The 144,179-nt window shown below is 44.5% G+C and overlaps 2 protein-coding genes, 1 long non-coding RNA gene, 2 other non-coding genes, 1 pseudogene and 1 gene segment (V, D, J or C); 5 read left to right on the top strand and 2 right to left on the bottom strand.

Annotated features, from left to right (window-relative positions):
* Positions 1–9,919: 9,919 nt before the first annotated feature.
* LOC145362482 (uncharacterized) lies at positions 9,920–74,613 on the bottom strand. 2 transcript variants are annotated; one of them, XM_080218493.1, is made up of 8 exons: positions 74,295–74,613; positions 67,429–68,834; positions 62,047–62,055; positions 54,267–54,806; positions 48,941–49,686; positions 35,788–35,795; positions 25,767–26,507; positions 9,920–11,066 (listed from the first exon to the last, which is right to left on the bottom strand). In XM_080218493.1, the coding sequence occupies exons 2-8, from the start codon at positions 68,481–68,483 to the stop codon at positions 10,089–10,091; spliced, it is 4,077 nt and encodes a 1,358-aa protein (XP_080074619.1). In that variant the 5' UTR covers positions 68,484–68,834; positions 74,295–74,613; the 3' UTR covers positions 9,920–10,088. The 2 variants fall into 2 exon arrangements, with proteins under 2 accessions (XP_080074619.1, XP_080074620.1); XM_080218494.1 differs by lacking the exons at positions 9,920–11,066; positions 25,767–26,507; positions 35,788–35,795; ... (2 more) ...; positions 67,429–68,834; positions 74,295–74,613 and adding an exon at positions 54,902–55,270 and having other exon boundaries at positions 53,996–54,583.
* Positions 42,498–43,882, top strand: LOC145362500 (uncharacterized). The gene has a single exon (XM_080218520.1). It carries the CDS (start codon positions 42,573–42,575, stop codon positions 43,776–43,778), a length of 1,206 nt encoding a protein of 401 aa, XP_080074646.1. The 5' UTR covers positions 42,498–42,572; the 3' UTR covers positions 43,779–43,882.
* On the bottom strand, positions 55,509–57,397 carry LOC145362547 (uncharacterized). The gene is made up of 3 exons (XR_013889998.1): positions 57,323–57,397; positions 56,866–56,954; positions 55,509–55,526 (listed from the first exon to the last, which is right to left on the bottom strand). It is a non-coding gene; the product is annotated as an uncharacterized LOC145362547 (long non-coding RNA).
* Positions 63,570–64,949, top strand: LOC145362313 (uncharacterized; annotated as a pseudogene).
* A 6,381-nt stretch (positions 74,614–80,994) lies between the features above and the next one.
* On the top strand, positions 80,995–81,067 carry trnav-cac (transfer RNA valine (anticodon CAC)). Its single transcript has one exon. It is a non-coding gene; the product is annotated as a tRNA-Val (tRNA).
* Positions 81,068–82,066: 999 nt separating this feature from the next.
* Positions 82,067–82,139, top strand: trnaf-gaa (transfer RNA phenylalanine (anticodon GAA)). The gene has a single exon. It is a non-coding gene; the product is annotated as a tRNA-Phe (tRNA).
* Positions 82,140–92,581: 10,442 nt separating this feature from the next.
* LOC145362445 (Ig heavy chain C region-like) lies at positions 92,582–106,550 on the top strand. The segment is given in 6 exon segments: positions 92,582–92,627; positions 92,755–93,115; positions 94,273–94,316; positions 105,201–105,509; positions 105,720–105,917; positions 106,528–106,550. Coding segments are annotated over 6 exon segments (981 nt in total).
* The last annotated feature ends 37,629 nt before the right edge of the window (positions 106,551–144,179 follow it).

Genomic DNA, 144,179 nt, shown 5'->3' on the forward strand with positions numbered 1-144,179 from the left:
GAAAAAATGTTCCATAGAAACTGGAATTGTCTGTTCTGAATTTCTATCCTGTGCTGACACTGATGACTTGTGTCAATTTGTTTTACAGGATATTGAAAGAGGAATCACAGGCTGAAATCTCAAACATCACGTCTAGTTCTGGCAGAAGCATATTCTGTGGGACCTGAATATCATCGGCCATTGAATCTGGAAGGAGAAATTGTTGCCCGGTTTGTCGATTTGAAAAGATTTCAAACATCAGTGTGACTGGAAAAGCAACAACACACTGCCACATTCAAGTGAGAGTGTTCCAGTGCACTGACTGAAGAGCTTTAACCAGTTACACAGCCTGAATAAATATCACACCATTCACAGCAGGGCGAGACTGTACACGTGTTCTGTGTGTGGGTGAGGCTTCACCTGATTGTCCACACAAGAGAGAGGCAGGGATACCTGCACCATGGAGAAACCATGGAAATGTGCGGACTGTGGGAAGAGATGCAGATTCCCATCTCTGCTGGATGCTCATCGGCGCAGCCACACTGGGGAGAGGCCTTTCGCCTGCTCTCAGTGTGGGGAGGGATTCATTCGGTTTTCCCACCTGCGGACACACCAGTGAGTTCACACTGGGGAGAAACCATTCACCTGCTCTCAGTGTGGGAAGGGATTCACTTGGTCATCCAGCCTGCAGAGACACCAGCGCGTTCACACAGGGGAGAGGCCCTTCACCTGCTCTCAGTGTGGGAAGGGATTCAACCAGTTATCCAATCTGCGGACACATCAGCGCGTTCACACTGGGGAGAGACCATTCACCTGCTCTCAGTGTGAGAAGAGATTCACTCGGTTATCCAACCTGCAGATACACCAGCGAGTTCACACTGGGGAGAGGCCATTCATCTGCTCTGAGTGTGGAAAGGGATTTGCTGTGTCCTCTGCCTTCCAGAAACACCAGCGAATCCACACTGGGGAGAGGCCATTCACCTGCTCTCAGTGTGAGAAGAGATTCAACCAGTTATCTGACCTGCAAACACACCAGCACATTCACACTGGGGAGAGGCCATTCACCTGCTCTCAGTGTGGGAAGGGATTCACTCAGCGATCCTACCTGCGGACACACCAGCGAGTTCACACTGGGGAGAGGCCGTTTACCTGCTCTCAGTGTGGGAAGGGTTTCAGTCAGTTATCCAACCTGCAGAGACACCAGCGAGTTCACATGGGGAGAGGCTGTTTACCTGCTCTCAGTGTGGGAAGGAATTCACTCAGTTATCCCACCTGCTGAGACATCAGTGAGGTTACACTGGGGAGAAACCTGCTCAGTGTATAAAAAGGGTTCAGAATTTCATCACAGCTGCTGAGGCACCAACAAGATCACAGAGATTGGATTCTGCTGTTATTGTTTCTGCTCTCAATTACATCCAGGACGGCATTTTGTTCATTCTCACAGTTAGTCAATGGGGAGGGTCAGAGGGTTTCTTTCTGCTCCCTGTCCAAATGTAACGCTATCCTTTATTACGAGAGAAATTGAACATAGATGTTCAGCTTTGGTTCTACAGGGCATTGCTGAGGCTGCATCTCGAATACTGGCTGCAGTTTTGTTAAGAAATGATACAAATGCATCGAAAGTGGTTCAGAGAAGGTTTAATAGATTGTTTCCCAATTCTTAACCCTCACAGGATAAATTTTGTCCAATTTTTCCGTGTATTCACCTCTGACAAAGAATCACCCTGACTCAAAATGCTGTCTCTATTCCCGCTCTATAGATGCTGTCAGACTTGCTGAGATTATCCAGCATTTTCTGTTTCAGTTTCAGGTTCCAGCAAAGAACAAAGAACAACACAGCCTGGGAAACAGGCCCTTCGGTCCATCGAGCCCACGCCGCCCATTTCTACATTGTGAGTCCCCTCTTCCACCCATGACCCTTGTCTGCGCTTATGGCACTCCAGATTGGAAACCAGATTGAGGGAAGACTAATTTAGGGATTTGTTACACCAATCAGCCTAAGAGCACATCTTTGGGGTGTGGGAGGAAACTGGAGCTCCCGGAGAAAACCCACGCAAGCACGGGGAGAATGTGCAAACTCCCACAGACACCGGCCCAAATCCATGTAACTGGACAGCAAACAGTGATAGTCACTGAGCTGTCGTGTTGCCCAGCATCTGGTCCAGTTTAAGCGTACACTAACGACGTGAAGTACTAGGCTATTCTCGAAACATCCAAGAGCAGCCCTCGTACGACCCATGGTGTGTATGCCCCTTGTTGGACAACAAGGCGGACTGAAGCACCTGTGGGTTAAAAGAGAAAAACATCAATACCATGCACATCCTTATACAAACATTCAAGGGAATCCCCAGAAGCTCAAAAGTAAAACAAGTGAGCCGGAAAATATATTGGAAGGTCCATAGGAATTAGTTGATTCCCAGGGATGTCCCAAGGCTCCTGAACCTTAGTTAAAACAGTCTCCTATATCCCTCCATCTCCATCCCGCTCATGTGCCTGTCTAAGTAACTCTTAAACAAATCCAGTGTGCTTGAGTCCACCACCTTGCTTGGCAGAGTATTCCATACCCCCACAACCCTCTGTGTAAAAAACCTCCCTCTAATATCCGAATTATACCTCGCCCCTCTCACCCTAAGCAGCAGCAGAATTTTGTCTTTATACCAATTTTTGTTGGATAAGGGAATGTAAAGTATCAGCTGGAGAATGACAGTGTGGAATGCAACACAACCAGATCAGCCATGATCTCAGTAAATGGTGGGAGCAGACTCAAAGGGCCAACTTCTGCTCCAATGTCAAATGTTGGTCACAATTGTGAAACAAGACTGGAAGATTCACCTTGCTTGTGTTAAAACCATCACTGTGAAATTCAGTTCTAGGACTAAAGTTTGCCAGACTGGAGAAGGAAAACAGTGGAAATACACTCTTGGGGAGTCACCTTGTCGGAATCATTCCTGGAGAATTAACATCAACATTCCAGAGTAAAACAGAACCATTGAGTGGGATATTTGAGTGCGTTAAGAGTAAAAGGGCAAAGTTTAATTTTACAGCTTGTGTTTCTACAAGAAGTGTTTATTCATTGTTGCTTCCAGTTTTGTCAGAGTAAAATTCATAAAACTTGAAGTTTTGTCTTGTGATTATTTACTCAATGGGTTTACATTCATTTCTTTAAATTATTGATCATAGAACATAGAACACTACAGCACAAACAGGCCCTTCGGCCCACGAGTTGCGCCGATCACATCAACACCTATCTATAACCCCCAATCCCATAAAACCCCATATACTCATCCAGAAGTCTTTTAAAAGACCCCAGCGAGTTCGCCTCCACCACCACTGACGGCAGCCGATTCCACTCACTCACCACCCTCTGAGTGAAAAACTTACCCCTAACATCACTTCTGTACTTTCCTCCCCGCACCTTAAATCTGTGTCCTCTCGTAGCGACCATTTCAACCCGGGGAAATAGCCTCTGAGAATCCACTCTATCCATTCCTCTCAACATTTTATAAACCTCTATCAGGTCGCCTCTCAACCTTCGTCTCTCCAGGGAAAAGAGACCCAGTTCCCTCAACCTAACTTCATAAGGCATGCCTCCCAGTCCAGGCTTCATCCTTGTAAATCATTTCAGAGATCCTAATAATTCATCTAAAGCCCCGAGTTTTGACTTCCCGTCTGAGCCTGGGGCACCTTTCTGTCTCTCTGTTGCTTGTCTCAATGACAGCCAGGCGACTGAACTGAGGGCTGAATTTAGCCGAGAATAATGAGGCCTGTGCCCCAGTTGGAAAACTGCCCTGGGCGTCGCAGTAATAGAGAGACAGGAAGGTGCTGGAGAACTCAGTGGGAAATGGGCCTCCAGCCAATTATTATATCGATCTCTCTCTTCATTTTGAATAATAGCAAAATACTAATTCTGTTTCTCCCTCCACAGTCAAACCTGCTGCAATTTTCCAATTCTTCCTGCATTTATTTTAGATCTAGCTGCAGAGGTAGGAGAAACACTGTTTACTATCCAGGATAAATGTCCTTCATCAGCTTTTGTGAATCATTTCAGTGGGAAATGTGCTCTCCCAGGCTCAAAGAGCATCAACCCACTGGAAGCAAAGTCACATAACAGGCCAGTCCAACAGAAAGAAACCCTCCAACCTTCCGTGAGTGGGGTTTACGAGGTGGCCGGGCATCGCCAAAACTTCAGCGAATACAAAGACTCACGAAAGCCATTTTCCCAATTTAAAGACGTATCTTTTATTTCACCAGCTCAGTGCAGGAAGAGATTATCGAAGAGTCCGAGGTCTCTCCAGAGGGAAAGCAGACTGACATCTCCAATAAACTTCGACCAATACAGTTTAGGATAAATCAATTATACATTTTTCTTATCAAATTCTCCCACCTATCATTAGCTTTGAATCAATCTTCAATATACTTAAATCATAATAACATGTCACGTACTTTAGACAATTGCATTATACCCTGTGACACGATGGTTATTCATTGAACCTGGATGTTACAAGAGGTTATTGCAGAAGGTCGAGGGACATGGAGTTGGGGGTAGGGTGTTAGCGTGGATAGAGGATTGGTTGTCAAATAGGAGACAGAGAGTGGGGGTCAACGGGTGCTATTCAGATTGGCGGATGGTGACTAGTGGAGTGCCCCAGGGGTCGGTGCTGGGGCCACAGCTTTTTACCATTTATATAGATGATCTGGAGGAGGGAACCGAGTGTAGGGTGTCGAAATTTGTTGATGACACCAAGATTGGGGGAACGGCAAATTGTGCGGAGGGTGTGGAGAGTCTGCAGAAGGATCTAGATAGGCTGGGCGAATGGGCCAGGAAATGGCAAATGGAATTTAATGTTGGCAAGTGTGAGGTGGTCCACTTTGGTAGGAAGAATGGTAGGAAGGACTATTACTTACGTGGCGAAAAACTGCAGCAGGCGACGGTGCAGAGGGACCTCGGGGTCCTTGTGCATGAGTCGCAAAAACCCAGCTTGCAGGTGCAGCAGGTGGTCAGGAAGGCAAATGGGATGCTGGCCTTCATAGCGAGGGGGATTGAATATAAAAGTAGGGAGGTCTTGCTGCAGCTGTATAGGGCATTGGTGAGGCCGCAGCTGGAGTACTGTGTGCAGTTTTGGGCGCCGCACTTGCGCAAGGATATTTTGGCCTTGAAGGGAGTGCAGAGGAGGTTTACTAGGCTGATACCGGAGTTGAGGGGGTTGAGCTATGAGGAGAGGCTGAATAAACTAGGCTTGTACTCGTTGGATTTTAGAAGAATGAGGGGAGATCTCATTGAGACGTATAAGATGATGAATGGGATGGATAGGATAGAGGTGGAGAGACTCTTCCCGCTCAAAAAAGACAGTAGGACTAGGGGGCACAGCCTCAAGATAAGAGGGAGGCGGTTTAGAATGGAGTTGAGGAGGAACTTCTTCACTCAAAGGGTGGTGAATCTCTGGAATTCTCTGCCCGTTGAAGTGGTGGAGGCTGCCTCGCTAAATATTTTTAAGAAGCGGGTTGATGGGTTCTTGATAAGAGAGGGGATTAAGGGTTATGGGGAGAGGGCGGGAATGTGGAACTGAGCAGCGACAGATCAGCCATGATCTTATTGAATGGCGGGGCAGGCTCGAAGGGCTAGATGGCCTACTCCTGCTCCTATTTCTTATGTTCTTATGTTCTTATGTTTCCTTCCCCCTGTATCAGTGACTCAACTTCCTCCACTGCTTAGCAACCTCAGATGTTCAAGTCAAAGTTCATTTCTCCACCGTTTTCTTCCACGTCACTGGTCCCATCAGACTAACGTACATTCTCGTGTCTTATCTAGATAGGGAATAACTCTGTTCGTAAACAGCCCTGAGAACCTTACTGCTCGCAATTCCCGATGAGAAGAACATTCCGAGGTTTCATTGTTTCCTAAGAATGTGGTTCTCTCTGGAAATCCATCAGGCCTTGGGGCAACTTGCTCCTGGCTAAAGCGCACACTTTAACAATTCAGTTAATACGTTTAAAATATCAAAATGAAATCATAATCACTTGTTTTAATCCCTTACTGCATTCACTTGTGTGTAGTTTACAAGTCTGATTTGTGGGATCTTCAAGAGCTCATTGAAATTGTTAATACTGAATTCGAGAAAATAAAAATATTGTCAAAAATGAATTGCGACCGACTCTGACTGGAACAAAGTTTGTTATTTGGTGAATCCCTTGGTTAATAAACAATGTCAACATTTACAAAAACAGAAGCACATTCAGACCCCTCTGATGAAAGGTAATCTAGACTCAGAACGTTGGCTCTATTCTCTCCCCACCGACAATGTCAACATTTATTTACTCCTGGAATGTGGGTGCCACTGGCTGGTACAGCATTTATTGCCCATTGTTCTAAATAAGGATCAAGAGCCTCAGGACATTTCTGGGAATCAATAGATTCCTGTGGACCATCCAACATATTTTATGGCTCACCTGACTTACGTTTGCCTTCATTAATCGAGGGATTGAGTTTAGGAGTCGGGAGGTAATGCTGCAACTAAAAAAGACCCTTGTCAGACCCCACTTGGAGTACTGTGCGCAGTTCTGGTCACCTCACTACAGGAAGGATGTAGAAGCTATTGAAAGGGTGCAGAGGAGATTTACAAGGATGTTGCCTGGATTGGGAGGCATGCCTTATGAAGATAGGTTGAGGGAGCTCGGTCTCTTCTCCCTGGAGAGACGAAGGTTGAGAGGCGACCTGATGGGGGTTTATAAAATGTTGAGAGGAATAGATAGGGTGGATTCTTGGAGGCTATTTCCCAGGGCTGAAATGGTCACTACGAGAGGACACAGGTTTAAGGTGCTGGGAAGCAAGTACAGAGGAGATGTTAGGGGTAAGTTTTTCACTCAGAGGGTGGTGAGTGAATGGAATCGGCTGCCGTCGGTGGTGGTAGAGGCGAACTCGCTGGAGTCTTTTAAAAGACTTCTGGATGAGTATATGGGATCTAATGGGATTGGAAGTTACAGATAGTTCTATGGATTGGTAGGTATAGATGTGATCGGTGCAACTTGTGGGCCGAAGGGCCTGTTTGTGCTGTAGTGTTCTATGTTCTGGGGATCTTCCGTAAATATCTGTATAAGTTGTGTATGTTTATTGATGTCTTTTTTTGACATCCACAGGTGATTCTGTCCGCCTTGTTGTCCAACAAGGGGCATACACGTGGTGGGTCGTACGAGGGCTGCTCTTGGATGTTGCTTTGAGAGTTGCCTAGTGCTTCACGTTGTTAGTGTACGCTTAAACTGACGGGCAACATGACAGCTCAGTGACTATCACTGTTTGCTGTGCAGATACATGGATTTGGGCCGGTGTCTGTGGGAGTTTGTGCATTCTCCCCGTGATTGCGTGGGTTTTCTCCGGGTGCTCCGGTTTCCTCCCACACCCCAAAGATGTGCTCTTAGGCTGATTGGTGTAACAAATTGTCCCTAAATTAGTCTTCCCTCAATCTTCCCCAATAGTTGTAGACAAAGGTCATAGGTAGAGGAGGGAACTCAGAATGTTAAAATGGCGGCGCGGGCTTGTTGGGCCGAAGGGCCTGTTTCCCGTGCTGTGTTCTTTGAAATTCTGAGTAAAATTAAACTTTTATTGGATCCACAGTCATTGTATATTTCGTATTGTTCGCTTGAGATGATTCTCCAGCGGTTTGGGGCAACGTTATGGAACATGACTATTTGGGCGACATGGTGTCACTGTGGTGAGCACTGCTGCCTCACAGTGCCAGGGACCCAGGTTCAATTCCTGGCTTGGGTCACTGTGTAGAGTCTGCACATTCTCCCTGTGTCTGCGTGGGTTTCCTCCCACTGTCCGAAAGATGTGCTGGTGAGGGCGCATTGGTCATGCTAAATTCTCCCCCGGTGTAACCCGAACAGATGCCGGAGTGTGCTGACTGGGGGGATTTTCATTAACTTCATTGCAGTGTTAATACAAGTCTACTTGTGACACTAATAAATAAACTCTATTAATCCGATCTATAAGTTACAGGAAAAAAAGCCAAATGATTAGCAATAAATTATTTATAAAATGTCCAGGTTTTGAAGTTAAGGGAGTCAGTTGAACTGAAAACTGCAAAGATTTTGGAAAAAGCAAAAAAAAGCTTCAAAATTTGCAAAGAAACTATTGACTTTAAAGGATAATGATCATGAATTAAATAGAAAAAAAAAGTTTAAAAAATAGACTGGGTCTGCACTCATTGGAGTTTAGAAGGATGAGGAGGGATCTTATAGAGATGTATAAGATAATGAAGGGGATGGATAGGGTAGAGGTAGAGAGATTCTTCCCGCTTAGAAAGGACAGTAGGACTGGGGGCACAGCCTCAAGATAAGGGGGGGTGCAGTTTAGATCAGAGTTGAGGAGGAACTTCTTCACTCAAAGGGCGGTGAATCTCTGGAATTCTCTGCCCGTTGAAGTGGTGGAGGCTGCCTCGCCAAATATATTTAAATCACGGGTAGATAGGTTTCTGATAGACAGGGGAATTAAGGGTTATGGGGAGAAAGTGGGAAAGTGGAACTGATCCACTTCAGATCAGCCATGATCTTATTGAATGGCGGGGCAGGCTCGAAGGGCTAGATGGCCTCCTCCTGCTCCTATTTCTTATGTTCTTAAAAGTGTTCTGTTTGTACAACTTTGGAGTCTGCGTATATTTCAGTTTGTGGACGAGTCTTTGGAATGCTTTGGGTGAAGATTTGTGTAAATACAGTTCTAAAACAATGTATAGCTTCAAATGTTAGTTTATATGAAGTCATGGAATAAAATAATATTATCTCTGAGTTTAATAGAGATACTTGAATAATCAGAACAAAATAATGAGAAAATGATGTGCCTGGGAACCGGAAATGATGAAGTATTTGATCTGTATTTGTGAACAGGAGTTGAGAGTTATAAGTTTGTACTTTTTCTGAGTCCTTTTTGATCAGGTATTTATTTTGTTTATGTGCAGTGTAATATAGTATCTTAGAGCGGCACGGTGGCACAGTAGTTAGCACTGCTGCCTCATGGCACCAGGGACCCGTGGTCCATTCCCAGCTTGGGTCACTGTCTGTGTCTGCACGTTCTCCCCACATCTGCACGGATTTCCTCTGGGTGCTGCGGTTTCCTCCCATAGTCCGAAAGACGTGCTGGTGGGGCACCCTGGCCACACTAAATTCTCCCTCAGTGTCCCCAGACTGGTGTTGGGTTGTGGCGACTAGGGGATTTTCACAGTAACTTCATTGCAGAGTTAATGTAAGCTAGTCTGTGACACTAATAAATAAATATGCTATATATAAATAAATCAGTTGTGTAACTTAGGTAAGGGGCCATTAATTACTCCCACAAGAGACCTCATATCTTTTCTATTTCTTATCTCGACCCAAATCCATTCCTCATCCTGATCTTTCAGGCTAAGATGGTCTCTCTGTACTGAACTAACGCCGTTGTTAATCAATGGGAGAGATCCCGTCACTTTCCTGCTATTCCGTTATGTCAAATACCCTTCAATATTTAGATCCCAGCCTCGGTCACCTTTCAACCAAATCTCTCTAATGTCTATCAGGACAGACATTTACCTCTACCCACGTGGACAATTCATCCTTTTTGTTATAAATGCAGAGTACATTTTCAGAGATTTAATTATCTAATAGGGAGTTCAGTAAGAAACCTCTTACCCCAGCGAGTGGTGAGAATGTGGAACTTGCTACCACAGCGAGTGGTTGAGGTGAATAGCAATGACTACATTGAAACAGGCAGGTAGATACACATGAGGGAGAAAGGAATAGAAGGATATGCTGATGGGGGGAGATGAAGAGGGGTGGGTGGAGGCTCATATATACTGACACAGACTGATTGAGCCCACTGGCCTGGCCCTGTGCTTGTAGACTCAACAGAACAGAGAGAAATGTATTTATTTTAGATCTACCTGTAGTGGCAGGGAAAACACTGTTTACAATCGAGGCTAAAATAAACATCCTTCACCAGTTTTTGTGGATCATTTCAGTGGAGATGTGCTCTCCCAGGCTCAAAGAGCATCAGCCCACTGGGAGCAAAGTCCTGAGACCTGCCAGTCCAGCAGGAAGAAACCCTCCGACCCTCCCACTTCACCCACTGTCAGAATGAACGTGGTTCAGTCCTGGGTGTGATGAACAGCAGAATCCAATGCTTGTAATCGCTTGTGAACTCGCTGGTGTCTCAGCAGGTGGGATGACCGTGTGAATCCCTTTCCACATTCAGTGCAGGTGAACGGCCTCTCCCCAGTGTGAAGTCGCTGGTGTGTCAGCAGGTTGGAGAATCGACTGAATCCCTTCTGACACACAAAGCAGTTAAATGGCCTCTCCCCAGTGTGAACTCGCTGGTGTGAAATCAGGTTGGACGAGTCACTGAATCCCTTGCCGCACACAGAGCAGGTGAATGGTCTCTCCCCGGTGTGAACTCGCTGGTGTGTCTGCAGGCTGGATGCCTGACTAAATCCCTTCCCGCACAGAAAGCAGGTGAATGGCCTCTCCCCAGTGTGAGTTCGCTGGTGTGAAAACAGATTGGATGAATCACTGAATCCTTTACCACACTCAAAGCAGGTGAAGGAAGCCTCCCCAGTGTGAAGTTGCTGGTGTCTCAGCAGGTTGGCAGAGTTACTGAATCCCTTCCCACACACAGAGCAGGGGAATGGTCTTTCTCCGGTGTGAACTCGCTGGTGTGAATACAGGTTGGATGACTGAGCAAATCCTTTACCACACATGGAGCAGATGAATGGCCTCTCCCCAGTGTGAACTCTCTGGTGTGTCTGCAGGGTGGATGAATCGCTGAATCCCTTCTCACACACGGGACAAGTGAATGGCTTCTCTCCATTGTGAACTCGCTGGTGTATCAGCAAGTGTGATGACTGAGTGAATCCCTTCCCACAATCAGAGCAGGTGAAGGGCCTCTCCCCTGTGTGAACTCGCTGGTGTGTCAGCAAGATCGATAACCGAGTGAACCCTTTCCCACAACTGGAGCAGGTGAATGGCCTCTCCCCAGTGTGAATGCGTCGATGAATTTCCAGCACCGATGGGGAACGGAATGACTTTTCACAGTCGCCACATTGCCATGGTTTTTCCATGATCTGAGTGTCTTTCTGTCTCTCCTGCAGTTTTCACAAAATGTGCACTGGAACACTGTCACTTTGGTTCCACGTGCCTCAATGCTTTACTGTTCACACCAAATTGTTCACCCAATTCAAAAAGATAAACGTTTCTGGTTCCAGATTCAAAACTGATGACATTCAGTTCCCATGAATTGAGTGACTGTTCGATCTTGAGATTTCTATCGGCAAATCGTCTCCTTCTAATATCCTGTAAAAAGAATTTACAAAAGTCATCACTGTCAGAACAAGATAGAAATTCAGAACAGTCATTTCTAGTCCCTGTGCAACACTACAAAGGATGCCAATGTCTTTAAGAGAGAGAGAAACCTGGGCCAACCTTTCCAGAGTCTGCACCCTCCCTGGATTCACTTCCTTACCCTTCAGTTGCTGCAGGTCCCCAATTTCCCCCAGAATGAGAATAGAAATGGAAAGGGGGAGACACTGACTTCCTCCCAGATGTTGCCCAGAGGAGGGAGTCTGAACCTGAAATCTGAATCAATCCAACTTCCGCATTGTGACGTCGACAATAGAGCCTGTCTGAATCACCCAATAAGAATCAGCCTCTTCTGTGATGACGTCATAGAGTTTCAGTGCGCAAGCGCGCAGACCCGGGAGCCCCGCCCCCCCCCACCCCTGGGAGCTAAGGTTTCCAGACAAGCGGCTGGCGGCTCCGGCCAGAGCGAGAAGCCGCTCGGTGGTCTCCCCCTGCCCCCCCCGGCCCGGGACTGCGCATGTCCAAGGGCGAGGGGAGGCTGCTCATGCGCGGGTTAGCCCGCCTCCTGACCCTCGTGCTGGGGTGTTGACCAATGGGAGAAGTTGGAGGACCGGAAGGACTCTGGTCCTCCATCCAATCAGGTCTTTGTGACACTCAGATTGAGGTCCACAACAGACTGAAACCTCCTCCTGTCGCCTTCATTTGTGAGTAAAACACTTTCTTTTCTCCCTCTTTCCATTTCTTTTCTCATTCTGAGGGAAACTGGGGACTTGCAGCAACTGAAGGGAAAGGAAGTGAATCCAGGGAGGCTGCAGACTCTGGGAAGGTTGGCCCAGGACTCTCTCTATCAGAGACATTGACATTCTTTCACTCCCTCAGTTTGACACATTTATTTGTCTGGGTAAAAGGATGATCTCTTTCCTAATGTTCACAATTAAAGAGATAGTTTCTCCAGGAGTTGGCTGACTTTTAAGGGGACAGTAAATTAAGATAGGCCAGAGATGTCTAGTCTTGTAATATGGTACAGATTAGATCTGTATTTGTAATAAAATACAGTAGTTACTTCTAATCTTGTATTATTCCGCTGCAGCTACAATATGCATTTCCAGCAGAGTCATTATGACACAAAGTGTCCATTCAGTAACTTGGGCTCATGCTAACACTCTGGAGGACAATCTAGTCACTCCCATATCTTCTCTACATCCCCATTCCCCCTACACGTTTATTTCCTTGAAGAGCCCCTTCAATTTAATTCTGAAATTATAAGAACATAAGAACATAAGAACATAAGAAATAGGAGCAGGAGTAGGCCATCTGGCCCCTCGAGCCTGCCCCGCCATTCAATAAGATCATGGCTGATCTGTCGTGGCTCAGTTCCACTTTCCCGCCCTCTCCCCATAACCCTTAATCCCCTCTCTTATCAAAAACCCATCAACCCGCTTCTTAAAAATATTTAGCGAGGCAGCCTCCACCACTTCAACGGGCAGAGAATTCCAGAGATTCACCACCCTTTGAGTGAAGAAGTTCCTCCTCAACTCCGTTCTAAACCGCCCCCCCTTTATCTTGAGGCTGTGCCCCCTAGTCCTACTGTCTTTTTTGAGCGGGAAGAGTCTTTCCACCTCTTTCCTATCCGTCCCATTCATCATCTTATACGTCTCAATGAGATCTCCCCTCATTCTTCTAAACTCTAACGAGTACAAGCCTAGTTTATTCAGCCTCTCCTCATAGCTCAACCCCCTCAACTCCGGTATCAGCCTAGTAAACCTCCTCTGCACTCCCTCCAAGGCCAAAATATCCTTGCGCATTCTCCTCTTCTACTTCAAACAAGCTAGTCGGCAGAGAGTTTCAGGTCAGCAACACTTTTGAAATAAAATACTCCCTAACAGTTCTGTGTATCTCTAATCATGTGATAGAGTACTGTATAATTATAGATCATAGTGTTATTGGGTGTGTATTGAATACAGCAGAATGTGAATAGAGAGTATGTGGTCCAGATATTTACAGCCTTCAATAAATGAGAGAAGAATGAATGTTCCTTAGCAATTAAAATTCTGTTCTGAATTTCTACCCTGTACTGTATCTGATAACGTTTGTAAATTCTTTTACAATATATTAGGAGAGGCAATATCGCAGACAGAACACTCAAAGTAGACAGCACATCAGGATCTGACAGAGTCATTCCATTCATCGGGAGCTGAATATCATCAACCTTCAGTTTTTGTCTGCTGTGAGAGATTTTAATATCAGTGTGACTGGAATAGTACAGAGAAAGACACCTGACTGAGAGTGTACAATGCGGTGACTGTGAAAGACATTTTAATCAGTTACGTTGGCTGAAGAAACATCACATCATTCACAGCAGGGAGAGACTGCACATGGGTGTATGTGTGAACGAGGCTTCAACTGATTGTCAGACTTGGAGAGACACAAGGACATCGACACCATGGAGAAACCATGGAAATGTGGAGATTGTGGGAAATGTTTTCGTTGCCCGTCTCACCTGGAAATTCATCGACGTTGTCACACAGGGGAAAAGCCATTCATCTGCCCTGTTTGTGGGAAGAGGTTCAGTAACCCATCCATCTTACAGACACACCAGCGAATTCACACTGGAGAGAGACCATTTGTCTGTCCTAATTGTGAGAAGGGATTCACCCAGTTATCCCACCTACAGTCACACCAGCGAATTCACACTGGGGAGCGACCATTCACTTGCTCTGTGTGTGGGAAGGAATTCAGTAATTCATCCATCCTGCGGACGCACATACGAGTCCACACTGGGGAGAAGCCATTCTCCTGTTCTGAGTGTGAGAAGCAATTCAGCCATTCATCTGACCTCAGGAAACACGAGCGAGTTCATGCTGGGCTGAGGCCGTTCATCTGCTCCCAGTGCAGGAAGCGATTCAGTGATTCATCTGACCTGAGGAGACACCAGCGAGTTCACACTGGGGAGAGGCCATTCACCTGCTCTGATTGTGGGAAGGGATTCACTCAGTTATCGAACATGCGGACACACCAGCAAGTTCACAAGTGATTACAAGTGTTGGATTCTGCTGTTAATCACACCCAGGACAGAACCATGTTCATTCTGACAGTTGGTGAAGTGGGAGGGTTAGAGGGTTTTTCTCCTGTTGGATTGGCATCAGCAAGTTCACAAGTGATTACAAGTGTTGGATTCTGCTGTTAATCACACCCAGGACAGAACCATGTTCATTCTGACAGTTGGTGAAGTGGGAGGGTCAGAGGGTTTTTCTCCTGTTGGATTGGCATCAGCAAGTTCACAAGTGATTACAAGTGTTGGATTGTGACTGATGCTGTTCTGTCGGTAGTAATGTTCATCAGTTCGCATGTGCGGCCGATATCTTTGTAAGGGGCAATGTGCAGCAGCGCGCAGGTGCAGACACCGTGTTTGTTGGGATCTGAACCACTGCAGTCCATATGGTGTAGGTACATCCATGCTGCTGGTAGGGAGGGAATTCCAAGATTTTGACCTTGTGACTGCGAAGGAATGCGATATATTTCCAAGTCAGGATGGTGAGTGGTTTGGAGTGGAGCTTGCAGTTGGTGGCGTTCCCATGTCTCTGCTGCCCTTGTCCTTTTAGATGGAAGTGGTTGTGGGTTGGAAGGTGCTAAGATGAATTTCTGGAGTGCATCTTGTAGATAGTACACAATGCTGCTCCTGAGTTCCACATTGTTCAGAATGGAGACAACCTGTCCATCAAACTACATCATCCCTCTGAGTCCCAATGTCTTATTGATCAGACAGAGCAGTGACAGCGCAGGAATGAAAAGGAAGCAAATACTGTTCTCCAGAACCTATTCCCTCACGGGAACGTCCGAGTCTCATAGAATTCCTACAGAGCAGAAGGAGGCAACTGTCATAGTTGCTCTTTCCTAGTGCCAGCCCCACAAATTACCTGATTCATTCAGCTCAATTTTAAAACCTGCCTTTGTGTTTTTTTCGTTCTGTCTCACTCATTTTCTTTCTGTTTTAAATCAATTTGATAGGGCCTTAAAAGGGGAAGTTTTGTATTTGGGGAACAGGAAACGAAACATCACACCAGGGTCTGATAAGTTCACCCAAGTTATTGGAACTGAATATCATTGAGTCTTGAACATGGAAGGAAAAAGCACCATTCAGAGTGGGGAGAAACCATACACCTGTTCTGTGTGTAGATGAGGCTTCAATCGATCATCAGGCTTGCGGCAACATAAACGTGTTTACACGAAGACACCATGGAAACGCAGGGATTGTGAGGAGTCATTTTGTTGCCCGTCTCAGCTAGAAACTCATCAACACAGTCACACTGGGGAGAAACCTTTCACTTGTTCTAAGTGTGGGAAGGGATTCAGTGATTTATCCAGCCTGCTGAGACACTGGGGAGAGGCCATTCAGTTATAATGTGTGTGGGAAAGGATTCAATGATTTATCCAACCTGTTGAAGCACCAGCGAGTCCACACTTTGGAAAACCGTTCACCTGCCCCAAGCGTGGGAAAGGATTCACTGATTCATCCAAGATGTTGAGACACCAGCGAGTTTACGACAAGAGACCATTTAAATGCTTAAGTGCTTTAAAGGTTTTGAGAATCTGATGTCCCATCAATGTGTTCGCACTGAGGAGAGACTTTTCCAATATCTGGACTGTGGTAAATGCTATAAAAGACGTTGAGATCTGATGTTCCATCAGCGAATTCACATTGATGAGAGACCGTTCAGGTGCTCCTGCTCTGGGACTGGGTTCAGGCGATCATCTGAACTCACTGTACACCAGCAAATTCAAACCAAGAAAAGACTGTGGAATATAGAAAGGGATTCACTCCGTCATTCCACCTGCTGAGACACCAGCAACTTTGTGAGTAACTTCAGTCAATGAATTCATTGGAGTCTTTTTCTGTTCTTTTTCAAACCCCAGCCCAGTTACAGGGGCTAATATTTTTTGCTTAAGAAAATAGTTTGTGTAAAATACACTGTGCTGAATCTTTTTTAACAGCTGTTACAGTTTGTTCCTTTTGAAATTCTCTCCCCTGTCTCATCCATGCTCACCAACAACGAGTGTGAGAGGCTCATGGAACTTTTTGGCACTAACATGGAGACAATCTGGTCAGCTGCCTCTGCTGCTTCCCTTCCTTCCACAAGCACACCGGGCCAAACTATCCTTAACTAAGTCTGGAACTCACATTTTTCTCCAGTTTCCCTCCCATCTGTCTCTTATGCCCTGTCAGAACTCAGCTTGTGCATGACCCCACCCCACAACCCCCATGACCCTTATGTTCTATTGACCCTATTCACACTAAGCTGCTGACCATTTGCCTTCTCTATATTAATTGATACTGTTTACTTGTGGTCCTAATCCTTCTCACCTTTAAATCCACTGTCACCACACATTCTGAAAAATCAATCTTTGACCTCCTCTCCAGCTTCCTTTTCCTCTCCAAGGCCCCTGAACTTGATGTTCCCCAAGGATCTATCTGTGGTCCCTCCTATTTCTCATCCACATGCTGCCATTAAGTGACATCATTCGAAAGCACCGTGTGAAATTTCCCACGTACACTGATAACACCCAGCTTTAACTCACCCTCATCCCCCTCCATTCCTCCACTGTTACTAAATTATCAAACTGCTTCTCCCACATTCAGTACTGAATGAGTAGAAATTTCCTCCAGTTAAAAATTGAGAAGATCAAAGCGATTGTCTTCAGTCACCATTCCAAATCCCATTCCCTAACAACTGAGCACATCCATCTTCCTCGGAACTGTCTGAGGCTGTCCCACACCCTTCACAATCTCAATGTCAGATTTGACCCCAAGATGAGTTTCTGACAACATTTCCACACCATCACTAATATCAGATATTTCAGTCTCCATCATGTAGCCCGTGCACCCCACCTGCTGCTGAAACCCTCATCCATGCCTGTTACCTTTAAACGGAATGATTCAATCCATTCCTGACCAGCCTCCCACACTCACCCCACCCCCACAGTAAACATGTTTAGTTTTAATTTGTGTAGCTTGGGTGTCTCTGGCTGGCCAGCAATAATTCTCCATCCCTAATTGGCGGGCAGTTGAGGGTCAACCACATTGCAGTGGGCCTGGAGTCACGTGTAGGCCAGACCAGGTAAGGACGGCACATTTCCTTCCCGAAAGGACATTAGTGAACAAGATGGGTTTTTCCAATAATCGACAATTGTTTCATGGCCATCAGTAGATTCTTAATTCCAGGGATTTTTTTATTGAATTCAAATTCCACCAACTGTCGTGGTGGGATTCAAACCTGGGTTCCCAGAACATTAACAATAGTCTAGCGGCAGCCCCACTAGGCCATCACCAATGCAAGTTATTAATATAATATAGTAATATAAATATAAGTTATTACTGATCCCAGCAGTCAGTTTGTGCACAGTAAGATTCCACAAACAGCAGTCTGATTAATCCACAATGACGTTAGTTAAAACACAAATGTTGGTCCCATTGCACAGTTGCATTGTGGTCAGCACTTCTACCTCGCAGCGCCGGCTTCAACTCCAGGCTCGGGTCACTATCTGCATGGAGTTTGCACATTCTCCTTGTGTCTGCATGGGTTTCCTCCAAGTGCTGTGGTTCCCTCCCACAGCACAAAGATGTGTGGCCATGCTGAATTGCCTGTTAGTGTCAGAGGATTAGAAAGGTGGGGTTATGGGGATAGGGCCTGGGTGCGATTGTGGTCAATGCAGACTTGGTGCCGAATGGCCTCCTCCTGCACTGTAGGGATTCTGTGCAGCAAAGGAACTCCCCTGTGGACAGTATGTGAAGTTGCTGAGTTCTCCTGAACTGAGAGTGGAGCTGACTGAACTACCAAGCCTGCAATGTACCTTAAAGGACCTGATCTTTCCTCTTAATTCTTCCTGATCAGTCAAATAATTAACTCTGAAATCAATCCCAATTTAATCTTTGAAGCAAAATCTACCGCCTTAAATCAGCTGTGAAAGAGAAAGAAATTTCTTGTTCAGAACCTTTCACACCCTCAGAACATCCCAAAGTGATTTAGTCAATGATAGATTTTGGAAGGAAGAATGTGGAGAGGCAGAATAAACAAAATGGGACAGTTTTAAACAGGGTGCAGGAACACAGTGACTGGGAGTGGATGTACACAAATCCTTGACTGTGTCAGGACAAGGAATCGAACCTTGGCCCTGGGTGATGAGGCAGCAGTGCTAACCACTGTGCTACTGTCCTACTTGTTGTCTGTCTTGAATCACAACCTTTATTTTAATCAAAAATGTTGATTGTCCCTAATTGGATTTTCCCTCACATCCCAGAGTCTGGTCAAAGATCGTAACAATAAATAAGAGGGTGAAAAGTTATCAGGGGCTTTGGAACTGAGATTACAATCAGATCAGACATGAGCTTACTGAATGGCAAACCAGACTCAAGGGGCTGAGTGGCCTACTCCTAATTCATATATCTGCATATATGTTCACAAATGTCCTTTAGGGAAAGAAATCTGCCATCATTACCTGGTCTGGCTTCCATGTGACACCAAAGCCACAGCAATGTGGTTGATTCTTAGATGCTCACCAAGGGCAACTAGGGATGGGCAATAAATGCTGGCCAGCCAATGATGACCATGTCCCACAAATGAATAAAAAAAATTGTAATGATAGCCATGTACTTGATATCAATGTGTATATATATATTTTTTTCCTTATTTAAGGGGGGGTGGTGTTTAAAATTTCAGATTTCTTCCGTAGGTAGCCAGTGTGTCTGGAAAACATTTAGCTTCAGGTGTAAAAGCAAGTTAGAACAGAAAGTCCAGTGGTTAGTTCAGAGCTTTCTTCTCCCCAGGTCAGTTCTAATAAACTGTGTCCACCTGAGTTACATTTATACAGATTCACTCGCACAGTAAGCAATCAGATCTCACTGAACTCGAACGACAACTTATATTTATGTAGAGTTTTTCATTTAATAACATGTCCTAAGCAGTTTCACAGGAACAAAAGGACATATTGCGTCAGATGATACAAAGAGATTGGTTATAAGGACAGTCTTTAGGGAGGAAAATGAAGTGGAAAGGTGGAGAGGTTTAGGGAGGAAATTCCAGAGCTTAGGGTCCAGGCATCTGAAGGCATGACCACCAATGGTGGAGTGATTTAAATCAGGGGTGAAGGACATCCGTGAATGATGCTCCATGTGTGTGGCCCCATAGCCCAGGCTCAGGGCCCTAATCTGAACTTTGGGACAGAGTTTGACCATCCCTGGTCTCACAGAAAAACAATTCCCCTGATAAACATCTTGTAAGATTTGTGTTTATTTATACTATAAAAAATTGGGTCCAGTCCTCCTGTGTACTGAATGGGGATTGATTTTAACAGATTTAAACTCCTTTGGATTTCAGTGTTACAACTTGAATATCTTTTGGTTAAAAATGGAAATAAATAAATATTGGAAAAGTGAACAAAACAAAAATGGGGAAACACACCCAATCTCCTTCATGTGCATTGAACATTCCTTCACCCACTCATCCACCCAGTGGCTCCCAGCCGGATTGATAATCAGCACAAAGCCAGAGAGAGGGGGAGCTGGTTCTCGGGATGTAAGAATGGACAAGGGCTGGAAGTTTACAGTTTATGGTCATGACCTGCATGGAGGTAAGTCAGAATCGTACTTGAAGCTCCATGGAGGCAGCCACTTTCTCCATGATAGCCTCTGGAACCTCCACTAGCCCCTTAACCTTCCAACCTCCCTGCCCTCCTCCAATTAGGGAAGAAGTTGACATAGTGGTAATGTCTTTGATTGGATTTATTGTCACCTATATTGGGATACAGTGAAAAGTATTGTTTCTTGCACAACATACAAACAAAACATATTGTTTGTAAAGTACATCAGGGAAAAAGAAAGGAGACAGTGCAGAAAATAGTGTTAGAGTCATAGCTAGAACATTACAGCACAGTATAGGCCCTTTGGCCCTCAATGTTGTGCCGAGCTACGTCCAATTCCAAGATCAAGCTATCCCACTCCCTATAATTCTGGTGTAGAGAAAAGCTTAATTCAAGGTAGGTCCATTCAAGAGTCTGATGGCAGTAGAGAAGAAGGTGTTGTTGAGTTGGTTGGTCTGTGATCTCAGACTTGAATGCTTTCTATGATGCATCTGTCTGTGTGGGTTTCCTTCACGTGCTCCGAGTTCCTCCTACATCCAAAAGACGTGCTGGTTAGATGCATTGGCATTGCTAAATTCTCCCTCAGTGTACCCGAACAGGCACCTGAGTATGGCGCCTCGGGGATTTTCAGAGTAACTTCATTGCAATATTAATGTTAGCCAACTTGTGACACTAATAAATGAAGTTCCTGGGAAAATCCCCTAGTCGCCGCACTCTGGTATCTGTTCAGGTACACTGATGGAGAATTTAGCATGGTCAATGCACCTAACCAGCACATCTTTCGGACTGTGGGAGGAAACCAGAGCATCTGGAAGAAAACCAGGCAGACACAGCAACAACGTGCAAAGTTCACAGATTCACCCAAGCTGGGAATCAAAGCCAGGTCCCTGGTGCTGAGGCAGCAGTGCTAAGCAGTGTGCCACCGGGCCACCCTAACAAGTCTTGTTATGTTTTTCCTATAACATATCAGACAATATCTTATAATTCCAACAGCATTTTAACCATTCTTATTATGTTTATAATTCTAAATGTTAAAAACTTTTGTGTTCAAATTTACATTCTAGCCTTTCTAACATTGTATTTATGAATCATTTATTCTTTAATTGTCTTACAATTCAAGCTGTCTATTTAACTAATCTGGCTGCTTTACAATTGTGGGAACTTCAGTCCACAAATAAGGTAGTCGAATGCATTGTTTGAAGCAGGATGCTCTTTATATAAATAAATGACAAAGTTTAAAAACAGTGGTAAACAAAAGGAAACAGGAGCGTTAAAACCAGCCTGGAGTTGCAGACTGAAACCCTGCCCAAAGGCCACACGTGCTCAGAAGGGAGAGAGGTTGAGAAGAACACTCTGTAACACTTCTCCTTCTCTTAAATTTCAATCCCCCATCAGGACAGAAATACAACAAAAGTAATGTCTTTAACCACATGGAAGTTTGTCAGGAGCTTTGTGATTGCATTGCGACCTGTATAATACCACTGGTAAATCTCGTAATGATGGATCTGGAATGGGAGATGAAGAGGTCATTTGAGAATCTGGACATGAATGTTCCTCTTCCACTCCCACAGCAGAGTCAACTGGCAAAGCTGGAACCATTTCCTGGTGAACATCCACAGCAGCATGACCCTCTGCCGTGTTCTCAGTAATGGTTGCTGACCCTGAAACTGTTCCTGACTCGGGGTCACACCACAAGTGAATATGGTCTTGGTGTTTGCAAATAACTCGTCCATTTTACAGTCTCACCACTCAAGATACTGAACCACTTTGGTTTAAAATTATTCCCAGTAACCACCTTTCGTTACTCCCAAAGTTCCTGATGTAAACCTGATCACCCGGTTTGAACTGCCTCTCTTTGGTGCGGTAGTCATGTCTCTCCTGCTTTTCTTGTCTCCTGCTCACTTTTGCTCTGAGATCTGGATGAAGCAGATCCAGATGAGACTTCAGCCCTCTACTTAAAAATTCCACAGAAGAGAGTCTGGTTGTGGATTGTGGCGTGATACGAAACTGCAACAAAAATCTTGGGAGCTTTGTTCTTAAAGTATCGCCTGCCATTCTTTTCAATCCCTCCTTCAGAGTGTGAACAGCTCTTTCTGCTGGACCATTTGTAGCCAGATGAAACGGTGCAGTACACACATGGTGTATACCATTCCTTTACATGAATTCCTGAAACACCTCACTTGTAAACAGTGTGTCGTTATCTGAAACAAGCGGATCTGCTAACCCAGGGCTTGTGAAAATTTGACAGCTTCTCTATTGTCACAGGAGCTGGAATATTACTCATAATCTGTGCTTCCAACCATTTGGAATTCGCATCTATAACCACCAAACACATGATTCATGAAAGGTCCCCCAAAGTCCACCTGTAGTCTGGACTACGGCCTATCAGGCCACTCCCAAGGATGAAGTGGTAATGTACCCAGTGTGTTGGAGGGAATGAACTCAGAAGAATCATTCAACACTTAAACCTGATTCAATCGATAAACAGTTTATTGAGTTATGCCAGTGGGGAGAAGCTACAGGAGCTGACCGTGTACAACTCCACCCAAAGAAAATCATCAACTCTTGTCCAGTTACTCAGCCCATCCCAGCTGGACACAATCCAATCAGGATGGTTATAGATGACATACATTACACATAGGTGCAATGAAATTAGTATCTGGGCATCATGGGCTTTGTGATCATCTCACGAACAGGTAGGTGCCCCCATCATAGTGTTTTCCAGACCCCCTTATCTACCATCCTTGGGCTTTCTTTGGTACACAGACTCCCTTAGTTTGAAAAGGGGTGGATTAAAAGTTCTCAAATGGACATCAGCACCCTTCCTTTGTTTTAAACTAATGACCACACAGTCTGGGAATCATTTCTATTTAATAATCTCACATTTGAATCTTTTTCTTTCAGTATCCAATCCTAGAATTTTCCTTTCCATTGTGTCAATTGCATCAGGAATAAATCTTTGGACCTGACAGGAAATTTAACCCAAGGTCAATCCAACACAGGATTGGTCAGAATTATTTCACATCTCCCAAATTTTAAATAACCAAGACAAATTAAAACCATCATTCTCATGTATGAATTGTATCTGGATAAAAATTCCTGCAGGTTTAGTAAACTATCCTGGAATCATGTCTCTGGTCAGTAAATATAACGTGAAAAAAAAGTTTTATTAATTACGCTTTTAAAAAAAACTTTGATTTAAATCACAGACAGAAAACCTCAAAGCTTGAAGCAATTCACAAATATCACACATACACAAGCAGAGAAACTTAGCATGTTCTTACTAACCTTATTGAGTTTTCTGAGAAAGTGACCAAAGAGGTGGATGGGGGTAAGGCAGTTGATGTGGTATATATGGACTTTAGTAAGGCGTTTGATAAGGTTCACCATGGAAGGCTTCTGCAGAAAATGCAGATGTATGGGATTGAGGGTGATTTAGGAAATTAGATCAGGATTTGGCTGGCGGATAGGAGGCAGAGGGTGGTGGTTATGGTAAGTATTCATCATGGAGTTCAGTTACGAGTGGTGTGCCTCAGGGATCTGTTTTGGGGCCACTGCTGTTTGTAATTTTTATTAATGATCTGGATGAGGGTATAGTTGGGTGGATTAGTAAATTTGCTGATGACACCAAAGTCAGAGGTGTGGTAGATAGTGAGGAAGGGTGTCTTAGTTTACAGGGAGACTTGGACAAGTTGCAGAGCTGGGCCGAGAGGTGGCGGATGGAGTTTAATGTGGAAAAGTGTGAGGTAATTCACTTTGGCAGGAATAACAGATGTGTAGAGTATAGGGCTAACGGTAGGACTCTGAATAGTGTGGATGAACAGAGGGATCTAGGTGTATGTGTACATAGATCCCTGAAAGTTGGGAATCAAGTGGATAGGGTTGTTAGGAAGGCATACGGTGTCTTGGCGTTTATTGGTAGGGGGATTGAATTTAGGAGCCGCATCGTCATGTTGCAACTGTACAAAACTCTGGTGCGGCCGCACTTGGAGTATTGTGTGCAGTTCTGGTCCCCACATTATAGGAAGGATGTGGAGGCTTTGGAGAGGGTGCAGAGGAGGTTTACCAGGATGTTGCCTGGTATGGAGGGGAGGTCCTATGAGGAGGGACTGAGGGATTTGAGGTTGTTTTCGTTAGAAAGAAGGCGGCTAAGAGGGGACCTTATTGAAACATATAAGATGATTAGAGGTTTAGATAGGGTGGACAGTGATAGCCTTTTTCCTCGGATGGAGAAAGCTAGCACGAGGGGGCATAGCTTTAAATTAAGGGGGGGTAGTTATAGGACGGATGTCAGGGGTAGGTTCTTTACCCAGAGGGTGGTGAGGGATTGGAATGCCCTGCCTGCTGCAGTTGTAAATGCGCCTAGTTTGGGGGCGTTTAAGAGATCCGTGGATAGGTTTATGGATGGAAAGGGTTTGGTTTAGGTTAGAGGGTCATTGCTTTTTAACTGGTCAGCGCAACATCGTGGGCCGAAGGGCCTGTTCTGCGCTGTAATGTTCTGTGTTCTTTACAACAACAATAACCAGAAACATTAAGCATTTTTGTGGTTCCATTTTTAAACTTCCAGAAATGCCTTTAATTAAAGACACAAGGTGAGGTTAATTCCCCAGAAAGATGCATTTTAAAAAACGTAGTCCAAAACAATAATAAAACACATCTACAAATAGGTTCTCATGGCTCGTAAACTTCAAACAATGAATCTTCAGCATTCTCTCTCTCAGCTATAGCTTCTTAAAGTGACCGAGCACTACAAGCTCACAAATCCTTGACTGAAATAAGATACAAGACCCTTCATTCTTAAAAACCTTTTTTAAGCCAACTTCCTGGGCCTGATTTTATTGGCAATATCTAGTCTTTATTGCTTTAAAATCCCAAACACGTTACCAACTGCAAAATCTTTGTTCTTTATCTGGAGTTGAGGTGACAACACGATAAAATTTTCACAGTTATTCCAAATTCCTCCAGGCTTAAAATTTCCACATTTAACTTGTTCCGATATAAATCCTCAATTATAAAATGAGTGCATAAAACCTCAGCATTCGAGAAAACTCGAAATGTTGGCTCTAATCTCTCTCCACAGATGCGTCAGACCTGCTGAGATTTTCCACCATTTTCTGTTTTTGTTTCAGATTCCAGCCTCTTTTTGTGTTTGTTTACCTGAGATATCTCAATTCCTTCATTGTCCAGGACAATATATTCTCAATATCTTTAAAACATAAATTCAACATTTGATTTCAGGCATTAACATATTCTGTTAGTTTGCTCTTTATTGTCGATGTCAGGCTGGGGTTGTTCCCCTTGGAGCAAAGGAGGTTGAGGGGAGATTTGAACGAGGTGGACAAGATTCTGACAGGTTTAGATAAGGTGGACAAAGAAAAGCTGTTCCCATTCGCTGATGGGACAGGGACGAAGGGGACAGAGATTTAAACTTTCTGGTCAGAGATGTAGGGGGAGGAATGTGAGGAAGAATATTTCGATGCAGTGAATGGTAATGACTTGGAACTTGCTGCCTCCGAGGGTGGAGGAAATGGAGACACTAAACAATTAAAGGAAATTGGATGGATATTTGTGGGGGGAGATTTCAAACAGAAATGCTCATTAAATATCCCTGAACGTCCTAACACCCTGTCACTCTGTGATCCTTGTGAAATTTAAAACAAAGTATTCGCAACAAGACTCAAAGAGAATCAGCCCACTGGAGGCTGAGAGCGGCCAGTCCAGCAGAAAGAAACCCTCCCCATTGACCAACCGTGAGAATGAACAAAATACAGTCCTGGATATAACTGAGAGCTGAAACAGTAACAGCAGAATCCAAACCCCTGGAATCACTCGTGAATTCGCTGGTGTCTCAGCAGCTGGGATGAAACTCTGAATCCCTTCCCACACTGAGAGCAGGTGAATGGTCTCTCCCCAGTGTGACGTCGCTGGTGTGTCTGCAGGTGGGATGACTGCGTGAATTTCTCCCCACACTGAGAGCAGGTGAACGGCCTTGCCCCGGTGTGAACTCGCTGGTGTCTCTGTAGGTGGGATGACTGCGTGAATTCTTTCCCACACTGCGAGCAGGTGAAAGGCCTCTCCCCGGTGTGAACTTGCTGGTGTCTCTGCAGGTGGGATGACCGAGTGAATCCCTCCCCACACTGAGAGCAGGTGAAAGGCCTCTCCCCAGTGTGAACTCGCTGGTGTCTCTGCAGGTGGGATGACCGAGTGAATCCCTTCCCACACTGAGAGCAAGTAAATGGTCTCTCCCTAGTGTGAACTCGCTGGTGTGTCTGCAGGCTGGATAACTGAGTGAATCCCTCCCCACGCTGAGAGCAGGTGAATGGTCTCTCCCCAGTGTGAACTCGCTGGTGTCTCTGCAGGTGGGATGACTGGTTGAATCCCTTCTTACACTGAGAGCAAGTAAATGGTCTCTCCCCAGTGTGAACTCGCTGGTGTCTCTGGAGGCTGGATGACTGGTTGAATTCCTTCTTGCACTGAGAGCAGATGAATGGCCTCTCCCCAGTGTGGCTGCGCCAATGTATTTCCAGCTTAGATGGGACTCCGTATCTCTTCCCACAGTCCGCACATTTCCATGGTTTCTCCATGGTGCATGTGATCTTGCCTCAGTTGCAGCCTCGTTCACACACAGAGCACAAGTACAGTTTCTCCCAGCTGTGATATCTATTCAGGCTTTGTAACTGGTTAAAGCGCTTTAGTCAGTGCACTGGAACACGGTTGGTGCTTTTCCAGTCACACTGATGTTTGAAATCTTTTCAAATCAACAGACCGGACAGCCATTTCTTCTCCTGGATTCAAAGGACAATTCAGGTCCCAAGGAATGTGACTCTGTCACGTCTCGATGTGACTTTTGAGAATTCTGCCCACGATTCCTCTCTCAATATCCTGTAAAACGAGTTGAAAAAAAGTCATCAGTGTCAGAACAGAAATTCAGGACAGAAAATTCTAGTTTCCACGGAACATTCTTTCCTCTCTCATTCCCCAAAAGCTGTAAATCTCCGTCCCACACGCACTCTCCCTCCATTCTCACTCTGATATTCACCCTCCCAATTCTCCTGAAGATACTGATTGAGGCCAATTGACAGGTCCACGCTCACTGCCTCCACTCCAGCACACAGAAATCGTAAGCAATAGAAGCAACAAGTTGGGCCATTCAGCCCATCAGATTGCCACAACCATTGATTGAGAATTGGCCGATCGCCACATTTCCCACGCTATCCCCCAGATGCCTCGATGCGCCAGTGTCTTCGATATCTCAAAATCTTATCAATCCCCGGCTTGAAATTGCTTGATGACTGAGGGCTTTTGTGGTCCAAAACTTCACCACATCCTTGAGTGAGGAAATCCCTCTTTACCTTAATTTTCTCTCCACTTTCCTAGCTGTTCCCCATAACTCTTGACTCAAATCAAAAATCAGTCTAACTCACCCTGGGATATGTTCAATGAGCCTCAGCCTCCAATGATCCCTGTGGAAGAGAAATCCAAACGACTAATGACTCTGATAGGCAGGAGATTAATGCCTGGAAATATCTAAGGTAGTTCCAGGCCAATATTAATCTGTCTTCATTCAGACAGAGGGAGGAGCAGCAGCAATGCTGGGCCACAATACAGGAAGCTCCATTCAGCCAAATCTCAGACTCTGATTGGCTGGAGGACCAGCGCCTCATCCGGTCCTCCAGGCGTTCCCATTGGTCAATGTCCCCGCACGCAGACAATGGGGGGCGGAACCCGAGCCCACGTGTGGTTTTGACCCGCCAGCTGGTGTCCAATGCGCAAAGTGTTCTGCTTCTGTAACCAGTGCCCGTGGCCGCCAATGGGAGGCGGTGTGCTGGGCACGCCCCTCCGAGTCATTGTGACGGCACAATGGAGCCCGGCCTGAATCAGCCAATCAGTCTGCTCTAGCGGTGACGTCTCCGGAGCCCCGCCCCCGCCCATTCATTCATTCCCCTCCAGTCAGTACATTCCGCACATTGTTACTCCATTCATTCATACAGAGATCTGTCTGGCAGCCTGAATGGAGACTGTCAGCTCCGTGTGTGTGTGTGTGTCTCCAGGACAGAGATCTGTCTGGCAGCCTGAATGGAGACTGTCAGCTCTGTGTGTGTGTCCAGGACAGAGATCTGTCTGGCAGCCTGAATGGAGACTGTCAGCTGTGTGTGTGTGTCCAGGACAGAGATCTGTCTGGCAGCCTGCGTGGGGACTGTCAGCTCTGTGTGTGTGTGTGTGTGTGTGTGTGTGTCCAGGACAGAGATCTTTCAATAAGCACCTTCAGGGGAATTGGGAGAGAGAATATTAGATGCAGCATGGAGGGAGAGTGTGTAAGACAGGGTTTCACAGCTTTTGGGGAATGAGAATTACTACATCTGACCAACCATCCCTGAACCTTCACAATAAATCTCTCAGGACACTCTTATCTCTGACTTGTCTGTACTTGTAGCAGTCTCACAAATATGTGTGCTGATATGAGAGGCTCTGCTCGGCAAGTTTAATGCCCCATGATTGTGTCTTTAATGACTAAATAGGAATGTGCTCAAGCCAGCTACATCCCATAATGCTTTATATATCAGTTAGTAACAATTCATTTGTTAACACAGTCCACAAGGATATATAAATACATTTAAAGGCAAAATACTGCGAAACAAAAACAGAAAATGCTGGAAAATCTCAGCAGGTCTAACAGCATCTGTGGAGAACTCTGACGCTCCAAACGTTGGCCTATTCTCTTTTCTAAATAAAGCTTTTTTAAAGTCATGATCTTACTGAATGGCAGGGCAGGCTGGAAGGGCTAGATGGCCTACTCCTGCTCCCATTTCTTATGTTCTTAAATATATATAACACAGCTGCCTCAGTCTTGGCCCATTCTGACACATACGATGGTGACTGGCAGGTCAGCCAATTGGTCAGAATATTTAAAATGGCCAAGAATGAGGAAAAGAATGACAAGGGAGGAAAAATGAGAGTATGAGGGAAAGCTAGCTCGAAGTATAAAGACCGATAACAAATGGAGCACTGGCCATAGAGCAATAAAGCACAGAAACAGCCCCTTGGGCCAACTGGTCCAGGCCAAGCTCTGAACCTGCGCCTCAGAATTCCCTCCAGTAACTTATCCAGCACTGATGTGAGGCTCAGCGGCCTACAGTCACCAGACTTCTCTTTACTCCTTAAACAACGGAACAAGATCTGCCACACTTCAATCTTCCACAACTTTGCCAGTGGAAAGAAAGAAGCAAATCTCTCTTGAAGGGCCTCTGCAATTTCTTCCCTAACCTCTCAAAAGATCTGAGAATACACTTTAATTAGGCCCAGGGGATTTATTTACCTTAATGCACTTTAAGGTTGAAGATTTCTCCACGAGTATATCTCCACTGCATGGGTTTTCTCCGGGTGCTCTGGTTTCCTCCCACACCCCAAAGATGTGCCCTTAGGCTGATTGGTGTAACAAATTGTCCCTAAATTAGTCTCCCCTCAATCTGGTTTCCAATGTGGAGTGCCATAAGCATAGACAAGGGTCATGGGTGGAAGAGGGGACTCACAATGTTAAAATGGGCGGCGTGGGCTCATTGGGCTGAAGGGGCTGTTTCCTGGGCTGTGTTGTTCTTTGTTCTAAGTACAAAAGTACATAAGAAATAGGAGCAGGAGTAGGCCATCTAGCCCTTCGAGCCTGCCCCGCCATTCAATAAGATCATGGCTGATCTGAAGTGGATCAGTTCCACTTTCCCGCTTTCTCCCCTTAATTCCCTTGTCTATCAGAAACCTATCTACTCGGAACTTAAATATATTCAGTGAGGTAACCTCCACCACTTGGCAGATGGAATACAATGTTGGCAAGTGTGAGGTTATCCACTTTGGTAGGAATAATAGTAGGAAGGACTACTACTTACAGGGCAAAAAGCTGTAGCAGGCGACGGTGCAGAGGGACCTGGGGGTCCTTGTGCATGAGTCGCAAAAACCCAGCCTACAGGTGCTGCAGGTGGTCAGGAAGGCGAATGGGATGCTGGCCTTCATAGCGAGGGGGATTGAATATAAAAGTAGGGAGGTCATGCTGCAACAGTACAGGGCACTGGTGAGGCCACAGCTGGAGTACTGTGTGCAGTTTTGGTCGCCGCACTTGCGCAAGGATATTTTGGCCTTGGAGGGAGTGCAGAGGAGGTTCACTAGTCTGATACCGGAGTTGAGGGGGTTGAGCTATGAGGAGAGGCTGAATACACTGGGCTTGTACTCGTTAGAGTTTAGAAGGATGAGGGGAGATCTCATTGAGACGTGTAAGATGATGAAAGAGATGGATAGGATAGAGGTGGAGAGGTTCTTCCTGCTCAGAAAGGACAGCAGGACTAGGGGGCACAGCCTCAAGATAAATTTAGATCAGAGTTGAGGAGGAACTTCTTCACTCAAAGGGTGGTGAATCTCTAGAATTCTCTGCCCGTTGAAGTGGTGGAGGCTGCCTCGCTAAATATATTTAAGTCACGGGTAGATAGGTTTCTGATAGACAGGGGAATTAAGGGTTATGGGGAGAAAGCGAGAAAGTGGAACTGATCCACTTCAGATCAGCCATGATCTTATTGAATGGTGGGGCAGTCTCGAAGGGCTAGATGGCCTACTCCTGCTCCTATTTCTTATGTTCTTATGTTCTTACTTCAACGGGCAGAGAATTCCAGAGATTCACCACCCTTCTCGACTCTGATCTAAACTGGTCCCCCCCCACCCACCTTATCTTGAGGCTGTGCCCTCCAGTCCTGCTATCCTTTCTGAGTGGGAAGAATCTCTCTACCTCTACCCTATCCATCCCCTGTAATACGTATAAGTAATAGGTGTGTGGCCCAGTACATAACCTCTTATTCCTTTAGCACCTCTGATACTCTCCTCAGTCAACAAGGGGGAGAAATATTCATTTAAAAACTCAGCGATCTCCTGTGGTTCCACACACAGATGGCCACGCTGATTTTTAAGGAGATCTATTCTCTCTGTAGCCACTTTTATTCTTAATATAGCTACAGAGCCTCTTGGGATTTTCTTTAATCTTATCTGCCAGATCCATATCATACCCTCTTTTCTCCCTCCTGACTGCCCTCTGAAGTGTTCCCTTACACTTTGTAATCACATGGAGTGATTCACTTGTCCCTGTTCGTCTAAACCCAACGTATGTTTCCTCTTTTATCTGAGCGGTGCCTCGATATTCCTTGTCAGCCAGGGAATCCCTGGCAACGTGACCTGATGTGGAGATGCCGGCGTTGGACTGGGGTAAACACAGTAAGAAGTCTGACAACACCAGGTTTAAGTCCAACCGATTTATTTGATAGTAAACTCACAAGCTTTCGAGGGGACTCCCTCTTCGTCAGGTGAATGGAGAGTTCTGGCCTCGGACAGAGCATATAAAGCACAGACAGTTTACAGATTACTGATTAGAATGCGAATCTTTACACCTAACCTGCTGTTCAAGTCCTAAAGTGGCCGACAATGTGTGTGGAAGGAGCACTGATCACAGTTTAAAGAGATGTGTATTGTCTCCAGACAGTACAGTGAGTGAGGTTTTGCAAACCCAGGCAAGTCACGGGGGTTACAGATAGTGCGACATGAACCCAAGATCCCTGTTGAGACCGTCCTCATGTGTGCGGAACTTGGCTATCAGTCTCTGCTCAGCGACTCTGCGCTGTCGTGTGTCGTGAAGGCTGCCTTGGAGAATGTTTACCTGAAGATCAGATGCCAAATGCCCGGCCTTCACGACACACGACAGCGCAGAGTCGCTGAGCAGAGACTGATAGCCAAGTTCCGCACACATGAGGACGGTCTCAACAGGGATCTTGCGTTCATGTCGCACTATCTGTAACCCCCGTGACTTGCCTGGGTTTGCAAAACCTCACTCACTGTGCTGTCTGGAGACAATACACATCTCTTTAACCTGTGCTTAGTGCTCTTTCCACTCACATTGTCAACCTCTTTAAGACTTGAACAGCAGGTTAGGTGTAGAGATTCACATTCTAATCAGTAATCTGTAAACTCTCTGTGCTGTTCTATGCTCTGTCTGAGGCCAGAACTCTCCATTCACTTGACGAAGAGGGGAACCTCGAAAGCTTGTGAGTTTACTATTAAATAAATCGGTTGGGCTAAAACCTGGTGTTGTCAGATTTCTTACTGCCTCCCTGAACTGCTACAATGCCAGTAAATACACCCACAGTGCTGTTAGGGAGTGATTTCCAGCTACACATTCCAGACTTTCACTAACTGTAGGTGGATACCAGATTGATATATTCCATTCAACCACACCCAAGCTGAGTTATCCCAATTATTGTCCAGGACAATATATTCACAATCCTCACTGATCCTTGGGAGCACTGAAGAGAGGAAGAGATTTGTAAGAGGAGAGCTTGAGCGTAAGTTAGAGCGATTTTTAAAACTTACTTTGCTCATTTTTTAAAAAATTTTATTCTGGAAACTGGAAGCAGTTTGCAAAGAGTCTTGGGTAGTTTCTTTTTCCTTACCGTAAATTGGAACGGCGAGGAATCCCGATACTCCACACAGGTAGAGTATCCCACCCTCCCACCTCCTCTAACCTAAAAAGGAGAGAGAGAGGCTCGGAGTGAGAGCAGGAAAGCTTGTTTTTGTGTGAGCTGGAAGGGCTTTGACTCAGAGGGCCTAAGCGAAAAGGGTGTGGCAAGGTAAGTTTATAAGTTTTTAAAATTACTTTTTTCTCTGAATTTCTAAAAAGGAGAAGTATGAGTGTGAGGCCAGTACGTTGCTCCCAATGCAACATGTGGGAGGTCCTGGAGGCTCCTGGTCTCCCAGACATCCGTATCTGTGCTCGGTGTGTGGAGCTGCAGTCCCTACGGGACCTGGTAAAGGAACTGGAAATACAGCTCGAGGACCTTCGTCTCATTAGAGAGAATGAGGAGATAATTGACAGGAGCTACCAGCAAGTGGTCACACCGGGGCAACGGGAAGAAGGCAAGTGGGTAGCGGTTAGGAAGGGGAAAGCTCACGTGATGGAGAGCACGCCGGTGGATGTCCCCCTTCAAAATAAGTACTCCTGTCTGAGTACTGCTGGGGGGGACAGCTCACCTCGGGGAGGAAGCAGTGGCCAGCTCTCTGGAGCTGAGCCTGACCCAGTATTTCAAAAAAGTAAGAAAGAGAGCAGTAAGGCAGTGTTAATAGGAGACTCCATAGTGAGGGGATCAGACAGGCATTTGTGCGGACGCAGACGGGAGTTGCTGATGGTGGTTTGTCTCCCTGGAGCTGGGACCCGGGATGTCTCTGGACGCTTCCCAGACATCCTGAAAGGGGAGGGTGAGGAGCCGGAGGTTGTGGTTCATATAGATACCATTGACATAGGCAGGAAGAGGGAAGGGGTCATGAAAAGGGATTATAGGGAACTGGGTAGACAGCTGAGAAAGAGGAACGCGAAGGTAGTAATCTCAGGATTACTGCCTGCACCGCGGGAGAATGAGAGCAGGAATGGAATGAGGTGGAGGGTGAATGCGTGGCTGAGGGACTGGAGCAGGGGGCAGGGATTCCGGTTCCTGGATCATTGGGACCTCTTTAGGGGCAGGTGTGACCTGTACAGTAAAGACGGGTGGCACTTGAATCCCAGGGGGACCAATATCTTGGCAGGAAGACTGGCTAGGGGCTACTGGGGGGATTTTAAACTAGAAAGGATGGGGGGAGGGAATAGAGATGAGGAGACTGAGACCGAGGAGGTTAGCTCCCGGGTAGGGAAGGACTGTAGACAGTATGAGAGGGAGGTTAGACGGGTGATGGAGAAGAGAAATGTCCAGACTGAGGGGCTGAGGTGTGTCTATTTTAACGCCAGGAGTGTAGTAAATAAGGTAGATGAGCTTAGGGCGTGGATTGCTGCTTGGGAATGTGATGTGGTGGCCATTACAGAGACTTGGATGTCTCAGGGACAGGACTGGGTATTCAGGTGCCAGGATTCAGATGCTTCAGGAAGGACAGAGAGGGGCACATAAGAGGTGGCGGAGTGGCACTGTTGATCAGGAACAGTGTCATGGCTGCAGAGAAGGAGGATGCCGTGGAGGGACTGTCTATGGAGTCTCTGTGGGTGGAAGTTAGGAACAGCAAAAGGTCGATAACTTTGCTGGGTGTTTTCTATAGGCTGCCCAATAGTGACAGGGAAGTTGAGGTGCAGATAGGGAAACAGATCCTAGAGAGATGTAGTAATAACAGAGTTGTCGTGATGGGAGACTTCAATTTCCCAAACATCGATTGGAATATCCCTAGGGTAAGGGGTTTGGATGGGGAGGAGTTTGTTAGGTGTGTTCAGGAGGGGTTCCTGACACAGTACGTGGATAAGCCTACGAGAGGAGAGGCTGTACTTGACCTGGTGCTGGCGAATGAACCAGGACAGGTGACGGATCTCAGTGTTTTATTCTCAGATGTTGGAAACAGGAAGAATTTTCAATCTGTCTGTTGCCCCATCTTCATTCACCCAAAAACCCACGCTCTGATTGGCTGGAAGAACAGCGGCCTTCCGGTCCTCCAATTCTTCCCATTGGCCAGAGCTGGTGAGGGGGCACTGAATCAAAGGTGCGCATGTGCGGGTGTTTGTAGTGAATGCGCATGTGCATATTTTTGTAGTGAATGCGCATGTGCGGGTGTTTGGAGTGACTTCGCATGTGCGGATTTTTGGAGTGAATGCGCAAGTGCGGGTTTTTGGAGTGAATGCGCATGTGCGGCCGTGGGGCGGGACCGGCGCCCTGACCATTGTCTTCCAGCCTTTCCCATTGGACAGCAGCTCAGCGCGACTGGGACGGCATGTCCCGCCCCGCCCCCCCCAAAGTAGGCCTCCGCCCCCCATTGTCTGTCTGCGGGTAGATTGCCCAATGGGAACTCTGGAGGACCGGAAGGACTGTGCTGTGATCGCTGTCTCTCAATCGTTCTGGCCAATGGGAAAAGCTGGAGGACCGGAAGGAATCTGGTCCTCCAGCCAATCAAAGCTCCGCCATTGTCTGACTGCGGAAGTTGGTCAGTGAGCTTGTTGAGCTGCTCATTCCTGCACAGGAAAGGTGCTGCTCTCTCTGAATGAAGATTGAGCTTCAGACTGAGTCAGACTTCCTCCTGTCTCCAACATCTGTGAGTAAAACACTTTCTTTTCTCCCCCCTTTCCATTCATTAGGAGTAATAGAAGCAGGAATGGCCACCAGGCCCTTCAAGCCTGTCCAGCCACTCAATCCGATCATTGGCTGAACCATACGGCCTTCAACTCCTTGCCTTTTCCCAATGATCGAGGAAAAGGCTTATCAACTATTTATCCACCTCCACTCCTAATGATCCAGCCTCCACAACCCCTCTGGGGCAGAGAATACCAGGGATGCAAGAAGAAATTTCTACACACCTCAATTTTAAATGACTGACTCTTTATCTTATTCGGGGCTATCTGAAAATATCTCATCGTCTACCCTGTCAAGCTCCCTCAGGATCTTATATGTTTCAATAAAGTCACCTCTTTATCTTCAAAGCTTCGAGGAATAAATAGACAATTTATTTGCTCTTAATAGGACAACCCTCTCATCCCAGGACTTAGCCTGGTGATCCTCCGTTGGACGACTTCTAATATTACTATAATCCTTGTTTAAGTAAGGGGGATCAAAACTGTACGCAGTATTCCAGGCAAGGCCTCACCAACACCCTGTGCAGTTGCCACAAAACCTCCCTGTTTTTAAACTCCAATCCTTTGCAATAAAGGTCAAAATTCCATTTTCCTTTTTAGCGATTGTGGGACTTGGCTGATAGCTTTTTGTGGTTTGTGCAAAAGAACACTTCGATCCCTCTGTACTTCACTCACCCTGCAGTGTCTCCCCACGTAGATAATCTCCATTTTGATTTTTCCTACTGAAATACATGACCTCACACTTCCCCACGTTGAAGTCCGTTTGCCAGGTTTTCATTCACCCAATCTATCCATATCCCACTGCAGAATCAAAATATCCTCGTCATAACATGTCCATTCACCTATCTTTGTATCATTCTATTCCTTCTCCAGGTTTCCACTCTGAAAGTGACCCGTTGGTTCCAACTCCCTGTTTTCTATGTGACAGCCAGTTTTCAATCCATGTTAACACACTTGCACCAATTCCATTGGCCTTTACTTAATGCACCAGCCTCTTATGTGGCATTTTGACAAATGCCTTTTGGAAATCATAGAATCCCTAGAGTGCAGTAGGAGGCCGTTTGGCTCATCTCGTCTGCACTGACTCATGAACAGAGCATCTTTCCCAGGGCCTAATCTCATCACCCTACACTTTTTCCCCACTAATCCCCCAATTCTAAATCTAAGGGCTAATTTAGCGTGGCCAATCAACCCGACCTGCACATTTTTGGACTGTGGGAAGAAACTGGAGCACTTGGTGGAAACCCACACAGACATGGGGAGAATGTGCAGACTCCACACAGACAGTGACCCAACGCTGGAATTGAACCCTTGTCCCAGGCACTGTGAGGCAGCAGTGTTAACCACTGTGCCAGCCTATCTAAATACACATCTATAGATTACTCTCGGTCTACTTGACCTCTTGCATCCTCAAAGAAGTTGAGCAAATTTGTCAAACTTTCATAAAACCGCTGTTAAATTAACTGGGGCAGCACGGGATGGCTTGTTGGCACAGTGGTTGGCACTGCTGCCCCACAGCACCAGGGACCTGTGGAGTTTGCATGTTGTCCCCATGCCTGTGTGGGTTTTCTCTGCGTGCTCCGATTTCCTACCTCATTCCAAAGAAATGCGGGTTAGATTGATTGGCCATGATGAATTGTCCCTTAGTGTCGACACATTAGGAGGGTAAATACTTGGGGTTGTGGGAATCGAACCTGGATGGGATTGTTGTCAGTGCAGGCTTGATGGGCCAAATGTACTATAGATTCTATGGTTTTATAAACCGGTTTATAGTTCACTCCCTTCTGCCTTTAGCCCTCTTTGAACAAAGGCGGCACATTGGATGTTTTCCAATCTTCTGATACCCCCCCCAGAATTTAACAAGTCACAAAAAATTTTAACTAAAGTATCCACTATCTCTTCAGCAACCCCCAATAAAAGCCTAGTGTGCAGTTCATTGGGCCCTGGTAACTTGTTTGTCCTTAGCCGCTGAAGGGAAAGGAAGTGAGTCCAGTGTGTATATTCCACACATTGTTAGTCCAGTCGTGTGGGCATAGATCTGTCTGGCAGCCTGCATGGAGATTTTCAGCTCTCTGTGGCCAGGACAGGAAGCCGTGAGCGTGGATCTGTCAATCAGCACCTTCAGGGGAATTGGGAGGTTGAATATTAGATACAGCAGAGTGAGAGTGGAGGGAGAGTGTGTGGGATGGAGATTTACAGCTTTTGGGGAATGAGAGAGGAAAAGAATATTCCGTAGAAACTAGAATTGTCTGTTCTGAATTTTTATCCTGTACTGACACCGATCACTTTTATAAACTCCTTTCACAGGATATTTGAAGGTACGGATTTACAGACATTAATCTCAAACCAAACATCACATCAACATCTGACAGAGTCACTCAGTCCATTGGGACCTCAATATCATCGGCCTTTAAATCTAGAAGGAGAAATGTTTCTCTGAGCTGCCTGTTTGTGGAGATTTTAAGTATCAGCGCAAGTGGAAATGTACCAAGACACACACCTGAGTGAGTGTGTTCCAGAGTCTGAAAATACATGGCAGCATTCACAGTGGGGAGAGAGTGTAGCCGTGATCTGTGTGAGATTTAACTGATTGGAGAGTCACACCCGCACCATGGAGAAACCGTGGAAATGTGGGGACTGTGGGAAGGGATTCATGGTCCCATCTCGGCTGGAAGTTCATCAGCGCAGTCACTCTGGGGAGAGGCCGTTCACCTGCCCTGTGTGTGGGAAGGGATTCACTGACTTACCTAATCTGCAAAGACACCAGCGAGTTCACACTGGGGAGAGGCCGTTCACCTGCTCTGACTGTGGGAAGGGATTCACTCAGTTATCCCACCTGCTGAGTCACAATGTCACTCACACCAACGAGAGACCCTTTAAATGTTCTGACTGTGGGAGTGGTTTCAAAAGCTCTGGAGAGCTGGTGTCCCACCAGCGCACTCACACTGAGGAGCGACCGTTCGGCTGCTCTCACTGCGCCAAGAGATTCAGAACATCGTCCAACCTGCAGACACACCAGCGAGTTCACACCGGGGAGAGACCGTTCACCTGCTGTGACTGTGGGATGGGATTTACTCAGTTATCCCACCTGCTGAGTCACAAAGTCATTCACACCAATGAGAGAAACTTTAAATGCTCTGAGTGTGGGAGTTCCTTCAAACACGCCTCAGATCTGAGGGTCCACAAGCGCATTCACACCGGGGACAGACCGTTCAGCTGCTGTCACTGCACAAAGGGGTTTAGAACGTCCTCGCACTTGCAGGTACACCAGCGCACTCACACCGGGGAGAAACCATTTATCTGCTGTGTGTGTGGGAAGGGCTTCACTCAGTCATCTGCCCTGTCGACGCACACAGTCACTCACACCCAGGACAGACCCTTTAAATGCTCTGACTGCGGGAGGGATTTCAAAAGCTCTCAGGAACTGATGGTCCACCAGCGCGTTCACACCGAGGAGAGACCCTTCGGCTGCTCTCACTGCTCAAAGAGGTTTAGAACAGCGTCCAACCTGCAGAGACACCAGCGAGTTCACACCGGGGAGAGACCGTTCACCTGCTCGGTGTGTGGGAAGAGATTCACTGTTTCATCCTCTCTGCAGAGACACCAGCGAGTTCACGAGTGATAACAGGAGTTGGATTCTGCTGTTATTGTTTCTGCTCTGAATTATAGCAAGGTGTGTAATTTATTCATTCTGACAGTAGGTCACTGGCGAGGGTCGGAGGGTTTCTTTCTGCTGGACTGGCCGCTCTCATGACTTCGCTCCCAGTGGGCTGATGCTCTTTGAACCTGGGAGAGCACATTTCCCACTGAAATGATCCACAAAAGCTGATGAAGGACATTTGTTTTTTTTCCGGGTTAGTAAATAGTCTCTTCCCCTCAACTACAGGTAGATCAAAAATAAATACAGAAAGAACCGGAAAAATGCAGCAAGTCTGGCAGCAACTGTGGAGAGAGAAACCGAGTTAATGTTTCACGCCCAACGTAACTCGACCTCAGAACGAGAGGGGGAAATGGGATGGGTTTGATGCTGGTAAGAAAGAAGGGAGGGTCAGGGAGAACAAAAGGGAAAGTCAGGGATTGGTTAGAGAGTGGGTGAGATTAAATGACAAAAATGTCCTAGAACAAAAGGCGAAGGGAGAGGTAATAGTTGTAATAAAGACACAAAGCATTGGTCCAGAGTAAGTGTTAATGGCAGAATAAAGGACAGCTCTGTCTGGAAGCAAAAAAACAGGAAAACAAGGACTTCAATGCGGATAAATGTGTAGTGGTCCATTTTGGCAGGTCCAATGGGATGCAGGAGTACAATATCAAGGGTAGGAGTCTTAGCTGTGTTGAAGAGCAGAAGGATCTTGGGGTCCGGGTCCATAGGACTCTTAAATTGGCCTCGCAGGTGGAGGATGTGGTCAAGAAGGCGTATGGTGTACTGGCCTTCATTAATCGAGGGATTGAGTTTAGGAGTCGGGAGGTAATGCTGCAACTTTATAAGACCCTTGTCAGACCCCACTTGAAGTACTGTGCGCAGTTCTGGTTGCCTCAGTACAGGAGGGATGTGGAAGCTATTGAGAGGGTGCAGAGGAGATTTACAAGGATGTTCCCTGGATTGGGGGGCATGCCTTATGAAGATAGGTTGAGGGAGCTCGGTCTCTTCTCCCTGGAGAGACGAAGGTTGAGAGGCGACCTGATAGAGGTTTATAAAATGTTGAGAGGAATAGATAGGGTGGATTCTTGGAGGTTATTTCCCAGGGTTTTATTTTACATGGTCTCCCCAATGTACGCTACGACAATGGATGAATGAACATCGCTCGACAATCACCAGGCAAGACTGTTCCCTTCCTGTTGGCGAACACTTCAGTGGTCACGGACATTCAGCTTCTGACCTTCGGGTAAGCGTTCTCCAAGGCGGCCTTCATGACACACAACAGTGCAGAGTCGCTGAGCAGAGACTGATAGCCAAGTTCCACACACATGAAGACGGTCTCAACAGGGATCTTGGGTTCATGTCGCACTATCTGTAACCCCCGTGACTTGCCTGGGTTTGCAAAACCTCACTCACTGTGCTGTCTGGAGACAATACATATCCCTTTAACCTGTGATCAGTGCTCCTTCCACACACATTGTCAGCCACTTTAGGACTTGAACAGCAGGTTAGGTGTAAAGATTTGCATTCTAATCAGTAATCTCTAAACTGTCTGTGCTTTATATGCTCTGTCTGAGGCCAGAACTCTCCATTCACCTGACGAAGAGGGAGTCCCCTCGAAAGCTTGTGAGTTTACTATCAAATAAATCGGTTGGACTAAAACCTGGTGTTGTCAGACTTTTTACTGTGTTTACCCCAGTCCAACGCCGGCACATCCACATCATGGGTTCAGTTCTCCAGCTCCTGTCTGCAGACTGACAATAAAACCAATGGGTCTTATGGGGGTGTTGGGTCCTCCAGTGGGTGTTTGTGAATCCTCCCAGGGTTTCCTTCCCAGAGATCAGAATCCTCATTGATTTGAGGCCAAAGTGAAACCTCTTGTTTACTGTCCCCCTCCCCCGTCCTCTGATGTGAACCATCCTCCAGTGGTTGAGCCAGGATGGGGCTGTTAACCTGGGCTTGTTCCCGGGAGAAGCCCCACAGCTGCAAACCAGGGGGCTGACAATGATTCTGAAGCGGATCCACAAAGTGTTTCCAGACCCGCCCAGCCACCGCCTAACGCTGACTCCGCTTCTCCGGGACAAACCAGCACCACTGACACTGCGCATGCTCCACATCACAATGCCCGGGGAACTGATTGACGGCAGCTACGGACCAATAGGAAGAGGGGGCGGGACTGGAGGAACGAGCGGGGTAGAGGCTCGTCCTCCAACCAATCGGAGTGAATGAGGGGCGGGGCTGGAGTTCACCGTACGGAAGGAATGCACATGCGCACTCAGCAACGGCGTTTGCAGCACGCGCAGTGTGGGAGACCGCATTCGGAGCGAAGTTCCTCTGTCTCATCAGCAGCCGGTAAGGATGGGGAAACATAGAGGGAGCAATGGAACCGGCGGATGGACGTAGAGGGTTTCTAAATACCTGGTGAAGGCCTCAAACCTCGAATATGAGCCCGTAGGTCTCGTGTTTGCAGCTTTCGCTCTTTTTTCGGAGACGAATCTCAGGATAACGGCCGCCATCTTGATTGAGCAAGGAGCAGAGCGCATGCGCTGGTGTCTTGGTGACGCAACCATGAGTGGGTGGGTCTTTGTGTTTCTGATCCCACCAGGTCCTAGTGCTCGGGATGCACTGGGCCATGAGTAACAGGTTTTCAAACAGCTTCACCCACTCCCAGGCTGCACCTGACATTTGCAGCCGGGAGAAGTTTATGGGTCATGTACATATTCAGTATGAGTGGTTGCATCCCTGTATAGTTACCTGAACCAGATATACGGCGTTGTACTCGTTGGAGTTTAGAAGGATGAGGGGGGAATCTTATTGAAACTTACAGGATGCTGTGAGGCCCTGGATAGAGTGGACATGGAGAGGATGTTTCCATTAATAGGAAAAACTAGAACCAGAGAGGGCACAACCTCAGGCTAAAGGGACAATCCTTTAAAACAGATGAGGAGGGATTTCTTCAGCCAGAGAATGGGGGAATGTGTGGCACTTTGCTGCAGAGAAGGCTGGGTCATTGAGTGCCTTTAAGACAGAGATAGATAGGTTCTTGATTAATAAGGGAATCAGGGAGTTATGGGGAAAAGATAGGAGAATGGGAATAAGAAAAATATCAGCCATGCCTGAATGGTGGAGTAGACTCGATGGGCCGAGTGGCCTAATTCTGCTCCTATGTCTTATGGTTGTTTTGGTTACACTTCTGCCCCAGACTGTTTATGTTTACATAGAAATATACGTAGAAAATAGAAACGGAAGTAGGCCATTCAGCCCTTTGAACATTCCCTGCCATTCATTATGGTCATGGCTGATCCTCAGATTCAATTCCTAATCCACCCCCACCATTAAATCCCCTTAGCCCCAAGAGATATATCTAATTGAAACCAAGGTCTACTTCCACTTCTGAGGAACGGAGCTCCAAAGGTAACATTAACAACATAACCCAAATTATTTACCCCACTAATCTCCCTAACCTACACATCCTGGGGGGGATATAATGGATAATTTAACATGGTCAGTTCACCTAACCTGAATATCTTTGGACTGTGGGAGAAAACTGGAGCACCCGGAGGAAACCCACCCAGACAAGTGGAGAATGTGTAAACTCCACACAGACAGGTAACCAAGGCTGGAATCGAACCCAAGTCCCTGGCGCTGTGAGGCAGGAGTACTAACTACTTTGCCACTGTGCCAGTCATGTAATTCTTTGTAAACTAATTTTACAGGAAATAGAAGAGGGGGATTTGCAGTCTGGACAAACAAATCTCATGTCAGACAGAATGAAGCAGTTCATTGGGATTTGTACATCTGAGGGGATTTAATTGACCATCTCAGTTGGAAACTGGTGAGAATCTGTTTCCTTTCTCCTCCTGTAGGAAGGGATTGATACAGCTGGAAAACATGCTGACACGACAGCGAGCTCGCAATAGTGAGAGTTCATTCACCTGCTCCGTGTGTGGGAAGAAATTCATGTGTTCGTCCAACCTGCTGGCTCACCAACTCAACCACATTATTCAAAAGCCTCTTCAAAGCTCTGACTCTGGGGAAAGCATTGAAACCTCTGAGGAACAGGCCCAACAGCAGCTCCTTCACACTGCCGAGAGACCGTTCAGCTGCTCCCACTGCGGGAAGAGGTTCACTCAATCCTCCCGCCTCGCAGAGCACCAGCTCCTTCACACACACGAGAGACCATTCAGCTGCTCCCACTGTGGGGAGTCGTTCAGTGACTCAGTGCATCTCACTGAGCACCAACAAGTTCACACCAAGGACAGGCCATTCAGCTGCTCCCAGTGTGGGAAGAGATTCACTCAGTCCTCCCACTGCACCGTTCACCAACAGGTTCATTTTCAGAAGAGACATTTTAAATGCTTTAAATGTGAGAAGACCTTCAAAAGGAGGATTAGTCTGCTGATACACCAGGGCACTCACACTGGGGAGAGGCTGTACGTTTGCCCTGTGTGTGGGAAAGCATTTCCTTCTTTACAGCATCTGCTAAGTCACCGGCGTATTCACACCGCGGAGAGGGCATTCATCTGCTCTGTGTGTGGGAAGGCTTTCACAGAGTCATCCAGCCTCCGGAGACACCGCCGCACTCACACAGGGGAGAAGCCGTTCTCCTGTTCCATTTGTGGCAAAAGATTTGCTCAGTTTTCCTACTGCAATCAACACCAACACATTCACTCTGATAAGAGACCTTTTCAATGCTCAGAATGCAATAAGAGCTTTAAAAGAAGTGATGATCTGCTGAAACACAAACGCATTCACACCGGGGAGAGACCGTTCCTGTGCTCTGTGTGTGGAAAGAGATTCGCTCAGTCGTCTGGCCTGCTGAGGCACCAACGCATTCACACCGGGGAGAAACCGTTCACCTGCTCTGTGTGTGGGAAGGGATTCACTGATTCATCCTATATGCTGAAACACCAGCGAGCTCACACTGCGACAGAACCGTTCACCTGTTCCCTGTGTGGGAAGGGATTCACTGATCCATCCCGCCTGCAGAGACACCAGCGAGTTCACACTGGGTCAAAACCGTTCAACTGCTCCATGTGTGGGAAGGGATTTAATCAGTATTACAGCCTGCTGAAACATAGACGACGTCATGTGTGACCCACAAAGCTGGATTCTGTTGTTCCTGCACCCTGAGATAAACAATAACAATTGGATCAATAGGGGAGGCAGTGACCCAGTGGAATTATCACAGGACTCAGGGTAAGGCTCTGGGGACCCAGGTTCGAATCCCACCACAGTCGATGGTGAAATTTGTGTTCAATTAAAATCTGGAATTAAAAGTCTACTGACAAACCTTAACCATTGTCAATTGTGGTAAAAACCCATTTGATTCAGTAACGTCCTTTAGAAAAGGAAAGCTGCCGTCCTTACCTGGCCTGATCTACATGTGAACTCCAGACTGACAGCAATGTGGTTGATTCTCAAATACCCTCTGAAATGGAGGGCAGTTAGGGATGGGCAAGAAATGCTGGCCCAGCAAGTGACGCCTACATCCCGTAACAATGAATAACAAAATATTCCCGTGGCCCTATTCCAGAGCCACTTAACCCTTTTGATGATCTCCCAGCAGCTGTATATTTTGCTTTTGTTTTCAATTAATGCTACCCCCTCACACAGAGATATCTGTCTCGTGAGTTTTATATTGTCTATAGTTGAAGACTATCTCAAATTGTCAAATTACCCACAACACTAGTCATAATGTGGAAATTTGTAATCGATGATGTGTTTAAGTGAAATACACCTCAATTTCTTCGTTTCATGTCATGATTTGTATATCTGTTCTGTATGTCTCCTCTATCCAGCTTGTGGTTTGCCTGTTTGGGAAGTATTTCATCGGATGATATGAAGAGAGATACAGCCTGGGAACCCACCCTATGGTGACACTGATAACGTTTTTTTTCAAGAGGCAGTGCGTAGAAAACTATCTTCTGTCACACACTGTCCTGCATTGTTGCTGTTTAGGATTACCCGAAACTCGTCAGTGACAGACCAGTTTATGTGTGAAATCGCCGCGGTTCTCCGCATTATTCACTCAGGTCTCTGAATTTTATCATGAAAAGGCAGAGATGAATGTGTATTTAAACGGATGGGTCACTGGGTGGCAGAGTGGCTCTTTCACTGAAGGGTCTTGAGTTCAACCACATCCCACACTTGACTGGGAAAAATCCCTGCCTGGGAAAGAGGGGAAAACCGTATAATAGGGAAAATGGGGCAGAGTTGATGGGTTTTGAAGAGAAAGGAATTAATCCAAGCCAGAGTTGGTTAAAATTTCATTCAATATTTATTTTAAAAATTCAGAGAATATTTTACAGCGACATTTGTTTTAAGCTGGAAAAGTGAACATAATGATCGAGCTTCACATTGAGAACAGGACACATGCACAGGGAATCTATCAATATTTGTACATCTGGTACATACACCAGAAAGAGAAAACAGGATCTTAATAGAAAGAGGAATTATCAGATGTGAATGAGGAATGTGAAAAGTTTCTTAATTATACATGATATTTAAACTATTAACCACAATTACATTCTAACAAAAATGCCTCGTACATTTCACACTGAAAACTGAAATAATGTCTATCATTACCTCAGATACAGATTCAGAATGACAAGCTGAGAATTTTTTTTACTGATAGTCACTGAGAGCAGATATTGTATCTGTGTCATCCAGAGATTTTGATAATCATCTGTGGTAAATCTACTGCGTTCAAAATTCAACTCATTGTTTGATCTGTAAAAGAAAGATACAATATTGCAGCAGATGTTTATGATGCGGGATATTAATGTCAGAGCTTTTAATCAGTGAAACATTGAGAGATTTTCAAATCCATTCTGCCAGTTTGAAACGTGAGTGAATTGAATCATCTCACCTTCACCAGAGTGATGGCAGTGCTGTAGGACATGCTCAGGAAGAACAGGACGATGAATGTGGAAGCGGTTGTCCAGATGTTGCTGTTATCACCCTCACTGCCTTCAATCCAGATGTGATCGGTGAAGTCTAGGGGATGGAGACCAGGAAATGAAATTAGATTACTTTATTGATCCAGGCAATCTTATTGTTATTTTTCTTTCCCCGTTCTCCTTCATAAACTGTTAATGTATTCTCTGTATAATTTTCAATATATATCTACGATTAAGTTCAGGGCACTCAGTAGCCGATCTCCATAATTATTTTCACAGCTGATCTTTCTTTACATTCCTTGGGCAGTCCATGTCAGAAGGACTGAAGATGTTTTCTTGAGTGTCAGTTCATTTTTGAACATTTCATAGCATTGAAGAATGTTATGACTGATGTGGAGGAACGTTCACTGATCAATGCTTGTTTTCACAGATGTTTACTGATCTGTAAACAGTGAATGTTGCTGTTTAAGAGCCGGGATGTAATTTCCAATCTTTTCTCATTGATGGTGGAAATGCTTAGTAGATCATGAGCTTAAATTCAGTTTCTCAACGTGTTTATCGATGCAATTTGCGTTTGTGTGCATGTGCATGAGAATCTCGTGGTCTGTATTAACGTTTGGCCCTGCGTTAATGTGTGTGCATGAGGGTTAATGAACGTGTTCATTTTCTTGTGCTTGTTGATTTGTGTTGTTGTGTGTCTGCGTCTGTGTATATTTTATTCGGCTGACATTGTGGATGCATGGCTCTTATTGGGTGAGGTCAATACATATTTACTAATGTCACGCACAATGTGTGCATGTGTTCATGCCTACTTTAATATGTTGATTTCTGTCACACGGGGATGGTTTCCTTCCCATTCTGTGTGAGCCTGTTCCTTGGTCTTTTTGTGCACGTCTGTTAACATATTAGTGTCTGTATATCCGTGTTGATATCTTCATAACGATGTTTGTGTTTCCGTGTGTAGCAATGTGTGCTATGGTGTTCTGTTCTATTTGAGCATGGTAATGTTTTGCGTGTAAAAGTTTGACTCTCTGGCCATCTGTGTGCAGTCTGTTAATGTGTACATATGTATTTTCCATGTTTGCGTGTTAATGTGTAGAACATTACGTGTCTCTGTATCTATATTCCTGTCAGTGTGAATATCTAATAACGTATTCATCTGTATGTATGTGGATCTGCATGCATGTGCTTCTGTCTGGAATGTGAATATGCATGTATCTGTTTGAGCTTGGATCTGTGTACCTATTTGCATATGTTTATGCGTGTGTTGTACTTGTGTGTTTGCATTTCTCTGTGTGTGTATGTGTGTTTGTACATATTTGATTATTTACGTGCATGTTGTTTTTCTGCCTGTTTGTACAAGTTCATGTCAATGAGTGCATGTGTATATGTGTGTGTGTGAGTATGCGTGTGTAAGTGTGTGTGTGGTGAGGGAGAGGATGAATGTATGTGTGCCTCTGTACATTTGTGCATGGAAGTATTTGTCAGAGCGTATTTGTGTATGTGTGTGTGTGTGTATTTTTGTTCGCGTATGTGTTGCCCATGAGTGTATTTGCGTGAGCGTGCTTGTTTGTGTTCGTTTGTGTATATCTTGCATGAACTTATGGTGTATGAATACATATTTGTATGCATGCATGTTTCTGTGTTTTGTGAATGTATTTATGTGTGTTGTGCACGTGTGTGCCTTTGTGTTTGTATGTGAATGTGCTTGTCCGTTTTTCTATGTCTATGCTGCCCCTTTTTTTAAATGACGAAGCTAGTCCCAATTGCCTGCATTTGGCCCATATCCCTTGATAGCAATCTTACTCGTAACAGTCTAAATGTTTTTCAAAAGACAAAATTGCACCCGCCTCGACTACTACCTCTGGCAACTTGTTCCAGACACTCACCATGCTGTGTCTGAAAAGTCACCCCTCTGGACCCTTTTGTATCTCTCCCCTCTCATCTTAAACCTATGGCCTCTAGTTTTAGACTTCCCCACCTTTGGAAAAAGATATTGACTATCGAGCTGATCTATGCCCCTCATTATTTTATAAATTTCTATAAGATCACCCCTAAGCCTCCTATGCACCAGAGGAAAAACATCCCAGTCTATCCAGCGTCTCCTTATAACTCAAACCATCAACTCCCAGAAGCATCCTAATAAATCTTTTCTGCATTCTTTCTAGTTTAATAATATCCTGTCTATAATAAGGTGACCGGAACTGTATACAGTATTACAAGTGGTCTTACCAATGTCTTGTGCAACTTCAACAAGATGTCCCAACTCCTGTATTCAATGTTCTGACCAATGAAACCAAGCATGCCGAATGCCTTCTTCACCACCCTGTCCATCTGTGACTCCACTTTCAATGAGCTATGAACATGTACCCCTAGATCTCTTTGTTCTACAACTCTCCCCAATTCACTACCATTAACTAAGCCCTACCCTGGTTCGATCTATCAAAATGCATCACCTCGCATTAAATTAAATTCCATCTGTCAATCATCAGCCCACTGGTCCAATTGATCAAGAACCCACTGCAATCCGAACTAACCTTCTTCACTGTCCACTAAGCCACTCACCTTGGTGTTATCTGCAAACTTAGTAATCATGCCTCCTAAATTCTCATCCAAATCATTAATACAAATGACAAATAACAGTGGACCCAGCACCGATCCCTGAGGCACACCGCTGGTCACAGGCTTCCAGTTTGAAAAACAACTCTCTACATCTACCCTCTGGTTTCTGTCATCAAGCTAATTTTGCATCCATTTAGCTACCTCACATTGGATCCCGTGAGATTTAATCTGATGCAACAACCTACTATGTGGTATCTTATCAAAGGCCTTGCTAAAGTTCATGTAGACAACATCAACTGCACTGCCCTCATCTACCTTCTTGGTTACCCTTTCAAAAAACTCAAACTTCTGAGACATGATTTTCCACTCACAAAGCCATGCTGACTGTCCCTAATCAGTCCTTGCCTCTTTAAATGCCTGTAGATTCTGTCTCTCAGAATACCTTCTACCAGCGTAACCACTACAGATGTGAGGCTCTTTAAAGTGCATCAAGGTAGATAAATCCCCAGGGCCTAATGAAGTGTATCCCAGGACATTGTGGGAGGCTAGGGAGGAAATTGCAAGTCCCCGAGCAGAGATATTTGAACTGACATCCACAGGTGAGGTGCCTGAAGATTGGAGGGTGGCAAATGTTGTGCCTTTGTTTAAAAACAGGGAAGCAAAGTTGTGAGACCGGCCAGTTCAGCAGAAAGAAACTCACTGACCCTCCCACTTCAACTGTCAGAGTGAACATATTTCAGTGCTGGATGTGATTAACAGCAGCAATAACAGCAGAATCCAACGACTGGAATCAATTATGAACTCGCTGGTGTCTCAACAGGGTAGATGACTGAGTGAATCCTTTCCCACAGTCAGAGCAGGTGAATGGTCTCTCCCCAGTGTGGACTCGTTGGTGTCTTCTCAGGTTGGACAAATCTCGGAACTGCTTCCCACAATCAGAGCAGGTGAATGGTCTCTCCCCAGTGTGAACTCGCTGGTGTTTTTGCAGAGTGGATGAATCTTTGAATTTCTTTGCGCACACTGTGCAGATGAACGGCTTCTCCTCAGTGTGAATTCGTTGGTGTGTCAGCAGATGGGTTGAATTTTTGAATCCCTTCCCACAGTCAGAACAGATGAATGACCTCTCCTCGGTGTGAACCTGTCGGTGTCGCATCAGGTTGGATAACCATCTAAACCTTCTCGCGCAGTGAGAGCAGCTGAATTGTTTCTGCTCAGTGTGAACTCGCTGGTGTGTCTGCAGGTTGGATGACTGACTGAATCCCTTTCCACACTGAGAGCAGGTAAACGGCCTCTCCCCAGTGTGAGCTCGCTGGTGTGTCAGCAAATCGGATAACTGATTGAATCTCTTCCCACACTCAGAGCAGCTAAATGGCCTCTCCCCAGTGTGAATTCGCTGATGTGTCTGCAGGTTGGATAACTGAGTGAATCCTTTCCCACACTCAGAGCAAGTAAATGGCCTCTCCCCAGAGTGAACTCGCTGATGTATCTTCAGGGTGGATGAATGTTTGAAACCTTTCCCACATGCTGTGCAGGTGAATGGCCTTTCCTTCATGTGAATTCGCTGGTGTGTCAGCAGGTGGGATGAATTTGTGAATCCCTTCCCACAATCAGAGCAGGTAAACGGCCGCTCCCCGGTGTGAATACGTCGATGAGTTTCTAGTTTTGAGGGGGTTATGAATCTCTTTCCACAGTCCTCACATTTCCACGGTTTCTCCGTGGTGTAGGTGTCCTCGTGTCTCTCCATGTTCAACAATCAAATTAAGTTTCCGCACACTGGACACACATAGGGTCTTTCCAAGCTCCAAACGGGAATGTTTTTTCAAGCTGTGTAACTGGTTAAGGCTGGAACAATCAGTTCAAAGTGTGTGTGCTGATGCTTTTCGAGTCACACTGAGAATTAATAACTGATGAAGCTGATAGAGCAGACAATTATTTCTCCATCTAGATTCAAAGACCACTGATCTTCACTTTGCAATGAATCAACTGAATCTTTCAGATCCTGATGCAACGGTTGGTTTGAGATTTCTGGCTTAAATCCTCATTTCTAACATCTGTAAAAGAAGTTGACAAAAGTAATCAGCGTTAGTACAGGATAGACATTCAGAACAGACAATTCTAGTTTCTCTGGAGCATTTTTTCCCCCTTTCATTCCCCAAAAGCTGTAAGTTTCCATCTCACACATTGAGAGGCAATTTCCTAGTGGTCTTATCGCTAGACTATTAATCCAAAATTCAGCTAATGTTTGGGGACCCAGGTTTGAATCCTGCCACGGCAAATGGTAGAATTTGAATTCAGTACAAACATGTGGAATTAAGAATCTATTGATGATTGTGAAACTATTGTAGATTGTCGGAAAACCCCATCACTAATGCTTTTTAGGGAAGGAAATCTGCCATCCTCACCTGGCATGGCCTACATGTGCCACCAAAGGCACAGTAATGTGCTGATTCACATTGCCCTCTGAAACGCCCCAGTAAACCAATCGGTTCAAGGGCACTGAGGGATGGGCAATAAATGCTGGCCGGCCAGCAATAAGAACATAAGAACATAAGAAATAGGAGCAGGAGTAGGCCATCTAGCCCTTCGAGCCTGCCCCGCCATTCAATAAGATCATGGCTGATCTGTCGTGGCTCAGTTCCACTTTCCCGCCCTCTCCCCATAACCCTTAATCCCCTCTCTTATCAAAAACCCATCAACCCGCTTCTTAAAAATATTTAGCGAGGCAGCCTCCACCACTTCAACGGGCAGAGAATTCCAGAGATTCACCACCCTTTGAGTGAAGAAGTTCCTCCTCAACTCCGTTCTAAACCGCCCCCCCCCCTTTATCTTGAGGCTGTGCCCCCTAGTCCTACTGTCTTTTTTGAGCGGGAAGAGTCTCTCCACCTCTATCCTATCCATCCCATTCATCATCTTATACGTCTCAATGAGATCTCCCCTCATTCTTCTAAACTCTAACGAGTACAAGCCTAGTTTATTCAGCCTCTCCTCATAGCTCAACCCCCTCAACTCCGGTATCAGCCTAGTAAACCTCCTCTGCACTCCCTCCAAGGCCAAAATGATGTGGAGATGCCGGTGTTGGACTGGGGTAAATACAGTCAGACAATTCACAACACCAGGTTAAAAGTCCAACAGGTTCATTTGGTAGCAAAAGCCAGCTTGCCCATATCTCATGAATGAAGAAAAAATAACTCTCCTTCCATTCTCATTCTGCTGGATATAATACTGAGCCTCCACAGGCTGATTGACAGAGCTGGGCCAAACTTTCCAGAGTCTACAACCTCCCTAGATTCACTCCCTTTCCCTTTCGTTGCAGCAAGTCAACAATTCCCCCAGAATGAGAAGAAATAGAAAGTATTTTACTTACAGATGTTGGTCTCTTTTAGGTATGGCTTGTTATCCAACTGACCAACAAAAGAGGACATTTCAGTCTGTCTGAAGTTCAATCTGCATTGTCACAAAGATCGCGCTCTGATTGGCTGGAGGGCCACAGTCCTTCCGGTCCTCCAACTCTTCCCATTAGTCAATAATTCAATGTGAAGGTCAGAGGGTGGGCTCTCCCCCGGAACATGCGCAGCTCCCCCTCTCCCTTGGACATGCGCAGTCCAGGGCCGTGGGGGAGGGGAGAGATCACTGAGCGGCTTCTCGCTCTGGCCGGAGCCGCCAGCCGCTTGTCTGGAAACCTTGGCTCGAGGAGGGGCCGGGGGAGGGGAGCAACGGGTGGGGGCGGGGCTCCCGGGTCCGCGCAGGCCCCGGCCTGCGCACTGGGACCCGCAGCCGTCACCGCGGAGCAGTGATTCCTATTGGTTGTTTCAGTGATGGCTCCGTTGTGACGTCACAAAGCGGAAGTTGGCCAGTGATGATGTAATTTAAACAATGTCTGAGGTCACCACTTGTTGCTCAGATCCCCTTTTCAGCCCAGTGCAACTTGGAGCACACTGTTAATTCACCGGCTGCTGGGTTACAGGTCCCTCACAGCTCTTACCACAAATTCATGATCAAATAATTTAAATAATGCCTGAAAACACTTTACTTCTTGGTCTGACCCCTTTTTCAGCGCAGTGCTATTTGGAGTATACCATCAGTGCATCGACTCTTGGGTTGCAAGTCATTACAGTTCTTATCACAAATTTATGATGAAATAATTTAAACAATGCCTGAAAACACTTCTTCTTCATCAACTACCTACCACTGTTTCTTGATTGATTACAGCTTTGGGTATCTCAATCGCTGAGCACCAGCCAGTCCTGGAATAAGTTTAATTCTAACTCATTCTAAGTAAATATTCTCACCCGGCCCTCTGTTGAGACCCTGCTAAGCAGCTTTAATGGTTCATTGTAGCACAAACTGAGCAGTCATAGGAATGTGGTCAAGATAGTCCAGTCTCATCATGCCTCACATTCAATCTGCAGTCCTTCAGTTATGACAGTATATGTGCCTGTATGTAGCTGTCTTGGCTATTGTCAATCCCGACACTGCCAGTTTGAACGACTACAATGCGTGAGATGTAAATACGCCCACCGTGTTGTTAGGGAGGTATTTCCAGCCACACGTTCCAGATTTCCTCTGGACTGTAGGTGGATACCAGATTGATACATTTCATTCAACCACACCCAAGCTGAGTTATTCAAATCTCTTTATTGTACAGAACAATATATTCACAATATCTTTAACACAGAATTTAAACATTCCAGTTTTGATTTCAAGTATTAAGATATTCTGTTAGTTTTTTTTATTGTCGCTGTCAGGCCTCTGTTCTCCTTGGAACAAAGGAGGTTGAGGGGAGATTTGACAGAGGTGGACAAAATTCTGACAGGTTTAGACAAGGTGGACAAAGAAAAGCTGTTCCTATTAGCTGATGGGAAAAGGACGGGGTGGGAGTGGGGGTTGGGAGGCTGGGAACACAGATTTAAGGTTTTGGATCAGAGATACTGGGGAGGATGTGAGGAAGAATATTTTGATACAGCGAATTGTAATGACCTGGAACTCACTGCCTATGAGGGAGGAGGAAGTGGAGACAATAAACAATTACAAAGGAAATTGGATGGGCATTTGGGGGGTTTGAAACAGAAATGCTGACTATCTCTGAACTTCCTAATACCCTGTCACTCTGTGATCCTTGTGAAATTTGAAACCAGGTGTTCGCAACAAGACTCAAAGAGCATCAGCCCACTGGAGGCAAAGTTGTGAGACCGGCCAGTCCAGCAGAAGGTTGTGAATCTGTGGAATTCCCTGCACAGTGAGCAGTTGAGGCTACCTCATTGAATGCTTTTAAGGCAAGGATAGATGAGATTTTAACAGTAAAGGGATTAAGGGCTATGCTGAGCAGGCAGGTAAGTGGAGTTGAGTCCACAAAAAGAACAGCCATGATCTTATTGAATGGCGCAGCAGGCTCGAGGGGCCAGATGGCCCACTCCTGCTCCTAGTTCTTATGTTCTTAAAGTCACCCTCTGCCCCTCCCCAGTGACCAACTGTAAGAATGAAAAAAAAGCAGCCCTTGACATAAGACAGCAGAAACAATAACTGCAGAATCCCACCCCTGGAATCACTCATGGTGTCTCAGCAGGGCGGACAAAGTTCTTAATCCTTTCCCACACTGACAGCAGGTGAATGGCCTCTCCCCAGTGTGAACTTGCTGGTGTTGCAGCAGGCTGGATGAGTCAGTGAACCCCTTCCCACACTAACAGCAGATATTTTTAAGACGCGGGTTGATGGGTTTTTGATAGGAGAGGGGATTAAGGGTTATGGGGAGAGGGCGGGAAAGTGGAACTGAGCAGCGACAGATCAGCCATGATCTTATTGAATGGCGGGGCAGGCTCGAAGGGCTGGATGGCCTACTCCTGCTCCTATTTCTTATGTTCTTATGTACAGCCTCTCCCCAGTGTGAACTCGCTTGTGTGACTGCAGGCTGGATGACCGAGTGAATCCCTTTCCACACTGAGAGCACGTGAATGGCCTCTCCCCAGTGTGAACTCGCTGGTGTCTCTGCAAGTGGGTTAACTGACTGAATCCGAATCCACACTGAGAGCAGGTGAATGGCCTGTCCCCAGTGTGAACTCGCTTGTGTCTCTGCAAGTGGGATAACTGGTTGAAACTCTTCCTGCACTGACAGCAGGTGAACGGCCTCTCCCCAGTGTGAACTCGCTCATGTATCTGCAGGCTGGATGAGTCAATGAATCTCTTCCCACACTGACAGCAGGGGAATGGCTTCTCCCCAGTGTGAATTCGCTGGTGTCTCCGCAGATGGGATAACACAGTGAATCCAGTTCCACACTGAGAGCAGGTGAACGGTCTCTCCCCAGTGTGAGTTCGCTGGTGTTTCTGCAAAGTGGATAACAGAGTGAATCCCTTTCCACACTGAGAGCACGTGAATGGCCTCTCCCCAGTGTGAACTTGCTGGTGTCTCTGCAAGTGGGACAACTGAATGAATCTCTCTCCACACTGAGAGCAGGTGAATGGCCTGTCCCCAGTGTGAACTTGCTGGTGTCTCTGCAAGTGGGACAACTGAATGAATCTCTCTCCACACTGAGAGCAGGTGAATGGCCTGTCCCCAGTGTGAACTTGCTGGTGTCTCTGCAAGTGGGACAACTGAATGAATCTCTCTCCACACTGAGAGCAGGTGAACGGCCTCTCCCCAGTGTGAACTCGCTCATGTATCTGCAGGCTGGTTGAGTCAATGAATCTCTTCCCACAGTGACAGCAGATGAATGGCCTCTCCCCAGTGTGAATTCGCTGGTGTCTCTGCAGTTGGAATAACACAGTGAATCCCTTTCCACACTGAGAGCAGGTGAACGGTCTCTCCCCAGTGTGAACTCGCTGGTGTCTCTGCAAAGTGGATAATTGAGGGAATCCCTTTCCACACTGAAAGCAGGTGAATGGCCTCTCCCCAGTGTGAACTTGCTGGTGTCTCTGCAAGTGGAATAACTGGTTGAATCCCTTCCCACACTGAGAGCAGGTGAATGGTCTCTCTTCAGTGTGGATGTGCCGATGAGCATCCAGCAGAGATGGGGCTCTGTATCTCTTCCCACAGTCTGCACATTTCCATGGTTTCTCCATGGTGCAGGTGTCCTTGCCTCTCCCTTGGGTGGACAATCAGGTGAAGCCTCGCCCACACACAATACGTGTACAGTCTCTCCCTGCTGTGAATGGTGTGATATTTATTCAGGCTGTGTAACTGGTTAAAGCTCTTCAGTCAGTGCTCTGGAACACATTCACTTGAATTTGGCAGTGTGTTGATGCTTTTCCAGTCACACTGATGTTTGAAATCTTTTCAAATCTCTTTCCGGATTCAATGGCCGATGATATTCAGATCCTGAGGAATATGACTCTGCCAGATCTAGATGTGATGTTTGAGATTACAGCCTATGATTCCTCTTTCAATATCCTGTAAAACAAATTGATACAAGTCATCAGTGTCAGTACAAGATAGAAATTCAGAACAATTCTAGTTTCTATGCAATTTTTTTTTCCTCTCTCATTCCCCAAAAGCTGTAAATCTCCATCCCACACACTCTCCCTCCATTCTCACTCTGCTGTATCTAATATTCGCCCTCCCAATTCTCCTGAACGTGCTGATTGACAGATCTATGCTCAATCAGGCTCACTGCTTCCTGTCCTGGAGACTCACAGCTGAAAATCTCCATGCAGGCTGCCAGACAGATCTATGCCGATATGACTGGACTGAAAATGTGTGGAATATACAGACTGGATTCACTTCCTTTCCCTTCAGTTGCTGCAAGTCCCCAATTTTTCCCAGAATGAGAAAAGAAATGGAAAGGGGGAAACATTGATTTCCTCCCAGATGTTGCACAGAGGAGGAAGTTTCACTCTGAAGCTCATTGGCTGACTTCTGCATTATGACTCTTTCTCAAAGACATTGACATCCTTTGCTCCCTCAGCTTGACACATTTATTTGTCTGGCTAAAAGGATGGTCTCTTTCCTAATGTTCACAATTAAAGGGCTGGTTTCCCTCGGAGATGGCTGACATTTGAGAGAATAATAAATTATTAGAGGACAGAGATATGCCGAGTGTTGTTAATATTGTGGATCTGATATACTATTTATGGTTCTGTAACAAAGTACATTTAGTATTTCTCATCTTGTAATGAGGCAGTGTAGCTCTGTATGTTTCCACTCATCGAGTCATTACAGCACAGAAGGAATCCATTCAGTAACTCAAGTCCATGCTGACTTCTGTCGAACAATCCAGTGAGTCCCATTCCCCTTCTATATTCCCTTTCCCCTGCAAGTTTATGTCCTTCATGTGCCCATCTCATTTCTGAAATATATTAAAGGGGACAGTATACTAATACAGGACAGAGACGTGTCTGATATTTTTATATGGCAGAGATTAGATATATTATTTATGGCTCTGTAATAAAATGCACTTATCTGGTTGTATAACATTGGACTGGAGCGACATTATATATTTGGACAAATCTCTTCCCTCAGAGAATTGTTAGTATCTGGCTTCCTCTCCATGGGGACCAGTGGAGGCATTGAATATCTTCAAGGATGAGTTAGCCAGTTTTTGAATGACAAGGGAGTCAAGACTTATTGGAACAGGCTGGAAAATGGAGAGAAAGCTCAGATGAGGAAGGATTTCTTCACTCAAGGATGTGGTGAAGTTTTGGATCCCATTTTTGCAAATCCTTCCACGACATTATTGTTTCCTATTTCCAGTCACACAAGTGTTTGGATCTTTCTCTACAGACATACTTACATTCAGGTTCTGATGAATGGAGTGGACTCTGTCAGGTTTTGATCTGATGTCTGGTTTGAGTTTGCCTTCAAATTTTGTCATCAAATTTCCTGTAAAAAAGATCATCACCGTCAGTCAAGAATAGAAATTAAGCGAGGAACGTTTCTCTTGGGGTTGAGTTTTCTGTGTGTAAATCCTCCCCCTCTAACTCCCTGTAAAAGGAGGTTCCAAACAAAGTCCCTCCCTGTCAGTCCCGGATAGAAATTCACAACATTCTCTCCTCCTGCTGGCAGGGAGCACCGCGCATGCGCAGCGCTTCCCTCAGGATGACAGCCGTTAACTCGGGGCCTCCAACTCCGGCATCTGTGCTCGCGGCCCCCAATGGGACGAAGGCGGCACCCAGCAGTTATTACTCGGGGTTTCCTGTCTCCACTGGGTGCTGATGAAGCCTCCCCACCCACCCCACCGCCTCCATTACCCTCCAGAATCAGCCGTTTCCCTGGAAACCCGGAGCCGATAAAACCGCCTTCCCGCGAGCGCAGCAGCAACACCCACTGCGCATGCGCTTCAGATCTACAGTGCGCATGCGCAAAACCTGTTCCGGGGCGATGGCATATTCTGATTCCCTGTGAATGCTGGGTAAGATAGCCGCCATTGAAGGGTGCTATTGCATCAAAATAATCATGTTTTGTGATTCAATTACAATTGAAGCTGAAGCACCAAGGTATACAATTTAAATAACTAACGCAGCAGCTAGTGTCAACAGGCAGCACTGCTCTGTCCTGAGTTTAGTTAGTTGTGAAACAAGCGTCTACACCTGAAGATGAATTTCTATCCTGGACTGACAGTGATGGTTTCTGTAAATTTACAGGGTGCTGGAAGTGGAGGATTGACAGACGGGAAACACAAATCAAACATCACATTGTGATCTGACTGGGTCATTCAACACAACAGGACCTGAATGTCAGCAGAATCTGAATGTGGAATGTTAAAGGTTTGTTGATTCTGTCAGAGAGAAAATTTCAGGTCTTTCTATGACTGGAAAAGCCCTGAGATTCACACATCCTGATTAAGAAGCACCTCTACTCAGGATGGTAGAGGTTTGGAACTCTGTCCTACAGAAGGCAGTTGATGCTAAATTAGTTGCTACCTTTAAATCTTGAGATAGATAAATTTTTGTCAAACCCTCTTCAATCCCTCTCCAACTCCCCCTCAGTGCCCAAACACTCCTCAGTGCCCAAACCCTCTCCAATTCCCCTCCAAAATCCCTCTCAGCTCCATACACCCCACCACTGCCCAAACCCTCTTCAATCCCCCTCCAAATCCCTCTCAGCCCCATACCCCCATCACTGCCCAAACCCTCTTCAATCCCCCTCCAAATCCCTCTCAGCCCCGGACCCCCCTCACTGCCCAAACCCTCCTCACTGTCCAAACCCTCATCAATTCCCCTCCAAATCTCTCTCAGCTCCATACCCGCCACTGCCCAAACCCTCTTCAATCCCCCTCGAAATCCCTTTCAGCCCCGGACCCCGCTCACTGCCCAAACCCTCCTCACTTGTCCAAGCCCTCGTCAGTTCCCCTCCAAAGTCCCTCTCAGCCCCATACACCCCACTGTCCAAACCCTCTTCAATCCCCCTCCAAATCTCTCTCAGTCGCATACCCCCCACTGCCCAAACCCTCTTCAATCCCCCTCCAAATCTCTCTCAGTCCCGTACCCCCCACTGCCCAAACCCTCTTCAATCCCCCTCCAAATCTCTCTCAGCCCTGTACCCCCCACTGCCCAAACCCTCTTCAATCCCCCTCCAAATCCCTCTCAACCGTTCAAAATAAAACCTCACAATCAAAAGAGAAATGAGAGAGGGAGAGCACGAAAATCCACACTCCCATCCTGAAGTGGCTGCTGCACAGTTTATTGAACCACTGAATCCAGCCACTTAAACCCTGTTGGGGAATGCAAAAGGGCTCCTGAGAATTAGTCCTTGAAGTGAGGCCTAGTCACAGAGGCTGCATTATACCTCAGCTAGAAAGAACAAATCTCCCTCTCCCCAGTTAACCAGAACAATCCTCTCCATCCACACCCACAAATCCCAGCGCCCTGTCTAAAAACACAAGCAGGACTCTGGGATTGAGACCAAGCCTTTCCCCCAGGCTCAGGAATTTGAATTTCAGCTCCCTCTCCCTCCTGAGTGCTTTACAGTGAGAGGGAGAGAGAGAGAGAGACTGAGAATGTTACAATCTGGATCCCACAAGGAATCTCACACTGCAGGAGGACATCCCCACCCTCAGAGCCTCTGTCTCTGTCCCTGACCCCCGTTCACTGAACCCCCGACACTCCCCACCCCTTCTCCATTCACCCTGTTTCTCTCTGCTACCCCACCCTCCTTCTTCTTCTCCATCTTTTTTACATTTAAATTGTGGGGCATAGTCACAGTGCGCGAAATGTGGGGGGTTGGGGGGAGAAACACAGAGCATGAGTGCACAGCAAGATCCCACATATACAGAGCCCGAACAGGGCCAGATACAAAGTAATATTGTCAGGATTGGGGTCAAGTGAGTGGGAAATAAGGGAATCAGACATCTTCCTCTCTCTCCCTCTCCACACGAGACCCCACCCCCAGATTCTGTATCTCTTCTCACCCCCTCACCGCAACCCCCACAAGCCTCACCTTTTGCTGTCTTTTCCTATTTTCCCCTCACTCTGCCCCGCCTTTTTCCCATGTCTCTTTCTCTCTCCATCTCTCTCCCCACCTGTCTGTGTCTCTCTCTCCCCTCTCTTCCCCCCAACTCTCTCCCCCCCACTGAATATTGTAATGAAGTTGCATGTATTAGGTAAAAAATGTGGTGTTTGCCCAATATAAATATTGAAAAGAAATGCTGAGAAAACTAAAATAAATCATCCAGCATTGAGTCTTTCAAAAGCCTGTGTCTTTGGGATTTTAAACTGCAGAAAGCAGGCTGCAGAAGACAACTTTACAACATTTGTGTCCAAATCAGCAGCCAGAATCTCAGCAGCAAAACAGGCTCTGAATTGGACCAATGGTTTTAAAACAAGCTCTCAAACACACACAACCAATAGACAGTTTCATTTTACAGATACTTAATTTACGCTTTGCCACACACCAAAGGGTTAACGTGTTTGTGACTAATTACAAAGTCGGGCTATTTTAACCCCAGGGTTTCCTGCTCCAGGCCCCCCCAGCCCACAATCTAACCAGAACTGGTTCATCCAAGAGCCGGGGGGAAGGACAGAGTCTGGAAGCACACCCCCCCCACCCCATCCCACCCCACCTCCCCCTCCTCCAGTCCCTGGAAAGAGCTAAACTCCCCTCTTTAACCTGGTAACAAGCTGTGTCCATCCCCTTAGGGAGAGACTTTCTAAAATCACCCTCCCAGCATTGATTTATTTTTATCGATCAGTCACACCATTGTGGGCTTCCTGAGACTTTTCTCCAGAGACTGGGAGCTTGGCACTGACTCCACACGAGAGACCACTCCCACCCCCTCCCCTCACCCTCCCCCAGATCCTGTGTCTCTTCCCACCCCATCACTGTCACACCCCACAAACTTCACTTCTTGGTTGCCTTTTGCTCATTCTCAGCAGGGAATAAGAGAGGAAAAAATGTCCTTAGAAACTAGAATTGTCTGTTCTGGATTTCTAACCTGTACTGACGCTGATGACTTGTGTCAACTTGTTTTACAGGATATTGAAAGAGGAATCAGGCTGAAATCTCAAACGTCAAGTCTAGATCTGGCAGAGTCATATTCCTTGGGACCTGAATATCATCGGCCATTGAATCTGGAAGGAGATTTGAAAAGATTTCAAACATCAGTGTGACTGGAAAAACATCAACATACTGCCAAATTCAAGTGAGAGTTTTCCAGAGCACTGATTGAAGAGCTTTAACCAGTTACACAGCCTGAATAAATATCACACCATTCACAGCTTGGAGAGACTGTACACGTGTTGTGTGTGTGGACAAGGCTTCAACTGATTGTCCACCCAAGGCAGAGGCAAGGAAGCCTGCACCATGGATAAACCATGGAAATGTGCGGAATGTGGAAAGAGATAAAGTGCCCCATCTCTGCTGGAAGCTCATCGGCGCAGCCACACTGGGGAGAGGCCTGCTCTCAGTGTGGGAAGGGATTCATGCAGTTCCCCCAACTGCAGAGACACTAGCGAGTTCACACTGGGGAGGGGCCATTCACCTGCTCTCAGTGTGGGGAGGGATTCATTGACTCATCCAACCTGCAGACACACCAGCGAGTTCACACTGGGGAGAGGCTATTCAGCTGCTCTGCGAGTGGGAAGAGATTCAACCAGTTATCCATCCTGCGGACACACCAGCGAGTTCACACTGGGGAGAGGCTGTTCACCTGCTCTCAGTGTGGGAAGGGATTCAGAATTTCATCCCAGCTGCTGAGACACCAACAAGTTCACGAGTGATATTCAGGGTTGGATTCTGCTGTTACTGTTTCAGCTCTCAATTACATCCAGGACTACATTTTGTTCATTCTCACAGTTGGTCAATGGGGAGGATCAGAGTATTTCTGCTGGGCTGGCCGGTCTCACAACCATGGTATGGTACACTGGGGAGACCGTGCAGACGCTACGTCAACGGATGAATGAACACCGCTTGACAATCACCAGGCAAGACTGTTCTCTTCCTGTTGGGGTACACTTCAGCAGTCATGGGCATTCGGCTTCTGGTCTTCGGGTAAGCGTTCTCCAAGGCATCCTTCACGACGCACGATAGCGCAGAGTCGCTGAGCAGAGACTGATAACCAAGTTCCGCACACATGAGGATGGCCTCAACTGGGATCTTGGGTTCATGTCACACTATCTGTAACCCCCATGACTTTCCTGGACTTGCAAAATCTCACTAACAGTCTGTCTGGAGACAATACACATCTCTTTAACTTGTGCTCATGCTCTCTCCACTTACATTGTACCTTTAAGACTTGTTTAACTGTAAAGTCTGGTGTTTCAATCACTATTCTGTGATTGAGTTTGTGTCTTTATATGCTCTGTTTGTGAAAAGATCTCCCTATCACCTGACAAAGGAGCAGCAAGCGAAAGCTAATGGTGTTTGCTACTAAATAAACCTGTTGGACTTTAACCTGGTGTTGTAAGACTTCTTACTATTGGAATATTTGATGCCTTAGCTAAAAAAAGATATGTATCCCATATCTGTTCTTAACCACTTTATCAGTCTGGTCCTGCTGTCTTCAGGGTCTGATGGACATGCACCCCAAGATCCCTCTGGCCCTCTGTACTTCCTGGTGTCCTATTGTTCATTGTGTATTCCCTGCCTTGTAGTTTTTTCAAAATGCATCACCTCAGACATTTTGGGGTTAAATGACATTTGCCACTGTTCTGTCCATCTAACCAGCCAGTCATACCGTCCTGTAATCCAAGGCTTTCCTCTTCACTATTGACCACAACACCAATTTTTCTATCATCAGCAAACTTACTGATCGAACCCCCACATTCATGTCCACAGGAAGCTCCGCGCGGACATTGATACAAGACTCTGATTGGCTGGAGGACCAGCGCCATGCGGTCCTCCACGCGTTGCCATTGGTCAATCTCCCGCATGAGGACAATGAGGAGCCGGAACCCGAACCCACGTGAAGGTGGGCGGGGCTTTGACCGCCAGCCGCACTGAGCTGGTGTCCAATCCGCTGTGTTTTGCTTCGATGACCTTTGCTCGACCGGGGGGCGGGGGAGAGTGGGGAGGGCGGGGCTCCTGGGTTCGTGTGCCCGGGCGTGCGCACTGAAATCCGAGGACGTCACCGCGGAGTGATTCCTATTGGCTGATTCAGGCAGTGCTCGATTGTGATGTCACAATACGGAAGTTAGCCAATGAGCTTTAGAAGACACTTCCTCCTCTGTGCAACATCTGGGAGGAAATCAGTGTCTCCCCCTTTCCATTTCTATTCTCATTCTGGGGGAAATTGGGGACCTGCAGCAACTGAAGGGTAAGGAAGTGAATCCAGTCTGTATATTCCGCACGTTTTTAGTCCAGTCATATCTGTCTGGCAGCCTGCATGGAGATTTTCAGCTAGTGACGTTTGCTACCAAATAAACCTTTGGACTTTAACCTGGTGTTGTAAGACTTCTTACTGTGTTAACCCCAGTCCTACACCGACATCTCCACATCCAGGACAGGAATCAGTGAGTATGAATCTGTCAATCAGCCTCAATCATCAACTTCAGGAGAATTGGGAGGGTGAATGTTAGATACAGCAGAGTGAGAATGGAGGGAGTGTGTGGGATGGAGATTTGCAGCTTTTGGGGAATGAGAGAGGAAAGAATGTTCCATAGAAACTGGAATTGTCTGTTCTGAATTTCGATCCTGTACTGACACTGATGACTTGCGTCAACTTGTTTTACAGGATATTGAAAGAGGAATCACAGGCTGAAATCTCAAATGTCAGGTCTAGATCTGGCAGAGTCATGTTCCTTGGAAGCTGAACATCATCAACCATTGAATCTGGAAGGAGATTTGAAAAGATTTCAAACATCAGTGTGACTGGAAGAGCATCAACACACTTCCACATTCAAGTGAGAGTGTTCCAGTGCACTGACTGAAGAGCTTTAACCAGTTACACAGCCTGAATAAATATCACACCATTCACAGCAGGGAGAGACTGTACATGTATTGTGTGTGTGAACGAGTCTTCAACTGATTGTCCATCCAAGGCAGAGGCAAGGACGCCTGACCATGGAGAAACCATGGAAATGTGCAGACTGTGGAAAGAGATACAGATTCCCATCTCTGCTGGATGCTCATCGGCGCAGCCACACTGGGGAGAGGCCATTCATCTGCTCTCAGTGTGGAGAGGGATTCATTCGACTCCCCCACCTGCAGTCACACAAGCGAGTTCACACTGGAGAAAGACCATTCACCTGCTCTCAGTGTGGAAAAGGATTCACTGTGTTATCCACTTTGCAGAGACACCAGCGAATTCACACTGGGGAGAGGCCATTCACCTGCTCTCAGTGTGGGAAGGGATTCAACCAGTTGTCCAATCTGCGGACACACCAGCGAGTTCACACTGGGGAGAGGCCATTCACCTGCTCTCAGTGTGAGAAGAGGTTCACTCGGTTATCCGACCTGCAGGCACATCAGCGCATTCACACTGGGGAGAGGCCGTTCACCTGCTCTCAGTGTGGGAAGAGATTCACTGTGTCATCCACCTTGCAGAGGCACAAACGAATTCACAATGGGGAGAGGCCATTCATCTGCTCTCAGTGTGGGAAGGGATTCATTCAATTGTCCAGACTGCTGACACACCAGCGTGTTCATACTGGGGAGAGGCTGTTCATCTGCTCTCAGTGTGGGAAGGGATTCACTCAATTCTCCAGCCTGCAGACACACCAGCGTGTTCATACTGGGGAGAGACCGTTCACCTGCTCTCAGTGTGGGAAGGGATTCACTCGACAATTCCACCTGCGGACACACCAGCGAGTTCACACTGGAGAGAAGCCGTTTACCTGCTCTCAGTGTGGGAAGGGTTTCAGTCAGTTATCCAACCTGCAGAGACACCAGCGAATTCACATGGGGAGAGGCTGTTTACCTGCTCTCAGTGTGGGAAGGAATTCACTCAGTTATCCCACCTGCTGAGACATCAGTGAGGTTACACTGGGGAGAAACTGTTCACCTGCTCAGTGTATAAAAAGGGTTCAGTATTTTATCACAGCTGCTGAGGCACCAACAAGATCACAGAGATTGGATTCTGCTGTTATTGTTTCTGCTCTCAATTACGTCCAGGACGGCATTTTGTTCATTCTCACAGTTAGTCAATGGGGAGGGTCAGAGGGTTTCTTTCTGCTGGACTGGCCAGTCTCACGACTTTGCCTCCAGTGGGCTGATGCTCTTTGAGTCTTGTTGCGAATACCTGGTTTTAAATTTCACAAGAATCACAGAGTGACGGGGTATTAGGAAGTTTAGAGATATTTAGTCAATATTTCTGTTTGAAATCTCCCCCCCCCACAAATGCGCATCCAGTTTCCTTTGTAATTGTTTAGTGTCTCCATTTCCTCCACCCTCGTAGGCAGTGAGTTCCAGGTCATTACCATTCGCTGCATCAAAATATTCTTCCTCACATTCCTCCCCCTACATCTCTGACCCAAAACTTTAAATCAGTGACCCCTCGTCCCTGTCCCATCAGCGAATGGGAACAACTTTACTTTGTCCACCTTATCTAAACCTGTCAGAATCTTGTCCACCTCGTTCAAATCTCCCCTCAACCTCCTTTGCTCCAAGGGGAACAACCCCAGCCTGACATCGACAATAAAGAACAAACTAACAGAATATGTTAGTACCTGAAATCAAATAGGAATGTTTAATTCCTGTTTTAAAGATATTGTGAATATATTGTCCTGGACAATAATGAAACTGGGATAACTCAGCTTGGGTGTGGTTGAATGGAATATATCAATCTGTTAACCACCTACAGTTAGTGAAAGTCTGGAACGTGTAGCTGGAAATCACTCCCTAACAGCACTGTGGGTGTATTTACAGGCATTGTAGCAGTTCAGGAAGGCAGTGTTGGGGTTGACCATGGCCGAGGCAGCTACATACAGACATATATTCTGTTATAATGGAAGGAGTGCAGATTGAATGTGAGGCATTATGGGACTGGACTGTCTTGACCACATTCCTGTGACAGCTCAGTTTCTGTAATTACTGATCATTAAAGCTGCTGAGCAGGGCCCCCGGGGAGGACCTGGTGAGAATATTTACTGGGAATGAGTTGGAATTAAACTTATCCCAGGACCGGCTGGCGTTCAGTGGCTGAGATACCCGAATCTGTAAAAAGGAGGGTCCAACAAGTCAACAAAGTGGTAGGTAGTTGGATAAGAAATTAAGAAGCATTCTGAGGCATTGTTTAAATTAATTTATCCTAAATTTGTGATAAAAACTGTGACTGATTTGTGTCCCGATAGTCAGTGAAGTGACGGTATATTCCAAGTAGCACAGGACTGAAAAGCGGACCCTCTGAGAGATTCTAATGGTTATTATCTTACTCCATCATGGCCAGTGAAAAATCAGAGCTCAATTTGGGTACCAGACAGGTCACTTACCTGCCATTTGGAAAGTAAGAACACAAAATGTATCAATAAAATGGTTTGAGAATAGAGCCATTTCGATGGCTCAGATTTGAGACATTGATTCTATTCTCTCTCCACAGATGCTGTCAGACCTGCTGAGATTTTCCAGCATTTTGTGTTTTTGTTTCAGATTCCAGCATCCGCAGTATTTCACTTTTATGATAAAATGAGATTTGGAATCCCCACGACCCTCCCCCAAAACAGAGGGAGTGGTGGGAGAGGAAAATAAGGATAAGAATGAAGAAGTCTGGCTGCTGATTCTCCGAGCCCATGTAGAATTAACAAAATGAGTGAATCAGTTTATAAAGCACAAAAGTTACCCATCCCTAACAATAACTGATCAAATTACAATAATTAGGTTGAAGAATGTAACAAAAAAATGAATAATGAGGTTTAAAATTGAGTTTGTTTTGTTGTTAGAAAAGTTTTTTTAAATTATGTAAAATACCTTAATTGAGTGCCAAGTTTTTTTTTTCTCACTTGCTTTAGGCTCTGTACAAAAGGCTCTGTAGAAAAGTTAACCCTTTCAGCAGTCAGTTGATTTATTTTTAAATCGCTCAGAAACTCATGTCTATTTTAGTTTATAATTGTGGATTTATTCGAACCAGTTAAATCTGGAAATTTTAAATGTAGCCTGGAGGAATTTGGAATAACTGAGAATTCTCTCGTTGTCACCTCAACCCCAGATAAAGAACAACAATCTAACAGGTGGTAATGGTAACTCAATAAACTGTTTGTTGATTGAATCCTTGAGTGTTGAATGATTCTTCTGAGTTCATTGTCCCCAACACACTGGGTACTTTACCACTGGAGACCAGGTATTACCAAAACCTTCAGACAATACAAAGACTCACGAAAGCCAGTGTCCCAGTTTAAAGACTTATCTTTTATTTGACCAACGATCGAAGGGAAACATTATCAGACAGTGTAATAACTCTAAGAGAAGCGTTCTGATCTCTGCAATAACACTGACGTAAATGCTTAGGATAGATCAATTATACATTCTTCATGTCAAATTCTCCTGCCTTTCATTAGGTGTGAACCAATCATTTTCCATATAAAAAAATCATTAATTACATTTGTCATTTACTTCAGCAAATTTCATTTTATCCTCTGACACAATGGGATTTAATTTGTCCATAGAATCCGGACACTTCCTCCCCCTATTGCTGACATCCTTCCCCTATTGCTTAGGTTTTGGGGGATGTGAGGAAAAATGTTTTCACCCAGAAGATGGTGGGAATCTGGAATTCACTGTCTGGGAGGGTAGTAGAGGCAGGAAACCTCACAATCTTTAAAAAGCACATTGACAAGCACTTAGAGTTTGAACTGTCAAAACATTCATCAGCCAAGTGCTGGAAAATGGATTAGTGTAAATTTAGTATGGTGTTGTCAGTGCAGACTTGATGGGCTGAAACTATGACTATGACTTGTGAACTCGCTGGCGTTTCTGCAGTCAGGATGACTGAGTGAATCCCGTCCCACAGACGGTGCAGGTGAATGGTCTCTCCCCAGTGTGAACTCGCTGGTGTTTCTGCAGTCGGGATGACTGAGTGAATCCCGTCCCACACACGGTGCAGGTGAACGGTCTCTCCCCAGTGTGAACTCGCTGGTGTTTCTGCAGTCGGGATGACTGAGTGAATCCCGTCCCACAGACGGTGCAGGTGAACGGTCTCTCCCCAGTGTGAACTCGCTGGTGTTGCTGCAGTCGGGATGACTGAGTGAATCCCGTCCCACACACAGTGCAGGTGAACGGTCTCTCCCCAGTGTGAACTCGCTGGTGTGTCCGCAGGGCAGATGATGATCTGAATCTCTTTGTGCAGTGAGAGCAGCTGAACGGTCTCTCCTCAGTGTGAATGCGCTGGTGGGACATCATTAGCTGAGAGCTTTTGAAATCCCTCCCACAGTCAGAGCATTTAAAGGGTCTCTCCTGGGTGTGAGTGACATTGTGCCTCTGCAAGTAGGGCAACTGACTGAAACCCTTCCCACACACAGAGCAAGTGAACGGTCTCTCCCCAGTGTGAACTAACTGGTGTCTCCGCAGACCTGATGCCACACTGAATCCTTTCCCACACTCAGTGCAGGTGAAAGGCCTCTCCCCAGTGTGAACTCGCTGATGGCTCTGCAAATCAATTAACTGAGTGAATCCCTTCCCACACACAGAGCAGATGAAAGGTCTCTCCCCAGTGTGAACTCGCTGGTGTCTCTGCAGACTGGATAACCGAGTGAATCCTTTCCCACACTCAGAGCAGGTGAACGGCCTCTCCCCAGTGTGAACTCGCTGGTGTCTCTGTAAATCAATTATCTGAGTGTATCCCTTCCCACACACACAGCAGGTGAATGGCCTCTCCCCAGTGTGAACTCGCTGGTGTCTCTGTAAATCAATTATCTGAGTGTATCCCTTCCCACACACACAGCAGGTGAACGGCCTCTCCCCAGAGTGACTGCGCCGATGAATTTCCAGCTGAGATGGAAAACTGAATCCTCTCCCACAGTCCTCACATTTCCACGGTTTCTCCATGGTGTGGGTGTGACTCTCCAGGTTAAACAATCAGTTAAATCTCACACAGATAACGGGTACAGTCTCTCCCCGCTGTGAACACTGAGATGTATTTTCAGACTGTGCGGTTGAAACTCTTTCCATACTCAGTGCACTGGAACACTCTGACTCAGCTGTGTGTGTGCATCTCGCTGCTTTTCTAGTCACACTGTTGCTTAAAATCTCCTTAAGCAGACAGAACAGAGAAACATTTCTCCTTCTAGATCCAAAGGTCGATGACATTGAGGTCCCGATGAATTGAGTGACTCTGTCAGATCTTGATGTGATGTTTGGTTTGAGATTTCTGTATATAAATCCTCACCTTCTGTTCCCCTATAAAACAAATTTACAAAAGTCATCTGTGTCATAGAAATTCAGAACAGACAATTCTAGTTTCTATGGAACATTCTTTCCTCTCTCATTCCCTAAAAGCTGTGAATCTCCATCCCACACACTCTCCCTCCATTCTCACACTGCTGTATCTAATATTCACCCTCCCAATTCTCCTGAAGGTGCTGATTGAGTCTGATTGACAGATCCATGCTCACTGCTTCCTGTCCTGGATACAGAGAGCTGAAAATCTCCACGCAGGCTGCCAGATAGATGTCTATAATAATGGATAAAAGTGTAATTATTAACTGAGACGTGGTAGAACGGGGATTTGAGGAAGATTTATATCCAGATAGGGAGAGCACATATCTAGAACTCGCTGCCTATGAGGATGGTGGAACAGAAGATGTTCAATCATTTCAAAATGAAATTGGGTGGGCACTTGAAGGAAATAAAACTTGCAGAGGAATGTTGATAGAGAGAAAGAAAAGGACTGATTGGTTCGTTCTGCAGAGAATCAATCTGCAGTCTATAAGGTGATGTGGAGATGTCGAAGGTGGACAGTGGTGGGCACACAACACCAGGTTCATCAGGTGAGTGGCCACTCCCCTGAAGGAGCAGTGCTCCGAAAGCTCATGCTATCAAATAAACCTGTTGGACTTTAACCTGGTATTGTGAGACTTCTTACTGTCCATAAGATGTACAGGTTAGGTTGATTAGCCAAACTCAATTGCCACTTAGTGTCCCAGGATGTGTGGGTTGGGGGATTAGCAGGATAAATCTGTCATACTGCAGGGAGAGAGTCTCTGAAGAATGCTCTGTTGGAGAGTCAGTGCAGACTTGATGGGCCGAAAGGCCTCCTTCTGCACTGTAGGGATTCCATGACTCGAGTTGCCCAATAGACTCCTGTGCTGCAATGAGTTTATGACTGGAAATATATAATATGGCTACAGTAATATATTACAGAACTAGAAATAATAAGAAATGGAAAGGGGGTGGGGGAAGGAAAGTGTTTTACTCACAAATGTTGGAGACAGGAGCAAGTTTTAGATTTTCTGAAGCTCAATCTTCACTCACACAAAGCCCGTGATTGGCTGGAGGACCAGAGTTCTTCCAGTCCTCCAACTCTCCCATCTAAGCTTGCTGGTCACGGAAGAGGTGGACACAGCCCCGCACATGCACAGGTTCCCCTCTCCCTTGGACATGCGCGCTCCTGGGCTGGGGGGGGGGGGGGGGGGGAGACCATCGAGCAGCTTCTCGCTCTGGCCAGAGCCGCCAGCCGCTTGTCTGGAAACCTTGGCTCGAGGAGGGGGAGGGGAACAGTGAGTGGGGGCGGGGCTCCCGAAGGGGGAGGGGAGCAGCGGGTGGGGGCGGGGCTCCTGGGTGGGGAAGGGGAACAGTGGGTGGGGGCGGGGCTCCCGGGAGGGGGAGGGGTGCAGTGGGTGGGGGCGGGGCTCCCGGGAGGGGGAGGGGTGCAGTGGGTGGGGGCGGGGCTCCCGGGAGGGGGAGGGGAGCAGCGGGTGGGGGGTGGGGATCCCGGGTAGGACACTGGAACAATGGGTGGGGGCGGGGCTCCCGGGAGGGGGAGGGGAGCAGCGGGTGGGGGGTGGGGATCCCGGGTAGGACACTGGAACAATGGGTGGGGGCGGGGCTCCCGGGAGGGGGAGGGGTGCAGTGGGTGGGGGTGGGGCTCCCGGGAGGGGGAGGGGAGCAGCGGGTGGGGGCGGGGCTCCTGGGTCCGCGCGCCTGCACACTGGAATCCGGAGATGTCACCGCAGAGCAGAGTGATTCCTACTGGCTGATTTAATTCGGGCTCCAATGTGATGTCACAATGCGGATGTTAGCCAATGAGCTTCAGGGTAAAGCTTCCTCTGTGCAACAAATGATCATAGAATCCCTTCAGTGCAGAAAGAGGCCCTTCGGCCCATCGAGTCTGCACTCACCACAATCCCACCCAGGCCCTACCCCTTTATCCCTACATATTTACCCGCTAATCCCTCTAACCTATGCATCTCAGGACTCGAAGGGGCAATTGTTAGCATGGCCAATCAACCTAACCTGCACATCTTTGGACTGTGGGAGGAAACAGGAGCACCCAAAGGAAACCCACGCAGACACAAGGAGACTGTGCAAACTCCACACGGACAGTGACCCAAGCCAGGAATCAAACCCAGATCCCTGGAGCTGTGAAGCAGCAGTGCTAACCACTGTGCTACCATGCAACCCATCTGGGGGGGAACATCTGGGAGGAAATCAATGTTTTCCACTTTCCATTTCTTTTCTCCTACTGGGGAAAATTGGGGACTTGCAGCAACTGAAGGGAAAGGAAGTGAATCCAGTCTATATATCCCACACATTTTTAGTCCAGTCATATAGATGTATATCTGTATGACAGCCTGTATGGAGATTTTCAGCTATGTGCCTCCAGGACAGGAAGCGTGGATCTGTCAATCAGCACCTTCAGGAGAACTGGGAGGGTGAATATTAGATACAGCAGAGTGAGAATGGAGGGAGAGTGTGTGGGATAGAGATTTACAACTTTTGGGGAATGAGAGGGGAAAGAATGTTCCATAGAAATTACAATTACCTGTTCTGAATTTCTATCCTGTACTGACACTGATTATTTCTGTAAATCCCTCTTACAGGATCTTATAAACTTCTATTGAGTCGTCTCTCATCCTCCTCCGCTTTAAAGAGAAAAGCCCCAGCTCCCTCAACCTTTCCTCATAAGACCTATCCCCCAAAGCAGGCAGCTTCCTGGTAAATCTCCTCTGCACTCTCTCCAATGTTTCCACATCCTTCTTATAGTGAGGTGACCAGAATTGAACACAATATTCCAAATGTGGTCTTACCAAGGTCCTGTATAGTTGCAGCATAACCCCACTGCTCTTAAACTCAAACCCCCGTTAATAAACGCTAACAAACTATAAGCCTTCTTCACAGCTCTATCCACTTGAGTGGCAACCTTCAGAGATCTGTGGATATGAACCCCAAGATCTCTTTGTTCCTCCATATTTCTCAGAACCCTGCTGTTGACTCTGTAATCCACATTCAAGTTTGTCCGACCAAAATGAATCACTTCGCACCTCAGCCCAGCTCTGCATCCTATCAATGTCTCTTTGCAGCCTATAAGAGCCCTCCACCTCATCCACTACTCCACCAATCATGGTATCATCAGCAAATTTACTAACCCCCCCTTTAGCCCCCTCTTCCAACTCATCGATAAAAGTCACAAATAGCAGAGGACCCAGCAGTGATCCCTGTGGTACAGAGCTGGTAACTGGCCTCCAGCCTGAAAATTTTCCCTCCACCACCACCCTCTGTCTTCTATGAGATAGCCAGTTACTTATCCAACTGGCAAATTTCCTTCTATCCCACACCTCCCTATTTTCTTCATGAGCCTACCATGGGGAACCTTATCAAATGCTGTACTAAAATCCATGTATACAACATCAAATGCTCTACCTTCATCCACACACTTAGTTACCTCCTCAAAGAATTCAATCAAATTTGTGAGGCAAGACTTAGCCCTCATGAATCCATGCTGACCATCCCAGATTAAGCTCCATCTTTCCAAGTGGTCATAAATGCTATCCCTCAGGACCTTTTCCATTAACTTACCGACCACTGAAGTAAGACTAACTGGCCTATAATTACAAGAAGAATTTTTTTTTTTTTACTCGGTTTTGAACCGAGGACTTACTGTGTGGGAAGCGAACATGATAACCACTATAGTACAGAAATAGCTGACACTGTGCACGGATGTTAGGGAACTTGAGGAAATAAATAGTGATGTCTTGAGGAGTGTACATATAACAAAGAAGGAGGTGCTGGATGGCTTAAAGCACATCAAGATAGATAAATCCCCTGGACGTGATGAAGAGTATCCCAGGACATTGTGGGAGGCTAGGGAGGAAATTGTGGGTCCCCTAGCAATGATATTTGGATCATCGATAATCATAGACGAGGTGCCTGAAGATTGGAGGGTGGCAAATGTTGTGCCTTTGTTTAAAAAGGGCTGCAGGGAAAAGCCTGGGAACTACAGGCCGGTGAGCCTTTCATCTGTAGTGGGTAAGCTGTTAGAAGATATTTTGAGACAGGATCAACAGGCATTTAAAAACACAGGGACTGATTAGGGACAGTCAGCGTGGCTTTGTGAGTGTCTCACAGATTTGATTGAGTTTTTTGAAGGGGTAACCAAGAAAGTTGATGAGGGGAATGCAGTTGATGTTGTCAACCTGGACTTTAGCAAGCCAAAAGAGAAAATTCTGGAAAATCTCAGCAGATCTGGCAGCATCTGTACAGATTAAAAGGACTTTAGCAAGGCATTTGACAAGGTACCGCATGGGAGGTTGTTGCACAAGGTTAAATCTTACAGGATCCACGATAAGGTAGCTAAATGGATACAAAATTGGCTTGATGACAGAAGCCAGAGAGTGGATGTTGTTTCTCAGATTGGAACTCTGTGACCAGCAGTGTGCCTCAGGGATCAGTGTTGGGTCCACTGTTATTTGTCATTTATATTAATTATTTGGATGAGAATATAGGAGGCATGGTTAGTAAGTTTGCAGATGACACCAAGATTGCTGGCATAGTGGACAGTGAAGAAGGTTATCTAGGATTGCAATGAGATCTTGATCAATTGGGCCAATGGGCTGACGAATGGCGTGAGTTAGCCTTGATAAATTGGGGAGAGTTACTTAAAGAGATGACAGTGGATAGGTGGCACAGGGAGCAATCCTGTGATTACAACCGAAGAGGTCCTGCTTTTTAACTTTCTATCTAACTCCCTTAACTGCTGTTGTAGGACCTCGTCCTACCTTTGTACCAATATGTACCATGACCACTGGCTGTTCACCCTCTCATTTCAGAATGCTTTCTGCCCTTTTAGAGACTTCCTGGACCCTGACATCAGGGAGGCAACACAACATCCTGGAGTCTCTTTCATATCCACAGAAGCACCTACCTGCACCCCTAAGTATAGAGCCCCTTGTAATTATTGTTCTAGTGGTCTTTGTATCTCCCTGCCTAACAACAAAGCCAGCCGTGGTGCCAGGTCTCTGGCTGCTCTATTTATCCCCTGATAAGCTATACCCCCTCCCAATAGTATCCAAACAGTATATTTGTTAGAGAAGGAGATGACCACAGGGGATTCCTGTACTGACTGCCTGCCCCTTCTAGCAGTCACGCATCTATCTGTCTGCACCATGAGTGTGACCATGTCTCTAAAGCTCCTAACTGTGACACTTTCCACCACCTTCATGCTCCGAAATGCATCCAACTGCTGCTCCAACCTATCCATGCGGTCTGTAAGGAGCTGCAATTGGGTGCACTTCCTGTAGACGTAGTCATCTATGACGCTGGAAGCATCACAGATCTCCCACATCTCACAAGTGCAGCACTTAACCCCACTGACTGACATTTCGAGTACCGATTATTTAAGAAAATTTATAAAACTCTTACCTTCACTTTTACCTTGTTGCAGTGTCTTTCTTTTAAGATAAATCGGGGTTGTTTTCCTTGGAGCAAAGTAGATCGATAGAGGTGTACAAAGGTACATGGAGGTGTTGAAGTTTACATGCTCTGTTTACACATGTACAAGCTTTAAGGGTCATCCAGTCTCGAAACGTTGGTTCTATTCTCTCTGACGTGGAGATGGCGGTGTTGGACTGGGGTAAACACAGTAAGAAGTCTCACTGCACCAGATTAAAGTCCAATGGGTTTATTTGGTAGCAAAATCCACTAGCTTTCTGTGCGCTGCTTCTTCATCAGGTGAGTGGGAGTTCTGTTCACAAACAAGGCATAGAAAGACACAAACTCAATTTACAAAATAATGATTGGAATGCAAATTTTTTACAGGTAATCAAGTCTTAAAGGTACAGACAATGTGAGTGGAGAGAGCATTCTATTCTCTCCACAGATGCTGTCAGATCCGCTGAGATTTTCCAGCATTTTCTGTTTCCATTTCCCTTTATTTTTCCTTCTCTGTCACCGCTCTGCCTCATCAATGAGACATTGGGACTCAGAGGGTTGATGCAGTTTGATGGACAAGTTGTCTCCATTCTGAACAATGGGGAACAAGCTCCTCCCACTCAATGACATCATTGCCCTCTACAAACATGGCGACCGCGCGTGCGCACCGTTGCATATCGCCCCAATAAAGATGGCGAACGTTAACCCGGCGCGAACCTGAGGAACTGCGGCCCTGCTCGGAACAAACTTGGTCCGAGAAGACCTCTTCCGCGATTTGCTACTTACACAACATGCTTACGCAGCGTTTTCACCCACCTGGGCGATCCATTGCTCTCTCCGTGCCGCCAATCACCTCTAACAGATTTCCCAGCCCAAAACAAAACCTGCTTTCCATCGCCATTACTCACATTGCGCATGCTCCAGTCAAAGCTATCCCCGCCCCTCGTTCACTTCTATTGGTTGGAGGATCGAGCACTCCCGGTCGGTTTTCCAGTACTACTCCCTCTTCCCATTGGTCCAGGCCGCCGTCAATCGGGCGGGCATTGTGATGATGGCTTGCTACTTGTCCAATAGTAACAGAGTCTCAGTGTAACAATGACACACACACACACAGGCTCCAGTCCAATCAGAGTGGAGATGGAGCACAGAGAAAACCCAGCAAAACACTGACTGACTCTGAGTGTAACATAAACAGTGTTTGTTCACATAATAAGAGTCACATTGCAGTATGTTAGTGAACACAGCATTAGATCCAATGTAATGATAATACAGTCAGTATCCAGTGCACCATAACCAAAGATTAGGTTCCATTTGGTAGTGTGAGTGAGTCATGGTCTATTGATATAATGTATTTAAATTCCAGTGTGTGTTACTCTGCCACTGTCAGTATCAGACAATAACCTGTCTGTTATTCCAATTCTGCTGTATTTTACAACGTCGATGGTAGTCGTGACGTAGAGTTGCCGGCGTTGGACTGGGGTAAACACAGTAAGTCTCACAACACGATGTTTAAGTTCAACCAGTTTATTTGATAGTAAAGCTACTATCAAAGTAGACATCTCAGAACACCAGGTTTAAGTAGAACTTAAACCTGGTGTTCTGAGATGTCTTACTGTATTTTACAACTGCAGCTCCTGGGGCTGACTGGAGTCTGGTATAATAATAATCACAAAGGTCGGTTTCAGTGTCTCTGAGGTCATTTGAACTGCAGGTAATCTGACCTTAAGGGAGACAAGAGGCCCATCAAACATCCGATTACAATAGGAGGACAAGATGTAAGGAGCAATGATATTTTAAAGTGTCTGTGTTATGGTGAGTGTCACTGGGAAGTGAGTGATCATGTAGAAGTGGAAACATCATTGCAGAGACACATGTGACTGACTCAGCCTGACTGAAAGCTGTTATATTCGTGGCGAGAATAATGAGATCATGAGGATCTCCTGAGATTTCTGATATCTGAGGTGTATATGTTAGAGGAACTGAAAATAACCAGTTCCTTCTCATGGTTATCTGCAGTTCTCAAGTTACACAGACACATAGGAAACAGATCTGACAGCTCATCAAACCCAATGGTTTAATCTTCTGTCAGATACATTGTGACTGAAAAGATCAAATATTAAAACCTTAGGGGAGAAACATTCAAAATGTCAAAAAGATGAGTGAGCTATCTAATTAATCCAATTCACCATAGCTCCGTCAATATTTATCCAATTTTCTTTTAAAGTTACTATTGAACTTGCTTATAGCACCTGTCAGTTTGTGCATTCCAGATCATATTGTGCAAAAAAATCTCATTATCACCCCCTTCAATTCTGTTGTCAATTATATTAAATCTCTGTGTCCTCTGCTTAAGGCCTAGATTGTCATAACTGAGAGAGGTTTAGGGCAGAGATTACTGATACAAGGCCCAGATTTTAATAACTGAGAGAGGTTTAGGGCAGAGATTACTGATACAAGGCCCAGATTTTAATACATGAGAGAGGTTTAGGGCAGAGATTACTGACACAAGGCCCAGATTGTCATAACTGAGAGAGGTTTAGGGCAGAGATTATTGATACCAGGCCCAGATTTTAATAACTGAGAGAGATTTAGGGCAGAGATTACTGACACAAGGCCCAGATTGTCATAACTGAGAGAGGTTTAGGGCAGAAATTATTGATACCAGGCCCAGATTTTAATAACTGAGAGAGATTTAGGGCAGAGATTACTGACACAAGGCCCAGAGTGTAATAACTGAGAGAGGATTAGGGCAGAGATTATTGATACAAGGCCCAGATTGTAATAACTGAGGGAGGTTCAGGGCAGAGATTACAGATACAAGGCCCAGATTGTAATAACTGAGAGAGGTTTAGGGCAGAGATTACTGATACAAGGCCCAGATTGTAATATCTGAGAGAGGTTTAGGGCAGAGATTACTGATTCAAGGCCCAGATTGTAATAACTGAGAGAGGTTTCGGGCAGAGATTACTGATTCAAGGCCCAGATTGTAATAACTGAGAGGTGTCTCCTTCACCACATCAGGGTGTGGTGTGAGTTTACATCTCTCGGTTATATTGGGAGTCAGTGGCAATGTCCAATTTCAGGATAAATGACTTTTCACCTCGGACTGCAGCATTGTTTTAATGTAGACCTGGATAATGACCATCATTGAGATTTACCTGAACATGTCAACAAATATCCCATTGATTTCTGAATAAGTACCCCAACATTTGCAAAGTCTCTGTTCCCCATTTGTGTGTAAAATCCCTACAGTACAGGGGAGGCCATTAGGTCCATCAAGTCTGCACTAACCACAATCCCATCCATGCCCTGTCCCCGTATCCCACACATTTACCCTGCAACTCCCCTGTCACTAAAGCATGACCAATCAACCTATCCCACACATCTTTAAACAGTGGGAGGAAACTGGAGCACCCAGAGGAAACCCATGCAGGCATGGGGAGAACATGCAAACTCCACACAGTCAGACGAGGCCAGAATTGAACCAAGTCCCTTTGAGGCAGCAGTGCGAACCAGTGTGCCACAGTGGTGCCAGTATCTGGTGGTTGTTCACAGTTGGCGATGGGACAATGTTAAATGGACAGTTTAGTCGGATTGGATAACCATTTGGATTTACAACAGTGTTGCCAGGGCTGGGGAATTGCGGTGATGAGGAATGATTGGATTGCCAAGGTTTGTTTCCCCAGAGCAGAGGAGGCTGAGGGGGATTGAACTGAAGTGTCCAAAATTATGAGGGAGCCAAGACAGGGTGGATAGAAAAGGCCTGTTTCCCCTGAGCAGAGAGAAGTCACTCATTGTGGGTGGGTGGGAATGGCAGGGTGGGAGAGGGGTTAATGGCGGCTGCACAGATATAAAGTGATTGGTGGAAGGATTAGAGGGGGCATTAGGAAGAAGGTTCTCATTCAAGTGATGGTGGGTGTTTGGAATTCACTGCCGAAACTGATAAAGAACAAAGAACAAAACCAGCCCGGGAAACAGGCCCTTCGGCCCAACGAGCCCGCGCCGCCATCTCAACACCACCAGTCCCCCCTCTACACCCACAACACTTGTCGAATGTTTTATGGCCATCCAGATTGAGGGAAACTGATTTAGGGACAATTTATTACTGCCAATCGGCCTAACAGCACATCTTTGGGGTGTGGGAGGAAACCGGAGCACCCGGAGAAATCCCACACAAGCACAGGGAGAATGCGCAAACTCTCACAGACACCGGCCCAAATCCATGTGTCTGCACAGCAATCAGTGATAGTCACTGAGCTGTCGTCTTGCCCAGTATCTGGTCCAGTTTAGACACACACTAACGACATGAAGCACTAGGCCAATCTCGATAACCAAGAGCAGCCCCAGTACGACCCATCGCGTGTATGCCCCTCGTTGGACACGAGGTGGGCCGACTTAAAACCTGTGAATGAAAAGGGAAAAAAAAATTATTGTACCAGATCCATTTACCCTACTAGGGGCGCCCCAATGCTAATGACCCTGATATAAAACAATCTCCTATATCCACCCATCTCCAACCCACCTCTGTTGCGTTGCCAGGGGAGACGGCGTCCCGCGCGCTGCACTCTGGGGGAATTCCCCTCCTGCACATGCGCCCAGACAATTACATTTTAATCTTTTAATATTTTGAATCTTGATGATTATTATTCACATCCTCACCCGTCAGACTTTCGGTTCCTTCTCCATTCGGGAACAAAGTTTTTGTTTTTTATTCCGTCTGTTTTTCAATCACACCCGCGCGTTGCGCTCTGGGAAAACACCACAGCACATGCGCGGTTCCGCCACCTGCCTCTTTATGAAAATATGTATTTTATTTAATTTTAATTCCGCTCCGGGCGGGATTTCCGGGTGGGAATTTCTCTCACTTTCTACATTTCTGAACCGTCGCTTTTTCCTCGACGGGGGGAGGGGCTGATGGTGACGTCACTGCAATATGGCGGCTGGCTCCGCCTCTCTACAGGACCCGGATGTTCCGCCAACGAGCGGCGGCAGGGCCGGAGTGGGCAAGAGGTGACGCTGGGCGGAGCAGCATCCGGGCGTGTTACAACGTCACCCGGTGGTCAGGAAGGGAAATAGCAGCAGCGCAGTCTCTGCCCAAAGGCTTCCCCAGTTCAGCTGCTCAGAGACACTGGGAACCTTTTCAACTGGAAACTTCAGCTTCTCACATTCACCCCCCTGTGTTCAGTCATTGTTTATTAGACAAGCTCTGTAGTGAAATCAGAAACAATTTGTTCACATGAAAAGGGATGGGAATCTGAGCCATTCTGCTCAAAAGGCTCTGCTCGCCTTGAAATTTCAACTGAAATGTTCAAGATGAGAATTGTGTCGATGCAAGTCATGTTGTATGTGGAACACTCATGATGCCACAATAAGATCAGTGCAGACACCTCACAGGGTTGTGTGACTGGAGGAGATGTCAGAGATGCCCGTTCATAAGAGAAAGGGAATAACCAACACACTACAGCAGTTCTGCGGGATCAACGGAACTAAAGAGACTTGTACAGAATTGTAAACAGTGCGGTCATGCTGCAGTTCTGGAACAGGTTTTCAGAAACAGAATTTGATTATTGGTCACAAACTGGTTTATAATATATTTAACGGTTAAGGTCTCAGTCTCTGTGGTGCAATTGGTCAGCGCGTTCGGCTATTAACTGAAAAGTTGGTGGTTCGAGACAACCCAGGGATGGTATTTTACTATTTCCTCACCATCAGCGTTCACGGTTAAACAGTTGCCTGTTGGCAATGGGTCCGTGGGTGCTAATAAATAATAGCTGTCAATTGTTCCCGGCTGTACTGTTATTTGGTATTACCAACATTATTTAATGACGATTGACTTCAAACATATTACATATAACATTTTAAATATATATATATATATATGTACACCATTACATGTATACATATAACAATTGAAAAATGAACTTGTGGCTGAGCATTTGTTCCAATTCCATATTCCTGCTTCCATTCATTCCTGGATAGATCATAAATCTGTCTAACCCAAACTGAAATGTGTTCAATGATGGAGCATCGGAACCCTCTGGAGTAGAGAATTCCCAAGATTCATCAGTCTTTGAGTGAAGCAATTTCTCCTCATCTCAGTCCTAAATCATCAGCGCCTTATCCTGAGATTGTGTCCCCGTGTAGAAATAAAACAAAAGGCAGGTGGCGCATGGATAAATTAATATTTTAACATTAGCCAGTTTCCCTGGTGGTCTAGTGGTTTGGATTCGGCGCTTTCACCGCCGCGACCCGCGTTCGATTACGGGTCAGGGAATGTAGATTTACTGCTGTACAACAATCCTGTGTTACTTCCCGGTCTGCACTAGTTCTATCAGTATCAGGGAGATTTCCTCTTCCGTATCTGAATTGGAAATGTCATATTTAAAGAACAAAGGAAAAAAGAGAGCGACAGGCTACAAAGCGCTGATGATAGAAAATGCGGATGATCATTGGAAGAAAGATGAAAATGATGCATTAATAAATGGGTAGAAATCATTGCTCCCTTAGATATTTGCGAGACGAGTACTTTTAAATGTTGATGTTGGGGATAAGTTGTACAATCAGATTGAAAGTAACGGTTATCTTCCCGAATTCAGTGACATGGGCTCTCAGTCTCACCATCGGAACCTGCAGCAACACAGCGCAGTTGAATATTGCATACAGGCAGATTTGCTCTAACCTGCTTCAAGCTGTTTCTGTAGTGTAGTGGTTATCACGTTCATCTCACACGCGAAAGGTCCCCCGTTCGAAACCGGGCAGAAACATTCATTAAGCTTTCTCATGGTGGGTAAGGGAGAATTTCTTGATTTCAGTTTGTTGCTCAACATTATCCGAAACTCGATGTAAAAGACATGTTATCATTGTTCTGACTTCACCCTCAAATGTTTTCTGTGAAATAATATGCACTTATTTTTGACGCACTGACATGAAAGTTCGATTTTGACACCGAGCATTTATTCCCATCCCGTTCAGTCTAAAACAGAATTGAATGGGTTTATAGGTGCAGACTAATATGGTTAATCACCATCTGAAATATCTGATAGTAGTGTGTGCTCAAACAGACAGATACAAGCGATACTGTAAGTGAACTAGACGAAATGGCGCACATTTCACAGAAGAATATTTTTAAATCGCCTCTCATCACTAAAAACAGGAAAAGGCATTGGGACAGACGAGGGAAACGAGACTCAGTGCGGATCGACTGCACTTTCCTGTAAAAGTTCGGAATTTATGCGCCTGAATTTTTCACGCCCATTATAAAAAAGGCTCAAGGGTCACTCACAGATAATTCTTGATTTTCCTCCATTTAAATGTATTTGACTTTGTTTAAAAGCTGACGATAGTCAATCTCAAAATTGTAATCTGTATTACCCGGTGACTCGATTGGTTCTGTTGGTCAGTTATACTTTCAATTCGGTGATGTTCAAGTTCAGAGATATTCAATTCATAAGGAAGACATATGTGTTAAATAATACATTGATACTAAATATTGAAAGGATTAGTGAGTAACATTGTACAATGAACTTTGATAAATTGTCATCTGGACTCGAAACGTCCGCCCTTTTCACTCATTACAGGGGCTGTCAGACATTGGGAGATTTTGGAGCATTTCCTCTTTTCCCATCCGCAGTAATTTGCTTTTATCACTGAGGACATTTGGCTGAGATTATTCGAAGAAAGATGAAAATGATGCATTAACGAGTGGGCAGAAATCATTGTTCTCTTAGATATTTGGGAGACGGAAGCTTTTAGCACACCGGACAGCCGAAATAGCTCAGTTGGGAGAGCGTTAGACTGAAGATCTAAAGGTCCCTGGTTCAATCCCGGGTTTCGGCAGGATTCCCTTGCTGGTTTTCTGTGCTATCGACTAATTGGCGCTGCATTTTGTCTCGCACTGTCTTCAAACCTCATTTCACACAAGCTGTAACAGACCAAACACCCATCGCAATTTCCATCCTGCCAGATGTTGTTATATTTCCTCCTTGTTGGATTTCACTTCTTTAAAAGAACTTCCCCTATTTCTAACCATTCCCAATGTTAAAGAAAGGTGATGGAGGTGAAGGTTTATCTTTGTTTCCTGATGCACACTTGCCATGTAACATCCTGAGTTTTTCCAACCTCATTGCATTTCAGCGCAGATGTCAGGTCCGCTTTTACATGGCAGTGAAAATATATTCAGCAAAATCCCAGTAGTTACTATACTACACCAAGCCGCTTTGAGATTATACCGTTCATTCTGCCAGTTATTACAGCACAGAATTAATTCTCGGCTAATGCCACAATATTTCATATCTCTGTTGTGACTCCACTAGACCCTCTCTCTCCTGATACTGCACCAGAACACGCATTACACACGGCTCCATCTCTGTTATTACATTGCAACTTGCCACGTATGATGAAAGATTGACAATATCTCACTCACTGCTGCACCAGTCCACCTCCCTGTTCAGACCGAATAATATCCTGACTCTAATTATTGTCCTATTTCATGTTTCAATTATTGCTGTACTTGTCCCTGTCGAAGCTTATATCAATCTAAGACCTTAAACAGAAATTACTGCAGCAGGCGAGACAGTCAATGAAGGAGTAAGATACGGCAACTAAAACGAGCGCTTCACAACATCTGCAATAGCAAAGGAGATCCACGAGATGGCAGTGAAGCAGTGATTTTTGGCACGAACACGAAACAGAGAACGTCTCAGTTATTGCTGCAATAGACTTAGCCTTTGTCTACCCTGAACTGGACACAGATTATATGATACAAAATCACATTTCTGTTTGTATGACAGTAATTCTCAGTTGATTCTGTACTCAGCAAAATCCCGCTTGTTATTATCTTGCACCAAGTCTCAGTTGAAGTTACACAGGGTATTCTGGCAGTTGTGACAGCGCAGAATTAATTCTTGGCTGATGTTATGACACTCCATGTCTCTGTAGCTACTTCACTAAAACATTTCTCTCCTGATACTGTGCCAGAACATGTTATTGATTGCATTACACGAGGCTCTATGTCAGTTATTACATTGCTGGAACCTGCCACGTATAAAGAAACCTCGCCAATATCTCAATCACTGCTGCACAAATTCACCTCTCTGTTTATAACGAATAATTTCCTGTCTTTAATTATTGCTCCATTTCATCATTCATTTATTGCTGAACTTACCCCCGTCAAATCTGACATCAATCTAACGGCTTGGTCTGAATTTTTTCTTAGTTTATATTATACAATGTTCAGCACCAGGCAAAATTATACTAGGCGCGGTGTCAGTTTTATTGTGTTAGACGTTCTGTCCTTTATTACTGCGCTAAAGCATACCATAGTTCATTTTACACATTATCCTCTCTCAGTTATTACTTTATTCTGCATTGTCTCACGTTTTGGTCCAGCGGGCCAAATCTTTGTTGAATCAGACTAGATCATGTCCCTACATTCTGACAGTTTGAAATATTCTCTCTTTAATTAGCGCACTCAAAGCCTTCTGATTTTGAACACTAATAAAAGTGTTCAAAAGATTGGCAAGGAGATAGAGAGAGAGAGAGAGAGGAAGAGGGACCGGGAGAGTTAGGAAACAAGGAAAACGGGGTGCTAACAGATAAAAGCTGAAGAACAAAACATAAATAGAACATGGAGAGAAAATGATCAAACAAGGAAAGGTAACAGCTATCATTCCCTCCCTTCACAGAACCCGGGGGAGTCAGTGACTGATCCACTGACCATCCTGTTATGTCCGGGAATGGAAACTCTGAATAGATCACATCAGACTCATTTGTAAATGTCACCGCAATGTGACCTGCCTGACTCTGCCCTGACTCTGTGGACATATATAGGCCGCATTGACAGATGTTCTCACCAGATTGTGGTCTCTGGATTTATTTTCTGCTCAGAAGTGAGATGTGCGGTTTGGAACCGGCAGCAGAGAAACGGGAAGTTGTGTTACCTGAGAATGAAACAACCGGGGCCAGTTTGATGTTATCACCGTGAACAGTCTTCCTGCCTGTGAGGGTGAACTCACTCTGAAAGCATCAAGAACAGTCACACAGATTGCTGCCGGTCTCAGCATTACATTCACCTCCATTCCCATTTTAATGATTCAAGAAAATGATCAGATTTGGGGTTTACGCATACTAATTGAAGGGAAAATGGACTGAAGATTATCACTAAGAGAAAAGAGGGAAAATTAAAACTTTTTTTTTACCTCCGAGGAGTTCTAATAGAGTAACTTTAAGTGTTTTATTTATTGTGTGAGAGAAATCGAGGAGAGAGATTAAGTGAGTGAACTGGTGTGTTTCCAGCATTGATTTTTTTTCTGATAAGATTTTGTGCTTCATCTTTTCAGTCACAAGCTGTCTTAAGCAAAAAAAATGAACATTTTTCTTGAACTAGTAGCCAGATCGGCTCCTATGTACCAATATACGGAGTTAATGGAGACTGACTGACAGAGTGAAGAGATTTTGTCTGATTTACGTACAATCTGACACAGAGAAAGAGAAAAAAAAGTTCAGTGAGTCATTTGAAAGATGCATTGCCTTGGCAGCGGAATGGCCAGCTGTACATCACATTCAAGAGCGTCCAGGACAATTCATTAACTTCAGATATTAACTGAGGCATAGATTGTGTAAGTGAATACTGAATAAGCTACCATAAGATGCTTAGACGTAATTGCAATTATTTACACAATGGTTAGCACGGACACCTCACAGAGTTAAGGAGACAGGTTCCATTTCAGCCTTGGGTAACTGTCTGTGTAGAGTTTACACATTCACTCCATGTGTGCGTAGGTTTCATCCACGTTTCCCGCTTTATTCTTACTTTCCAAAGATATGAATGTTCGTTGGACTGGCCATGCTGAATTGTCCCCTCAGTGTCTATTTGCACTGCAACACGGCACATGTTTATTATGCTGCTCAATCTCTTTTGAACAAGAGGATGTTACAAGATTCATCCCAAGATTTAAACAAAATATTGCACACCGTACAAGAACAATTAGTTATGATAAGCAATACCTAATCGTTCTTAACAAGATAAACTTCTTTCATCCACACAATCATATTGCACTTTTCATTTAATATCTATCTATTCTTCTCACTCGCTCTTTGTTCGATTCAATCTATTAGACACATTTTATAGAAAAGTAATTAGTGAGATAGTGTTTGCTTTATTAGTGACAAACAGGTGTGTTCCGTAGTGCATGACGTAGAGCCCAGCACAATAATATCTGAGATGGAGCCTAATGTAACGTAAGTGGACTCTTGACTAAGTATTAACAGTTCAGAGCCGATGATTTGTACCATTTATCATGGCATGTCCTCATGTATTAATGAATGAAGCGGCATGTAATGTATTGTAAACAGATACAAGGTCTATTGCAATAATAATTCAAATGAGTCAAATGCAGTATATAAAGAGACATGGCCTACTGCATTACTGTACAAGACTGCACCAAATGTGTGATTGTAGTGAACACTGCCATGAACAGTCATAAATGAGATAGGGTTAATTGTAGCCCGATAGAAGCAAAGCACAGTGCATTAATAAATGAAATTAAGCTTCAGATTGAATTATCTACACAGATACAGTACTGGAAGCAAAATAAAAGGAGACATGGCCTAGTATAGTCATAACTGAGACAAATCCTATGCATAGAAATAAGCGTTACATGGTTATTACATGTAATCACTGAAGAAGGCACAGCGTGATAAATCTGAACTCAATGTTTAGCGAAATATACGCGTAGACATGGTCCTACTCTGGAAAGAAAAATAAAATTGTCAGTTGTATGTCCAACGGAATCGTAGATTAATTCAATAATAACGATAGATGATCTAATGTTATGAATTCGACACAGACAGAGAGAGAGAGGGAGATAATTGGACAAGTACACTAAGACGGTTCCACTCTTGATGAATGATCTGCTGAGTGTTTCTGGATTTATTTTTTTTCCAGATCCCATGAATCCACAGTATTTTGTTTTTGAGTATCATAGAACATTACAGCGCAGAAAAGGCTCTTTGGCCCACGATGTTGCGCCGACCAATTAAAAAAGCAATGACCCTCTAACCTAAACCCTTTCCATCCATAAACCTGTCCACGGATCTCTTAAACGCCCCCAAACTAGGCGCATCTACAACTGCAGCAGGCAGGGCATTCCAATCCCTCACCACCCTCTGGGTAAAGAACCTACCTCTGACATCCGTCCTATAACTACCACCCCTTAATTTAAAGCTATGCCCCCTCGTGCTAGCTTTCTCCATCCGAGGAAAAAGGCTATTACTGTCCACCCTATCTAAACCTCTAATCATCTTGTATGTTTCGATAAGTTCCCCTCTTAGCCGCCTTCTTTCTAACGAAAACAACCTTAAATCCCTCAGTCTCTCCTCATAGGACCTTCCCTCCATACCAGGCAACATCCTGGTAAACCTCCTCTGCACCCTCTCCAATGCCTCCACATCCTGCCTATAATGTGGGGACCAGAACTGCACACAATACTCCAAGTGCGGACGCACCAGAGTTTTGTACAGTTGCAACATGACGCTGCGACTCCTAAATTCAATCCCCCTACCAATAAACGCCAAGACACCATATGCCTTCCTAACAACCTTATCTACTTGATTCCCAACTTTCAGGGATCTATGTACACATACACCTAGATCCCTCTGTTCATCAACACTATTCAGAGTCCTCCCGTTAGCCCTATACTCAACACATCTGTTATTCCTACCAAAGTGAATTACCTCACACTTTTCCGCATTAAACTCCTTCTGCCACCTCTCGGCCCAGCTCTGCAACTTGCCCAACAAGATATTTGAACAGATTATTAAAAGAATGGTCGATAAAGGGACAGTTTTATGGATTGATTTGGGAGAGGAAATTGAGAAAAGGAGAATTAAGGAGGGGATGTCAGAGCTTAGGGCCTAGGAAGATGAACACATCCCAAACTGGAAAAATAATTTTGAAGATAACAATACAAATTGCAGGAAATATATATTTTTGCATTCCATTCAAACATAACGTAAGACTTGTTCTGTGGCCATTTTATTTTTTTCTCTCTCTGAAACAGATGAGAAATTAAGAGTGGGGAGATACTTAGACTGTGGTAGCCCTTTTGGAGATATTGCGAGCAGGCGATTCTATCTTAAACTGTCAGTGCATGAGTTGAATGTTTTTTTTATAAAGTGAAACAAGCAAAATAATCTTTATCGCTAAAATCTGTGGCAAATTGACACAGTGCAACACAATATTCAGCTAGTAAAATCTAGCACGACAGAAGTTGCCTGAAGATTTTGCAACGAGCACTGCACGATTGTTCACTTATTAACCTGTCCCTCAATGCCAGTTAATCAATGATAAACAGGTACAAAGTTCACACTAATTATTACCCACACAGTAGCAGAGAAATTAGATGTTTCTCACAGCTGCTTAGACACATTAGCAAAACATAAACCTACTCTTCCAAACAAGAATGATTGGACAAACATGTCCCTATATATCGTGATTGATAATATCTCGACAGGCAACATATCCATAGCCGCCTGCTGGATTAACAGAGAGAGGCTGTGATGTGATGTAAAGAGACAAATCCTGTCCAACCTAATACGAAATGGGATCCGATGTAATATAATCAGATTCGTAGTCTACTCTAGTAATAGTTGAGAGGACCTAATGTAACACAAATAGAGAGATAGCCTGGTCTAACATAACAAGAGAAATGACTGGATGCAGTATAAAGAGAGGCAGGGTCTATCGTCGTATAACTTAAGACTGGGTCTGGTACAACATAAACAGAAGTATGAACTTGTGTAATGTAATCAGAGGGATGATTCAGTTAACTGATAGCTAATATAACAGTGTGTTCTGTATGCTGGCGCTCTTGACAATGGATAACAATTTCTTCCTAAAGAATAAAACGTTCCCATTCATAACTTTGACATTTGTTCCAGGTCCCCAATAAACTGCTCACTTTGACCGATATAAATTCAGCGTTCAGCTGTTCTGATAGTGCAGTTCATGCAAGATTGACTTCAAGCTCTAAAAGACCTTCTGCCTCGCGTGTTTCTCGATGCCATTTTAGGAATTGACGAAACGTTAACGTGGATCCCCATTAATGAATGTCACCGTGTCAGAATAAGATTCGCGGCTCGGACAAAAATTACTTCTGTTAAACGCATCCCTATAATGCTGGACACAGATCAGGCTTTAGATGCACTGTGCTAAATGTCATAATGTCAAAACACAAACTGTGATCAGTTAACAGTCTTATCTCAGTGGAATAAACACCGATTTTGAGTAAATTATAATACATTCAATTCTCACAACCGATATCAGAGCTCACGATGCAGCCAGTGATCCAATGTTGAATGTTCAGTAATTCCACTATTAGATGTGATGATACCGCAGTTTAAGAACTAGTTTAGCAACGTTTTTATTAAGCTAGCATTCCAGAAGCTTGAAGTAATGTTCTGAGGATAGGAGTTGAAATTCCACATTTGTAGCTGGGGAATTTCAATGCAACTACTTGATTAAGCTGAAACAAACATCGTTGTGTAATGAACAACAATCATCAAGCCAACAGATTTTCGTCAAAGCTCATCTTCTTCTCTAATGTGTTTTACGGGAGGAAATTTTAAGGTCCATAAAATTGCCAGAAGAAGCAACAAGCATGCGGATTGAGAATTCAACAAAGGAAGACAAAATGATCGGTCTGGGGGGAGTATGACGGTATAATTGCAGAGAACATAGGAACTAATTTTAAAAGCCTCTATGAATATCTTAAGTAAGGTACTTAAAGGTACAAATGTAAGTACCTTGCAGGTAGAATCTAGGGAAATTATCATGCGGAACAAAGAAACTTTGGAACAATAGAACACGAAGTTTCAATCCATCTTCACAAAACAGGACACAAATATCCTCTCAGAAATGTTTGGAAACCAAGGAGCTAGTTGAAAGGCAGTATTGAAGGAAATCAGTATTTGCAACATCGTTCAGAGGAAAACCATAGGGTGAAATGCTGGTAGATCACGAGGACCTGATAATCTACATCCCAGAGTATGAAAGGAAATGGTCCTATGAATAGTGGGTACATCTCTGGTCATCTTCTAAAACTATATACATGCTGGAGCGTTCCTACAGATGGGAGGGTAACAAATGTAACCCCGATATATACAAAGAAAGGGACAGTAAATGTTATGAACTTCAGACTGTCATTAGCATCAGGAAAAATGTCAGAGAGTGTTATCAAAGACATGATAGCAAAATATTTAGAAAGAATGAACGGAGTTTGATGAAACTAGCATGGGCTTAAGAAGGACATTTCTTTCTTAACAAACGTAAATGCGGTTTTTTTGAGGATGTAAGTAACATAAAAGGTAAGGAGGGGGCATGTACGTGGTGTATTTGCATTTTGAGAACATATTTGAGAACGTTCCTCTAAAATATTCATAGGCCAAATTAAAGCAAGTGAGATGAGGTATAATATTTTGCATAGGTATAGAACTCATTGACAGATAAGAAACAGAGAGTGGAAATAAATGGGAATGTGAAAGGAAAATGGAGCACTCGGAGGAATCTGGCATGGATATGGGCAGAATGTGAAAACCACACACAGTCACCAGGGTTGGAATCGAACCAGTTTCCCTGTCGCCTGTGAGGCAGCAAAGCGAATTGTATTTCTTAGTGATAACCAAACTGGTTGTCACTAAGAGGTTCTTACCTCGTGTGAATGCGATCTATATTGGCGACAGGAATACTTCAGACATCAGATCTGTTTTTCTTTTTATTTAATTTGTCTACTTAAACAGATTAAATTCTCAATCAAATTAACATTCAGTGGAATATCAGCCTGTTCACATACGTTTTATTAATTGCGACATGCGAACTTTCAGAACTAATTCTGAAACGGAATTTACCATTTTCCTTTAATTAAATACGACTGGTGTAATGAAAGTTCAAACAGTTCCTATTCATTTTGAACAAACTGTTAATATTCTTCAAATAAACCGCTATTTTGAGTTGAAACTGATCAATAAGTGACGGTTTATTTGTTTTTTCTGTCATGAACATTTTATTGTAAACAGTGAGGTATTTATGTAAATAAATACAAAGATAGAAATTCCAAATTAGAGTGTTGACTGTCAAAAACACAAATATTTCCCCACCAACACAGTACAGAAATAGGGACAATCATGCAAATCAATCAACGGATTCCAGTAATGATTGTTTTTCAATATTATTTATTAATCAATTATGCGAGGAAAAACATCATGATGATATCTATGTGCAGAATTAGGAAATAATCCCTCTGATCCCGAAATATAATGACACGACAAATGTGTTCGTGGAAATTTCCTGTGTTTCATCTCTGAAACATTCCATGGAAAGATAAGGGAAATAAAACACAAACATACATGTCCAAGTATCGTCTCTCTGAGACATCTCTCAGTTTGCCTATAATTCTTTCTATCCATCTATCACAGTACCCTGATGCCTTGGAAAAATCATCTTTGTCGCTAACAGAGTGCCAGAGAAGCTGCATGAATTTGTTTTCTTTAGAGATGGGAAAAAATCGTCTAGATTTACAACTTAAAAAAGAATAATAATAAAGTGCCTCCAGTACTGTTGCTGGGTAGATTTGTTCATCAATAGTCCTATTTGACAACGTGAAGTGTTTTAAGTTGGCTTGTAGCCAAGCGGTCAGTGCTGATGAAACTGATCTTTGATCTACTGCACAAACACCCCCAGATGTTTCCTGTCAATAACTTTGAGCATTTGACACCAGCCTGGATTGCTGCCAAATACTGTGTGGGACAGATTAGCATGAATCTGAATGGACAAAATGGGATTCAGACATTTAAACAATAAATGTTTCATTTCCTCAAGAAAGACACATTTTAAATCGTAGTCATTCTAATCAAATATGTTCATTCAGTGTCCTGTTCATTGTGTGACTAAATGGTATCACAAAACAATAAAGCGACCAAATGATTTTTTATCTGTATAATTTCCAAGTAAATACCATTCCAATAATTAAAGCCTGTTTATTCATCACTTCATGAAATGAGAGAGAGAGATGTTAATGGTCCCAATTCCGCAGTCAATTGAGATCAGAGCAATGACAAAAATGCATCGAAATATTTCTTTAAAAACGTCTTAAAACTGACATGAACAGCGGGGTTCCTTGAATATTCTGCAAGTTCTGTATCTCATTTAAATATTCGCGTCTCTTGTACCTGATTAGCACCGTGTTCTATTGTACAGTATAATCTGATTTCTGTTATTGACAAGTTCCTGTCATAGCTGCCAATGAGTGAAGAAATGATCAGTTCATAATCTGATTCAATGGAAGATAAAATATTTATTCTTGCGATATTGTGCAATGTGCCGAAAAGTCCTGATATCCTGTGTTCACAATACCAGTGAATGTGAGACAGCGTGTGGCCAATAGAATGAGCTGCAAAGATTTGGATGCCGAAGAAGCACTTTAATGACCTCAGTGTCCGTTCCGATTCATTAACTTCTCTGTCAAAAATCGATTTAATTTTACGTTTCTCTGCCAACTCACTATTTAATTAACAAAGCTGCGGGATTCATATTTTTTTCAAATCGTTGCCTTCGAGACTGGGCAGTTTGAGAAATATAAGGAAAAACATTGTATTGTGTGAGAGTTTCTTCTCATCTCCAAACCCAAATTGTACAATGATAGCCATCCACAGTGTAAATAGAATTATTTTGCTTATCCCCCGCATTTAAATACAGAAATTGATACCGATTCTTCTGATAAATTATGCTTTATTATTGTAATCTGATAGAGTCCCGGAATTGTTGCAAAATAGACTGCCGGTCTCTTTATTTTCCAAAAAAAAATGTCATTTCACCATTTTTAGGCTTGTGTTCTTGTTAGGGGCGTGGTAATAAAATCACCATATTTACAATGGAAATATATATTTGTTTTAAACAAAGAAATGATGAACTGCAATATCAACATCAGAAACAATGGAGACAATACAATGGACAGATTCCGCCAAACAAATATCCCCATACAGATAAAATATCCATTTTAATATTAATCTATTGTAAATCTCCGAGTCCATTCTGTTGGGGGTGTGGAAGGTGGGACGTGGATCCAGGCGCCGCCTCCAGCAGGGAATCAACAGGCGGCGCCTGGAAAGCCGCCCCCTTCTGCCGGGTATTTAAATACCGCTCACTGGGACCGGAATCCAACAGTCCGGGAGCTGGTTTGTTCACTGAGTTCCTGACACAACCATTTCCCCAAATCACCAGAAAGATGAATTCGGCGATTTATGTCAGTTTGTTGCTGACTTTCTTATCCGGTAAATAGTTTTTGCTGTCCAAGTCTCATACTGTTACTGTCTCAGTATTAGTCTCTCTCTGGAATGTTCATGAGCCAAAAATCATTTCACCTGGATTAAACCTCCGGGTTTTGATTTATTTTTACAGGCGTCCAGTCGGAGATTGTGTTGACTCAGCCAGAGACAGAGACCGGGCGTCCCGGAGGCTCCCTGAAACTGACCTGTAAAACCAGCGGCTTCGATCTTGGCAGCTACTGGATGAATTGGATCCGAAAGGTTCCCGGGCAGGGCCTGGAGTGGCTAGTTGGCTTCTACGATTCATCCAACAAGAATTACGCCTCCGGGATTCGGGGCCGGTTTACTGCCTCCAAAAACCTTTCCAACAATATCTTCGCTTTGGACATGACGAGTCTGAAGACTGAAGACACCACCATCTATTACTGTGCGACGGGCCACAACGAGAGGAAACAGGGCTGTGGCCGAACAAGAACAACTCAGGAGAAAATTCAGCAATTTCCATCATAAACTGGAGGTCAGTATTTGTTTAAAATGTAATAGGGCAAACAGTGGTCAGAACCAAACCATAATTAGAGTTTAAAAAGTAACAAAGAAAGCATTTAACAGTAAAAATTAACAAACTCACCGACGTAACTGGTGAGGTTTTCACTGACTTTATTATTCCTGTAGTTTCAACAAGTACAGCACTGGATATATTACCCGTTTTAATGTTTCTGATAGGTTGCGTTATATAAACAGTTGCCTACGTGTTAAATTAGAGCAGAACTAATGGTCCATTTGAAGTGAATATTGAGCAGCAGAACTGAACAAAATGAGTGTAGTTTTTGTGTGGGTGTGTGTCACTGTGATTACAGCAATGGGTCACAGCGCTAAGAAAAGCGACATCCTCGTACAAAAACCTCACAGAAGGACTTTGCTTAAATATGTGATCAGTGCCACAGCCGAATGACAAACGAAATGAGGGTTCAACAAAATAATAGCTAGCAACAGCATTGATTTTTAAAAGATATAAAATGCTTCAACATTATTTTTAATGATTTACACGCTGAATGTGCACAGAGAGTGTAAAAGTTTCTCATCCCCTTTATCAATATCATGACCAGTAAACGTTGAAATATCTCACTGACTCACTCTTAAACGAAATGGAAACAGACTCTGGAATAGCAGTAAAATCAATTCTCTGTATTCTACAGTTAACAGCATGCAGCAGTATTTGTCATTCTGTGTCTCACTGTGATAACTGGGTAACACAGCAGTTACTGTCAATACAAAAAAAACCCTCAGCACCAATTGACTGAGGCTGGATCAGCGTCACTTTTAAGTTCCAATTTTAATCACAACACAGTATTATTTATGTTCAGCGCTGACCACATAAAAGGAATGAATATGAAACATTTGTGACGATTACTCAATTATCAGTTTGTGTTTTCAAGAACATGCCACGTGTTACTCTGTGAAATATAAAGCATTAGGGTCATTTATGACTGGAGAATGATATCCAGAAATTAAATTAAAATTTAATTAACATTAATTGACTTTATTTTTTTTCCTCTGGTTTGTGAATTTTAAAAATAATGGTGTTTTGTGTCTATTTTGCGCAGGGATGATTATTGTATGACACAACCCAGGGAATGTGACACTGTGACAGCTTTGACTACTGGGGACAAGGAACCGTGGTGATGGTGACTGCAGGTAAGGACCATGCACTTATTGAGTAACTGGTTTACATGTTGCTTCGTTTTATATTTTTGTCCATACTAATAGTTCATTTGTTTCCAAACATGTGGCTTTGGTGGATTCTCGGTTGAGAATTGTTACAATGTTTCCTGTGATTCTGCTGCAAAGGGGTTTTAGAATTCTGCTGTTTCTTGACATTAGGTGCTGCTGAGGGATTCAGTCCCAAGTTGTTGTGATTTTATGTTTATCGGTTGAGGTTACTGTGTGGCTGGGTTACTTTAAAAGTCTTACATCTGTTATACAGTTCAGCATTTCTGCAATGTTTAATCTCGGTGACATCTAGTGGCTGCGGGTTGTATTATTTACTACACAAGTATTTGAAATCTAACCCGATTTTTTTACGTAAAATTTGTGAATTAATTTGTGTTTCTGCATTGTTTGAACTCAGTGACACTGAGCTGTTACTCGTTTTGTGATTGAATACTAACATTCTGCGGGTTCGCAACTGCTTGATGCATGACTGCAGGGAGAAATCAGGCAGGCTTTATTGTATTTGTATTTTTAAAATCATAAATGGTAACAGTTTACGCCATTCGTTCAGAACGTATGTTGCCACTGCATTCAGAATTTGGGATACCTGCAATGTTTAATCTCGGTGGCATTTGATGGAACTTTTACCGTCCGAATGTTTAAATATGTTTGAAATATGAACCAATATGAATAAAATGTGATAAAGTTGTTATAACAATTTGTTGGACATATTCCACGTCCTCGCAGTGTTATTGCTCTTATTCCAGATTTCTGTTTAGTTTAATAATTGGTTAACAACTGGTTTGCTAGATTCGATATTGAGTTTTTTTTTGCAATATTGCATTTGATTCTGTTGAATGGATAATTGAGCTGCTTTTCTGTGAAACGGATTCGTTCCCTCATTGATGTATTTTGGTGTGTTTCTGCTGAGGACATTCTGTGGCGCAGTTACTGTGAATGTTTAAAATTTGTGCAATGGTTTGGCTTTGTGGCATTATTTCTGTCTTGTTTAAATAGTGTTTTAACGGTGCCGTTGAGAACTTAGAATTTTTTTTGCTTGAACGCAAACAATCTTTGAGTTTGAAAATCCTTGAATGGAGAAAACAAGCAGGTTTGGGAAAAAAACTAAAAGATATCACAGCATTTTTATAAATTTTGACTAACGCTCACAAATTCAAGTAAATCATGACTTACAACGCTCATTCGGGCACTTAGTCTTTGCTGCAATCACAAACTTCTCATGAACAAGTTTTATAGTAAAATTAATATAAATCAAAGAATTATTAATCAGTAATATAACTCCAGATTCCACAAAGATTATTTTATATTAATGATTTAGCAGTAATCCCGTTTAATAGTTCTGTTGTGTTTTTCACATAACTAACATGACAAGAACATTTTCTAGACTGGACATATTTTGTGACAATTCCAGAAGCTATTTCAGTGATAACCTGCTGTTTTCACAGCAGCGCTCAGCTGAACAAGATATTTTGCATTAATCGGTATGCCCCAGATTAAGTTGGCATTCACTGGAATACGAGTTTTGCAGACTAAGACGTTGCTTTTTGCCAATTTTTGTATCCGATTATTACATCTTTTTCTATGCAATCACAACTAGATTATTCGTTCTAAGTATTTTTTAAAAATTAGATATCGAGATAATTAATTACCAATCTCATCTCAAAATTCGTGAAATGGTTTGGTATTGCATTGTTTCAAATCAGTGTTACTGAGCAGTTCTAGCGAAATGAAAATAAAACTGTTTGAATATTCTTGTGGGGATAAAGCAAAAATGTTTCGCAAAATAAAATAAATATGTTTTAGGGAATCTTATTCATGTTAACTGATGCTTGTATTTATTAAAATAAATCATGAATTAAAATTCACTGTGCCTCTGTTAGGGACATTACACTACCCTGGATCCGTTATATTCGATGCACTCATTTTCAGAAAAAAATACATTTTTGCCCATTTGAGACAGACAGGGAGACATTGTTAAAAGGCAAAGGCAGTTTCAAAAATGAACATCAGGCTTTTTTTTTATTTTTGTTGTTGTGTAATTTGACCTTTGATCAATTAGAATCAAACAGTTTGTATAAATTTGACAGAGTGAACAGGGTTTTCTGACAGATGGAATTCGCTGACACTCAAGCAAAATTGTTTACATGATTGTGTTTGAGATCTACTAAATTGTCAACGGAAACTGGCTAGAGATTGACAAATAAATCCTTGAAATTCAAAAAGGTTAATTGATATAAACATTTTATAGCGTTATAAATATTATAAAAATAACATTAGCTCTGCACTTAATAGTAAAATCACGTCTCCCATCAATGCTGAACACAGGATAGAATTATGGGAAGAATGAATGATAGAATAGGAGAATTGACTCTATCTGAACTTTGTGTTTAATTCTTATTAAATATAATGATGAGGGAAAAGTCTGAACTTATACTCTGCATCATGTTATAGTGTTACAGTGGATTTGAATCAATTATCCCCTTTGTGTTTGCACGGTTTAATTCAGATTTTCTTTAATTAAACAAGGTGTTCAGTAATTAAGTTATATGGATGTTCTAAATTACCTAATCTAGGAAGCAGTATTATTGATTTCAAAGTGCCAGTCCGTTACAGTCTATACAAACTCAGAGGTATGCATGTTTGTAGGTCATAATAAATCATTTGTAGTAAAAGTTATATGTTACAATGTGATTAAATTTAAGTAAATGAATGACAGTTGTCTAAAAGTTTCCATTCAGTAATTTGAAATTATTGCTTAACATTATCTAAGATTTAATTTTCACTTAATTATTTAACAATGTTGGGGGCAGAAGCACCTTTGGAATGATTGAAAACTCATTTTATTACAGAGTACAAAACAGCTGACAGGAGAACTAACTGACAATTAACAATAGCTTAAAATGTAATATTGGTGCTGATTAATGTAAAACAAAAGACCTTGACCATTGCACTGCCGTGCAAAACACAATTCGTTTTAGAGAATATTTAATAGTATCGAAAATGAATTCAGAAACAAAACCTTTATTTCATCAGCTATGCTCAGCTCGACAAAATGATTTGCCTTGATTATTTTGTTGATTCGATTTAATTAAGAAATTAGATCGAATCAGGCAATGATTTTCAATGCTAATGTCAATTTGTTTGTTTGTTCTTACAGTGTCACCGCATCTCTGTTAGGGACATTGAACTGTTACTGTGTCACTGTATCTCTGTTAGGGACATTGAACTGTTACTGTGTCACTGTATCTCTGTTAGGGACATTGAACTGTTACTGTGTCACTGTATCTCTGTTAGGGACATTGAACTGTTACTGTGTCACTGCATCTCTGTTGGGGACATTGAACTGTTACTGTGTCACTGCATCTCTGCTGGGGACATTGAGCAGTTACTGTGTCACTGTATCTCTGTTAGGGACATTGAACTGTTACTGTGTCACTGTATCTCTGTTAGGTACATTGAACTGTTACTGTGTCACTGCATCTCTGTTAGGTACATTGAAGTGTTACTGTGTCACTGCATCTCTGTTAGGTACATTGAACTGTTACTGTGTCACTGCATCTCTGTTAGGGACATTGAACTGTTACTGTGTCACTGTGTCTCTGTTAGGGACATTGGACTGTCCTGAATCTATCATTTTTGATTGCTCATTTTCAGCGAAATGTCATTTTTGCGTAGTTTTCGAGGAGTAAGATAGATAAATAATTAAAAGTCGAAAGGAGTTCTGAAATGAATATCAGTTTAATTTAAAATAGGTTATTGATGTTCTTTTGTGAGTTGAACATTGATCAATTAGAATCCAACAGTTTGAATGAAATTGATAGATTGAAAAAATATATATCCGCTGGGCACTCAACTGTTTCACCGTTTGTGTCTGTTCTGTTTCTGTGCGCGTGGTCACTGTGTCCGGACCAGGAATCTGCCCGACTGGTTGTAAATCTTCTGGTCCTTTCTTCCGCATTCCAGGGAGTGAATTTTGATTTATTTCTTCAATACAATTGTATCTGTGAGAAATGTGATAATTTGACTTGATATTTGACTCGCTGTCTCAGCAATGAGATCCCTAAAACATATTGTGATCATCAGAGAGAGCAGAAACTTCAGACTGTAGAGGGAGAATTGGGTGATTTTTAAGCAGTGATGCACTGGCCTTGGGGCTGTTCGATGAACAAATGCAAAGTGAGATTTACTATATCGTGCTCCGTAATGCAGCAGTCCCTGACCTATTCAGTATGAAACTTCACGGGTCAAATTCATTTGCATCTTATGTTTAATCTTCTAAAGGTATTTTAGAGTTATTTGCTCGGCCAGAACTTTTAATTTTCTCTAGTTGTTCCTTCACAAAGTGTTGATATGAAGCATCCTTGAATAACTGCAGTCCATATGCTGCAGGCATCCGCCGTGCTGTTAGGCAGGAATTTCCAGGATTTTGATCCAGCGACTATGAATGAGCTGAGATATTGTTTAAAGTCAGAATGGTGTATGTTTTAGAGCGAAGCTTGCAGGTGATAATGTTTCAGATGTTGCTGCTGCTCTTGTCCTGTTAGGATGTAAAGGCAACGGGTGTGGGCAGTGTATTCTACGGAGCCTTGGTGAGTTGCTGCAGTGCATGTTGTATATAATACACACTGCTGACACTGCTTGTTCGTGTTGAGAGGGAAGAGGGTGAATGAGGGGGTGGGTAAACTTGTGGGTGGCTTTGCCCTGGATTGTGTCAAACTTCTTGTGTTTTGTACAAGATTCACTCATTGAGGAAAGAAGAATTATTCAATTGTGACTGAATTGTGAAAGATTTAAATGTTTTTCCAACCCTTGGCCCGCAGTCCGTATTGTGTTCACTTGTCACTTCCACTTACTGTGTGAGTGGGTGAGTACGTGTGGAGTTGGGGGGGGGGGGGGGCGGGGTGGAGCTTTTCCAGACTAAATCAGCCAGATAGAGACGTATACACCCTCACACACCCTCACACACATGAATGCACACAAACACGTTCTCATACTCTCTCAAACATGCACACATACATAATCACACTTGCTTTCCCTCACAAACACACACATGTACACATTCTCTCTCTCTCCCACGTTTACATACATTCTCAAATACAAATACATAAATACTATCGCTCTCTCAATCACTGTGCCATGCCCCCATTCACATAAGCATTCATACGAACACACCCCCACACGCACTCTGTCTTTCACACGGACACACTCTCTCACATATGCACGGTCTCACATTTTCGCAGACGCAGTCTCTTATGCACTCTGTCACATACGGTCAAGCTGTCCCACAATTATTCACACATGCTCTCGTACAATCCCTCTTGCACAACCATGTCTCTCTGTTGCACACACACACACACACATAAACACACGTGCATGTTTTATCTCTCTTGCACACATTATCTTACACCTGTACATTCTTTCTCTCACATACTGGTTCACTCACAAACACTCTCTCACACAAACACAAACACATGCGCACACACTAACACACTCTCTTACACACAGCCACAGTCTCTCACATAAGCAGTCTCACGCACGCATGCTCCCTCAAACACACACAGCCTCACACATACATGCACTATTCCTCTCACACTCCTTCTTCCGTACTCTCACTCCGTCTCACACTCATTCACATGCTCTCTATCTCATACGAACACTTGCACACGCACTCTCTCACACAGACATATACTTCCCTCTCTTTCACACGTTCACTCCCGTTCAGTCCCTTACACATTGTCTCGCACATGCACAGCCTTGCTCTCAAACACTGTCTCTCACAAACACCCTCTCTCTCACATGCTCACCGTCTCTCCGTCTGTCACATACGAACACACGTATACACAATGTATTTCTCTTAAACGTTCCACCTATCACAAATACATATTCTCTCAACAGTTATTTCACACACACACACACACACACACACACACACACACACACACACACACACACACACACACACACACACAGTCTAATTTTCACACTTTTTTTCTCGCTCACACGCACTCTCCCCGCCTCTCTCCACACACACACACACACACACACATACCCACACAAACACCCTCTTACACATTTTCCATCTCATATACGTCAGAGTGACTGTCCTTAATTTCATACAATAGAATCATAGGATCCTACAGTGCAGAAGGAGGCCATTCAGCCCATCGAGTCTGCATCAACAGCAATCCCACCAAACCCTATCCCCATGACCACATATGTTTACTCGTCGTCCTGACACTAAGGGGCAATTTAGCACGGCCAATCCACCGAACCCGCACATCATTGGACTGTGGGAGGAAACAGGAGCACCCGAAGGAAACGAGCAGCCCGAGTAAAACTCATGTGAATAAGTTTCAGCGGGAAATTCTTCTCTGTTTGGAGTCATATTTAGCACGAAGCAAGATGGTAATGGTTGTTGAAGGTCAAACATCTAAGTTGAGAAATCACTGCAGGAGTTCGGCAGGGGACTGTTCTGGGACCAACAATCTTCTATTGCTTCATCAATGACACATTCCATCCAACATGAGGTCGGAAGCAGGGATTTCCATGTGTTACACCGGACACAAAGACACAATCAATAAGAAGGGATCTGGCTGAGACTAAGTCCGCCTGGCTCCCCAATACTGGTGTAAACTTGGTGTTTGATTCCTGTGTGACCCTAGTTTTGCTGGAAGCTTCCCTTCCAGCTCCCTCAGTCTGTCTATTTGTTCACTGATCCGTGTTTCTGAAAGAAAGGCCCCGACATTAAAGCAGCTGCCCGGTGATCTACACTGATTCCTGACTTTACACAGCCCTGTTACTGAAAGCTGATCAATGGAGAGAATCGGGAAAAGATCGATGGAGAGGGAGAGGAGGAGGTGGCTCACTGACTCTCTCACCCTCACCCACACTTATTCCTCACTCAAAGATCTTCACTCACTCACCATATATTACCGACATTTCTTCGGTGACACACTCTCACTCACTCTCCCTCACTCACTCTCCCTCACTCACTCTCCCTCACTCACTCTCCCTCACTCACTCATCCCCACTCACTCATCCCCACTCACTCATTCCCACTCACTCATCCCCACTCACTCATCCCCACTCACACACTCTCACTCACCTTTGTTCACTCTCCCTTGCTCACTCAATCATCCTCAGACACTCATCCTCACATACTCAACCTCAGACACTCAACCTCAGACACTCATCCTCACGCACTCAACCTCACACACTCTGCCTCACACACTCAAACTCACACACTCACCCTCACAATCTCAATCTGAATCACTCGCCTAGACACACTCACTCACAATCACTCACACATATTCGCTCACTCACTCACTCACTCACTCACCCACACTCATTCACACACCCTCATTCAACTTCATTCGTTCAAGCTCAATCACACAGCCTGACTCACTCATCCTCACACCTCACTGACTCACATTCGCTCACTTACCCCCATTCACTCACTCTCACACCCCGACTCACTCACCCACATTCATTCACTCGTTTACGCTCACTCATCCTCACACACCCTCAATCACTCACCCTTGTTCAGTCACTCTCTCTCAGCCACCCACACTCACATACCATCACTCACTCAATCCCACTCACTAAACCTCACTCACTCAGAGTCTCAGTCACTCACCAACAGTCAGAGAACATAGAACATTACAACACAAACAGGGCCTTCGGCCCACAAGTTGCGCCGATCACTTCTATACCTACTAAGCCATATACCTATCTATAACTCCCCATCCCATTAGATCTCATATACTCATCCAGAAGTCTTTTAAAAGACCCCAGCGAGTTCGCCTCCACCGCCACCGACGGCAGCCGATTCCGTTCACTCACCACCCTCTGAGTGAAAAACTTACCCCTAACATCTCCTCTGTATTTGCTGCCCTGCACCTTAAATCTGTGTCCTCTCGTAGCGACCATTTCAGCCCTGGGAAATAGCCTCTGAGAATCCACCCTATCTATTCCTCTCAACATCTTATAAACCTCTACCAGGTCGCCTCTCAACCTTCGTCTCTCCAGGGAGAAGGGTCCCAGCTCCCTCAACCCATCTTCATAAGGCATGCCTCCCAATCTAGGCAACATCCTTGTAGTTCTCCTCTGCACCCTTTCAATAGCTTCCACGTCCTTCCTATAGTGAGGCGACCAGAGCTGCGCACAGTACTCCAAATGGGGTCTGACAAGAGTCTTCATTCACTCATTCCACTAATCCACCCTCACTTACCCAGTCTCACTCACCCCATTCACTCACCCTCACTCACTCACCCCATTCACTCACCCTCACTCACTCACCCCACTTATCCACCCTCACTCATCCAAACTCACTCACTGTCACTCACTCACCACACTTACCCACGCTCACTTCTCAAGTCTCACTCACACTCACTCTCCCCACCTAGCCACCCTCACTCTCCCAGACTCACCCCCACACACTCAACCCCAATGACCTCTCTCTCTCACTTACGCCACCTCACCCATTCAAACACTCTCGGACTCACTCACCTACATTGACTCACACACCCTCACAAAATGATTATCACTTAACTTCACGCACCCTAACTCACAGATCCTCAATCACTCATCCTCACTCAAACACCTTCACTCACTCACCCTCACTCACCCACCCATCTGCATTCATTCTCCATCACACACTCTCACACACCACCCTCAATAACACACCCTGACTCACTGTCTCTCACCCCTCACTTACTCAGTCACATTCACTCCCTCACCCTCATTCACACGATCACTCACCCACCTCCACTAACCTTCACGCATCCTCACTCATTAACACCCATTCATTCATTCTTGCTCACCGACAGTCACTCACCCACCTTCACTCACACACCCTCATTTACTCACAGTCTCTCATCCTCACCCACACTTACTCACCCTCAATCATTCATACTCATTCAAAGAACCTCACTCACTCACCTTCACTTATACATCTTCCATCACTCACATACCATCACTCACCCAATCTCACTCATTCAGTCGCTTACAGTCATGCACTCACATTTTCTCACCCATAATCACTGAATCTGTGTAGGGAGGGTCTGCAACGAGAGACAAGAAAGATATCAAGCTGCAGTTTGGTGTTTAAATGTGGGAACTGCCCTGGGAGTGCAGAGAGCTGGAGGGAATCGCTGGGGGCTCTGGGCCAGGGGCAATGGCAAAGAGCCAGGGGAGAACTGGAGGCGTGGGAAAGGCCAGAGAGCCGGTGGGGATGGAAGGCAGCGAGCCAGGGGAAAGAGCACACGCCGGGGGAAAGGGCAGAGAGCCAGGGAAATGACAGAGAGCCGGGGGAATGGACACACAGCCGGGGAACAGGGCAGAGAGCCGGGGGAAAGGGCACAAAGCCGGGGGACGGGGCAGAAAAAACTGGAGAAAGGGCAGAGAGACAGGAAAAGGGGCAGGGAGCAAGGGGAAAGGGCAGAGAGAGTAGTGACAGGGGAGAGAGCCAAGAGAAACGGCACAGAGCCATGGGAAAGGGCGAGAGAACAGGGAAAGGGAAGAGAGCAAGCAGTGTGGACAGGGAGGCAGGAGAAAGGGCAGACAGCTGAGGGAAAGGAGAGGGAGTCGTGAGAAAAGCCAGAGAACCCAAGGGAATGGGCAAGAGGTTCAGGGGGATAGGGCAGAGAGGTGGGGGAAAGGAGAAAGGGGGTAGGGGGCAGGGACAGAAGGCAGAGAGATGGCGGAAAGCATAGGGGGGCGGGTGAGGGAAATAGCAGAGAGCTGGGCGAGAGGGCATAGAGCTGGAGGGTGGTGTAGAGAGCCGGGTGGAAATACAGAGAGTCAGATGAAAAGGGAAACGAGCCACCACAAAAGTCAGAGAGCCAGGGGAAAGGGCAAAGAGCCGGGGAAAACGCGCAGAGAGGGGGTAATGGACGGGCGGAGTGAGGAGGTTCAGAATAGAGCGAGCACCACAATCAGCTCATCTGTAATCTCAGTGAATGATGGAGGAAACTTCAGGGCCCGAATGGCCAACTCTTACTATTAATGTCTGATCCTTCAATTAGTTAATGTTGGATTTATTTGAATTTATAATCACATTTAGAGTTTCCTGATGATTCAGTAAGTATTCATTTCGAAGGTATTTTTGAAGCAAAGTCACTAATCTCCGTTTTGTGGAGTGAGAGGCTTTGAGTTGGAGAGAGGAAGGGGCATCAATCAGTTTGAACCCAGGCAATTCCCAAAACTAGTGTGGAGATGGTGGAGTGCGGTTGGTGTGGGCACAGTAAAGATTCTCACAACACCAGGTTAAAGTCCAACAGGTTTATTTGCAATCACAAGCTGTTGGAACTCCCTCATCAGGTGAGTGGATAGTCTGAATGAAGGGAGAACTTCTTCATCACAAAGTGTTGTTGTTTGAGAAATAAATGGTTGCTGCAATAATGGAGAAAATATTTGGTGTTCTCTGATCATCCAATGAATGATATGTCATTTTGAGACTAACAGAATGTGTTTTTTCTTCCTAATTTGATAGCGGTGGAGACAGGGATATGAGTTTCTACAGAGATGACAATTCCCAAATGATAGAAGTAACATAATCTCAAAGGTGGATGAAAGATTTAATCGGGAAATATTAGGATGAATTCATAATTCTAATCAATGTTCGAGATAGAAACATAGAAAATAGAAGCTGGAGTAGGCCATTCGGCCCTTGGAGCCTACTCCGCCATTCACTTTGGTCAGAGCTCATCACTACCCTGATCATACGTACTATCCATATCCCTTCATCCCTTCAACACCAAGAACTGAATCTAATATAGAAACCTACTTGTAACAATACGTTTGTTGGCTAAATAAACACAACTTGTTCAATTGGCTATTCTTTCCCAGTGACACCGTCTCCGCCCACTCTCTACAGCCTGGTCTCCTCCTGTCAGCAACAAAACTCCGACGGCTCCATCACCTACGTCTGTTTGGCGATGGATTACTCTCCAGATGTCTCCAAACTGACCTGGAAGAAAAATGGGCAATCGATCACCACTGGGTTTAAGACGTACCCGTCAGTGAGAAACACGAAGGGAACCTACACCCTGAGCAGCCAGTTAACCATCAGCGACTCAGCGGGAGAATGTCCCAGAATTGACTGTGAGGTTCGACACAGCAGCTCAGTCAAGAGCGTTGAAATGCCATGTAAGTGTTGTGGAGCTTGTGTAAAACAGAAACACTGTGGTTGACATGCAGGGCCTTGGTTATAACTCAATTAAATAGATGTGCATCATCCGGACTCCTAGATTGCTCCGCTTAGTGTCTATTGTCTGCAATCGAATTACTAATATAGGCAAAAGTTCAATTGGTCCACATCCTCTGCAAGAAAATACTGATTCTTTTTTTCCCCTGAAGGTCTTAAAGTTGTTCATCCAACTGTTATCATCACCGTGAGTTCCAGTGAAGAAATCACAAGCAGGAAATTTGCAACCATCGTCTGTTCAATCATCAATTTCCAGCCAGAGTCAATAACGGTGAAGTGGCTGAAGAATGGGGAACCCGTGGATTCAGGAATTGTCACCTCTCCCGCCTGTGAAGTGAACGGGAACTTCTCGGCCAGCAGTCGGCTGACAGTCTCCGCTGGGGAATGGTTCAGCAAAGCGGTCTATACCTGCCAGGTCACTCATCAAGGCATCACTCAGAGTCTGAACATCAGCTCACCTCGGGGTAAGAGACTCAAATCGTGGATAAAATATACGATTCTGATGTTAATCGGAATCAGGGATCTATCAAAGTTATTACAAATCATCGAACAACTTCTAATTTATTGTCATGTAGTTTGCTACTTTAGGGAAGTGTCCCACTCAGAATTTCATCACAACAGCAATTTTTGTTATTGCTTCCTGAGATGTGCATTTATATTCCATCCCTGAGGGCACTTAAGTGTGGACCACGTTGCTGTGAATCTGGAGTCACATGCATGCCAGACCAGATAAAGACAGCAGGTTTACTTTTCTAAAGGACATTCGTGAACCAGGTGGGCTTTTACAACAATGGCTTCATGGTGATCATTTGACTTTTAATCACAGATTTTTATTAAATTCCCATTTCACCATCCGCAGTGGTAAGATTCGAATCTATTTCCCCAGAGCTTTGCCCTGGGTTACAACTCCATTGACAACACACCATGCTACTGTCTACTTTTCAAATAATGTTCCCTTCTGTCTTGAAGTGAGTGAAGTGGCCTTGACGTGACCTTTTTTTTTCTTGAGACAGCCGGTAAGACTTGGAGAGACAGTCGATATCGGACTGTTTCACAGGTCACAGCACAGGGGTAAAATATTGCAAAATGCATCTTAACCTTATAAACCAACGGGCAGTACTTTATTCCTGAGTTCAGGATGGTATCAGCTGTAATGCTGATTCATGAGAATGATACAGCAGCTACAGTACTTTAATAAAGGGAATAATTTCATTGAACAAGCTGGTTTGCCACCGCCTATAGAAATTGGAAGGCGATAGTTGGAGATTGATGCCTCGAAGGCAACTTCGTCTCCTTCAGGCTGAAGACTGCTGCCCTGCTTCTGAAGGGGAACTAGGGTTGATTTTCATTTCTCATTCACAGATCCTCTCCAATGCCATGAATCCACAGTGAAGATACAGTCACCACCAATAGAACAGGTCTTACTGGAGGCGACCGTGACCTTAACCTGCATCATTTCTCATGCTCCTCATGGCGTTAACGTGTCCTGGATCCGAGACAGGAAGTATTTGAAATCAGAGATTGCCGAAAAGCCCGGAGCGGATCCTGACAGCGTGATCAGCAAATTAAGCATCTCCATACAAGCCTGGCTGAGTGCGGCTGTGTTTGAGTGCGTGGTGAGCCATCAGGATCTGCCGACTCCTCTAAGAACATCTATCCACAAGGAAACAGGTGAGCTGAGAGATTGAAGCAATAAATGTAGGGTCAACGGCAGGGTCCTGAGGAATGTGGAGGAACCGAAAGATCTTGGGGTTCATATCCACAGATCTCTAAAGGTTGCCACTCAAGTGAATACAACCGTGAAGAAGGCTTATAGTGTTTTAGCGGTTATTAACAGGGGATTTGAGTTTAAGAGCTGTGGGGTTATGCTGCAATTATATTGGACAACATTTGGAATGTTGTGTGCGGTTCTGGTCACCTCACTATAAGAAGGATATGGAACTATAGGAGAGAGTGCAGAGGAGATTTACCAGGGTGCTGCCTGGTTTGGAGGGTAAGTCTTATGAGGAAAGGTTGAGGGAGCTGGGTTTTTTTTCTCTTTAGAGCGGAGGAGGATGAGAGGGGACTTAATAGAGGTTTATAAGATGATGAGGTGGGTAAAGAGAGTGGTCGTGCTGAGACTATTTCCTTGCATGGATGTAGCTGTTACTCGGGAGCATAACCATAAGGTCCATGGTGGGACATATAGGAGGGATGTCTGAGGTAGATTATTCACTCAGAGTGATTGGGGTGTGGAATACATAGCCTGCTGTGATAGTGGAGTCGGACACTTTAGAAATATTCAAGCGGTTATTGGATAGGCACATGTAGCACACCAGAGAGATAGGGAGTGGGATAGCTTGATCTTAGGTTTGGACATAGCTCGGCACAACATTGAAAGCTGAAGGGCCTGTACTGTGTTGTCCTGTTCTATGCTTCTCTGTAAATGCATCACTGTGTCTGTCTCCAGTGGATGTGTTCTAGTCAATATTTAATATTCAGTGCATTCATGGTCTCTTCTGACTGGAAACTCTACCAACTGAAAGACTCTGGGCCGATCGATATTTTTACGGGGAAGTTTGATGTGTTGATGAATAAAAAGTGAACTGAAGGCGATGTTATTGAGTTTAGATCGAAGAAGAAGAGGAGAGCCTGATGTGGCGCATAAAAACCAGAAAACCAAAAAGAAAAGTAGATCAGTTGGGCCGAATGGCCTGATTCTGTGCTGTAAACTTTCTCAAACTTTCCAGTCCGTCCCCCTTAGTTATTTCAGAAAACCATGGTGTTCATCGCTCCTCCAAGCTAGAAGTCAAAAATGGGAACAGTTAAAATCAAAAGGGAAGCAAACTTTCCTGATATCTAACCAGCCGTTTCATTTGTGTCCAGAATTTTCCAGTTTATTGACATTTATTGTACATTTTCTACAGATCCAAATCCGCGGGAACCGGTCGTCTCTGTCCTCCTGCCCTCGGCAGAAGACGTCTCCGCTCAGAGTTTCATCTCCCTCAGCTGCTTAGTGAGAGGTTTCTCCCCCCGAGAGATCTTCGTCAAGTGGACCGTCAACGACAAGCCGGTGAATCCCGGGAACTACAGGAACACCGAGGTGGTGGCGGAGGACGGCAATAGCTCCTTCTTCATGTACAGCCGGTTATCCATTGCAGCAAAGGAATGGTCCAGCGGCGCTTCTTACTCCTGTGTGGTGGGACATGAAGCCATCCCCTTGAAGATCATCAACAGAACAGTTGACAAATCCAGTGGTAAACCCAGTTTTGTGAACATTTCCCTTGCACTGATGGACACTGTTAATTCATGTCAATGAGTATCACTCGGTTACATTAAAAACTACAATAAAAAGAATAAAATCATTTTCCTCCAACGATAAATGAAATACCCAATTGTTTAATTGATTTTTTCCAGTTTCACTTCGATTATACCTTTGGTTTGAGTCAGATATTTTAGGGTCCCGAGCCCAAATCTTGTTGAACCAGTGCTCCCAGCACAGACACACCCTGGGTTAGAAATAGAGTAGAGCACATTTATTACAGAATTCTGCAAAGTAACTTCACTGACTTTCCTCCCGCTGAGGAAAAATCCGACAATTTCAACATTTCTGACAAACACAACATGTATATTTCTGAGTTCCTGCTTCCCTCATTGTCCATGCCTTTATCCATTGATGTCAGCTTTCTGCTGCTACACCACATCTCATGGGAACTGAAGTGAGGGTCACACAGAAACATGGAACAACAATCCCGCCATCAGAGAGAGGGAGAGTGAAATTGTTAACCTACCGGATTCCTACTCAAAGAGAGAGGAGGATCAATGCCTAACCCATGTTCCACAACTTCCTCAATGAAAAGAGGAGAAATGTCATTACTTAATCCACTGCACCTCCATCACCTCAGTGGTTAGAACCATCAGATACATCGCATCACCGGGTAGAGAGAGGGAAACTCTGAGCTCACTGTCCTCCCTCTCCCGAAGTGGCGTGTTTGGAAGGGACCAGCTCTCTACTATAAGGACCCAGTTGCCAATAGCACAAATTAGTTTACTCGCTGCTGATATTTAAATATCATTACCTTCATCATTGTAATACACATAACCTTACGCAAAACAATTTAAACATGTTTCAACATTCTTTTTCATGTGCTGGCATTGATTCCCCATAATACAAATTTAAACAAGTAATAGAATCCTCCCCGATTTTCACTGTTCTGCCACTAAGATTTCTGAGATGCATCAATGAATTATTTTATTCTTTCTCCCGATATCACGGTGCCATTCACACAAAATAAATTTATACAGCAACACATTGAAAATGTGCTCTATTATTCGTATTGACTGGATCATGTTCAGTTATTGATTGGTGGTGAAAATTGAAGCAAGAGTTAGCAAATACACACAATGACAATACTGCCCAAAACTGTCACAATTATAAATACACACATAGGCGTACACACTAAAACACACACACACACACACACACACACATCGACACAAATGCATAAATATATGCACAAATACACATATTCATAAATATGCACACAAATATAGAAAGACACATTCAAATACGCACACACAAAACCATGCACAAATACAGAAATACGGACAGGGGCATTCAAATACAGGCACAGAAACACACAAATGCACAACACGTACACATGCACAAAACCACACAGATACGTGCATACACAACGATACAACTTCACACAACATAGACGCATGCAATACTTACACAAACGAACATACATGCGGAGAAATATGAATGCGCACACAAATGCAATCATGGACAACACATACAAAAACACAAATACACACTTACACAAATAGACACAAATACACCCACACAAGAAAAAAATCACCCATACACAAATACATCTGCACACAAATAAACATCGGCACACACACACACACACACACACACACACACACACACACACACACACACACACACACACACACACACACACACAAACACATTCTCTCTCTCCCTCTCTCTCTCTGTTACACACACACACTAATATATAGACTCGCGCTTGTACAAACAGGCACTAAAACAGCAACATACGCATACAATCAAGTACATACTAACGCACGCACACGTATACACATAAATCACACAAGTACATACATTTATGTGAGCCGGTACGCAGACCGAAACACAAACACATACATTCATAGGCACAACACAGACAGATATACATGCATGCAGATCCACATAAATACGCAAACACTAACATATACTCAAATAATTATATATATATATATATATACATAACATATGTATGTATGTTAGCACACATTCACGCTGACAGAAATATGGATATAGAGACACAAAATGTTATACACATTGACAAACATGTATGGAAATGCAAATAAACAAATAAGCAGACTGTATACAGATGAACTGACAGCAAAACAATTGCACGCAAACATGTAGACACAAACATTCGCATGTTCATACAGCACATAACACCATTGCACATAGTACTACATATCGAAACAAAAACATCAAGACATCGTTATAAAGAACCATCAACACGTATATACATACATGTTAACACGTACACACGCACGCACATGGGAAACAGACGCACACAGAAAGGGAAACAAACATTACTAGAAGGACAGAAATTTTCACATAGTAATAGACAGAAACGCATGTGCACCCATTAAGAGTGGCATTAATACATATACATAAACTTAACTCAATAGTAGAGCCACACATACACAATGATAGAAGAATAAAATATACACACAGATGCAGACACACAACTACACAAATCAACAAAAACAGGTAAATGAACGTGTACATTAAAGCTCTTGTACATGTATTAACTCACATCCAAAGATTAATGCGGAGAGCACGAGATGATCATGTGCACGCACACAAATGCAACATCTTAAATACAAATGGTAGGTAAATGATGAAAGTAAAATTTAAACATGAATTTTAATGGACATATCTACCGACAAATAGCCCAATGTACATTGCACCGAAAACACGTTGAGAAACTGGATTAAGCTCGTGACCTTCTAACCATTACAACCACAAATAAGAAAAGATCAGAAATTACATCCCAGTTCTTAAACAGCAACATTCAAAGTTTACAGATCAGTCACAATCTGTGAAAACAATCATTGATCAGTGAACGTTCCTCCATATCAGTCATAATATTCTTCAATGAAGGATCGTGCCAAATTGATCAAAAATGAACTAACACTCAAGAAAACATCTTCAGTGCTTTCTGACATGGACTGTCCAAGGAATGTGCGTAAAGATCAAGTGTGAAAATAATTACGGAGATCGGTTACTGAGTGTCCTGAATTTAACAGTAAATATACATTGAAAATTATACAAGAGAATAAACTAACCGCTTATGAAGAAGAACGGGGAAAGAAAAAGTAACAGCAAGATTACCTGGATAAATAAAGTAATCTAATTTCATTTCCTGGTCTCCGTTCCCTAGACCCCACCGATCGCATCTGGATTGAAAGTAATGAGGATAATAACAGGAACATCTGGACAACCGCTTCCACATTCATCGTCCTGTTCTTCCTGAGCATTTTCTACAGCACTGCCGTCACTCTGGTGAAGGTGAGATGATTCAGTTCACTCACATTTCAAACTGGCTGAATGGATTTGAAAAATGTCTCAATGTTTCACTGATTAAAAACTCTAACATTAACGTCCCGCATCATAAACATCTGCTTCAATATTGTCTCTTTATTTTACAGATCAAATGATGGGTTGAATGTTCGACGATAAGATGATTATGAAGATCTCTCTATGACTCAAATGCAATATCTGTTCTCGGTTATTCTATTCTCTCAGTTTATCATTCTGAATCTGTAACTGAGGCAATCATAGACGTTATTTCAGTTTCCAGTGTGAAAAGTACGTGACTTGATTTTTGTTGTAATGTAACTCTGGTTAATAGTTTTCCCGCAGTTTAAATTTCATGTATACATAAGCAACTTTTCTCAATCCTTATTCACATCTGATAATTCCTCTTTCTATTAAGGTCTGTATTCTCTTTGTGGTGTATGTAACAGATGTACAAATATTGATGGATTTCCTGTGCATGTGTTCTGTTCTCAATGTGCAGCTCGATCGTTATGTTCACTTTTGTAACATAAAAAGTAATTTCGCTGTAAAATATTCTCTGATTTTTTAAATAATTTTTAAATAAAAAAAAATTGCCTCTGGCTTGGCTTAATTCCGTTCTCCGAAACCCACCCACTCGGCTCCATTTTCGCTATTATGTGGTTTGCCCCCTTTCCCAGACAGGCATGTTCCCGCAGTCATGTGTGAGATGTGGTTGATCTCAAGGCAGTGAAAGAGTCACTGCGCCACCCAGTGACCCATCCGTGTAAAGACACCTTCATCTCTGCCTTTTTAGGTTAAAATCCAGAGACAGGATGAGTGAAGAATAAGGAGAACCTCCGTGATTTCACTCATAAACTGATCTGTCACAGACGAGTTTCAGGTAATTCTAAACAGCAAAGGCTCTGCTTCATCAGGGGCCGATGCAGGACATTGTAGGCAGACAATATTTCCCTTCACACTGTCTACTATTTCCATTAGATCCCTCCCGCTTTACTATTTGTTCCTTTCCATGGAAACAAGGAAATATTTTTTCCTCAAATAGCTTCTCAAGCCTGCTGCACTACACTTGAGATTACAGTGATACAACACCACCATCTGCCGGCGGGCCACAACGACTGCAGGCGCTGGTGCTTGTGAGTCTGCGAGCCGGTTGCTGAAAAATGAACATTGAACGATATTGTCCGAGATTGGAGTTCATAGAAGGATGTCGGCTGGTTGTTGGGAGGCCAATAGAAAATGCCGAATCTTGTCAGTACACCCTTCCTATTCCTGCACTCTACCCATACTGCCTCGCTGTATAAGCCATGCAAAGTACATTGGGTGCAGTCCTCCTGCAGTACTGCTGCAATATTCTCCTTACCAGTCTTGATAATGTCCTTCCCCTGTTACATCACTCTCCATCCTGCTTGAATCATCGGTATCCTTGTACGTTAAGCTGTCATTCCTCTCCTTTCCTTAACCAAGTCTCTGTAATAGCAGCAACATCACAGTTCCAAGAACGAATCCAATCTCCAAGTCCATCAGCCTTACCTGTTACACTTCTTGTATTGAAACAAATGCAGTTCAGCCTGCCGGACCCACTTTAATTAGGAGCCACACTATTTCTGCTCTTTCTCTGAGTCTTACTGGCCCTGTTCTCTAGTTCCACTTCAGCTAATTCACCTTTGCTTTATTCCCCTCTCCCTGGTAGATTTCCTTCCCTAAAGGACATTAGTGAAAGAAATTGGTCCTTTCGACAATCAAATATGGTTTTAAGGCCATCAGTAGATTTTTATTTCCAGACAATTTTTATTTAATTCAAATTCCATCAGCTGCAGTGACCGGATTCGTACCTAGAACATTAACAACATGAGGAATCCTTCCTGAAGTTATGACATCAGTAGGAGCGACTCAGAAAATTTCCTCTGTTTTCACTTCAAAGACTTACTCAACAATCAGCAACTTCTGTTTGTCCCACGTCACTTTCTGAACTGTAATACCTGATAGACACCTACCCAACTGGACATGGCAGTATGGACCGGGTAGTAAGGGACACAAGACACAGCAACACCTCTCCACCCACTTCCCTAAACTCCCACACTTTCCCCAACTCTCAGCGTTTCACTCTCTGCAACTTACAGTCTGTGGAGATCCTTCAATAGGCAGATTTCACAGGCCTCAGTTCCGAAGTTCATACTTGGTTATGCCCAAATCATTAATCAATTTTAAGTTATTACACCCCTCCCCCTCTAGGCCTGAGTAACCGCCGAGGGCTGACGGGCTTGGAAGCCTTTTTTTCTGAAATTTCAATGCTGGGTCTGGTTCCTCCAGCTCAGCCTCGGAAGTGAGTGGGGTTCAGCAGACCGGAGCTCGCCCCTTCCACCATGAGCGTTGTGGCCCGAGTTACCTTTATCCGGAGACAATGTGGCCGAGAGGCTAAACCCGCTGTGTCCATTTCAGACTCCGAGTTTCTCACTGGTGGAGATGGAGAGCAGGAGCCGGAGTATCTGGAATTCTTTCCAAAGTTCCGCGTGTGCCGGGAATTGATTTTCCCTGCATGTCTTGGGGTTTCATGGTTTAGAAGAATGAGGGGAGACCTCACTGAGACAAATAAGAATGGTTTAGAAGAATGAGGGGAGACCTCACTGAGACAAATAAGAATGGTTTAGAAGAATGAGGGGAGATCTCATTTAGACATATAAGATGATGAATGGGATGAATAGGATAGAGGTGGAGACACTCTTCCCGCTCAGAAAGGACAGTAGGACTAGATGGAACAGCCTCAAGGCAAACGGGGTGCGGTTTAGAACGGAGTTGAGGAGGAACTTCTTCACTCAAAGGGTGGTGAATCTCTGGAATTCCCTGCCCGTTGAAGTGGTGGAGGCTGCCTCGCTAAATATATTTAAGATGCGGGTTGATAGGTTTTTGATAGGCAAGGGGATTAAGGGTTATGGGGAGAGGGCGGGAATGTGGAACTGAGACACGACAGATCAGCCATGATCTTATTGAATGGCGGGGCAGGCTCGAGGGGCTAGATGGCCTACCCCTGCTTCTATTTCTTATGTTCTTATGGTTTGTAGATGTTTGAAACATTCCCATCGATGGTATCTCCCAAGCGGACTTGATAGGGATCTGGCCCTGTTCCTGACCTGAACGTGCCTCATAACCAGCGTATCCATTGCCATGATTCTTAACTAATCGCCTAACAACTGCCTTTAAGTGCCTGTCCCAGTTGATGGAAACGGCACTGGGTGTCAGCTCCCGCCCTCGGAGGATCAGAGTTAACTTTGGGAAGAGTGATTATGAGCAACTCTGCTTGGGCTATTCCATTTGTTGAAGAGGGGAGGGGACTGGTGATTGGGAGGGGGTGGGGGGGGGGGTGTTGTCCTGTATCTGAAGCTGAATCTTGATAGTTTGGTGTCAAAGGAGGCTGTGGGATAGTTTTTTGAACCTGTTTTTACTGTTTGTGCCGCTCTTTCTGCCAGACCGTTGGATGATGGGGAATATCGACTCTGTCCTAAAGTGTTAAATTCTGTTCAACTTCATGCAATGCACAAATTCCTGGCTCATGAAGGGTGGACCATTTTCAGAAGCCAACAGCTGCGGGATCCCGGGTGTCAAGAAAGAGGTGTGAAGTTTCTCCACTCTTGTCCTTGTGTTTGATGATCTCACCCTCTGTATGGCCATCCATTGTGAATCAGCATCTACTATTATCAGGAACATAGACCCCATGAACGGTCCGGCACTGACCATGTGCAGCCACGCCTACGGCCGTTCCAGCCATTCCCAAATGTGAAGAGTAGTGACTGGTGACATTCGTCCCTTGTTGACATTGCCAACACTGACCCACGACCAAATACCTGTATTCATACCTGGCCACAGACGTGGCAATTTGGAGGTTATTCAGTTTGTCACTCCTGGGTGGCCACGAGTACCACGAGGGTGAGATGGTGAACCTTGGCTCAGGATGACACTCTTGAACCCCATCGGCGTGTGCCATCTTCCACAGTCAGCTGTCCTCTGCCACTCCAATATGGGTACAATTCAGGCTGTAACGGCCTTTTGGTGTCCTTCATAAGCACTCACTGCTTCAGTTTATTCAGGACTGGGTAATTTTGTATCCAAAGCCAAATAATATTGGCTGCCACTGGGAGAGTTTTGAAAAAGTTCATGATTGCTGTCTCTTCCACTGGGGATCTGACCAGTGTCTGTTAATTGTAGCCAACTCAAGGCATCTTTCTTTGCAAATTTGATGCCTAGTTGCCCATGTTCAGGGGGCAATGAAGTGTCAACCGTATTGCTGTGGCCCTTCCCTGGGACATTGATAAACACAGTAAAAAGTCTGACAACACCAGGTTTAAGTCCAACTGATTTATTTGATAGTAAATTCACTAGCTTTCGAGGTTACCCTCTTTGTCAGGTGAATGGAGAGTTCTGGCGACGAACATTCACCTGACGAAGAGGGTAACCTCGAAAGCTAGTGAATTTACTATCACATAAATCGATTGGACTTAAACCTGGTGTTGTCAGACTTTTTACTGTGTTTACCCCAGTCCAACGCCGGCACATCCACACCATGACATTGATAAACCAGATGGGTCTTTCTGAAAATGGACAATGTTTTTATGGTCACTCATGAATTCTAAACTCCAGATATATTTACTCAAGTTCCACCATCTGCAGTGACGTGATCAGAATCCGTGTGCCCAGAACATTAGCTGAGTTCTTGCATTAATGCTCAAGTGATAAAACCTACAGTCCATCGCATCCACACCTGAGTGTACACATCCTGAATTCCAGTAACCCAGACACACCATACTATGCATGTCTGCAGGGCTCCCGGATTGGACAGCATTAACTGCCTCAATCAGGGAGCTCATATTCCAAAGCTCCACTTGATGGTTATCGTTGAAGTCCTTAGATATACCTCTCTACCTCTTTCTATGTTTCTTGTGGCTCTCTCTCTGTCACTCTTTCTCTATGTCTCTCTGTGCCTCTGTCTCTCTCGATGTTTCACTCTGTCTTTTGCCGTCTCTCCGCCTCTCCCCCACTCTCCCTCTGTCTCTCCTGCCCCCCCCCCCAGTGTCACTCTCCTACTCCCTGTCCCTCTTTAATTTATTTGTCTCTCTGCACCCCCACCCACCTCACTCTGACTTTTGCTCTTGCTTTGTCCATTGTGCTTTTTCAGTCCCACTCTTTCCCATTCACTCCTGCTCTGTGTCTCGATATCTCTGTTTCTATCTGTCTCTGGCTATTTCCTTCTTCATCACTTTTTGCCTCCTGTTCCCCCACCCCCCGCCCTTGTCTCCCTCTCCCTCTCGTATTACAAACTCCAATCTGTCTTCCTCTATCTCCCTTTCTCATTCCCTGTATATCTCTCTCGCCATTTTCCTCACTATTTCTGTCTTTCACATTCTGTGAGGCTCTGCCTTTGTCTCTCTTCTATCTCACTGTCTCCCTGTTTATTTTCCTGTACCTGTTAGAAACTCTTTCAAATTCTTTGCTCTCCAAGTCTTCGTGCCTTTCCCTCTCTTTGCTACTCTCTGTCTAATAATCTGACTGTTGCTAACATTGTCCTCTCTATCTATCTGTCAGTCTTTCTATCTCTGTGAGGCTGTTTGGTGATTTACAGTTTGAATGCCCAATAGGAAGAGTCAGAGGTCTTGTTGTTGTCATTTCCTCTCAGGCTGTATTGAGTTGAAAAATTGCATAAGGGGATATTTCAGTAGATTTTTTAGCTGCTGCCTGAACTGAGTTTGTGTCACAGCGTAAATAACAGTATTTGTACAGCAACTTGTGAGTTGCAGCATGAAGCCCAATTCCATAACATAAAAGTCTAATCTAAATTTAAACCCCAAATCATACATGCGATTCCATGCTGAATAAACCATGAATATTGACCATAAGATAATGAAATTGGCTGAGATAACAAATAGGAAAATGATGGATTTCCTTCGACTCTCCAACTCTGGGTCTCTTGGATTCTCACCGCTGCGGTGAGCCCGGAGTCTCCTGCGGACTCTGCTGCTCACTAAAATGTGTCTGACGGTGAGAGCATTCAGCAGCAGAATCAGGACGAATGGGGCACACGGGTTTAGAATGTAATGGAGGAACTCGATTGTTCCCCAGACCAGAGAGTACATAACACCAGTTGTGAAGTGACAAAACCAGGGGAGGTTCTGCAGCCGATATGTATTTAATAACATAAAATACCAGATAATGTTCTTTAAACAGCTCAGCACTGTCACTGTTCCCAGAACCACAGCCGCTGATTTCTCAGTGCAATATTTACTTCTCAGCTTGGGGCAGCAAATGGCCACAAATCGATCAAAGGTGAAAGTGACGGTGAACCAGACAGAACAGTCAGTGGCTGCACAAAGCAGGACAGCGTGGATGTTACACACGGGGAGTGACAGCAGGAAATAGAAGTGTTCCCCATAAACAATGGGAATGTGTCTCAATATCAGGTCGAGGAGAATGACCAGCAGATCCCCCACTGACATGGCAACCAGGTAACGAGTGACACATTTGGACAGACCACAGTTTCTGCTCGTCAGTGTCACAATTGTGATTATGTTCACTGTCAGGAAGGAAATACAGAATAAAATTAGATATGATTGAATGGAAGGAATTGCCATTTAGACTTACGATGGTTTTTTTTTAAAAAAAGTACATTACCACAACAATTGGAATACATTTTTTAAGCCAGCATGTCTTTCGGAGTGTGAGGGGAAAGTAGAGCATCTGGAGTAAACCTGTACAGACACAGAGAGAATGTACAAACTCAACACAGACAATGACCCAAAACTGGAACTGAACCCAGGTTCCTGATGCTCTGAGACAGCAGTACTAACCACTATACCACCGTACTGCTCCTTGGTAGTGACACAACGTTAACATTTGGGAAAGAGCTTTCCAGGGAGTCCTCAACATTATCCCTTACTCAGTTACAGGTAAATATCCCCTCTGCCTGTGAAGGATTTGGAGGGTAAGAAGGATGAGGCAGTAAACCCTAACAGAAGATGCGGAGTGGAGTCCTGTAGGTGGTAATCTGTTGTCTCTCAGACAGCTCACTGACAACTCCCGCAACAGAGCTGGTACCAAACAGTATTGGTTTGACCCTTTCCTCTGGACAATACTAACAGTTGGCAGAGGGAGATCCTGATGCCCTGAAGCACAGAATCTCTATTATATTTACATCTCCATGAGTCCTCTCATGGCAGGAATGTTGTCAATATATGCACCAGGTAAAAACTCAAACAAAGGCCAGTAGCAAAGGAAAAGCCAAGCAAGCTGCCTAATGACTCTCATCCTGTGACTCCGACATCCAATATTATGAAATGCATGAAAAGGTTAGTCATGGCATGAATCAGTTCCGGCTTCCCAGATTTCCTGGATCCACTACAGTTCACTACATCCACAACCGGTCCAAAATCCCATCTCTCTGACACTACAGTCAACCCTGTAACACCGACTCATGTTTATCAACGACAGCTGAGCCATTAACACCATTATTCCTGTGCATGTGTCTGTGTGTATGTGTGTGTGTGTGTGGGGGCGTGTTGTGTGTGAGCACCAGAGTACCTGATGAGTGCTCCTAAGTGTGTGTTATTCCGGAGGCTTACAACAATGTTGGCTTCTGAATTTGTGTGTGAGTGTGAACAAGTGTCAAAATCTGATTGCTTCTACCAGTAAATGTCTCTATTAATACATGTATGCTTGTGTTTCTGTGACCCCAGGAAAGTTTGTGGTGGTACAGGGTATAGTGTTGTTGCCTCATAGCACTAGGCTCCCTGGTTCAATTTTAGGCTTGGCTACTCTCTGTGCAGAGTCTACTCGTTCTCTCTGTGTCTGCGTGGGTTTCCTCCAGGTGCTCCGGTTTCCCCCAAAAATCTGAAAGTTGTGCTGGTTTGATGTATTGGCCGTGCTAAATTCTCCCTCAGCGTACCTGAACAGGCGCCGGAGTGTGGCAACTCGGGGCTTTTTATAGCAACTTCATTGCAGTGTTAATGTTTGCATACTTGTGACATTGATGAATGAATTTCAATATGAAACATGTTTTCTCTTGAGATCCTGCTGTGCAAACATGATCAATAAAATGCATTCTGCAGCGTGGTGACTGGGTGGGCAATTGGCAGTGAGCTGGCGTTCCATGTAGACGGTTAAAAACGATTCTGCTTTATATTTTTCTCACAAAGGATTAGTGTTAGGTCACATGTCTATGGATAGTCACCGCACACAGAAGACACCCTAGCCCATAGGCCCTGAGACAATTGTCAGCGGCTGAAAGAATTAATAACTGGATATAGGGATTCAACAGAAACAACAAGAGCAGCAAACCCAGTACAGTAAATGACAAGGAAATCAATACAGTTAAACAGCCTTTCTAGAATTAGGAACTGGGGACAGAACTTTACAGCCTCACTTTTCCGAAAACTGGAAAATCCTACCCGTGTTCAACAGACCTTCCCATGCTCTGACCCTTGCCTGCTCCGATTCCAGTGGCAGTCGGACTGGTACAATTCCAGACAGGGACTTACCCGGAACTCCAACAATCGCCAAGATGGGATAGTAAACGTGCTGAATCACCTTCAGTAGACTTTCAATCCGAAAAGCTAATGGCATCCTCCAATTATCTAAGGTTAACAAATAAATCCAATAGTATAAAGTGTTGTCGGTGACTGGAAACTTCCAATCCATTGTTCCCAGATTCTGATCAATTGTTGGAACTTTCTGGGTCATTGTCCCCAGATTCTGATCCACTGTTGGAACATTCTGGGCCATTGCTCCCAGATTCTGATCTCTCCTCTCGCTCCCTCTCTCTCCACAGCCGCTGATCGCTGTTAGTGTTGGAGTTGTCGCTCCCGCTGACTCAATGGGACAACACACTGAACGGAATCCCTTATTATTAGAAGGGGGAAATCCCTCCAGGCACACTAATCAGATCCATGGAGACTCACATCAACTACAGTCACTAAACAAACAGCTTCACCTCACCCTGTTCAATCCAACACTTTTTACACGCAAAGAAGAGAATTTACAGCCTAGATGGGGTGTTGAAGTTCAGGGAAGTATGGGAAGTTGGAAATAAGGGAGAGGCAGACATGACAGTGCAGAAGGAGGCCATATGGCCCAACGAGTCTGTACCGAGTCTCCGACAGACCATCCTACCCGCATTGGAATGATCATAGTATATGTTTTCTTTTTAAGATCAATGTAAAGGTTTAAGTGTGGAGACCTGAACGCGCCTCTCAATGCACACATATTATTGGTTTCGAGATAATTTACTTTAGCATTAACATAAACCCATTTATATTATATCAGGATATGCCCGTAAATATTACCGTAAGGATAATATACATCATTGAACTTTATGCCATTCATCGCCTCCAATAAATTCGTGACTTGATTCATTAAGCGCTAAAATCATTCATTTTTTTTCAGGCTTTAGAGTAAGAACAAAGAAAATTACAGCACAGAAACAGGCCCGTTTGGCCCTCGAAGCCTGTACTGACCATGCTGCGTCGACTGAAGTAAAATCTTTCCCCTTCTAGGGTCCATACTCCTCCGTTCCCATCCGATTCATGTAGTTGTCAAGACGCCTGTTAAAAGTCACTATCGTATCCGCTTCCACTACTTCCCCCGGCAATGAGTTACAGGCACCCACAACCAATTTTGTAAAAAAAATCTGCCTTGTAATCCCCTTTAAACCTTGACCGTCGCACCTTGAACCTGTGCCACCGAGTAAATGACTCTTCCACTCTGGGAAAAAAAAGCTTCTGACTATCCACTCTGTCCACCCCTCTCATAATCGTGTAGACTTCTATCAGGTCACCCCTCAACCTCCGTCATTCCAGTGAGGTCAAATTACGTTTTTCCACCTCTTCTCCCAAGTCTCCAATCAATCCTGATCTTGTTGTATCCTCTTATGGTCCTAACCGTCATCTGCAAATCCACCAACTTTTGTATCATCCGCAAACTTGCAACCTTTCTGTCATACACAATGTTGCAAAGAGCAAAGTTCCCAGCTCTGATCCCTGAGGACTGCCACTTGTCAAAACCATCATTCAGAACAAAAACAACCTCCCACTGCTACACTCTGTCTTCTTTGACCGAGCCAGTTTTGTATCAACCTTGCCAGCTCACCTCTGATCCCATGCGATTTCATGTTCTGCATTAGTCTGCTAAGAGGGATCTTGTTAAAGGCTTTACTCAAGTCCATGTAAATAACATCCACTACCTTAACCTCATTAATCATCTTATCCGAAAACACTCGATCAAGTTAGTGAGACACAATTTCCCCTTCACAAAACCACGTTGCCTCTCGCTAATACGTCAGCTTACTTCCAAATGGGAACAGATCCTTCTCGAAGAATCCTCTTCAATAACTTTCCTACCGTTGATGTCGGGCTCATGGCCTGCAATTAACTGGATTGTCCTTGCCACTTGAAGCGTCGAGAGCAAAATCACTAGCGGCTGCATTGTGGTGGCACAGTAGTTAATAGTGTTGCCTCACAGTGCCAGGGACCAGAGTTTGAGTGCGTACCAGCTTTGTTCACTGTGTGGTGTTTGTGTGTCCTCCCCTGTGTCGTTATGGGTTTCCTCCAGGCGCTCCCGTTTCCTCCCACAGTCCAGAAGACCTGTTCGTTCGGGTGCATTTGCCATGATAAATTCTCCATCAGTTTTGCCCAAACAGGCGCCAGAGTGTGGAGACACGTGGATTTTCACAGTAACTTCATTACAGTGTTAATATAAGCAGACTTGTGATATTACTAAATAAACTAAACTCCTCGTCTCCATCCAAACCAAAGATATATTCCAATAACCTCAACATGCGTTAGGGAGGAAATGGCCGAGTGGTATTATCACTTGACTATTAATTGAAAAACTCACCCCATGTCTGGTGGATCATTGGGTCGAATCCCTCTACAGCAGGTGGTAGAACTCGAACTGAAGGAACGTGAGAGTCTATTGCTCTCAGAATCTGAGGCATTGCTGTCTATTGTTCTCAGGTTTTTATCCAGTATTGGAACATTGTAGCCTATTGTTCTCAGATTCTGATCCAGAATTGTAACATTGCAGTCTATTGTTCTCCAGTGCTGCGGAATTTTTGTTATGAAGTGAAGTTGAATAGACTGGGGAATCCGCCGCCCTTTCCTATTCTGGCCTACACATCACTCCAAATCCTCATCACTATGCTTATTTCATAACTATCCTGTAAAAGGGTTAAGCAAGCCATTGAGTTGATTGGTAACTCGACACAGGCTACAGATGCTGGCCCAGCCAGCGACATCACGTCCATGAATGAATGAAAATAAAAATAGTCATTCACATTGTGTTTGCTTTCTTGTGGAAAATGATGACACAACTGGTGTATTATTATTATTTAAAATGGGTTTCCTTTACTTATTAACCTTACCTAACCAGTGGTTTGGTGTGATGTCTCACAGCACCAGGGACCTGGGCTCGATTCCTGGCTTGGGTCACTATCTGTTCAGAGACGACATGTTCTTTCCGCGTCTAGGTGGGCTTCCCCCGGCTGTTACGATTTCCTCCCAAATTCCAAATATGTGCGGGTTAGGTGGATTGGTCATGCAAAGTTGCCCCTTAGTGTCAGGGGGATTAGCGAGGGTAAATGCGTGTGGTTATGGAGATAGGGCATGGGTTGGTTTGTGTTCAGTGCAGACTAGAATCGCCTCCATCTTCACTGAAGGATTCTATGATATTCCCTATGTTATTAAGGCAGGTGTGGTTCAGAACGGGAAAACTGATCAACCTTTACCCAAAGACAAGACATTGCACATATTACAAATGCCATCTGACAACAGAACATTTTGTGAAACTGAGGGAAATGGAGAGCATGTTTCATTTCGGTGGTCTTTTATTAGGAAGAATTCAGATATTTAGTTTTTTTCTAACCAGTGCAGAGTCAGGGAAAAGACAGAGGGAGAGGAAGAAAGAACAAATGGTCTTGTGATAAGAGGGAGGGCTGGAGTTTTTTTTTATTTGACAAAGGGAATGATGCTAAGAGACAATAAGAAATCTCACAACACCTGGTTAATGTCCAAAAGGTTTATTTAGGAATCACAAACTTTTGGAGCGTTGCTCCATCCTCAGGTGAGTGGAGAACTGGGTTTACAAACACGGTATATATATACTATAAACACACACAGATGCAAATGCAAGTAAGTAGTTGGAATGCGAGTCTCTGCAAGTAATTAAGTCTTTCGAGCTACAGAAAATGCAATTGTCGAGAGGATGACTCACAGGTTAAAGAAGTATGAATTGTCTCAAGGCAGGATAGTTCGCAAGATTTCACAAGCTCAGGCCAAATACTGAGAACGATATGCAGTGTAGCAAGAACTCAACGTTGAGGCCGTCCTCGTGCAGAACTTGGCTATCAGTTTCTGCCCGGTGATTTTGCATTGCCCTGTGTCTTGAAGGCCACCTTTGCAGGACACTGACCCAAAGATCGGAAGCTGAGCGGGATTGACTGCTGACATTTTCCCCGATCAGCATTGCATCGACCTCCTCAAAATTTAAACACAGGACATGACCGACACATTATCCTTCATCATCCAGTGCTTTCACGGACCAGAAAAGCTATGAGATCTTCTTCGGAGCCTTCAACATGTCATTGATGAAGACAAACATCTTGTCAAGGCCTCCCCATATCCCCAATACCTGCCTTCAGACAACCACACAACCTCAAACAGACAATTGTTGCAGCAAACGACCCAGCCTTCAGGAAAATAGCGATCTGGACACCAGATACAACCTCTGTAGGACGTGCCGGATCATCGACATGGATATCACCATCACAAATGAGGACACTATCCAGCAGACACACGATATATACTCATGTGACTCAGTCAATGTGGTCTACCTTACACACTGCAGGAAAGGATATCCTGAGGTGTGGTACGTTGGTGAAACAATGCAGACGCTACGACATTGTATAAATAGATACCGCAGGACAATCACCAGGCAGGAGTGTCCCCTTCCTGTCGGAGAACAGGTCAGCAGTCAGGGGCAATCAGCCTCTGACCATTGGGTCAGCGTTCTCCAAGGCAGCTTTCAAGACACATGGCAACACCAAATCACTGAGCAGAGACCGATAGCCAAGTTCCACATGTGTGAGGATGGTTTCAACCCAGATCTTGGGTTCATGTCACATTACATTTAAACCCCAACATTTGGCCTGAGCTTGAAAAATTTTACTAATTGTCATGGTTTGAGGTAATGCATACCTCTTTAACCTGTGATTATCTCTCCCTTCATTCGCATTATCTGTAACTGGAAAGACTTGATTACCTGCAAAGACTTGAATTGCAAACATTACCTTGCAATTCTGTCGATCTATGTAGGCCCTGTTTGTGAACTCTCCATTCACCTGATGAAGGAGCAGTGCTCCAAAAGTTCGTGTAACCAAATACAGCTGTTGGACTTTAACTTGGTGTTGTGAGACTTCTTTCTGTGGTGACTCCAGTCTAATGTCGGCATTTCTGCTTCACGGATATCACCAACAGCACAAACCGTCGCTTCAAAGTGGAGAGGATCTTCAATTATATCATTTACATCGACACAGACATCAAATTCCTACAAAATGCAAGAAAGCAAACAAAGTCCTGAAAGGATACATATCACGAACTCAGTCAACACGGTCTACTGTACAGATTGTGTCGAGTGACGTTGCCGTTGCATCTCTCTCGCATTCCTCAACCACCTTGCACACTAGCTCTACAGCGGATGCCATAATGTGGAAACTAAGATAGAGGCAATATTCTGAACTTGCGCTCAGGACACTGCAGACCAGAAAGTAGAGACCACCAAGCAGAAAAGACAGCGGAAGTACACCACCTACATGAACAACAAGAAGAGGAAACCTGACAAACTCGGCATCACCACCAGCAGCAACCAAGCCTCCCCGGTACCACAGTAGAAAACAATACCACTACAGGGAAGTCTGTTGTCAACTTGTCGGACTACACCCTTCAACCAGATGAAATCGAAGTACTCAGTCGAAGGCCCAATTTCTGTCCCATCACCAGAATGGACCCACTGGTTTTGTGGCAGACACAGAGGAAAACATTAGTTGAATGAGGCTCTGGAAGTTCATTGACGACCCTTGAAGCCAACCCAATGAAACAACCAGATTAACTCAACTGATGAAGGAGTAGCGCTCCGAATGTTCGTGATTCCAAATAAAACTGTTGGACTTTAAACTGGTTTAGCAATCAGATATTTGTTTGGCTGATCCAGTCGTTTAGCAATCGCCTCTGATTGGCTGGGGTGGTCACTCTGCAATCCAGTTTCTTACTGGCTGACGAGGACAGTTAGGGAATTAACCTCTGATTGGCTGAGGTGGCCGTTTAGCCAGTTAGTCCCAAATTGGCCAAAGCAGTCATTTGGCGATCCACCCTCTTATTGGCTGAGGTTTTCGTTTAGCAATCCCATTTCTGATTGGCTGTCGCAGTTGTTAGAAATTGAGCGTTTGATTGAGATGTTCAATTATTGACCCAGTCTATTATTGGCTGAGGAGGTCAGTTAATCAGGCTTACTGGATGTCGCTCAGTTTTGTCTCTTTATTAAATTAGTAATTGCTATAACCGGATATTTCACCGCGATTCTGATCTGCTCCCTGAATTTGGATTGAGTCACTGCGTAAATAAATGTGTTTGTGCAGCAATTTAAATCTCGCAGGATAAATCCAACTATTTGGAATGTATATTCAGGAATAGTGGGATACATTAATCCTCTCACATCTACATAGAAAAATTTCACAACATAAACCGACCAGAGCAGAATGAAAACTCCGGATATGCTAAAGAGTAAAATCATTGACTTCCTTCTGCTTTCCATTTCGGGGTCTCTGCGATTATCTCCTTTACTTTGAGCCGTCAGACCCTTCCGCACTCGACTGGTCACTAAAATGTGACTGACTGTTAGAGCATTAATCAACAGGATTAAACTGAATGGGAGCAGTGGGGTTAAAACCTGATTAAACCAGTTAAAACCAATCCACCCGGGATCAGTCCAAACACTTGTCTTGGCATTACAGCCCCACTCGGCATTGTCGATTATCAGTTGAGGTTCAGATACAAAATAGAAGGGAATGTTTTTCACAGAGAGCAGGATGCCAGTTGTTGCCAGAACCACAGCTGCAGTTTTCCCAGTGCAATATTTAGTTTTCATTTTTTGGCAGCGAATGGCCACAAATCGATCAAAGGAGAAAGTGACAGTGAACCAGACAGAACAGTCTGCAGTTGAAGTCTCCAGGACAGTTTTCATCCGACATACAGATGTGAGGGACAGGAAATTCAGGGGGAAATAATAATTATTTATGTAGTTGAGGATGGGGTTTATGATGATGAACAGTAGATCCACCACTGCCATGGCCACCAGGTAGCGAGTTGTGCAGGTGGAGAGGCCACACTTTCCCCGACTCAGGATCACAATTCCCAGTACATTAACTGTCAGAGAAAAAAAAAACAAGGGATAAGAACCTGAAAATTAGTGACAAAAAATCTGAATATTTCTCCATCTCTGAACCGACAATAAGGAGAAGATTTCAGCATCAATCTAACGGGCAGGACTTCCCTATGTGGTGCTGTTGTTCGAGGAGTTCAGTTCACGATTAGCATTGCAGACTGGTAACAGCCAATACACCATTCCTGGTTAATCGGGGCAGGGGATCAGAAATCTGTGAATTACACTTCTATCAATTTGATGGAGCATGTCTGCAAATTATGATCAGACAAATATTACCGAGAGGTTGGATTTCTCATCTGATCTGTGTTACAGGGTTAGCTGACACAGGGCGGGTTTTCTAATTAGACCCGAAATGGACAGAAGTATGTCAGAGATTGGCAATACAATCTGCCACCCGTTCCTGCACCCAATTGTAAAAGACCACAGCAGATTGAACACTTCTTTAGATGGGTAGCTGATAGATTTTGATGTCACTTCAGGATTGTTCGTTCCCTTCTCAAATCTCTTCCTCAATCTGTTACTTCCCCCCAGCTTGTTCTGGTTCTAGTTTCCAGATTCCTTGTTCTGGTTGTCTCTCTTTCCATTCTTGTCTCCCTGTCTCTACATCTCCCCTATTTCTTTCCTAATCTGACTCTTTCCATCCTATCCCTTTCTCCCTTTGCAGTTTTCTTCCCCGATCTCCAGGTTTCTGTCCCATCCAACCTCTTTCCATTCTTGACTCGCAGTCCACCTTTTCCCCGTATTTATCCATCTATCTTCGAATATTTCTCGCTCACTTTCCCCATATCTATTCTGTCTCTCTCCAACATCTCTCTCTCCTACTGTTTAAAATAGAATCAAAGAAGATAGGAACAGGAGGAGGCCATTTGGCCCTTCGAGCCTGCTCCGCTTTACATCACAATCATGGCTGATCATCCAACTGAATAGCCTAATGCTGCTTCCTTCCCATAAATCTCCATCCCATTCAGCCCAAATGCTATACCGAGACGCCTTTTTAATACACTGCACATTTTGACATCAAGTGCTTCCTGCAGTAATGAATTTCACAATCTCCCAACTGTTTGGGTGAAGAAATGGCTCCACATCCCTGTCTTAAACGGTTTACCCTGTTTCCTCAGACTGTTACCCCTGGTTCTGGACACTCTCACCATCGGAAACATCTGTTGTCGCGCTGTTAGAATTTTATGAGCCTGTATGAAATGGTATCAATGGGTGTCATTCTGGGTGCTATTCTTATTGGCGGTTGGTGACTAGTGGAGTGCCGCAGGGATCGGTGCTGGGGCCTCAGCTATTTGCCATTTATATAGATGATCTGGAGGAGGGGGCTGAGTGTAGGGTAACGAAATTTGCTGATGACACGAAGATGAGTGGTAAAGCAAATTTCATGGAGGGTGTGGAAAGTCTGCAGAGAGATCTGGATAAGCTGAGCGAGTGGGCAAGGACCTGGCAGATGGGGTATAATGTTAGCAAGTGTGAGGTTATCCACTTTGGCCGAAATAATAGTAGGAGGGATTACTATTTAAAGGGTGAAAAGCTGCAGCATGCTACGGTGCAGAGGGACCTGTGGGCCCTTGTGCATGAGTCGCAAAAACCCAGTCTGCCGGTGCAGCATGTGTTCAAGAAGGCGAATGGGATGCTGGCCTTTATAGCAAGGGGGATATAATATAAAAGCAGGAGGTCTTGCTGCAACTGTACAGGGCACTGGTTTGGCCACAGCTGGAGTACTGTGTGCAGTTTTGGTCACCGCACTTGCGCAAGGATATTTTGGCCTTGGAGGGAGTGCAGAGGAGGTTCACTAGGCTGATACCAGAGATGAGGGGGTTGGACTATGAAGAGAGACTAAATAGACTGGGTCTGTACTCGTTGGATTTTAGAAGGATGAGGGGGTATCTTATAGACTCGTATAAGATAATGAAAGGGATGGATAGGGTAGAGGTAGAGAGATTCTTCCCGCTTAGAAAGGATAGCAGGACGAGAGGGCACAGCCTCAAGGTAAGGGTGGTGGGCTGTTTAGAACGGAGTTGAGGAGGAACTTCTTCACTCAAAGGGTGGTGAAGCTCTGGAATTCTCTGCCCGTTGAAGTGGTGGAGGCTACCTCGCTGAATACATTTAAGTCACGGGTAGATAGGTTTCTGATAGACAGGGGAATTCAGGGTTATGGGGAGAAAGCGGGAAAGTGGAACTGATCCACTTCAGATCAGCCATGATCTTATTGACTGGTGGGGCAGGATCGAAGGGCTAGGTGGCCGACTCCTGCTCTTATTTCTTATGTTCTTTTGTAAATCCCACTCATTCACCTGAATTTCAGCGAAAACTATCCGAAGCTAACCAATCTCTCCTCATAGATCAGTTCTGCCACCCCTGGAATTAGCCTAGTAACCGTCGCTGTACTTCCTCGAGAGCAAGAACATCCTTCCTCTGAAAACCGGACAAAAACTGCACACAATATGGCAATTGTGCCTCACCAAGCCACATTGTAACACACATTCCTGCTTCTCTACTTCGAAGCTTCTCGCCATGAAGGCCCATATACAATTTGCCTTCTATACTGTTTGCTGCACCTGCATGGTTACATTCAGCGATTGGTCCACATGAATACCCAGGATCCATTGTACATTCCTTTGTCCCAATTTACAGCCATTCAGGCAGTAATCTGTCTTCTTGTTTTTATTTCCGAAATGAATAACCTCACATTTATCCAAATTATACTGCATCTGTCATTAATTTACCCACTCACCCAACCTATCCACAACATGCTGATGGACCTCTGCATCCTCGTCACTCTTCTCCCTTCCACCCAATGTGGTATCAACTGCAAGCTTTGAGATGTTGTATTTTGTATTTATATTTTGATCAATCATCAAATAAGTGATATATGTTGTGAATAGCTAAGGCCTCAGCAATGATCCATCTAGCACCATACCACCTACTGCCTGCCAATTTCCAAAGAGCCAATTAATTCCTACTCTTTGTTTCATCATTGCCAACGAGTTTTCTAACCATCTCAATCCAACTCCCCCAATCCTATGTGATTTAATCTTGCAGGATAATTTCTTATAGGGGACTTTGGCAAATGCTTTCTGAAAGTCCAAGTATACCACTTGGACTGGCTCCCCCTGGTCAACCCTACTCGCAATATATTTAAAGACATTTCTCCCCATCTCTCTCTATTTGTCTCTATTCCTTTTCATCTCCCCCAGCATCTAACTCTTCCTGTCTCTCTGTCTCTCACACACAAACACACAAACACATACACACACACACACACACACATGCGCGTGCTTTCTCTCTCTCTCTCTCTCTGTCTCTCACACACACACACACACACACACTCGCACACAGTGTGACAACATGCTGTGTAAATTCCTTTGTTAGTTTGTTTTAAAATAAGCCCCCCCCCACCCCGTGCTTATTAATGTATTAATTTGTTTGTTTATTTATACATTGATTGATGTCTATAAATCAGCAATGATGTGGGTATGCCGGCGTTGGACTGGCGTAAACACAGTAAAAAGTCTGACAACACCAGGTTTTAGTCCAACCTATTTATTTGATAATATACCCACAAGCTTTCGAGGGGACTGCCTCTTCGTCAGGTGAATCATTCACCTGACGAAGAGGCAGTCCCCTCGAAAGCTTGTGGGTATATTATCAAATAAATAGGTTGGACTAAAACCTGGTGTTGTCAGACTTTTTACTATAAATCAGCAATCCCAGAGGGTTGTTGCTGATGCTTTTCTTCCGAGACTGGCAGCTGGGCAATAACCCCAACCTGGACACCCCGGATCTTGTGCCACTTCTCAGCCCCTCGCAGCAATTTCATTTGTGGTTATTGGCAAAGATGGTCAGAAATATTGCATCACTCCTTTGAAAACAGAGTGCATGAGAGGCAGGGAAAGTTGCAAAGGTATGGACAGTTAGAAGTACTTAGAAGGAGGATGGAAGGAGAGGTTCTGGGTGGGTTGATGTGGGGTCACGACCTGGATAAGATCATCCATCTTCACAATTACAGAGAGTGAGCAGAAGGTGAAAAAGGAAGAATGTAGGTGAAACAGAGAGAGGTGGAACAAAAGGTCGAAATAGAGATGGTGAGGGAGGAAGAGAACATGAGAAAGAGACAAGATGTGAAAACCTCCAGAGTATAGTCACTAGATGCAACTCCAATGATTGGAGAATGATTGGGAGAATGATTTTAGAAGTGTCAGGAAGGAATCTGCAGCCCCATCCCAAACTGAAAGAGGGAGTTGAGTAGCTTCTGGACACTGAGAGTGGGACAGGAGATGGGGTTGGGGGAGGACGAACATTTTATTTAGTTTTTGAGGGTTCTGTTTGGAGATCTCTATCTTTTTCCATTTCAAATTTCTGCCTGATTTGAAGAAATGGAGGAAATGGGACAGTAAGGAGACAAAAAAGAGAGAGGTATAGAATGATAGAATCACACAGCGCAGCAGCACTTTGGCCAATCGTGTCTGCACCTGCACGCGATAAACAGTTAAAATCACATCTAACCCCATCTGCCAGCACTTGGCCCGTAGCACTGAGGTATCAAGTGTTCAACCAGATACTTTTTAAAGTATGCGAAAGAAATTGCTTCTCCCAACCTCCCATGCGGGTTATTCCAGACCGTCACTACCTTCTGGGTTAGAAAAAAGTTTTTACTCACAACCCTCCTTCCGCTCACCTTGAACCTTGTATCCTGTGATTGACCATTCAACTAAGGGGAAGAACTCTTCCTTCTCCACTCTGTCCATCTGTCACATAATGTTGGACAACGCGATCAGATTACACCTCAGTCATTTCTGTTCCAACGAAAACAAACCAAGCCTATCCAATCTAATTTCATGCATTGATGTTCCATATCAGGCAGCATCCCAGTGAATCTCCTCTACATAAGAGCATGAGAACAAGGAGTAGGGTTAGGGCATCTGGACCATTGAGCCTGCCCCACCATTCAATAAGATCATGGCTGATCTTTTCAAGGACTCAACTCCACTTACCCGCCTGCTCACCACAACCCTTAATTCCTTTACCTTTCTAAAATGTGTCTATTCTTGCCTTAAAAACTTTCAGTGAGGTGGCCTCAACTGCTTCACTGGGCAGGAATTCTGCAGATTCTCAAATCTTTGTGTGAGAAGTTGCTCCTCAACACATTCCTAAGTCTGCTTCACCTTATTTTGAGGCTATGCCTCCTCGTTCGAGTTTCATCCGCCAGTGGAAACAATTTCCCTGCTTCCATATTATCTATTCTCTTCATATTCCTATATGTTTCGATAAGATCACCTCTCATTCTTCTGAATTCCAGTAAGTATAGCCCAGTCTCTCCTCATAAGCCAAACCTCTCAACTCCGCAATCAACCCAGTGAATCTCCTCTGCACCCTCTCCAGAGCCAGTATATCCTTTGTCAGTACACCCACCTCGTACAATCACTTCCCTCCGATAAAGTAGCGGCCGGAAGTGCACATGACACTATAGTTGTGGCCTCACTAATTTTCCATACAACTCCAACATGACGTCTCCACTTTTGTAACCTATGTCGCATTGTAACCAATGGTAAGTGCTCCATACTTTTTCACCGCCCGACTAAAATGCGCTTCTGCTTTCAGCGATCTGTGAATAACCACATCAAGGTTCCTTTGTTCCACTGAACTTCCTCATATCCTACCATACATTTTGCACTTCCTTGTTAAATTGCTCATTTCAAATTCTATCATCTCACAATTTTCATGGCGATGGACAACCTGCCACTGATCTGCATATTTGAGCATTCCGTCTATATCTTTTTGTAGCCCAATGCACAGCGCACTCTGTTAGGCACTCGTCCATTTTTTTGTTGTTATCAGCAAACTTACTAATCATACCCGCGACAGAGTCATCATTGTGATATTTGTATTATTTCCGATAAATAGGGGGCCAGCACAGATCTCTGGTTTGCAGTTAGTAAAACAGTTCTTTATCATCACCCTCTGCTTCGACAACTGAGTCAATGTTGAATACATTTTATCAAATTACCTAGTGTCCTATGTGAATTGACATTCTTTACACGTCTCCCACACAGGACCTTGCCAATGCTTTGCTGCAATCCATATAAACCACTTAGTTTCTTCTGGCATCTTTCTGAACACAGACTGGCCTCCGCTGCAACGTTGACCATACTTGGAATAAAAATAATTACAGATGCAATCACACTCCTCCAAAAAAAAGTAGTGACCAGAAGTGCACACGACACTATAGTTCTGGCCTCACTAATGTTCCATACACAGAGCATTGCAGATTGTAAATGCATGGAGACAGAATGTCATAAATAGCTGGATACTTCGATCAAATATTCCACTGCGCTAATCGTACAATTCAATACTGATAAATAGACACGGTAATGTTTATTCACTGGTGTCAGTTATTGCACTCCGGTTAGTAATCCACATGCAAAATTTGAATTTATTCTTACTTCTATAAAATTCAGAGTGATCGCCTTCACTGAGATCCAATCTCTAAATTTACAAAATAAAATTAAATACAATAATTTCATTGATCAGTGAGCCCGTGAGTTTTATGTGTTCATGACAATACTTAAAATCATAGAGATAATACAAGACATTTGATTTAAATGTATTTCATCATTCACCTGGTGCATATATGGCAGTGAACAGAAGATCAACATGAGACATTTTCATTCAGAATTTAAAATCAGAAAGCCGTTCCAACACAGATTGACGCGACTTAACTGGTTATAGTTACTTACCGGGAACGCCAATAATGGCAATGATTGGGTAGATTATTTTCGTAGCTTTCTGAACTGGATAGATCATTCTCACTGTGCAGTAATGAGTCCCTTCTACTGCTCGCAGTCCCTCTGTCTTAAACTGTGAGGTTTTCCATTCCAAAAGCTTTCAATTTATGCACTATATAATCACCTGAGGGACATTGAGGTTGAACAATGGTTTGAAGTTTTTCTTAATACATGAACAAACAGATTACAACATTTAGTTCAGTGATGGAAAATATGTATTTGTTAATTGACTGACCTCGTTCAAAACATTGGATTCTACTGATCACATTTTTCAACGAATAATACGTTATCTACTCAAACGCCATCAAGCCTGTCTCTGGAACTCAGCTTGTTACAGTGATAGCTGGACTGTGACCATTCAGTAACCATGTTCCAACTGTTACCAAGGTTTTTCCCTTTGTGATTTTTAACTGTGGATATTCAGGTTAATGGCTGAAGTGGGTATTGGGTGAACTTAAATTCCAAAATTCTACTAATCAATAATCTGGAAGTATTAAGGTGCAAAGATTTTTCTCCTAAATCTGATGCAGCTGCTCAAACTGGGAAAACATTAAGAAACAACGGAACATCACAAAAAAATTCAGACACTGCACAGATACAGACACATCAGATCAAAGTAAAAAAAAACTGTGACAAGTAATGCACAGGCACCAGCTGACACTTGTCCCCAGTCTCATTCAAAACGTTATCCAGGGAGAGAACCGGGTGAGGATTATGAACGGATTGGAGTAAGAGGAGACTATGAGAGATGGAAGTGAAAAAGAGGAAGATGGAGAGAAATATATAGGGAGAGGGAGTGTGGGAGAGATTCTGGGGGGAGCAGATACTGTGAGAGGAATTGTGCCTATGTAACTATCTTAAACTTGAGGGAATTCAGCTCCATCTTAAATAGAACATGGAACACACTCGAGGCCCTTCGGCCCACGATTATGTGCAGAGCGTTGTCTAAACCCAACATCAAGCTAACCCACTCCCTACCATACTTGTGTGTTCCATGTGCCTATCCAATAACCGCTTAAAAGTTCCTAAAGCGTCCAACTCCACTATCACAGCAGGCAGTGTATTCCACACTCCGACCACTCTCTGAGTGAAGAATCTATCTCAGACATCCGTCCTATATCTCCCACCATGAACCTTATAGTTATGCCCCCGCGTAACATGTACATCTATTCGAGGAAATAATGTTTGCACGTCAACTCTTTCTAGCCGCCTTATTATCTTATAAAACTCTATTCAGCCGCGTCTCATCCTCCTCCGCTCCAAAGAGCAAGGCCCCAGCTCCCTCCCCTCAACCTTTCCTCATAAGACCTACCCTCCAAAACAGGCAGCATCCTGGTAAATCACCTCTGCACTCTCTCCAATGCTTCCACATCCTTCTTATAATGAGGTGACCAGACCTGCACACGATATTCCAAATGTGGCCTCATCAAGGTCCAGTATACTTGCAGCATATAACCCCACGGCTCTTAAACTCGAACCCCCTGTTAATAAACGCTAACACACTATAAGCCTTCTTCACTGCTCGATCCACTTGAGTGGCAAACTTTATCGCTTTGTGGATATGAACCCCAAGATCTCTCTCTTCCTCCATATTCCTCAGGACTCTGCCATTGACTCTGTAATCCGCATTCAAGTTTGGCCTACCAAAATGAATCAGTGCAGTGCTCACGTTAAATAACTGAGCTGCTGTATTGTGTCCTGTTCTGGGATACACAAATAGACATGATGTAAAGGCGTTGGCGAGAGAAATGGAGGAGAGGGTCCGACAGGAAATGGCAACTGGGATGAGGGAGAGGGAGAGAGTGATGAGTGAAGAGGGAGTAAGACGTTGATGTATACAGATGAGGTGATTAAGTGAGAAACACAGTTTTAATCAGAGATTTAAGGGTATAAGGGTTGAGAGGGTGAGAGACACAGGGATGCGTGGAGAAAGAAAAAAAAAACTTTGATGGAGTGAGAGAAAGGGAGAGAGGAGGCAAGGGGCAGAGAGACGAGGCAAATGAGACAGATACCAGACAATGGAAGGAGGGGCAGTTACCATATAGTGGAAGGAGAGCTGGAGCAGACGGGGGGAATAGAGAGAGAGAGAGAGAGACAGAGAGAGTGAGTGAGGAGAGTCGGGCCAATGGAGGAAGAACGATCTGAGGGAGGCGGGACAGAACCATGAAGAGAGAAATGCAACAAGGGAGGTGGGACAAGGCGATGGAAGTAGAGATGGCATGAAGGAGGAGGCACATGGAGATGGAGAGAGAGATTGAGTGAGACAGGAGGAATGGGAAAAGTATTTGGTGGATGATGGATCTGGGAAAAGGTGTATAGATATTTTGAGTCATATTGAGATCAAAAACGAGGAGATATTGAACGCGTACATTAACGCTCTTGTACATATATTAACTCAGAGCCAAAGTTTAATGCAGAGCACGAGATGATCATGCGCACGCACACAAATGCAAAATCTTAAATACAAATGGTAGGTAAATGATGAAAGTAAAATTTAAACATGAATTTTAATGGACATGTCTACCAACAACTAGCCCAATGTACATTGCACCGAAAACACGTTGAGAAGCTGAATTAAGCTAGTGATCTTCTAACCATTACCACCACAAATAAGAAAAGATCAGAAATTACATCCCAGTTCTTAAACAGCAACATTCACAGTTTACAGATGAGTCACCATCTGTGAAAACAATCATTGATCAGTGAACGTTCCTCAATATCAGTCACAATATTCTTCAATGAGGGATAGTGCCAAATTGATCAAAAATGAACTGATACTCAAGAAAACATCTTCAGTGTTTTCTGACATAGACTGTCCAAGGAATGTGCATAAAGATCAAGTGTGAACATAGTTACGGAAATCGGTTACTGAGTGTCCTGAACTTAACAGTAGATACATATTGAAAATTAGACAAAGAGAATACATTAACAACTCATGAAGGAGAACAGGGAGATGAGAAATAACAAAATGATTTCCTGGATAAATTAAGTAATCTAATTTCATTTCCTGGTCTCCAACCCCTAGACCCCACCGGCCGCATCTGGATTGAAGACAATGACGATGATAACAGCAACATCTGGACAACAGCTTCCACATTCATCGTCCTGTTCTTCCTGAGCATTTTCTACAGCACAGCAGTCACTCTGGTGAAGGTGAGATGATTCAATTCACTCACATTTCAAACTGGCAGAATGGATTTGAAAAATCTCTCAATATTTCACTGATTAAACACTCTAACATTAATTTCCCGCATCATAAACATCTGCTTCACTATTGTCTCTTTCTTTTAATGATCAAATGATGGGTTGAACTTGGACGCTGAAGATTTCCCTCAGCTGATTATAAAGATCTCTGTACGGGTCAAATACAATATCAGCTCTCGGTGACTGTATCAGTAAAATTCTCCCAGCGTATCATTCTGAGTCTGTCACTGAGGCTACCTTAGATTTTATTTCAGTTTTCAGCGTAAAACGTATCAGGCATTTTTGTTATAATGTAATTATGGATAATAGTTTCCCCGTAGTTCAAATTTCATGTATAAATAAGAAACTTGTTTTATTTCTTATTCACATTTGTTAATTCCTCTTCCCATTAATGTCCTGTTTTCTATTTCTGGTGTATGTAACAGATGCCCAAATATTGACGGATTCCCTGTGCATGTGTTCTATTTTCAGTGTAAATTTAGATCGTTATATTCACTTGTCTAACTTCTAAGAAAAAATCATTGTAAAATATTCTCTGAATTTTTAAAATAAACATTGAATAAAAATTTAACCATCTCTGGCTTGGCTTAATTCCGTTCTCTAAAACCCACCAACTCCGCTCCATTTCCCTATTATAGGGTCTCCCCCACTTTCCCAGACAGGCATGACCCACGGTCATGTCTTGGATCTGGTTGAACTCAAGGCTCTTCCGTGAATGAGCCACTGCGCCACCCAGTGATCCACCCGTGTAAAAACACATTGATCTCTGCCTTTTTCTGATAAAAGCCAGAGACAGAATGAGTGAACAATGAGGAGACATCGGTGATTTCATTCATAAACTAGTCCGTCACTGACGAGTTTCGGATAATTCTAAACAGCAAAGGCTCTGCTTCATCAGAGGCCGATGCAGGAAAGGGCTAGGCAGGAAATAGTTCCCTTTACACTGCCCCTTAAAAACACTATCAGAGTCGCTACAGCGTGGATTAACAGAACGAATCTCTCTGTACATTATCCGATGAAACAATTTCAAGGCAGGCATACCACAAGCTAGATAGAGAACACATACAGAGCAGTGGTGCAAACCATGAGGTGAAACAAAGAGACTGAGGTGTATTTCACATAAGCACATTATCGATGACAAATTTCCAAATTGTGACTAGTGTTATGGGATAATTTGAAGTGACCAATACAGTCTTTAACTACAGACAATATCAAACTCACGAGGCAGATAAACCTCCTCAACTCTCCGTGCAGGAGCAAGGCGCGAAATACAGGTGTCAGTACAAGTGGGCAGTGTTATGGACACTGCCAAGACTCAGGCCTGAAGGGGGGCTGAGTAACGAGGGGTTTGTAGGGGGAAGGGGCTGACAGGAGTGTGTGAGGTGGTAGTGGAACGGAGTGGGCTGTTCAAGTCGTGAGGGGGGTTGAGTGGGGTTCTGAGGGCGGGAGTGGCTGTGTGAGGAGCCTGAGGAGGAGTTGGCTGAGTGAGGATCTGAGGAGCACAGGGTCGAGTGGGGTTTTTGAGGATGGGGGAGAGTGAGTGAGGAGTCTGAGGGGGATGGGTTAGGGTGGGGTGCTGAGGGTAGGCAGTGCTGATTAAGGTGTCTGAGGGTGAAAGAGGCTGAGTGGGTGTCTGAGGGGGAAGCAGCCTTTGAGAGGATTATGGGTTAGGGCCTGGCTGGGTAGGTGTAGGCTTGTTAGGCCGAATAACTTCCTCCTGCACGCTTGAATTCTATGATTCTAAGAGATAAACACGTATTGCTGCTGATTAACAAGGGATGGAATGTCCTATCCCGCCCATTATGATTCCCATGGCAGGCGAGACACGGATCATGTAAAAGTCCGTTGACCTCAGGCGGGATTTTGTTTGGCATTGGAACAAACACGGCCGGAAAATCATAGTCATTGACATTTACAACATGGAAACAGGCCCTTCGGCCCAACTTGTCCATGCTGCCTTTTTTATAGACCGCTAAGCTCTCCAATTGCCGGCATTTGACCCATTTTTGTCTATCTTATCCATTTAACAGTCTTAGTGCTTTTTCAAAGTCAAAACTGTACCCACCTCTACTCCGTCTGGCAGCTTGTTCCAGAAACTTACTACCCTCTATGTGAAACAATTGCTCACCCAGGCCCTTATGTATCTTCTCACCTCACCTCCAACTTATTCCCCCTAGTTTCTGTATCTCCTGCATTTGGGAAAATATATTGAATATCGAGCTGATCAGTGCCCCCATTATTTTCTTGACCTCTATAAGATGAACCCTAGCCTTCCTACATCCCAGGGAAAAAGTTCTAGTCTCTCAAGTTTCTCCTTAACACACAAACAATCAAGTCCTGATACCCTCTTCGTAAATCTTTTCTGCACTCTTTGTACTTTAATAATACCTTTCTGTAACAGTGTGACCAGAACTGTACAGAGTATTCCAAGTGTGGCCTTACAACTTGGTGTAAGTGTGGTCTTGTACAACTTCAACAAGATGTCCCAACTCCTTTATTCGCTGTTCTGACCAAGCAAACTAAGTATGCCGAATTCATCCTTCACAACTCTGCCCAACGGTGACTCCACTTTCAAGGAGCTATGAACCTGTACCCTCCCAGATTTCTTGGTTCCCTAACTGTCCCCAGTACCTCAGCATTAACGAATCGCTGTCCTGGTTCGATCTATGAAATGCATCACCTCTTATTTACCTAAATTAAACTCCATCTGCCATTCACCAATCCACTGGCCCAATTCATCAAGGTCCTGTTACAATCCGAGATAACCTTTTTTTCACTATCCACTATGCCACCAATCTTGGTGTCAACTGAAAGCTTAGTAACCATGCCTCCTAAATTCTCATCCAAATCATTAATATAAATGACAAATCACAATGGACCCACCCATGGTGTCAGAAGTCACAAGTTAATTTCTCCAAGATTTTGGGTTCAGACTTTCCCCATTTTTTTCACTGATGCGATGCTGACAGCTCTTCATTTCCAGGTTTAAAATGTTCTCCCTTTATGGACAAGTTGGGGGGACTTTTGCATAATGTGTTCCTTTTTTTGCCACAATCCCACATCCCAGCAGCATTGAAAGATACTGGTCAATCCTTCCGGCATTTCCAAAATTCCTTCAATCAGGAACGCTCACACAGACCCAGACTTATTCTGTGATGCATTTACAAAAAAATGTTTTGAATGGAAAATATTAACCTGTTTGTTCAGTGACTGTAATTAATTTCGGAATTAGTTCAACCAGTACTAATCGTGTCTCTGGAACATTCCCATCCATGCTTCATAAAGGGGTTATACACGGTGTCATTGGGAGTGTCACAGTGATAAGTGGCTCCACAGAGAGGGAGTCGAGGTATCAACATTGGGAGAAAGAAATTTCAAGCTTTCTGCAATGGACCTGAATCCAGGAAAGGTGGATTTGGACGTTCCCACAATGGTTCAGCATCTGAGGGGCACAGATCTGAATGTTACAACAGTTGAGAGGAGTTTATACTCGATACTTTACACACTTTCTCAAGATTGGCTGTATACAACTGAGCGTGTTGAATATGTACTGAAACTGATTCGATACTTTTACTATCCAATCCTGGCTATTGTTGGTGTCCCCGGTAAGTTTCTTCACTGATTATGAATGATGTAACGCGTGTTTGACTCTGTCACTCTTGCCGTCTGCTCTACCCTGTTTGCAACTGATGCTTGTGGTCTGCGTCCTTATTGAGTTATCACATCTACAAAGCGCGGATCACTATGACAATGCTGCCTGTGTTGTGGGGTTTAGTTTGTAAAGATGGAAAAGATGTTTAGGAAGATGAAAAAGAATTGTGAAAACCGGTAGGAGGGGGATAAGTTTTCGATCTCTTTAAAAATGTGTTTTTGTTTGACGCTGAGATGTTAAAATTGCTGAATACACAGAAAGTTTAAGATGTAACAATTATTCCAGAGGCCAAAAACATAGGGGTTGCCTTGGTAATTGGCACGGCAGGTTTTGCATTATGGTCAGGAACGTCCGAAGTCTCACAACACCAGGTTAAAATCCAACAGGTTTATTTGGCACCATTGGCTTTTGGAATGTTGTTCTTTCTTCAGGCGAGTGAGGAGCTGTGTTCAAAAATAGGACATGTAAAGACATAAACTCAATTAACAAAATAATGGTTGGAATGTGAGTCTTTACGGGTAAACAAGGCTGAAAGATACAGACAATGTAAGTGGAGAGAGGGTTAAGCATAGGTTAAAGGAGTGTGTATTGTCTCCAGCCAGGACAGTTAGTGGGATTTTGCAAGTCCAGGCAAGTCGTGGGAGTTACAGATAATGTGACATAAACCCAAGATCACGGTTGAGGCTGTCCTCATGTGTGCGGGACATGGCTATCAGTGTCTGGTCAGCGATCCTGCACTGCTGTGTGTCCTGAAGGCCACCTTAGAGAATGCTTACGTGAAGATCTGAGGCTGAATGCCCGTGACTGCTGAAGTATGCTCCAACTGGAAGAGAACATTCCTGGTGATCGACAATCCTGGGTTTGCAAAATCTCACTAACTGGCCTGGCTGGAGACAATACGCACCTCTACAACCTGCGCTTGGCCCTCTCTCCACTCACATTGTCTGTATCTTTAAGGCTTGATACCTCTAAAGACTCACATTCCAACCACTATTTTGTAAATTGACTTTGTGTCTTTATATGCCCTGTTTGTGAACAGAACTTCCACTCACTGAATGAAGGGGCAGCGCTCCAAAAGCTTGTGCTGCCAAATAAACCTGTTGGATTTTAACCTGGTGTTGTGAGATTTCTTACTGTACTTACCCCAGTCCAACGCTGGCATCTCCACATCATGGTTTTGCATTGTGCCAGCCAATGAATTTAAATAAAACACACAGCTAAAAGGGACCAATTTGCAGTTATTATTGTTGCTAACCTCAAGCCAATCTGAGTCCAGGGTTGTTGATAGGTCATTAGGGTTATATAAAAAAACACACAACTGCCTTCAGGGCAGATCCACCAGTGCTGAGCCAGGAGCACCACCAGAAGCAGAGCCCGATCACCTGAAACAGTTAGATTTAATGCAGACATGGAGAGAAATGACTTCTCTCAATGGAAGGTGAATCTTTTGAATTCATTACCTGAGGGTACGGCGGGTGTTAGGACTTGATGAAATTGAGGAGACAGAGTCTCACCCTGGGTCATTCCAAGCTCCATCAAACCCCAGCAGCTTCTTACTTATACTGAGTCAGGTGACCACCACATCATTTTCTCATTGGTTAGATAGCTTTCAGCTTGTCCGCATTGGTCACTATAACAGATCTAATGTGTTTCTGTTGGTTGTTATATTGGTTCCATTCTAACATTCCACTTAAACCCGCCTCTCCCACGACCTGATCCCTGACAATCCAACCAACCCAAACCCATCACTTCCAAGACCCTTCCCAGTTATTGTGGTCCCACCAGTTCACCAGCTCCTCCGTCTCTTCCCTGTTCTTGGTGTCATCATTGCAGTGGTGTCATCAGCAAACTTGGATATCAAGTTGGAGGGGAATTTGGCCACAGAGTCATCAGTGTATAAGGAGTATAGTGGGGCTGAGGACACAGTGCTGTGGGGCACCGCTTATGAGGATTATTGTGGAGGAGGTGTTTTGACTGTCCTTATTTATTGTTGTCTGTCAGGATCAAATTGCAATCGGAGGAGTCTAACCGCAGGCCAGAGATTTTGTACAGTTTCATTAGAACAATGATGTTAAAGGCTGAGCTGTAGTCGATAAACAAGAGTCAGGGTTACAATGTTGACTGTAGGGCCAGGGAGATGGCATCCGTGGACCTGTCTTGGAAATAGGTGAACTGTAGTGGATCCAGGCAATCTGGGAGGCTGGAACTGATTCAAGCCATGACAAATCTTTTGCTACATCACGTAATATTGGATATAAGTGTCACTGGACAATAGTCATTAAGGCAGGCTATTTGGTTTTCTTTGGTAGCGGCCTTGGTTTGAGTTTTTCTTACCTGGTGCACAGATCAGGAACTTTCCTACTGAGAGAGGACTCGCTGAGCTTCACTGGTCCAGCAGGTCATAGTGGGCCAGTTGCAAATACACTGGACACATTGGACAGTAGTATAACAATGAACCCTGAAGCTTTGAAAGCAAACCCCGGTAGTTGAATTCTATGTCATTCGAGTGTGAGATAATGATTTCTTCCTGTATTGTGTGAATGGTGGTCACAATGCCGTGGTCTCTCTGCAGTCTTTTGTAAATATAATAGAGCTTCTGAGCTGTCGAGGCACAAGGAACTCTCTCTGCGAACTGTTGTTTGTTTCCAGAGGAAAGGGTGAAACCAGCATTGTTTGGTACCAGCCCTGCTACAGGGGTTGTCAGTAGCTATCTGAAAGGTGACAGATTACTACATACAGGGCTTGACTCTAAATTTTCTGTCAGGGTTACCCTCACAACCTTCTCACTCTCCAAATCCCCCACAAGTTAGAGAGACTATTTACCTGCAGCTGAGTGAGGGTCAATGTTGAGGACCCCGGGAAAACTCTTTCCAAATTGTATACTATTTTGGCCCTACCATGGACCAGCACGGTGGCA

The sequence above is a fragment of the Carcharhinus amblyrhynchos genome, unplaced genomic scaffold, assembly GCF_965287045.1.
Source record: "Carcharhinus amblyrhynchos unplaced genomic scaffold, sCarAmb.v2.hapA scaffold_38, whole genome shotgun sequence".
Taxonomy (NCBI): Eukaryota; Metazoa; Chordata; class Chondrichthyes; order Carcharhiniformes; family Carcharhinidae; genus Carcharhinus; species Carcharhinus amblyrhynchos.

Coding starts and splice junctions, on each gene's coding strand:
- LOC145362482 (XM_080218493.1), bottom strand. CDS start 68,483: ATGGAGAAACCGTGGAAATGTGAGGACTGTGGGAGAGGATTCAGTTTT. Junction 49,687..54,266: donor CGAGTTCACACTGGGGAGAG/GCCGTTCACCTG, acceptor CATGAAGGAAAG/GCCATTCACCTGCACAGCAT. Junction 11,067..25,766: donor AGCTGCTGAGACACCAGCGA/ATTCACGAGTGA, acceptor AGACAGAAAGAC/ACTCAGATCATGGAAAAACC.
- LOC145362500 (XM_080218520.1), top strand. CDS start 42,573: ATGCTGACACGACAGCGAGCTCGCAATAGTGAGAGTTCATTCACCTGC.